The sequence below is a fragment of the Chaetodon trifascialis genome, chromosome 1, assembly GCF_039877785.1.
Source record: "Chaetodon trifascialis isolate fChaTrf1 chromosome 1, fChaTrf1.hap1, whole genome shotgun sequence".
Lineage (NCBI taxonomy): Eukaryota > Metazoa > Chordata > Actinopteri > Chaetodontiformes > Chaetodontidae > Chaetodon > Chaetodon trifascialis.
In genome coordinates, this window is record NC_092056.1 from 12,518,917 (window position 1) to 12,625,326 (window position 106,410).

Genomic DNA, 106,410 nt, shown 5'->3' on the forward strand with positions numbered 1-106,410 from the left:
CTATAAGGTTCCATCAAAGGGGGACACTCGTATTGCAAGTGTCTCATAACTGTACTTACATGAACTTTGACCCACAGTATTTGTGTAAAGCTGGAGTAGCCTACTTTAATAATCTCCTGGACTGTCAGACAGCTCTGATCTTCAGAAACTGTTGAATGTGGTTCATATTTTCTATCTGGCTTCTGACACGTTTTACTTCTCAAAATTGTGGGACTCCTGCTAGCTGTACTAGCATTAGCATGCTATCGCACTAACCATTTGTTTAAGTTACACTTTTAGCTGTTTTGTAAATAAACCGAGTTGTGTTTTACACATTGTGAAAGTCTCTCAGTAAATGTGACTCAATTGTAACTTAAAACTAAATATGTTGAACTACATCTATGCTGAATGTTAGCTTACGAGCTAACTGTTGGTATATTGTCATACCTAGCTAACGTCATGCTGCACATGCTAACAGGCAACGCACTTCGCTGGTCTTTCACAAAGTTTTGGGAGTGACAAGGTGAGAAATAGCGTAGTGGATTTTTTCAAGGAAAATAGAAATATCCCCAGGTGTAATGAACATTATAGAATGGGACCAGCATCAGCTAAAAATGTAATAAAGTGACAACACATGTAAGCTAATCAACTAGTTTTAAACTTAAAAGGTTAACATGGATTCAGTGTTAAACTCAGTCTGTAAGCTGGTATGATTTCTACACTGTCCCATCATTCACTCTTCTCTTTTTGAGTTGTGGATGTGAAGGCACATATTACTGGCCCTTTTTGGTTTCATGATTTTTCTTGATTTTGACATACCAGTTCATATCGAAGTATGTTGTCAATCTAGCAGAAGTCTTCTAACCCTAACCCTAACCCTAACCCGAAAAGGGATAGTCGGTAGAAAATAGGATGGATGGATGTGAGACTGGAGAATGTTTAATAGGGGATTTTTTTTAAAACCTGAAGTACATGTTTGGCCCACTAGGTGGAGCTCGAACACAGCCAAACAAGCATGGCTTTGTTGCGATTGAGTGTTAGAGGTTTACCTTGTTTATTTATCCTAACACGTTCACCTAAAGGACCACCACATATACTGTAACCCTGCATTGTTGATGTTAGTGCTCTCAAACTTAAAACAGATACCGTAAAAACAGGAGATTACTCAAGGAAACTGGGATGGACTTTTTCAGTATTTTCTGATATTGTAGAGAGTAAAACGATGAATTAATCAATTAATTAAAAAAAAAGTAATGGGTGGCTTAATCAATCATGAAAATAATCGGTGGTCGCAGCCCTGGTTGTAATAGACTAATAGTTCTGTTAATTTTGCCTGATTGCAGAAAAAAAAAAGTTTTAGTGCTATTATGTAAGTGAAAGTGTCATGGTGTGTTTACCAAACGTAACATCATAGGACTGAACATTGACCACTACAACAGCAGAATGGCTGTTTTTTGTTTTATTTCATTAAAGTTGAGAACAGGAATAGACGCTTTGTCCACTAGGGGGAGTCCGAATACAGTTGAACAGCCACTGCTTTGTTGTAATTGAGTTCGGAGCCCTCCTTGTTGATTCATCCCATCAGGTTCACATGTGCCGAACCATCATCTTTAAATAAAACGCATCCACCTGACAGAATTTCATTGTTTTTATCCTCCTAATGAAACTCAGCCTGTTGTTATGTTGTATGTTTTAACCCTTGGCATGTGTTCAGTGTTGGCAAAATGCTTTATGATTACTGTTTTTTGTGTCACTTGTTTAATCATATATTTGTTTACAACCAACGATGAAAGAAAGATTTGTTTGACTTAAGCAGAAACCGCACACATTGTGGCCACAGTCAGTTAATTTATCTAGATAAGGATTAGCCATCAGTGGCCTGTTATTACATCATAGTTCTGTTGTTGTGATGTCACTTTTATTTATTACTACGATTAGGATTATCACTATTGTTAGTAGTATTGTGATTACTGGCCTGTAGTATCTGTAGAAGTAGCATTAGTCGGAGCTGTTTTATTGACATGCAGAAATCATGCAGTTTTTGCAGGTTTCTCGTGCGTTGGGAGTGAAGCAGGCAGCAGTCGGCTCTTTTGTTCCACGAGCAGATTCAGCGTGTGTGTGTGTGTGTGTGTGTGTGTGTGTGTGTGTGTGTGTGTGTGTGTGTGTGTGTGTGTGTGTGTGTGTGTGTGTGTGTGTGTGTGTGTGTGAGAGAGAGAGAGAGAGAGAGCGAGAGAGCGAGAGAGAGAGAGAGAGAGAGTGAGTGGGGGGGGTCTTTGGGATACAGCAGAGTCAGTGAGGAGGAGGAGGAGGAGAGAGAGAGAGAGAGAGAGAGAGAGAAAGAGAGGGAGAGGGAGAGGGACAGAGCGGGATGCTGACAGATTCCTGATAGATGGTAAAAATGGCGAAAGCTCGTTCGACCCCAGCGAGCCACCTATCCGTAGCACTGTAGGTCGGAACATGTAGTAGCCTCGCTGAAGCTGGATATCTGTGTGTGTGGGTTTTTTTATTTTTATTTTTTTTCCCTCCATCTATTCACCTCGCGCTGTTTTCTGCAAGTGCTGGAATATTTTCCATAAGTGTTTAGATGGCATCCACAGGGCGCCGCCGCCTTGGTCCATGCTTCTTGGGAATACTCCTAAATGCTTTAATCGGTAAGTGGCGCTACGTTGTTACCGGGCTGGAGCGTGGTGCTGCAGGGTATGTGAGCTGTGTGGAGGACAGCCGCCGCTGGTCTGCTGCTCTCCGGAGCACCGTGCATGCCGCAAGTAGCGAGGAGTGCGCTGCTGACCAGTAACCCTGAACTTGGCCCCTCTCCGGTGTCCGTTGTTACGGCAGTAAATGCCGATGTGAAGACTACTGGAGCCTCGTGCACTGCGGAATTTGTGTCTGGAGGTCACATACGGATACACATCCACATGGTTAGAGTTATATTTTGTGCATCCTGCAGAACTTGAAATGTCCTCACAGGCTAATTGGTGTTGTTCCATATGCACATGGATGTTCAAGCAGCAGCAGCGTAATAATATACGGTAGCCACGTGCAGTGTAGTCAGCAGAGTTCTGGATTGTTTTCATAGTTATTAACGTGAACGCCGTTAGAAGCATGTGATGAATGTCCCACTGGAAGCTGTACAAAAAGTTACACTTTTTGCGTTTCAGTAGCTGTGTGCAGGAAGCTCTTAGTGGTTTTGTCTGTTATCAGAAGTGGCTTTGTAAATCTCCTCATGAGTGCCTTTTAATCATATGTTCCAGCAGGAGCAGGGCCGCAGAGTTAGAGCCACTTTCTCCATATTATTGTTAACCGCATCAGAACTGGAGTGAGGATCGATGTATTGCCAAGTCGGAATCAGCCTCGGTGTTTTGGTGCATTGTAACAAACATAGCAAGTAGAATTACTTAAAGAAAGGTAAAAAACAAACAAACAAACAAATGCTGCAAGTCAAGAAGCATAAATAGAAAACAGAACATTGACAATAAAAACAGAAAAATATTATATAAAAAAAACAATATATATAATATGAATGTTTTTAAATGAAAGAGATGTACTGCTTTGTGCAGGAAAGTGCAAAAGTTCACACTAAGCGCTTTGAGAATATGTGAAATGTGCAATATAGAAATCCAAAAAGATCAAAAAAGATGGTCCCACATGGTCTCAATCTCAGTTTGGAGGGGAGAATTACAACCAAATACTTGAATACTTGTGAAACGTATTAAACCAGATATTAAGATACTGTAGTTGTACAGATTTAAGGCTTTTAAATAGCAATTCACTGTTGCGTCTGTCTCTTCAAAGTGACCAAAATGTCCCACTACTTAACTCTCCACACTAACTTTAAAAAGTGTCATATGTGGTGACATAGTGTCATAGTAGATGGAGTTTAATTTCTTAGCTGTGGCTGATCTACACTAACTAAAGAAGATGGAGTTCGTGACTGGCCAGTACAGGACACCACCCCATGGCTGGATGAACTGACAGTGGTTGTTGCTCTGGGGATAGATTAAAAGACTGTGGTTATTGCCTGCTGGGGAGAATATTTGTACAGATTAAATGTCAAGACTGTCCCTCTCGTCCTTTTCAAATTTTCTTTTTTTGCCCCTTTGTTCTGTATGATAGACAGTTTCTCTCTCTATGTGAGGCCCCTTAATTCAAAGGCAAGAGAGAGTATTGAGTATTTGCAAAGCATACCACACAGGGACCCACAAAGGCCCCCACAGGAATCATAAAGGCTAGTACACAGTGGTTCATAACATGTTCAGTCAGGGGACTGGGAACAAAAACTTCAGAAACACAGCTCTGTGACGGATGTTTTTCCAATTTACCCATCGCGTTAAAGAAATGAAGCTCTTTCAAGTGCTTGTCTGCCTCTGATATTAGATTCAGTTTAGATAAAAATTGCTTTTTATGACATTTAAAGCGGCGCTGATAAGAGTTAAAGAAGCAATAGGAGGAATATCAATATTATATATCTTACGGTGTGAAGAGCTCAAACTCTGAGGTAAAATGCAGCAAAGCATTCAGAGGACGTCATGATATGACAGCTTTATTTTATGGACAGATCATCGTTTGCTTTGAATGGATTAGCTTGTGACTTTAAAGGACAGGATGAATATGAAGTGAAACGGAAGAAAAACAGACAGAACTTTCACTTAACTTCGTGCCTGTTTACACCTGAAAGTGTGAGCCGATTTCTTTTAATCCAAAGGCACCAGAGTGCGTTTGGTTTCTCACTATTAGGATTTGGACTGTTGTGGAAAAACACTGCAGGTGAGTGCTTTGGTGAGACTGTGCAGTACATTCACAGTGGGGGAAATGCTTGAGAGAGGTAAATTCCACAACAGCTGCCCTACGTCTACTATCATGTCAACACATGGACTATTTCTCAGCATTCAGGTGTTGCATATTACTGCTGTAGCCTACATTACTGTCACTGTGTAATCATTACCGAGCTGCTTTTTAAACAGGTGAATATCAGAGTGTGTGAAACTACAGGCTCATAAAAAAGACTATTGATTCATAATTGATCAAGCAGAAGCTTAAGAGGGAAGTATCAATGCTGCATGTGTAGTCTTCCCCCTGGAAATAGAATAAATATTGCTTTTTAGCAAGACACTATGAAAAAATGATAAGCAATAAAACACACCTAATAAAGCTTGTGAAAAAGAGCATGTCATTCTGTGCATGTTCTTTTTAATAGTTGATTTATACTGGTGTTTCATTCACCCACATGTTCTGGATCTGAATGCAAAAATAGGATTTTTGCTGTCACCTTTAAAATAATACTTTCTACATATTCCTCTTTAATACTTCCAATGGAGGATAAGTCCACAACTCTCATCCAGTGTACAAAACATCATTCCACATTCAAACAAACCTAACACGATGCCACAGCGGCCTGTCACAGCAAATGAAACTGGGTATTTGTTTAAAAATGTGATGTTTTTTTGTTATGTCATGCTGGAACAGGTGCATGCTGAGAGACAGCAAAGTAATTTAACAATAAAAGACAAATCTACATCCTTACCTCTGGAGTATCCTGTTAACAATATCATGTTGAAATGCACTGGGTAGCATTTATAAGCTAAAGCCATTAAATTAATTCCAAAGCAGCTTTTCCATTGGCTGTCGTATCATGATGCCAAGCAGCTGTGTTGCTCATGCTGCTGCCTGTAAGAAGCCTGTGGTGTGTCCTAAGCTCACTTAGCTCCATCAGTGGTGCTCGTGTCTGCTAACTGCATCTGTCTGTTGGTAGCTGGTGTGTGATCCTCCATTTACTGTTGCAGCAGTAAACCTTTGTGCCAGCAAGCCACACTTATCTGTCAATATTAAGCCAGAGCATGAACCACACATAGCCAACACTTGTCTCTGGTCTCACCCAGTAATCCTACATGCTAGTGCCTCTTTCCTCTGTGTGAAAAGAGCATTAGTGTGTGTGTGTGTGTGTGTGTGTGTGTGTGTGTGTGTGTGTGTGTGTGTGTGTGTGTGTGTGTGTGTGTGTGTGTGTGTGTGTGTGTGTGTGTGTGTGTGTGTGTGTGTGTGTCTGCCACCTTATCTAACCATGAAAATCCACATCTGTATAGATTCATGTCTGTGAACATGTGTTTTTTTGTGGACAGGCGTGCTCTTGCCGTCAGTGTCTACAGCTGCGCTCTCCTCTCTGCACACCCTCTGGATGCTCAGCATTCACAGATGACCTGAGCCTAAACCACACAGTACAAAATCTGGCTTTCCCCTCCTCCGTTTTTTCCTCTCATCTCCTTTGGCTCATTGGATGTGTCTTATGATTCCAGTGCGGTCTTCAAAATGATTTTCTCTGACCTTTTTCACACAGTTGTTTGTAACCTTCTACCCACCCGGAGCTCAGGATTGCATTAGCCAGCCACTCCACCAGCATGCTTTATTCATTAGGAAAGTGAAAGCCTGCGGACCCTCGCACACATTGTTCTAGCTAATGGAAGAAACTCGGATTAATTGAAGTGATGCGGAAGTATATACAGCATCAATGAAGCTGTTTAATCAACTCCAAATCAATGACATTGTAACACATTGAGCACTGTGCTGTTATTATCCTGTTTGCTGCGAGGCTTGATAACACTGACTGATGTCGTTTGACAGCGTTGAAAGCTGAAAATAAAAAGCCTCCAACACATTTCAGTCAGTCTATTCAGAGGAAGGTTGAATGTGATGCTTTCATACGTTTCACATCTTTAAATTTGTCCAGAAGGGTTTAGCTCAGTATATAATAGTGACTGTATGTGGAGATGTATCCATATTTTGATCATAACATGAAGTGTGACTGACTGGGTGTGTGGCTGCAGGCTCTTTGCATGCAGTTTTTATCCCTGCTTGCTGCTTCCTGTGTGAAAACATGTGATCTTTGTTGGACCAAAGGAGATGGAGCTCAGTGGGCAGCATCATTTTGGAGAGCAGCAGCCCAGGCAGCGGGATCACTGCCTGCCAGCTAAGGGTTAAATATTTCTCCCACCACCACCCCCTTGTTTTTCACAAGTGGTAGCACTGATGTCTCTCTGGTCCCATGGCCATTTACTTACCGTGCTTGTTGAGTGGGAAAAACACGGGAAGGGGGTTGCACATAAAGAAAGGATACAGAGCAAGGAGAGAGGAAGAGGAAATTTTTTTTTACATTTTGCATATGTGATCTTCACAGAGGAGTGTGTCAATGAATTCCTTGTCTGCACCTAAGGGGAAGTATTTCTCGACTGGAATTTGAGGGATGAAGCAGGAGGTTCACTGTTTTGACCCTTGTGCTCCCCCACACTCCTACCCCCATCCCCTGCCCTCCCCTGGCCCCCCTTGCACCAGATTCCAGGGCCTGGGGCCGAGACTGGTATTGCTTAGTCCATCAGCAGCTGAAACATGATACCAAGAGAGCCCGCTAAGCTCCTCTTTTATAGTACCAAGTCAGGTCAGGCTGTTTACATCCTTTATTTATTGTTCTCCCTCTCTCTCCTCTTTACCCTCAGAAACCGCAAATCTAAAAAAATCAGTTCCTCGTTCCATTATTAAGTGGAAATCATCACTACAAATAAAGATAATTGATCTGGAGCTTTTGGTCACAGAGTATGGTTTTGTGTTTCGTGGTGAAAAGCAACAGAGAAGGGAGCTTGTGACTAAGTTGCTACCATCAGTTAAGCCAGTACTGCACATACAAGGCCATACATGTGTGTTACAAGAGTGCACATGCTGGGTGGGTGGGTGCATTCAGTCTATAGCCTGTGAATTCCCATGTTCAGCCTGGAGGTAGCTCAGTCAAGGCTTTTTATTCACGAGCTGTAAGGCCTGGTGAGCTGCTATCAGTGAAATGACACAAGGAGCATTCTTCCTGTTTGTTTAGATGTGAGGGCTGGGGCTTTGTGCCCGTATGTTAATGCTCTCAACCCCAGACCCTGCTGTCAATCCTGTAGTCTAAACTTTAAAGGTGATTGTGCATTTGCTGTAAGGGCCCCCAAGAGCAGGAACAGTCTTTCTGTTGAAATTTAAAGGAAAGTAAATCCACTGAATTGCGTGGTATTGACAAACATGGTTAATATAGTATCAAGTTGAAAAATGTTTGAATGGACAGGGCTCAGGTTTGCAATCCAAACTTGTTTTTTTGAAAAGGGAGCATAATTTGGTAGTATTTGCAATGAGATGTCTCAGGAGAGCAAGGCAGCACATACAGTAGTATGTTTATATATAGTTGGAGGCAGATTCTTATACACATTTGTATAGCTATCTTTATATTGAGGGGCATTTTATGCTTTCTTTGGATCCTCTCCAGCTGGACTCGAATCAGGGTCGTTGTTGTGGTTCATGGTCACCATCTTGGCCCCACAAAAAACTCAGTGTCCACTTTGAGTCAAGATATTCGGCTGTGTACAAGGTGAAGAAGGAACCTTCACCCTCGGCTGTATAGTAACCATTTGTGTGTGCATGTCTTTTCAGGTGTGATGTGCGAAGCAGAGCTCTCCTTCACACTGGAGCCCAGCGACATCATCGCTGTACAGGAGCAGCCCCTCATGCTCCACTGCCAGGTGAACGGCATCCCCCCAATTACGACACAGTGGAGGCACAACGGCCTGCTTTTAACTCAGGATCAGCATCACACCACATTCATCAACGGCTCGCTCCTGATCGGTCACTTCCAGAAGACCAAATCGGATGGCTCATCTGACGAGGGCGACTACGAGTGCGTGGCCCAGAATTCCTTTGGGCTGGTGGTCAGCCGCAAGGCTCGTATTCAGGCAGCCAGTAAGTCTCCTCTTTGAGAGTGATGCAGAAGTTTTTTTTTTTTTTTTTTTTCATTCTATTGTCTATGGCACTCAAAACCCAATTAAATGAATAGTTTGACATTTTGGGAAATACGCCTATTTGCTTTGTTGCCAAGAGTTACAATAGGTGAGAAGATCAGTTCCACTAACATTCACCCAGTTTGCTTAGCTCAGAGTAAAGCATGGAAACAGCTCGCCTGGCTCTGTCCAAAGGTAAAAAAAAAAAAAAAATCTCCACTGATTGCTTGGCAGCCACACGGTGACAACAAGTTCAGAAAGTCACTCTCCAGATAACCACAACTTATCACTTTCACACGTTGCTCTTTATATGGATTAAACAAACAAGATGTAACTTGTTAATTAGTGAGCTTTAAAGACGTCGCCAGGCAGACTGTGTTACCACGTGGCAGAGACACACTGGCTGTTTTCAGTCTTCGTATGAAGCTAAGCTAACCAGCTGTTGGCTTTCAGAGTCAGAGACTCCTCTTGTCCTACTGTCCTTTACATAAACCTCTGTTTTAATTTCATTCAGTTTTCTGAACCAGTATACATTAGTCAGCAGATAAATACTTCAGCCAACAGGTTCTACGCAGTCTGGAAGCCAAGAGTCCCTGTCATTGGCTGTGGTTTTGGTGTTGCTGGTTTTAGTTTAGTCATATTTGAGTTCAAAATGTATCATCTTAAACTATCTTATTATCTATGGTCACAAAAGAAGTCATGCAGAAAGCAGATGTGACACAAGCAGAAACTGCAACCACAGCCGCTTACTGAAGTTTGATTAAGTTCTGATCTGTGTTCCAGACAAATGTAAACACTGTAATTGTAATAATATCGCCTGAAGTAATCACATTTCAGTCCAGTCCCAGTCGTCAGGGTATCGCTGTGCTCTTAATGTTGTTAAGATCCCTGGCGGTGGAGTCATTTGAATATTCTAATATCATTCTTTCGGTGTAATGATCTTTCTGATGCTCATCTACAGTGCTGCTTAGAAATTCAAGTCTTTGAGTTTAGCATTAACAAGTGTCCATGCTGAGACTCTCCACGCTGCTTTGTAAGAGTGCAGTAAGCTCGACGGTACCCAGCAGCCCACTCACTGGAAAAGGCATCAAGATAGATTTTTCTCTGGCTTTACCGCCAGATCTCTTATTTGAAGTGATTCAGTTCAACATTAAGTTCTCAACATTGTTGCCATGGTTCATTTCCAACTTTTTTTATTAGAGTGAGACAATCAGACTCTCTGTGCTCCACTTTTCGCTTTTCTCTCACACACATACAGCGCAAGTCTCAGCGTACTTTAAATCAAAGGCATCAAGGATGTGCACATTCCTCTGTGGAGACGCTGAGATGTTGCAGCAGCAGCTTTAGTGATACTGTACTGTTGCACAAGTTAAGACTTTTTGAGCGCTGTGTTCTATATATTGTGTTACACAGAGACAGTCAAAGGCTTGCAGAAGCCTGTTAAATCCCAGCCTGTGTGTAGAAAGCATACTGCTGTGCTGTTGTGGCCAATACAGCTTTTCCACTCAGTGGGATAGTGAGGTTAGCGTGGACGTCTCACTGAAGGGAAAAGTCACCATCAAACACATGCAACCTTTTAAGGCCTCCCCAAAGGGTCACACGTCTTATTATTCTGCATCAAGGACAGGTAATCCCCCACCCCCCCTCCATTATTTTTATTATGTCAAAGAATTACTTTGACAAAGTAATAAGAAAGCATGAGGAAAATGAAAATCCAGAGATTTATGAGCACAGAGTTTATGACAGGAACATGGTCCAGAGAAAACAATAGAATTATATTGATGGTTTGTAGTGCTGCAGTGTACAGTGTGTTATATATAGCTTCAATATGTAGTAGCATTCACGGTATTACTTGAAGTTTTGCCTCAGTATTTTTTTTAATCTTCGATTGCCAGATAGATTTCAGTGAGAACAGGGCAGTGCAATGAGAGGACGTGCGCTCTGATTTTACAAAGTTAATTTATTGAATGCATTTGATAAAAGTATCCAGTCCCCTCTTGACTTAGCCAACCACAAATCACACTGTCCCTCACTAATCTGTTCCACTAGTGACTGAAATCTGTGGTAAAGGTTACAGATGATGAGATAATCATTTAATAATTGTGCCTCATGGATTAATCTTTCAGTGTACTACTCAGCAAATTCATTTTTTTTAATTCAAGGGTTCAATATTGTATGAGCATGAAAAATTAAGAATTATGCAACTGTAGAGCAAAGACCTGTCACTCAGCTGTTACACAGTGAATACAAATTTCATCTCACTGAACGAACCTGACCTCAAGCACACCTCAGGTTCAGAATCATGCAGGGTGCAAATCCTCTGTTTTGGCTGGGCTTTCTTTCTTGTATTGATCAGGAAGGAACTGATGGATTACTGAAGGTCACATTCTGAGCGCTGACCTCTGACCTTTTGGGTTGTGTTCAGGAGATTTATGACCAGGAGTTGAATGAGTTACGGCTCTTCTACAATGATGCTCTGTGTCTCCTTAATGGAGTCTCACTTCTATCAAAGCTGCAAGTAGCCATGACTGAAAATAATCCTCCAGAAATCCTTCAAAGACACTCATGAGATTGGACCCTCTGGCTGTAAAATAGCCCCCATGTTAGCCATCATTGCACACTAATGCTCCCTGTATTTTGGAAGATTTGCCAGAAAAAGTAATGTTGGCATTTCACTGTGGATTTGACCATGTTTTGAGTTGTCATTGTTTTGCAGTGTATGAAAAATGCATGAAAATGCCTTTTAGAAGTCAGATTAATGAGGCTTTCATTGCACCATTAGTTGTGGTAGTTTATTTATGCCTAAGTTATACCTGTAGGCATGACAGCTTTCCTTCGTTTCTGTTCGGCTGTCTTGGGAAGGTTTTGTATTGTTCATTCAGAAAAATCATCCTTTAGTGCTCAGCTTCTTGCAGTCCTCATCCTCCAGGTTCCTGCAGGCGCCTGCTCAGCACAGAAGTGCTCCCCTGTTGATCAAGCCTCAATTTGTCAAACTGTTATGTTTTAGGTCTTAATAAGGTTTTAAAAGGAGCTTAATCTTTGAGGTGAAGTATATTCTCCAGAGATTTGGACAATCACTGGTCCGTTTCATCCTCTTGTTCTGGGCTGGACATAAATGATTTAGGACAAAGTTTTTTTCATTTCGCTTGTGAAGAGAAATGACCCAAAACAAGTCAACACGTCGCTTACAAAGATCAGTGACTAGTGTTTGTTTCTTTTTCTGTTCCAACTGTTTGTTAACGTTGTTGCTCTCTTTGTGTTTTTGAGGTAATTTGCTGTGTTATAGTCCCTCTTACAACAGAGCTCTGACTTGTACCACTGTGATGCAATGGGTGGTGTGATTACTGAAGCCTCTTTATAGCCCTCTCAGTGGATAAAGCCTCCATCTTACCCTCCACACTACCTTCCTCAATAAATTTCACTTTTTACTTGCTTGACAACCATTTGTGTGAGCTCACTGTTGGGGGCTGGTGTCGGACGGACTCCCCGTTGTCCCTCTAAACCGCCGGTTGGTCCAGGAAACTCTTTTTCCTCCTAAATGTTATCTCTTTGATGGCCGGTTTCTTTCTCTCCATCTCTCTCTCTTTCCTCAGTTTCTCTTGGACCTCCTCATTAGCTTACATTCAGGAAGCTTTTCATCATTTGGATGAATGACAAGCCTGGTACAGTGGGCCCGGCCAGGGCTCCTGCCCCTCCCCCACAGCGCACCAGCGTCACCAGGCAACACACCACAAAAGCCCCCCTGTTACAAAATAGCTTTTAGGATCAATTGAAATGACTTGCTTTTGTCTGTTTGTCTGGAATTAATTGGAAAGAGTTGAGGCTTTGTTTGGAAATAATTTATTTTTTTTCCCCAGTCCCATTCAAAGGAGGAGACTGCAATTGACCTCAGGAACCATTCGAAAAGATTTGCAAACACAATATGAAGTGTGAAAAGGCAATGTCACTGCAAACATGAGTAAATTGAAAACACGAATAGTAAAAAATGCAACAAATGCGGCTATAATATCTATGCATTATACGCGATATTCATTTTTTGGACCACTTCAGTTTAGATATAGAGCCCTTGGCTGCTGCGTGATAATTTCTGTCTTGTTTAATTCAGAGGTTGCTGTGGTGAATTGTGCTGCCGTTATAATAGTAGGCCTCTGAATGAGACTTTAATGAAAAAGAGGAACCCAGGGGGCTGTAAAGGATGAAATCGGAGAAGACAGAGGATGCCTGTAAAAGTGTCTCAGTTTATACCCATGCCTCTCATTTGTGTGAATTCAACTCCTTTTAGGGATGTAAAAGTAAATAAGAGGATGTCGACCACTGAGTCTGATAAAAACTGCACGCCTGTGGCAGAAGATGAGAAGTTGCCACATTTCAAAGCTTCAAAGGATGGCTTACGACTAGCATCTTCTCAGACAGATAGTGAGAGTGATTTATGTGCGGCTCATGTTAGTTTACGTGAGTGTGTGCGTACATGTGCGAGCACATGTGTTTGGAGGGTTGGCGGTGGCTCTCCATCACCCTCCGACCTTCCTGTCCCCACCCCTTTCATGGCCTCTTGCCTGGGTGAGTGCTGAAGCGCCATCCCTACATCTCCTTGTAGTTCCCTTTGTCTGCCAGCCAAACCCCGCCCTCAGCCGGTCCCCCTCCTACCCTTGCTCATCTCTGCTCACTCCTCACGAAGTCATCTCTCTGTCATATAGATTAGTCAACTAAATGCGTGTTTTGACATTTAAACATAAGCCCTTGTAGTGTTTTCTATTAATCCTCACAAAATTAACATAATTTTTAACTTCATCTATTATGATTTTTAAGGAAAAGTCATGTGCTATTGCCATTTTATGCCACAAAACAAACAGAGAATATTCATCTCTGTAATCCTCTCACTGATATCATTCTTATCATTGACATTCCCGTCTTGAAACCATCACAGTAGTAGTGCATACAGACATGGCCTCTGACTGCCCTATGCCTTCCTTTGGGCAGGTATGTGGCTAATGTTAAATCAGTGTTCCCTCCCGCTGTGTGGTCAGCACCCCTCCATCTGTCCACCAGTGTGTCAGAGGGATTGAGGAAGAAACGGCTTTTTTCTTTTTTTTCTTCTGTACCGACGAGGCGGGCTCTGAGAGCTCTGACCTCTCATGTGTAACCACACTAGAAGCCAGTTTATTACTGTACACCTGCGGACAAAATACTACCATCGCATTGAGTTGATTGATAATTGGCAACAATGAGTAAGAGGTTTTATTACCTGTCTAAGAAAAGAGGCTTTCAGAATTGGTTCAGAGAGGGTCCCTTTCCGATGCGCTCCATGATTATGTACAAGCAAAGGCAAGGGTAAATAACTGCAAATCTCACTGTATCTCTCTCTCTCTCTCTCTCTCTCTCTCTCTCTCTCTCTCTCTCTCTCTCTCTCTCTCTCTCTCGCTCTTGCTTGCCTGTAAAGAAGCTGGTTGTCCTCCATGTTTTTTTTTCTTCCTTTTTGTCAGGGAGCTGAATAAACAGCAATACAGAATGTCCCTAATGCCATCCCTGGATATTTGCTTTGACAAATGCTTAAGCTTGTCCAACTCTGCTGTGGAGAAAGGGCAGGAATCCCTATTATTTCTGAAGATGGCATGCCATTGACCTTGAAGCAGTGGAAAATCACCAAGGGATCCAATACTATTCCCATACTGCCCATAGTATGCCTTATTGTCTTAGTTTACTCTATGTCTTTACACAGTGAAAGACAACGTGAAATTTGGTTTTGTTTAGATTTCTTAGATTAGTCACTTAAATAAATAATAATAAATAATAAATAATTACTAATCAAATATTTATCAAAAACATTATCTACTTCCTTGTTGTTGTTTTTTTACCATTGATTATGCGGCATGGTTGGAAACACAAAATGCCCTGCACCCTAACTTGCTTTGCAGAATTACATTCATTTGATCCTCTCTATCTCCAGATGTCAGGGATGAACAGCTAATACAACTAAATGAAGAGTACAATTGTTGCAAGTGTGCTTAAATGTTGAGCGATGCTGGCAGGACTTCAGCCAAGCACAGACCACAGATATATGTGGAGAGTTGATGTTAGATGGGAGTTGCTTCATAATACTGTATGAGGCATGAGCTTCTGTGCGGAGCAGAGCGGGCACCCTTATGCTCTAAAAATATCTGCTTGTGTAAACAACATCACTTGGCAAATCACACCACTAGAGGAAGGGACACTGCAGTGGTGAAACAGCTGGGTGATGGAAATACTGACCTGCTCAAATACGCATTTGCTTATTCCTCCAGGCGCACTGTCTTCATGTTTGACATGACTTTAATCCTATTTCTGTCTTTCATAGTGTGATATAACACTTTGTGTGTTCAAATAGCCCAGATTCATGCCAAAGTGCTTTTTACATAAATGGAAAATACACAATACATACTTACATATGTACCAAATGCATACCTACACATACATGGAAAACACATACAATTTAGAGCAAGTATGGTAAGTTGATGGGCTACATTTAGATGTAAACCAACTACAAATAGATCTATTAAACCCACAGAGTCATGAAGAAGAAAACCGACTAGAAAATAACAAGCAACAGAATCAATGACAACTGTATGCAAGGAAATAAAATTGTCTTTTAAAAATAACTGATTAAGCCAATCTGACATTTAGTGCTGAAACCAAAAAGAAAAACCTTGGTACCTGGATTAGATATTCAAGCACTGTTTGCATAACAGTGAAAATCTATGTGTAGACTGTACTGCATGGATGGAAAGGAAAGGAAAGGAAAGGAAAGGAAAGGAAAGGAAAGGAAAGGAAAGGAAAGGAAAGGAAAGGAAAGGAAAGGGACCCAGAATTAAACCCTGAGGGACCCCACATGGAATAATGATGGAGACTGATATTGAAATATCGATCCAGATTAAGTTCATGCAATACTAAAGTATATATTTTAGTTATATTTGTTTAAAGTGAATGGAATTGGTTAAAATATTTTTTTAAATTACAGACACAGGTAATTTTTGTTCAATCAGAAAACAAATATACCAGGAAGATGTTCCTTCAGTTTCTGCTTCAGTGATCAGTGTCTTCCTTCTCCTACTACTACTGATTTGCTTATACTATACTTATCCTGTAATATAATGCTGTAAAAAGCTGCATTGCACACGCTTTCAAATTATGATGTGCATATGTCTTTTTCAACACAAATTATTTTTCAAATGTGCTGATAAAGAGATGAAATATCAACACATCTGCTGCAGCTCATCACTGAAAATGTGAGAATAAGTGTGAAACATGAGAAAATAACTGATGGTCCTGGCTTGGAGTCATTTTGAATTGGTGTGATTAATTCTTAATCTTCAAACATCTGATTCTTCCTTTTATTGGTGCATTATTATGGGCAGACATATTGGGCAGACATAGCTCGTATCTGAATCAGCTTAAAATCTGTGAGCAAACTTTGACCCTGTCATTGCAGCATGCTCCCTCCTGCCCCTCTGCCAGCTTCCCTAGCAGCTGCTCTCATCTGCTGTGTACACGCTGTAGCTGATCATCCAGATAATACCTATTCAGATGATGTCTTTTTATTTCTTTGTCATACAAAGCAGTGTTAACTTTGGAAAACGTTCAACTCGGATGGACAGGAATCATATTTTTAGGAAGTTAAATAGCTTTCTGGGTCGATTCTAACAGTTGTTGTATTGGATTGTTGTTTTTTGACAGTGTGCTGAATTTAAAGTGAACAAAACATCTAAGCTTTGCTGTTCAACCACACAATGGTCAGCTTAGGTCTTAGTTGAAATTCAAGTTCATTGTTTGCCCGCTTGTTTGTGTAGCATGTGTGTGTTTGTCTGTGTGTTGGTCTCCGGATGTCCCTGGACCACCCGAGCTATTCTCAAGCAAACAAATGAAAAGGGGGCCTAAAATTCCTTCTACCTACTTTTAAGGCTCGTGAGAGGAATTCCTCAGTAATAGAGGTGAAAGGTGAAAGGAAGGAGAGCAGAGGCCGGGCCAAAGGTTGGACGGGGTGGACCAGTCTCCAAATGTCAAGCTTTATAATCTTTATACAGCATTCTTGCATTATTTTGAACTTGACAAATCCAGTCTGATCTCCTCTTTAGGAGCTCTGTCTGTGCCAAGCACGTGTTAATGATGAATCCTGTGTTTTCATGCCATTATTAGATGTTGTTCGTCATCATCTTTTTGTCACCGGTTGTTTGGAAAAGAGTGTTTGAATTTTAGTCCCTCACAGTGAAGACTATTCTGTATGGTCCCCACTTCCTGTTGTCCTGTGTCGTGTTAAGATCACAATGAGGATGCGGTGTAGGTAAAGATCAGGCTACAGGCAATTACAAGAATGTGTGTGTGTGTGTGTGTGTGTGTGTGTGTGTGTGTGTGTGTGTGTGTGTGTGTGTGTGTGTGTGTGTGTGTGTGTGTGTGTGTGTGTGTGTGTGTGTGTGTGTGTGTGTGTGTGTTGAGTGTGTATGTTGGTGTTCCCATGATTCCAGGCTTCACTAGGGGCTTTGCCAGCTCTCAGCACTGCCCCGTCACCGCGCTTCACTACACTTAACAGAGCCTTTATGGCCAGATTGTGCAGTTAAAAGCCTTTACGGGGTCTGCACCATCCACCAATAAAAACACCAAAACTCCCTCTTCCTGTCTTCTCCTTTGGCAGACATTTTGTTTCGCGTGTGTGAAAATGTGTAATAAGGACAAAGACAGACAGGAGGTGGAGCCAGCGGTGGACATTAGTTAGTTTTATTAGTAGCAGAGATAATGGTAAACACGATCGTGCTGTCTTATAACGTGATCGCCCCCACAGACGCACCCAAACACCAAGCCCCTCAGCTCAGTTTTGCATTTTGTTTCAGCAAGGATCAGGAAATCTCTGTGGCGGCCAATAAGCAGAAGAGCCGGAGACAAAGGCCAGTCAGTGATGGGCAGGCTGCGGCTCTCCTGTGGGCCTCAGCTACCTCTTCCTTCTGTAGCCTGTGTGTTTGTGTGTGTTGGGGTACCTCTCGGAGCTGAGCAGCACCATTGTTAGTTGTGAAATGCTGGGCAGTAGAGTGGCTGGGAACAGGCAGAGGCTGCGGAGATGTGCAGCCTCTGGTGGCTCTGCTTTGTGCTGGTGGCCTGAGCGTTTGTTCTCCTGACCGACTCAGCTAGCTGTGGCTGAGGCCCCCTTTTGTCACTGCTGACTCTGGGTGGGTGTGTTTCCCCTTGCGCCCTCCCTCCCCCTTCTTCTCCCTCTGTTTTAGCATTGACTGAGAAATAGAGGGTCAGAGGTCATGAGGGGTTGGACGATGGAGAGGGGGGTTTATCTGGGAAACTGTGACCTTTTTGTGTGCACTAGGGCAGAATACCCCTCCCCCTTTCTTTATTCTCCTCCCATTACGTTTCCCCTCCTCTAACGTTCAGCCTCCTGCTCATTCCCCACTGGAGACCCTTGCCCCGGTCTGATGGCCCCGGGCAGTGGCGGTGACCTTGGCTTTGGCAGTGAAATAAGGTGGCTCAAAACCTGCCACAGCATCACAGCTCTAACTCTGCCCTTTGCCAAACAAGCAAAGCAGCAGCCTGTAACAGCAAAATAAGCACATTTTCATTCACTCAGAAAGGACATTTATTTGTCTCTGTCATGTGTATTCTGTTTCTTTCCACGAAGACTTAACACTTAGTGTCTGGGAATAGTCAGTTCTATAGAACAATGCACTTCTTAACCTCCCTTTACTGCTGTTATTTTCACACGTGTTCCATACAATGCATGACTAGATGATTGAGTGATGAAGGACTTGACTTGAAGGAATGCGTGGCAGTATTTCACTTTCTTGACATAATTGACATTGGCATGGATTGACTGCATCGACATCTCCTAAGTCCTGTCCTCGGTGTAGAGTTCCCACCTTTGTACACTATCAGAAGTTGCTGTTGGAAGGTGTATTTGTCACTTTTGGTGAAGACTAACGGGCATTTGTATACAGGGAACAATGAGTGTGGACAAGTACTGGACTGTGAGAGATTGTGGGAGGGAATTATTTAATGGGCATAGCTTTACAAATCACCTTCAAATCAAATTCTGAAATTAAAGATGTACTGTAAAAACATGAAGTCATCACTGAAATGAAAAACAGTCTTTACTGTTTCCTCTGTAGCTGTCACATAGGGACGGAGCACCTGAAGTGTTCGGGGTTAAAAGCCTGTCAAGGTCCACTGTGTGTGGAGTCGGTCACCAGGGATAAAATGAATTCCACAGGAACCAATTAGAAGAGGTTGCTGCTGGCATAGGATGAAAGATTTCTGGGATGGCTAATTTCCTCCTGACAACCTGTTTGGAATCCCTTTCGTTTTGTTGTCACGTATCACTTTAAGGAATCTAATGAGTCAAGAGGCTTTTATTTCAATGTATTATGACAAATTATTACATCATTCAGCGTTGCACTTTTATAATTTAAGACTTACGAATGGAAGAAAAAGTAGATTTCTGTCATTTAGGGTGGTTTCTTATCAGCATAAACTGGACAAAATCAGTGTTTCACAGTGTGATTATGAAGAAGACCTGCAGTCAAATGAGTCTGTCGATATTAAACAATCCCTCATGTCAGCATCTCAACTGATTATCCTTAGGTTTTGGACTTGGTTGGACCAAACAAAACATTTTATAGTCATCTTGGGTAATAGGAAATTGCAATCAACATGATACAACTTACAGTTTTACGTCTAATGTAAAAGTGTAGGTGACCTCACAGCATTAATTTGAGTGATTAGACATAAGCTGCCATCTGTTAAGCAGGCAGGGGTAGATGAAAGTGGAGAGAGTTAGGGAGTAAAATAGATGGAGCATGTGTCGGTGGTCTCAAATGATCTCTGGGCCCCTCTGGCTCTGGAGACTGGACCTTGAACCGGGAAGGAACATTCCATTCCGATGCTGTGCCGCGACCTCCTGACCTCGGCAGCTTTGTTTCAAGGGCAGCTTTCGACAGGCAGCAAGATGCAACGAAACAGGGGCGGGCTTGCCTAGCTCGAAGAAGCACGCCTCTGCCGTTAGAACATGCCGGAAAACTGCTCCCCTGACCCCACACTCGTAATTCCTCACTGTAACATGCACATTACCTACGCTTAACATCAAATAAATGCACCGACAGGGACGTGTGCACACTCTGCCCCGGGCTCGTGGTCAGTAACGGTACACACAAAAAACAGCAATTAACGTGCAGTGTGCATTCCCTCAACTCATGGACATGTTACTGAGGCCTGTTTTTCTCTCTGAAGCAGCATTAAAACATTTAATTTAATTCCCACCTCAAGTGATGTAGTAGCAATTTTAGGAGCCATCCTAAGAGATGTTTCAGCTGGCCCTCTTTAGCTGCTCAAGGGATGTGTTTATTTTATAACCACATAAAGAATTTGTATCATCCACCCAACTGCAGTCTTTAATCATGTTTATGAATGTATCTGTTTTATTTCTTTATAGAAGTGGTTTCATGTCATGTGTTAGTAAGTTGTAGGGTGGACCATTTCATTGCCTCAGCGTGAAAAGATGAAACATGATGCTAGTAGCGTAATAGCCCTCTCCATTTGCCAGCATAGGCATTATTTGTGAGTGGGAAGACAGTTTTAGAGGGTTAGCTGGCTGATGGCAGGTTGGAAGAGCCAGTGATATGTGCTTATGTCTGACAGCTTATGGTAGTGCTCCTCCCATCCACTGCAGGGAATAGATGAGACCAGAGCATGACAGTCAGAAAGCCACCATCACAGGCAGCTTGTGTGTTCTTTGTCAACCTCTGTGTTTTGAGGACGCTCTTTGACATCACACCGAGTAGCAGAGTACAGAAACACTCATGTGTGAGTGACTGCTCAGAAACATCCCAGGTGTTGACTTTCAGTGAGGGAAACACCGATGCAACATATCCTAATATTTTAGGGTAAAAATAGTCATTTAGTGTTGTCTATGGAAACAACATTAACCGATGTGTCGTTCTCAGCTTCTTCAAATGTTCAAAGCAGGCGGTCCCTGCCTGAAAAGATTAGTCAATTAATCAAATAGTTATTTCACAGAAAATAAATGGCAAGCTACTTTGATGATCGATGAAACTTTTGAGTCATCACTCAAGCAAAAAAAGCCAAACATTTCTCGGCTCCAGTGTGAGGATTTGCTAGTGTTCTTTGACTTTGACGTGAAATTGAATATCTTTTTGTTTTTGGACAGTAGGTCAAATGAATCAAGCAATTGAATATGTCACTTTCTGACATTTTATAAACAAAAAGATTAATCAAGAAAAGAATTGGCAGATTAGATTAAAGGTTGACAGAGATAGAGAGAGAAGCTTGGAACCACAATCAGTCAGTTTATAATTCTAATTAAAAGGTATTTGATTTACAGTGAGGAATCGCTGCAAAGACAAAGCCTATATTTTATTGCATTGTTCATAAGCCCTAGCCTTGGGATGTTTTTCCATAGAAAAAAAAATGTTTTTCTCAATTTATGTAAATCCAGAGCTGCTCTTTGTTTACTCAAATCCCGAAAAGGGTATTTCATTATCTGATGGAAGAGATATGCCATCATAATAAATACAGTGTCTGCACAGTCTTTGTTTGCACACACGCTATAGGTAGTGGCAGAGACAAAGGGCTTTCATTTCTCACCCACTGTCTTGTAACACTAAGTGGTTTTGACAGGGCCTGCACTTGCCTTTCCTCTTTCTCCTGTACTGCTCCTCTTCCTCTGTGGTTATTTTTCGGCGCAAATTGGTGCGGACTCCATGCAGTTGGCGCAGCAGAGGGGTCACACATGTTCGTATAAAAAGAGCCAGGGGTTACTGACTGCATATTAGCATATATTCATCGGGATTAGCCAGTTTGGAGTGGGGGCTGGGTACCTCGGATCAGCGAGGGGCAGTAATATCCCTGGTGACCGCAGTCAGCTGGCAGCCTGAATGGAGGGACAGAGGGAGGGGAAAGATAGTGAAAAGAAAAGAATAGGAGACAGACTTTGAGTTTCCAGCTGTCTCAACATGAGGATGTGGTGGCGACAATAGCTTGACGTCACAAAATGAGACGATGGCAATTCTCCATACATTAACGGCCGACGCTCGCTTTGTTATTAACTTAAATGCTCCATGCTCTTAAAGGGCTGCTGTCACTGTCGCTGCTGTGGAATTATTCAGTCTTTATTCCTCACTGCCTCTCTCTTGTCTCCACCTTATGCATTTAAATTCGAGTCCTCAGCACACCCAATATTTCTTTCTCTGTTTACATGTACACGACCGTGTGGTCTGTGTTGATGATGCAAGTTCCTCAAGCCGCGCAGTGGTTGGCAGAATTATGTCCCACCTATCTTGTTGGTCATGATTGATGCTGGAGCATCACTCCTCCCACTAATTGAGCTCATATTTACAGAATAGAGCATCTGGGCTTTTGATACTTCAAGCCTTTGTCCTCAGTTTAGCCCACTGTGAGCTAAGGTCTCAGCTAGCAGGAGATGGTTTAGCAAACCAAACATTTTCTTTACAAAGCGCTGTTATATTTTTTATGGTCTCTCTCATTCCTTCCCATCGGTCCACTCCCTTCATCTTTGTCACAATTGCAAGCTCCTCCTTTGCTATGTTGTAGTCCGTTGCCCCCCACGAACGCATCTCTGTTTGCCACACACGTGATGGCACCGTGTTGCCCGGGATTGTGATTAATGGCCGCAGTTCAGCCTGAAAAATTCCCTTGAGTGGATGCCAGTTGGCTTACGCAGAGAAGAAACTCATTACTGCTGTCAGTTGAGCTGATGGAGCAGGGAGGGGTGTGAGTGATTGTACGTGTGTCTGTGTGTGTGTGTGCGTGGTTGCGAGGAGGAAACTCATTTTTGTACATGTCAGTAAGTGCATGCATGTCTGTCCACCTTTGCTGTGTAGAAGCCGTCATGCGTGAATAAGTGTGTCTGTGTGTTTTGAGCTGAGTGTAAAAGTGACAGCGTGTCCCGGGGCTGGTATCCAAGTAACATGGATAATTTCTCAGAAATGACTGAGCCTGATTCCGTCAGCCACCTACACGCGCAAATACTCCAACATAAGCTTTTTAATAGATAACCTGTGTGCACCCTGCTGATTTATGACTACGATTATTCTCCTCCATTGTATGGCACATATGTTTGGAACATATGATTTTTGTTGTCTATTCCTACACATCCTCCATTCGCAGATAAACTCTCCCTTATCTGTGGTGAGGTAAATGTGGCAGATGGTGGGGATCTTACTCCTGCTTATTAGTCCTGTGCTGAGGCCCATTCTTGTCAAATTAATGGCAAGGTTTTCATTTTAAACACAATGATTGCCTGTCCATGCTTATTAAAGATTGTATGGAAGTGAAAAAGTAAGCAGGAGAGCAGAGAAAATGCAGAAGAGAAAGCAGTGTAAAACTATGGTTAGGCTGTATAATATGGATAAGAAGAGTGTGCCATTCACTGAGAGATTGTGATCAACATTCACAACGTGCTGCCAAAATGAAGACTTGAGGACATGCACATATACATTGCACATATGGTAAGCAGCTCCTCGTGTGGCTTTTGAATTTTATCTATATAACCCAATATCACAAATCACAAATATACAGCATATAACAACCCTCCATGAAAAGGTTTTAAAAAAAGATCACTGTGGGACTAATGTTTCTGAGACACACCTCTTCCTAGTGGTCAATGATTATTCAGAGGTCCTGGATCAGGATGTTGCTTCTTAAGTAGAGGTTTAACTACAGCACTCTTGCAGCAAATGGGGACAGTGCCAGACTTAAGTGATAAATTAACAAAATTCAGCATGTTTTCCCAGAAATGGGCCAGCTCTTTAAAAGGTTTAGTTGGTCGGGGTCAAGGAGCAACATGGTTGGTTTAGAGGCCAACACCAGTTTAGACAATGTTTCAAGAGAGATAGTGTCAACATTTGTAAGAACAGAGGCTAACTGGGATTTAACATATGAGTATTACACAACCATAGGGCATCTGTTCAGATGTCCACAATGTCTGAATTGTGAATACACGATTTATATTGCTGCATACTATTAACAAATACCTTTTCCTGCTCTCTGTCAAACAGTGTGTCCAGCTGTTTTAGGTCAAGTTATTGTGAGGCTTGCAGGAATTGGGCAGCTGAGCTGAGATAGATAGAACAAAGATGAGAGTTTGCACATGATGATGACATGGGTGCTGTCATTTTGCTGTTTGCTTGTGAAACTGTAATTGCATCTTGTTCTCTAGTTATAGTAAACACAGTTATGATATGCAGCCTCAGGTCTTATCACACAGAGTATCAGCTAGATAGTGGGCGAAAAGAAATTTGTGGGTCAATCTCAACACAGGATATCGAAAAAACATACAAACATCGATGGCGGTTGAGGACAGCATGTGTTTGCTGGCATTGTTTGTTCTTGTCGATTAATGATTTATCTTTGAGCTGAGAAAACTCAAAGTAAATCAGTTAACCTGTAGCATGAATGATTTAAAAAATAAAACGAACATTAGGCCATTTTGGGACATACAGGAGATTTCTATCTCATGGAAAGCTGGAGATTTCAGCCTCTCACTTGTCACTCTGTTGATGGATTTGCTTTTTGACAGGATTACATTTTTGGAAACTGATGTGAGGATTTGGAAACCAAAGGGGACACTGAGACGCAGATAAATGCCCAATGGGAATGGGAACCACGCAGCTGAGGCACAGTGCACCCCCCCCCCCCCCCACTCCTTACCACTATCAGAGGCTTCTCTTGTGTGTGTGTGTGTGTGTGTGTGTGTGTGTGTGTGTGTGTGTGTGTGTGTGTGTGTGTGTGTGTGTGTGTGTGTGTGTGTGTGTGTGGGGTGGAGTGAAGACGGGGTGAGATTTACAAAGCCATTTCAGCCATTTGGGGAGCCCAGTTTTCTGAGATGCAGTGGAGCGCATGGGCCGGTCCCGCCCTGCGTCTTTCAGATGTCCCGTGGGAGTGCCAGATGTGGGGTCATCCATCTACTCCAGGTTCAGACCCCCCCCCCATCACTGTCAGATGCATAATTAACACTGCATGCTACACTTTCAGAGGAAACAAGGAAACACACACACACACACACACACACACACACACACACACACACACACACACACACACGGGTATACTCATGTCAGAAATGTCTCTAGACTTAAAATCTCTCCACCAGCAATATATGATCAAGGAACAGCAGCACAAAGAAAACACTTTTTGGGAGAGACTCATCCTGGCCTCCTCAGAGTGGCCTCCCTAGCCAACAGTTGTCCTCTAATGAGGGGGAAGTAATGAGTGCTGGACTGGGGAGAATGGTGATGCCAAATGTCTGTCCAGGTTGTTATTCAGAGCCACTGCTGTCTGCGGGCCTCGCTTATTTCTGGCTTCACAAAACAAGAGGCGGAGACGAGCCAAAGAAGAATTTACTGGCATTTCCATTTGAATATAAATGTTATTTTAGCCCAGATGTCTCTTTAACGTTAAAATTTTTTTTTCAAACCCTCCAACACTGAGAAACAACAGAACAAGACAGGGTTAAAGCAGATGTAGGGTTTTGCTTTTGTGCGGAGTGTACAGTGAACGAGCTGAATAAAAGACAGGACATAATTCATGTGGATATGAGCTCATATATACTGGTAGGGCTATGGGAGAGGCATCTCATTTGAATTCTAAGGCAGACAGTTTCATGCTGAAGTATTGGGGATATTAATTAGATATGTGGCCTCTGGGCAAGTCGAGAATGGCACCGTGATACGCAGTGTCTTCGCAACGACAATCAGGTGTGAAGAAGAGAGACAGAATCATTGTTAAGGTGCATCATCCACTGCAATAAACGCTTGGAGAATGACGGCAGGAGGCTGTCCTGTCGTGGTGACGCTGTGGTTCTAAGAATTGCATGAGTGAATGTAGAAAGAGTGTGTGTGTGTGTGTGTGTGTGTGTGTGTGTGTGTGCGTGTGTGTGTGTATGTGACCCCAAATCCCAACCCACTTACAGATTAGCGTCTCGTCTTCCAGCTTTCAGTTCTTGTTGTATTTTCCAGTAAAGGCTTTCTTTTAGTTGTACTTTGTACGAATTCTTAGTTAAATGGATATCCACCCCTGTCTTGGACACTAAAAAGAACAGTACTTCTAGGACAGGGAAAGCACTTTGCTCTTCTACCCAAGAGGAAAGAATGATTATTTTGTTAGCATTCAACAAGTACAACAGGACTCCAGTATCATTATTCAGCTTTTTAGAGACGAACCCTCTGTGAGAAGAAATAATAATAATAACCTGGCTGAGGCTGGTGGACGAAGACTTGAAAAGTTGATGGGACTTCAGCGCTCTGGAGCTATCCCACATGCAGTGTCCTTAATAAGGTGGTAATTTGGCGGAGGGACAAACTAAGGAGGGGGCAAGTTAAGAGGAGATCAAATTCTTTCAAGTTGAGGATTCCAGGCTGCGGTAATGAGAGAGTATGCTCATTCACTGAGCTGTCTGTGTCCTCAAATCCTCTTTGCCTCTCTGCTTTTCATTTCTTTTTAAAAATCAGAGCAAAGGCAGAATTGTGTCCCCAGTGCACAACCAGGGAACTCAAATGGAAACCTATTAGGCAGCATGTTGTTGTCAGAGAGGTATTGTTTCTTTAAACCTAATAGGTTACATTCAGGGGACAGATAGCATGCGTGTGAAGATAAAAACACAACTCTCCAAACAAGTCACACCTGTCCTCTGTCCTCGTCTCCCACCGGCCAATCAGGGCTGCATAATGAGAGAATGATTGAATGTGTTTAATGAGTATCCAGTTTTACACCCAGTTAGTCCTTAAATGATACAAAAAGCCCACCCTTTTTGTTCCCGCACATCAAATCCCTTCTTTGTTGCTTATGAGTCCCTGCATGCACAGACACTTATTAAACACTTTTTTTATTTAAAAAAAGGAAACAATGTCAGCAAGTTTGACACCAACAAGGAGAAACACTTGGCAGTTCGTTTCAAATCAAATGCTACCTCTCATGGCAGTGGTTCGCCTGTTATTTTAACCCGCCTTTCTCTGTTGTCCTCCCCCTGCCTGCTCACTCTCTCTTGTCTCCCTCGCTTGTCTCTAATCTTACCCAAGCCATGACTGGGAATCATTTAAATAATCCCTTAATTTTCAGCATCTGTTGTGCTTTAATGGGTCTCTCTTTAATTAGGGTCCGCATGCTGAAGTGAGTGTAGGAGGCTTAGTGTGGGGGATGTGGGGCTACTGGGGCAGGGCAGGAGTGGGAGGAGCAGAGGGACGATGGGGTGTGGTGTGTGGTGAAGGGGGCTTGAGGTGGTGCAGGAGTGAGGGGTGTGATGGAGCAGGCACAGAGCAGGGCACCAGGGGAGGCCCAGGCTTTGTCCCTGGGGTGGAGAGGTTAGGGGGACGGGGAAAAACAACTAGACAGTGAGCAATGTGCCTTTCCCCTCATATTCTCTTTGTGCAACAAAAAAGCTTTTATCTTCTTACTTTAATTACTTTGCTACTAATAGCTGATGCAGAGCAAATTTGTATTTACTCTAATATCATTTACACTGTCCAATTATGCTGTTTTAGCGTTTGTTCAGCATTCACCGCCTTGGCAGGCGGTATAATAATGTTTGAGGTGACTCTAACAAATATAGACAACCACATGATGTTATTGAGTCTCCAAAGGGTTTGCAGTAGCATCATTATACAGTGTAACACTGATATATGTAATTAACGCTGACCAGATGGAAGCAAGGAATAAAAAACTAAATTGCTTTTTATATTTACTGGTGAAATTGCACAATCCAGAACAGGGCTGCAGTTTGTGATTACTTTCATTACAATCTTGTGGATTATTATCTTGATTTCTTCACTATTTTTTTTTCCATAAAGTACTAAAATGTTAAAAAGTGCTCACCCCAATTTCCCTAAAGTGTGTTCTATCCAACCAACATTTTAAAACCCAAAGCAATTTAGTCTGTTATCATAGAAGACTAACCAGCACTAAGAAACTGGATCCAGTAGCAAAATTGGCAGAAGCTTGCAGCTGACTCGCTTGTCCTTGAGCTTTTGACTGCATCTCGCCGTCGTCATCAGCAGGTTGAGTTTGCTCAGTGGTCAAGGGACTGTCGATTGTTCAAACTTTAAAGCACTTCTAGCACTCCTCGTCTTTACAAAAGTCGTGTTTATGGTAGAAGCGGTATGTTGGATTCCATTACAATATACTGGGGTTTCTATTTTAAGGCCACTCTGCATATGATCATGTTTCATTAACTTCCTCGGTTAAACAAAGCAAGAATGTTAAGCATTTCCACCTTCTACAGGGAGCCTTAATAGCAGCCATCAATCTTACTATATTTAACTTAGTGCACACGAGCGCCACAGTATTGATCAATACAACAGGCTAAGGACAATCACACCACTGGAAAGCCTAATGCAAACAAACTAGCAGCACGAGTAGAAAAGGCAATTCAATCCCAGTCAAAAGTATTTTGTAATGTGAGAGGGGAAATTCACTCATGTAAGAAAATCTGTCATGTTGAGCTGAGAGTATAGGAAATCAAATAGTGGAGAATCAACAAAGGTAGGGAAATCCTGCAAAAGAAAAATTAGGTCTGGAATTGAAGGGGACAGAATATATGTGTTCTGTGCTTGACATTTAGCTGTGCTCTGGTGTGCCATTTGTCGCAACAGAAGAAGCTCATGCCTTAGTGTTTGCATGCAATTATGTGGCTGTTACTCATGCTTTCTGTGACTCAGGCAACGCTGTCAGATTCTGAGCATCCTCTCTCTACATTTTGAACAAGGTCACGCCATACAGTGTTGGTATTTTTGAAATTGCATCAGTGATCGTGCAGGTAGTTTTTTGCCACGCTAGCAGTGTGGTTCTGGGAATGGCAGTGTTGGTCATGGGTCCACCACTTTGGTCCAGACTGAATTGCAGTATTTCAACAACTGCTCTGTGATACCACCAGAATAATTTGTACTAACTCTGATGACATTTCATGTAGCACCATCATTGAAATGACTCTAATACCTACTTTTTTCACTGAAAACCTGCAAAACTAATGACATCCTCATCAGTCTCAGCTGTACTTCATGCCACCAGCATTGCTGTAGACTCTTAATTGTGTTGTATTGTGTATTTCGTTTCGTTTTCGCTTTCAGAGAAGCTTCAAAAACAAAAGACTAAAGAATAATTCCTCTCTTGAATTCAAATTGCCAATCCATGCCTAAATCATTTGGGCAAAGTTTGTATTGGACCACCACATGTGCCTGTTGGTAAAGAGGAAATACTGATCATGTGCCAAATATAACAAAAAATAAATGGTCTGACATGCGAGATATATTTCTCATCATAAGTAAACAAGGAGTAAAATGGAGTACTGAACTGCTAGATAAACTACAAGAAAGCATGCTGCTATATAAGCCATATTACTTGTATATTAACTGAACAGCTTTTGATATAAAGGACCAACAGATCTGGTTCCTGAGCTTTACTGTATACGTGTGCATCTGCACATCTGCCATCTGAGTGGCAGACGCGCAGCTCAACTGACGCTTTTTGCACATGCAGGTACTGACACAGCGAGGTGCTGATGTGCTAAAGCAGTAAAAGAGGAGAATGGGTGTGTGTTACAGGAAGACAGGGCAGAGCCTATGCACGTGCAGTCCTTCCTTTCATAGGTGATAAGCATCATGCACCACAAACCAGCAGATTGATCACAGTGGTGCTGGGCTTGGGTGCAGGGTGGGGATGGGGGGGAGCCTGGTGGGGCAGGGAGCCAATAAAATATCACATCTGCATTAAAATGCCATCTCTAGGGTCCCAGCACAGCGCCCGCTATTTCAGGGATGCCTATTTAAAGGCTGTTGAAGTGTGGGCTCTCCACGCTGGAATAGCACTGTACACCATCTCCATTATTTATGTGCCTCATCTCTATTTTACTGGTTTACCGGGGTGGGGGTGGGGTGGGTACGGCAGTCATCACCACTGCTTGAACAACATGTGCTTAATGATGTCACAGGCTTGAGGGGACCCATGGGGGTGGGGCGAGGGGCGCAATGAAGAGCCGAGGAAGTGGTTGAAATGTACGATGGAGGGGGCGGGGGGGGGCGCTGGAGGCGAGGGGAGATGTGAAGCAGGGCGATGACATTATAACATGGGGGTTCACTGAAGCTTTACGCCATAGCTGCAGGTCTGAGTGGTGCTGTAGGATGTCTGTCCCTGGCATCATTACCTCTGTCATATCAATGAATCATCCCCAGCGCAGGAAAGAAAAAACATCCACGTGACCACAGGTCTGTAAAAAGCATGTCTCATCATGGAAATGGCTGATTTGGTCACTGCAGAAGGAGTTGTCACAGAAAACAGCACAGTTTGGACTTTTAATCACCTTGTTAATTAGTCCCTGTTGTGTGTGTGTGTGTGTGTGTGTGTGTGTGTGTGTGTGTGTGTGTGTGTGTGTGTGTGTGTGTGTGTGTGTGCGCGTTTAACTGAGCAATAAAGCAATGGATCATTACTTTAGAGCCATTAGGAAAAAAAAATGATTCAGCCAGGGGTCATTCAAATAATCACCATTTAATCTACATTTCTTCATTAGATAGATGTGAGTGAGTCACATGGAAAAAGCAGAAAATCCACTATTTCTGTTGTACATGACCAGTCGTGTGGAAGTGAAGGGTGGGGAAATTCGTTAGCATCAACTGCCCTTTTTAGCTTGTTATTGGCCATTGAACACAATAATCAGCAGTAGCACGTCTGCACTTGAACTCATATTTCGTCTTTTTATGTCTCTGTGAGATTCGGGGATAAGCATGTTGATTTCTACCAGGTTCTGACTCTTTTTGGAGCAATTTAGTTGTAAATTGTGAAACAAACACTTTGCCAGAGTTTTGACAAGACCTGATTTACAGCTCAGCTAACCGTCTAAATCACCACTCTTCACATTTCCTGTCTGTGACCTTGCCTCATATTACTCCCTCACTTATTCTTCTTTTGTGGTTGTCACCGAGGAACCGTCAAACATATGTTCAAGGAGCAACCTCCTCCCTGTGCACTTGTGTATGGATTTCTTTTTAGTATGCACCCCAACCATTCTCTCCCTTATTGCAGTAATTAGACCTGCTCCATTTAGGCCAGCAACGTCATGCTGGTGGCGGACAGTCTTTAATCATGTGTGAGTGTCTGTCAACACTTTGCAAAGGAAGGGTGAAGAAACAATTGAGGAACATGTCTGTTAGGGGAATGGTGTTGGGATGAGAGAGAGCACCTCATTGCCTCATGTGTGTCTGTCTTTTCCTTCAGTGCAGAGGGGGATCGATAAAGTTGTGGGTTTCTGATGAAGCAGCTCTTTGCATTTGTTTACACTGTATGTGTGCGCTGTAGCTGAGCTCCATTGCTTTAGATTGACTCTGCAACCTCTACGACAACAAAAGGCGCAAGCACAATACAGATTACAGAATGGCTGTTTTCCTTTACATCCAGCACAGATGGTTAACAAGGTTCTCTGCCTCTGTATGTCTTTATCTGCGTATGTAACCCTATTGTGATTTTTCTGATGGTGTCTGATTGTACGAGTGTGTCGATAGTCGCAGGGGTGTGGGCCTCTGAGAGAATCCATGTTTTATGCATAAGGGCCAAGGGTGGGGCCCGTTAGGGGGTTTAATGTCGGTGGACAAACACAACAGCCAGATCAGCGGACACCATGACTACTTGGCAAAGATGCACAAGAAAGCTTCTGCAGGCACTGGTCCATCTTTTTAACTCCTTTGTTCTTCAGCATTCAAGTGCAATTTTGTTTCTTTCTGTGTGTCCCCAGTGTTCCCAGTACACACAGACAGTACAAACAGTGTGCATGCATGTTTATATCTTAATTTGAGTCTGTAATCCTGTTCTTTGATCACATCAGTCGCTCTAAGTTCCTTGTTTTCCGTGTATTGCTTTCTGAAGGATTCCTGGCTGTTTCACTACTACTGACCTTTCTGCATCAGCAGTGACAGTGCCTGCAGGGCTTTAATTCACTGCTCTGCCATTCTCTGCCACAGGCTCCGTATTACAGCAGGCCAGAACAAAAAAGCTTTGCTGATTGCTTTTGTCGACGGTCTTGAAAAGAAGTGAGAAACCATGAAAATGGTCTTATGAGCTAATATTCTGTCATTTGAAATATACAGTAATTTGACACTTCTATTTGCAGTGTTTTTCAGTGTTTTGCAACTTTGGTGAAGTGAAATAAATGTTTTAGAGCTTGAAGTTCTGTCGTAAGAGGAAATGGTTATTATCTACGGAACAAACTGTATGTGTACTATAATAATGGTTTGGTGATGAAATGTTACTGATGCTGTCTGCGACTTTTAAGCCATCCATGCTTCACCGTGAGGTTGCCCCAAAACATTTTATGACCAGAAGGTTGTGAGTCCCAGGTGGAAAAATTGCAGTTGGGCCCTTGAGATAGACCCTTAGGCTGAATTACCCCAGTAAGATGTACAGCTGTTTAAGTGCAGGCTTACAGTAAGAGGCAAAATAAAAAAAAAGTGAGCATGAGAAATCTGTCTGGCAGGGAAACAGCCAGATCTTCTTCTGCTTTTACCTTAAGACAAAATAGTGGGAAGTAAACATGTTATCTCTTTCTCCCAGAGATCTCAGCTTTGGAAGAGTTAAATGTCACTACTGGGAGAATACTAAATTAGCATGTTTAAATTTTCATCAGGGCTCCATACATCCATTCAGAGATCTAAGGTCAAGTCGTGTTGGAGAATGCCACACTTCTCATTAAGCTCTGAAATGGAATAATCACAGCGTTAGACCACAGATGCAGCCATGCTGGTGTAAAGTACTACCACTTTATATCAAGTATCTCTCTCTCTCGCTCTCGCTCTCTCTCTCTCTCTCTCTCTCTCTCTCTCGCTCTCGCTCTCTCTCTCTCTCTCTCTCTGTTACTCTCTCTCTGTTCCTCTCTCCGACTCTTGTCCATTAATGTGTGTGGCTTTATTAAAACATGGACATTTTACATTATACTTTGTCTCTAGATCAACCCTTTGCAACATAATAAAATATCTACAACACATCAGTAGAAAGGATACAAGTCACAAACAGTATATAAGCAAGTGACAAATTGAAGCCACTATCTGCAGTGCAAAATAAAAAAGGGAAACAAACAGGAGGAACAAAAGAAATAATAGGAAGGACAAACAGACAACAGCCAATCATGCCTCAGGCATAAATAAAGCCTTCTGAGTATCGCTGCTTACTACTTGCTCGCCCTGTAAGTAATGAATTAATGCAGGCCACAGGTTGGGGAGAGCAGGAGGTTATGAAATAATAAGGGGCTGTCCCTCTTGTTATGCTAACAGTGTTCAGATAAGTCCTCCTTCGTCCAAGTTAATTATGGTTAACATTTAAATGAGTACACTTATGTTGAAGAAGGTGGGAGAACTGTGCAAGAAGAGGGCCTCTCTCTAATTGAGTTTGTCACTGGCTCCACCTTGGATGCCTCTTTTGTTCTGCCGGGAGTAGATATATGAAGTGCAGCTGAATGAGCCTCTCTGTTGGGATAATGATACTGGTTGTGCCAATGTGCATGTGTGTGTCCGTGTCGTTTGTGTTAGATGCGTTTAAAAAATTGTGCCCGACCAGGAAATTCATATGTCTGCACTGCACCTATGTTTGCAAAGATCCCCTTCAGCAGCTGAATAACTGTGGCTGAGATGCAGCTATACATGTGTCACGTCTTCTCTAAGGCATCAGTGTGCAGATATGATCCTATTACTTGATGACTTTCTTCATGATGCCATTCATAGAGAAGGCTTTTAGAACGTTTTCTAAGAAAGACATGTAGGATTTGAGGCATACATGGCATTAAATATAAATTCTTACTAAAAGAAGACTATATAGAGAAACAGAGATGTTGTGATATTTGTAAAAAATACACTCCTCTGTCACCTATTAACTCTAAAATGCACAATTGCACAATTTCTTAGAGGAATGCAGAAATAGTTGTCTCTTTTTGTAATGGTGACAAATGAACCGTCCTTTAGCATGTACCGGTTGTTGAAAGCATGACTGAAACACATGATATGTAACATTCCTGCAGTAAATTGTCTGAAAACAACTGGACGTATCTTATATGTTTTGTTGATTTGTGCACTTACATTATCCAGAACATTTCCAGAGAAGTCTGTAATTTTACTCAAGGTAATGGTGCATTTCATTTGGTCACGGTTAAAAGACTAATCTCGTGTCCAAAATACAACAGTTCTATGTTGATCTTAGTCTTTCTTCCGTCAGTGAGTCAGTATTCGCACCCTGTGAATCATCGTTCCCTATAGTTTTAGCTATATCTGTTACTGAATGCATGCACATGACACACAGTGCTGTTGTGAGGCTATTTTACTTTAACTTTGCAGACATGTAATAATGATTATTTGGAACTTGAAAGGACAACATAAACTTGTCAGAAGAATTCTCCAGACTTTGCTTGGTCTATAAATATGTATGTATTGTAAGCAGTGGGGTTTGTTGCTCTGTTCGGATCTTATAAACTGATATCCCCCTTTCCCTCCCTCTACAGCCATGGCAGACTTCCATGTCCAACCAGAGTCGGTGCATGCTGAGGAATCTGGTGTGGCTAGATTCCAGTGCCAGATCCACGGTCTGCCAGAGCCTGTCATCAGCTGGGAAAAAGACAGCCGTCCAGTGGACACCAAGGACGAGAGGTTGGACCAAACCACATCAGGGCCTAACACTGAGAGGCGGCAGTGCTTTAGGTCATTTACCTGTTCTCTTCACATTAGTTTCCTTCTGTCTTATATCTTTTTTCTCTCTCTTGTAGATACACTCTCCTGCCTACAGGAGTTCTGCAGATTACAGGAGTGCGTGAAGAGGACAGTGGAAAGTTCTGCTGTGTGGCCCATAACAGTGCTGGAGTCAAGCACAGCGCTGAGGCACTCCTCACTGTTTCAGGTTGTTATATTTAATGGATCTCACATCTACATAGCAGCAAGGATACATACCCTCATCGTAGGTTAAAGGCTCTATACATGGGATTTTGAACATTAAGATGTAATACATATTATTTGCTTTGTAAAGATGTGGTAGAGTAATGGGGCTCTGACACTTCCTCTTTCTGTGTTGTAATCCAAGCCTCTTCTTCTCTGTTCTTCATTTCGGTAGATGGTCCGACCATGCATGCATGTTAGTGCAGTGAGTCCCTCTCTGTCAAACTGTTGGTCCTCTCCATATTTAGAAACAGACAAACCATAAGAATGTGTGTGTTACTGTGTGTTTGTGTTCGATTCAGCCTCTGACTGAATTAAGCATTCACAGGAAACTCCGGTTCTTTCTGTTATTTCCCTCTTGTCTCCCTTCTCACTGTAATTACATTATAATATGCGACAGCGGAGCAGTAGGCACCTCGCTGCTCGCCGTTTTAGGCTGGTTGTGAAGCAGGGGTGAAGATAAATCCACTTTTTAATCCCAAAAGTTGAAAAAATAAACTCTGAGCCCTCCTCCCGCTGGTAAACGCCTCTGGATCAGAGTAGGATCCATTTATTTCTCCAGAGGCTCTGGCTCGGCCCTCAGCGGCTCAGTCCATTGCTCCGCCTGCTCCTCTTCATACAGCATTGAGCTAAGCCCGAGAATACTTTCACAGTTATATCAGTGAATTGAGAGTGTATTTCAACCAAACTAGAGTTATTTTGTTTGAAGTTTGAAGTTTGAAGACTGCTTGTCACTGAGCACTGGTGGCTTTGAGGAGCAGCTCTTTCAGGTTAGGGGGGTGGTGTGGCTAACGTAACCTTTAACTTAGCTTTAAATCTGAGTTGTGTACCGGCTTTGTTATTTTCATCACTGCTTGAATACAACCACTGCACTCACCTCTGTTTAACTGTCAAGCATATTCCCAAGATTTTCCAAACCTATTGTTCCTCTGCCTGATCTAGGAGATACAGCGTATCGAGCTAATGCACTCCAGAGAAATCCAATTAAAGGATGCCATCCATCATGCTCATTCCCGTCTTATGCCCTCCCTCTTTCTTTTTCCTTTTCTTTTTTTTCCAGGCTCCCAGTCGTCTGTTTACAAAGAGCCTATGATCCTGGTCGGTCCAGAAAACCTCACTCTCACTGTCCACCAAACCGCCATCTTGGAGTGCGTTGCTACCGGATACCCTCGGCCCATTGTGTCTTGGAGCAGACTCGGTGAGGAAAGATTCCTGATCAGATCAGAGAAAAGACTCCAGAAGGGGCATATATGTAGCTTGAGTCTTTCATTTTGTGCATGTGTGCGTGTGTGTGTCTGAGGAATTATGCGCCATGGAGCTCAAATACAGCCACAGTGTGCATTCATGCGAGTGGAAATTTGGTGTGGGTCATATGTGCTTTGTGTCATTGTGCTTTGTATGCTCAGCACAGCTTTGATCTGTCCTGCATTGCATTGCGTACATGTGTGCACAGAATATATTTGATACAGTGTAGCAGCTATTCGTATACATGTGGCAATGGGATTCAACATTAGGCCTTAGGGCTAAACATTATGTTGGACTGTGTGTTGATAAATGCATGTTTTATATCCTCATGAAGTTGAACCTCCTCCGAAACCACCGGAGAGTCTCTGAGTAATTGCTCTGAGGTGCTGAGACAGATACGATTAGTTTCCCCTCCCTCAATGTGCATTTTTTTTTCTTGACTATCGCTCAAAGTCTGTCGTGACCAATTTTTCAATCTGGGATCTGTTTTCCTTACCTATTATCCAATCTGATTTGTGGTCCCAAATGTAAATTGCTGCCCCTCCCAAGAAGTTGGGCATAATCAGATTGAGGGTATTGGCTTGCACAAAGTCGCTACAATGAAATGCTAACACGATGGGATTTGTATGTATTAGATTACAGCATGCAGGCTGGGATAAGCTGCATAATGAATCTGATAGTTTCACATCAGTCACTCCTTAATGCCAGAGTTTGTTTGTATGCTATTCATTGAACAACACCACAGCCTGCTAGCTTGTGCTCTTTCTTCTCTGACACTAAGTTAATTAGTGCCTGACAGAGAGAAATGAATGAAGGGGGCAAAAGAGAGAGAAAGAAATATAGTAGAAAAAGGCAAGAAAAGAACAAGGCTGCTTTTGTTGAGACGGAGGGTGTCACAGTCCAGTGAGTTAGAAAGTGATAATGGAAAAATGCAGAAATAGCACTAAAACGCATCATAATGACAGACGATAATTTGTCATGATTAATTACGAATATTGTCCTCTTTGTAATTTTACCATAAGATTACTTTGTGTCTTGATGAAGCTGCAAGATTCCTTACAGAGCCTGCAGAGCTCATATCACACTGGCTGCCAGTTCAGTTTAACTGACTTTAGGGTTCTTATAATTACTTTTAATGGATTTAATTGCTTTTTTTTTGTTGTTGTTGACTTCCATCATGAAAGCTGTTAGAGACATTAGGTCCTCAGATAAGTCCTTTATTTTGCAGTGTTGGACCACTGAAAATACCTAATTAATGAGCATCTTTTCACATGAGTTTTCACTGATTTTATTGCATGATTACACCCTGATTTTTATTTGACAGGTTTAATTGTCTGTCTCATTGTTTGTCCCTTTATGTCTGTATTTCTTTGTTTTATATTGCTGTGTTTTGTAGCATTTTGACACATGCAGTAGTATAAGGTGTTGTTCAAAGAAATATTTGATTACAGATAATTTAAATATGCCTCGCTTAAGTTATTTACGCTAAAGATATAAACCTAAAAATACTTCTGACCAGTGACCATTTGGTTTGTATCTCTGACTGGAGCTTCTGCCTCTGCATGTGGTGCCCAACTCCCTGCCTCCCTGACTGGGCTTGTAGCACATCAAATCTGGACCATACAGGCTTGCAAGCTGCAGATGGAAGTCAAAGATGGGATTAAAATGCCCCCTTGGCCCCATAGCTAATATCAGAGGCAGGCTGGAGTCATTGTTGGGGTTGAGACTGCAGATAGGGAGCACAGTAAAGTGTGAGCTTATCATGTAAGTACAGAGGCAGTTATGGATTGTGCGAGGAGATAGGAGATTAGAAGTTGCAGTTATATTCTCTTGTGCCCTTGATGGCAGCTGGAACATCTCCTGCATAACGGTTGAAATGTAAACACACTGAAAGTCTTTGCCAGGCAACAGCATGAAGAAAAAAGGGGTACTGTTCAAGTGTGGAAGCTTTAATTAACTGAACATCCATTAGAGAAGCTGCACGTATAATAAGAACATTAATTCATTGTCAGACATTAGAAAAACCTAATGACTCTTTCTAAAGAGAAATATACTCACTGGAAGCAGAAAGGATGGCAACCATCGCAAGTTATCAATGAAGACAAGTAATTACAGCACATATGCCACTCACACAGCAAACACAAACTCAGTGACCTTCCTTCTTTTTCTTACCCTTGTGTGCTCTGGTAGCTCCGTCGCAATTCTGAGAATCACACACTTCACTGTGAAAGCTGCATCCTTGACCACTGGGAGGGCCAGAAATAGCAATGCCTCTGTCATCTTGATGCTGGCTGATTGCTAGTGATTCAAGCCCTCACTTATCTTTACTGCAGCACCCCACCTAACATGAAGACACACCGTACCTGTGCATACTTGGCCCTCTTTTGCTGCCCTATATAAATTCTTTCCCTTCCTTCTTAACTGCTCTTTCTCTCTCTTTCATCACCGAGTAGATGGCCGTCCCATCGGTGTGGAGGGAATCCAGGTGCTCGGCACAGGGAACCTGATGATCTCAGATGTTGGTGTGCAGCACTCGGGGGTCTACGTGTGTGCTGCTAACAAGCCAGGGACCCGTGTTCGCAGGACTGCTCAGGGACGTCTTGTGGTCCAAGGTGAGTTCTGGATAAGAGGAAATTGGCATTTTGTTGCAGAGGGAAACTCAAAGCACACAAACACAGCCGTGGTCAGGTAATAGGGAAATGTGTGTGGATTCTGTGGGTGGACCCATTTGATAAGTTCCCCGACGTCACATCAGCCAACACTCTGAGCTGCTGAACCCAGCTGGAGTCATCTCTCGCTGTAGTTAAACCGGAGTCTCTCCTATGATAGGTGAGCTTTTTACCCTTGCAACACTCATGAGCTTCATGTGGGTGAACTTTAATTTAAATCCCTAATTCTGAGCTAGTGGGTGGTGCGAATTTGACTTCACAGATTTGGCTCACATTATTTTTATTCATCACTGCCAACCGAAGCAAACTACAAGATTTTAGACTGATTTTCTACCTGCTAAGCAGCAGCTAAAATGTTTGTTTCTCGTGCATCAGGTGTACCAGGTTGACACTAGAAAACACTTCTTTATACCTAATAGATAATAAAAGAGTCATACAAAGAGAAATACACTGCATTTAACCGAGCTGTCAACCTCAGGCCGTGATCAGAGCAGCAGACACATAGGACAAGATAAAGAGTAAGTTAATCCCGAAACAGGTGAGGACAAACACTAATGAGTCCAACTAACCACTCGCAGTGCCATTATTTAAATATAAATGATCAAATACATTCATAAACATCATCCCTCATGCCATTAATACTGGCTAATGAAAGCATAGGACAAAACAAATCCATAATAGCACATTAAGAAGTAGTCATTTCTGTAACATCCACCGTTGCAGTCTCTAAAGTGCTGTAGATTTTTTTTTATCAATATTGGTGATTCCACACAGACCAGTAATAATATACAGTGTGGTGCATTTGTGGAGGCACATGTGATTACATCTTTTATGGCCAATTGCTTTTTAGAGATATGATGAAGAAAGATTCTTTGTAGTTTAGAGGTAGTGAGCGCGGTGTTCACAGCAATACTTACAATCAGAAACAGGGAGAAGGTTTTGAGACCAAGTTGGAATGAACTCCATAATCATGGATGTTATTTCCTGTTTGAAACACAAATCTGTATTTCAGTGGTTTGCAAATTTTCAGGATGTCCTCACCTCAAACACCTCTCTTTCATGCCCACAGCTTCCTCCACAGGTTGGCAAATTCTGCAAAAGCAGAGTATTTTTATCTGCTTCCGTAGCGTGGTAGTTATGAGTCTTTTCACCAGACATTTATACAATTAAAACCAAAATAACTGTTTACTTGTTGAAGCAAGTAAACAGATTTTTGATCTTTATAAGACATTTTAGTTCAGTTTTACAGGCCAAGGATGCACAATTTCATCAATACAATGTAACAGGAAAATACTTGTGCATGATTTGGTGCTGTACCTTTTATTTTTATTTTTTTTGAAAGCCTTATAGTTGTTTTGGAGAATGAGCCTGACAAACTCTACATAAGATGTCGATGGCTTTGTGGCAGGACTACAATGCCATTGTCTCTGCAATTGTAATCCTGCAGCAAGGCCAACTTCGTGAGGTGTGATTGTGTTGAGACTCTCAATGTTACAAGAAAAAACAGCACTTGGGAACAACTCAGGTATATGCTATATGACTTTAAGTAAGTCCAGAGAGTCTTTAATATAAGAGTGTAGAATATTTTATACTGGAACATAACTATGACAAAATACTGTGAATAAATGCAATCATGTTCAGTTTTAATGATCCGTTAAAGTGCTTTTTTAATCTGTTATTATTCTGTTTTGCTCTCGTATGAATGTTGTAGTATTTACCCTGAGAGTGTTTGATGGTAGGTTAGAGAGACGGATGGTTTCAACCAATGAGACGAGGCCAGGTGTGGGTGGCCACGTGCATTGATTGTCACCAAGCTGGACACATCCAGCATGTGCCTCACTCACGTATTGATCAGATGGGCCACACTTTGCTTCAGCCCATAGCAATATTGATGCTGATCAATATTTCATTTTATCTGCCGGTCAACTCTGAGACAAGCTCATACCCTAGCAGGAAGAAAGAAGAAAAGCCATGGATGTTAATTGCATGTCAGTGTCCTTGGTTCTTGTGATCGATTTGTAGAAACAAAGGTGTACTGTTAACTCTAAATAAGTGTTGGTTGTGCCTATTTCTTTATCAGAAAAACAAAGTTGAACTGCACGCCCCTGAAGAACTGGTCTGTTAGTGTAGCTTAGATAAGCCGCTTGATATATCAGTAATTATGAGAGGGTGTCAGTGGCTGTCCGTTCAGAAAAGGAGCACAGCAGTCAGGAACCCAACCAAATTAATGTGGACAAGAGTTTTTCATAAAACCACCCAAAGACTAAAGGAGGAGTCAAAGTGTGAGAGCCAGCAAAGAAGGAGCAAGATGGATGGATGGTGCTGATGATCTAACCTACACCCATACAGGTGCAAATCAATATTTTCCCGAGATCCATCTGACCTTCACCTTTAAGACAGCCCTCAAACAACATGCCAAGTGAAGAGAGAAAGAGAGACAGAGGCCCACAAAGAGGGAGATAAATGAGAGGACCATCACAGGCTGTCAGAAGCCTCCATTCAAGAGCCTAAGGGTGCCTTAACTCCTCCAGTGGGAGAGTGGAAATACTTGCATTGAAAAAGTGTCAGACAACATTTTGCCTATTAGGGTGGGAACAAGAGGAAGGACAGAACTGAAACAGAAGGAAAATATTAAACTGGACAAAAAGCAAAACAAACAATTGCTTTGAGTCAGCCCCACATACGCTGCAGCTGTAAATACTCACTAGTGCGCAAATACTAGTACCACTAGCAAATACTCACTAGAGTATTAATCTGCAGCTGAAAATAGTCCCCAGGAAATGACACTATTTAGACCAGTTTTATATAATATTTGATATAAACTTTTTTTTTGAGACTATATGTGTGTGACTGGTGTTTAAGGTTTTCAGTAGGAATGAATGAACTTGAAGGTGCATCCTTCACCCAAACACTGTGTTAGAGCCTGAGTGAGGATCACCACATTGACCCAGGTTTCCGTCTGTGTTTAAACACTCGGTTGCTCAGTGCCATTAGGTGATGATGAGGTAAATGTTTGGGATAGTGGAGGGTTTTTGTTGTTGTTGTTGTTGTTGTTGTTTACAACAGACAATACGATATGCTTGGTGTTCCAGCTGTTCGCCCTCTAATGATCACTCTGAGATGTTATAATTACCATAACATTTTTTGTTAAGATTTAATATGGCTATAAATAATTCAGCTTTTCAAATCACTGCAGACCTCTGGGACAATAATGAGTGCAGAGGAGATGATACACTACCTCGCTATCTGTCAGCTCAAATAAAAACACCCACCCAGGAATTAAAACTCCAGCAGATGTAACTGTAATTACTCTGTAATTTAAGTAAAGTACCTGCTCTTCCAAGAGAACCGTTTCATATGAATAAGTTATTACCACTAATTGACCATTGCTGCAGGGCTCTATCTTAGGATGAGACAGGATATGATGAAACTATAAGCTGCATCACTTTATTTTCATGTAAACGCTTCTTTAAAGCACATTACTCCCAAGTAGTGCTGTTTTTGAGCAGGACTCATCTTGCTCTTTTCCTTCCACTTCTCTGCTCTCCTCTCTTGCTCTCTTTTATTTCCCTTTGTCTGCATTCATTGTTGTCTCTTATAGTCCTGCTAATTGACCCTGAATTCTAGCTTTGCAGCAGTATTTATGCCGTACACGTATTATACAGTACACCGCTTCTTATTAATAAATGAAAGCCTGCAGGCTCTCGTATTTTTCCTCCCTCATTCTCACTCTCTAATGCTCTTTATATCTTTTCATCACTCCCACTTTGTGCCTTTATTTCCTCTCCTCCTCAGTCCGACACCTTTTCGTAAATTAAGATTTTGCACCTCTGGATTCTGCATAAATCTTCCATTCCTCCTGTGTTGTTTGTGGGAATCGGGCCAACATATCTGACTTTCTGTTTCCATCCTCTTTCAGCTCCAGCAGAGTTTGTTCAAGCTCCGCAGTCCATCGCTCGGCCTGTCGGCACCACCGCCATCTTCACCTGCCAAGCACAGGGCGAGCCCGAGCCCCAGCTCACCTGGCTAAAGAACGGGCAGATTCTTGAGCCTGGGGGACACGTCAAACTCAGGAATAACAACAGGTGAAAAACCAAAAAAACCTTCACCTTGATTTTACTATTTTCAGTGTTTGTTGACAAAAAAAGGTATTTTTTTCAGCAAAATGGCCCTTTTTTTTGACACTGTTGACATGTGTTGTTAAGCAAAGGACAGGGTCCACTTTTCTCAGCATCCTTTACATCTGATGCTCTGGTTTATTAACTTTTGGTCTGCCAGTTTGTGAATAATTCTTGTGCTCTGGCCTTTACCACACTTGTATTTTTAGCTCTTAAAGTCATCAGAAAGACCCTCTATCAGACCGCTTTCACTCTGGAAAAATCTGTAGACAATCTTGATCAAAATCTATTTCTTGAAGTTTAATTAACATTAACAGCCCAGATTTCTCTTCCAGCCATCACTGCACTCCCTGTGTACTCTCACAGATTGACCCAGCTCACAGAAGTAATATGGATGTCAGTACTAATCACTGCTGCCTTGATCTTATCATTGGCTTCATCAAATGTGCAATTTCTCTGCATTTCTGTTGCTTCTCACATGGCAGCTGCTGGGATTCATGCCTGCCAAGACATGAGCCTCAATTTATTTGTGCCTTTGTATGTGAGCAGTGTATTGACTGGATGTTGGATGCTTTCCCATGGCAGTCCCCAGGAATGTCACGAGGAGGAGGACCCCACAACCAGCTCTGTTAGTTAGCACGCTGAGCATTGCAGCAACTGCATGTGCCACTGGAGTGCTATCTTACAGATAATATTGGAGATTAATTGCAATTTTCCAGTTGACCCTGGCAGCCAACCATCCGTGTATGGTGTTATGATTCAGAGAGAGAAATATGAAGTGAATACATTAAAAATGCACCAAAAAAATCAATACTTGCACTCAGTAGCAGTGAGTGACAGGAGCAGACACCTCCATCCCTCACGTGCACTGCTCCACTCCCACTTGCCTCCACTAGTCTATGTTAGTCAAGGGATGGAGCAAGGGACTAACAAAGGAGGAAAGGAGAGAAGAAATAAAAGAGAAGACAGACAAAAAAAAGAAAAATGAACCAGTGGTCAAAAGAGAAATGATGAGTCGGCAGCATGAACAAATGAGGAGAGAGAGAGAAAGATAGAGCGGGTGGTCAGAGCATCACAGTGTTTCCACTTGCCACCATTAGTGTATGCCATAGATCTGCTTTAATATAGATCTCATGCATCACGAAGCCCGCTCTGTGATTGGTTAAGGAGGCAGGCTTCATCTTGAGATCTACCATTAGCTAATTAGCTCATAAACTCAGCTTGTTGACCAGTAAACACAGTCAGCCATTTAGAGAACAGGCAGCTTGATGTGCATCCGAAGAGTTTGCTCTGTTGAGCAGAACTGTGACGGGGGTGCAGGGAACTCATCACAGTCTGCTGTCATATTACACACTATCTGAATATGAAAAGCAGTGTGCTAACCCTGTCTCCTATAAAATATGTGTGTATACACGTGCGTCATTTTGGGTTTGGAGTAAATGTAACTGCTGCGTGGATTATGTTCACATCCAATTACCATTTTTTTTCACTGTTGATTACGTTCCGTGTAAATGTCAGAACATAAAATGTACATCACTGTTTCCCGAGGCCTAAGTTGACATGTTTTGTCCAACCAGCAGCTCTACTTGCTGTGTTTTTTCCAATCCAGGAAGTGTGTTGGTTTTCATAGAGGGAGATCTGAGTTGTTAGTGGTGCAAAAACACTGGGGAGACCAGGAGTTGTGAGACCTTTGTGTTGTTTGGTTTAAAACACTAATACAGTTGTTTAAGGTTAGGAAAAAACTGGGGTTTGGTTTGAATACTGAAAAAGTCAGCATTGAAAGCACAGGATGCAGTGATGCTGTCAATATTTAACCAAAACCACAATCTTCCACTAAGCAGAACCAAGTACTTCCTGTTGAAAACAACTGAAATACATGAACAGTGAACATTTTGCTGACTCATTCATGTCGCTTATTTGTTGCATAAGAACAGTTCTCAGATTTGTTCAATATAGAAATTTCCTCATTCTGTTATTAAGCAACATAAACTGCTGGAACTGCTAATTACTTGCATTAGATTATGTTATGCTAACACTTTTGTCCGCAAAAACATACATAGGAGGAGCTGAAGATAGAACCACTAACCACTAGTGATTAGAGGCAATATACTCTGAGCTATCGCCTTCATGTAAATTTTAGTTGTATATTAAATTTTATAGCAGACCGGGCTGGGAAATTCATAGCTGGGTGAGTTTTACCTGAGGCCCCAAAGGCCATGTGGTGTGTTTTCTAGTGTAGCGAAGGTCCTGAAAGGAAACAAAATTACATGGCATGGGGCACAGTTTACCCCCCAAACCAAGCCAAAACAACAGGAATGATATGCAAATGATATTCAACAGCTCCGGGCAGCAAAATGATACTGTTCTTACATATACATGCTTTAGCTTGGATATACAGTGAGTGCAGCTTACCTAGCAAAGGGATTTTAATTAATGTGTGTGCTTGTGTGTCTTTGTGTAAAAGAAATTACACACAGAGGTTCCTCCTCTCAGCCATCTCTCATGATGCTGACCTTCAAAAGCAAATCGGACAAGCGAAGGAAGGGGAATCGATTGCACATTTGATTCGCACACACGCATGCACACACATTAATCAAAAAGCAAGCAAGCCTGTATGCGCACAAATAGCCCCGTGGCGCATGCCATCATTCATTCTGTGCACACGCATAATCAAACATGAAAATTCACAAACATGTTGCTCTTTAATTCCTCAGCCGCACGCACACAAAACGCACACGGACAACACACGGCGACGTGAAATGCTGCATAAGATGATGTCAGAGAGGAGCTGATTGGCTGCTTCTGTAAACAGATATTTGCTGCTCAGGGCGAAGCTGTGTGTTTGCCCTTTCTCTCATATCTCAACAGAATGCGATACACACACCTGCACACATGCTGAGACAGAAAAACACGGACACATTATTGTTACCCCATTCATTACTGGCCTTTGCTGACCAGACTCCTGTAGAACATGCTGTTGTGGCTATTTGAAGCCTCTGTGAGAGCTGTTGCTAATTATGTATGTAAGGACTCGCCTCGCTCTTACGTCTCTAAAGCTGATAAATGTAATCTTCCAACACTTACCAGCTGTGTTCTCACATCACATCACACAGTGTAAAAATCCTGAGGTTGAAAGTCAACCTGTAGTGTTTTAAAACTGATGCTGCCGCTGACGATGACAAAAATGTGATTCTCCCTTGTGTCCAATGAAGGCACGACAGACAGTTGTGCTGAGCATTCATTTAATATACTTTCTTTCTCTAAATAATTTAGAGAATGTGGGGTCCTTTTACAAATGTGTGCGAAGAGTTTAAGTCCTAGTAGGACTAAAGAGCGTGTTCCATGTGTGTGTGAGCGCCGTGGTGTGTTTTATAATTAATGGCCGACATCTGAAGGAACAGGCTACCACACAAATCTGGACATTTCATTGCAGAATCCTTTCAAAGGGTATTTTTTTTTCCTTTTCTTCTCTTTTCTTTTTTCCACTTTCTTTCACCAAGACCTGCCTTTCTTGTTTGCGGCCCCCTCTCGGTGCCCCACGTCCCCCTTCCTGCCCCCATTACAGAGTGCTGGGGCCTGGGCATTGGCCTTGAACTCTGACCCTGCCTGTAATCAGTCATATCCCTGGGCCCTTCCCTCCTCTCAGGCCACAGACAGCTCATCGCTCCTCCCCTCCCCCCTTCCCCACCTCTTCCTCCTGTTCTCTTTTTGTCCTCGTGTTTTTTTTTCCTCTTTCCCTCTCGCTGGACCCAGAATGGCCACACTGGCTGTTGATGGGGCGCTGCTCAGAGACAACGAAGAGTAAACACAGCCTCAGCAGCCAAACAACAGGCCCAAGGACCCTCTGTCAGCCACTCCCCTGGCCCACGGCCTTATCCATCAATCTGTGAAATGACCTTGAACTGATGAGTAAATGATGGTGTCAGCCTGTCAAGGCAGGACTGCTTGGCTTTGGAGCTCATTTAAGACAAGCCCAAAACATCCCAAACTCAGGCCGTATATCATCCAAATCTCCTCTTTTTTTTCCTCACACATTGTGTGGATCTGTGGCTCTGCTGTTGCATATTAATGTAGCCCTACTCTATCTACTCAAAAACATCTTTAAAAAGGATTAAGAGATGTCCTGTGAACACTGGGGAATTTTGTGATCTTGAATGAGAGTTTTGCACTTCCATGAGAAAAGTTTTCATCATTAAGACCTCTAGAAATAAGTAGGATACAGTATTCTACTTTGCAGAGCACCTTGATTTTGTCATTCAGTCAAACTAATATAACTTGATAACCCAAAATCAAATTCTTCTTAACATCCAGCATCTGTTGGGTCTCTCCTGAGAAATATCCAGGTACAGGAAGGAATGTGGTTTGCAATTCCAGCTGCAGCAGCAGAGTAAAAAAACCATAACACCTACTTCCAACAGAGATACTATGCTCCTCAGTGTTAAGGGTCCAAAAACACCGAAGTATCTGCTTGCACTGAATTTAGCAGAATGCAACTTTTGATGGATCCAAAAAGAATTAAACACTATTCATCCTCAAATTTAGGCAAAAATTCACTTAAATTGTTGTAATAGTTCACTTAAAGACACAAAGCAAATATGCATGAACATGTGTACAAGCTCATACTCCTACTGTACAGGTTCATTTTAAAAATCGATACTCCTGAATGACTTCTCTGTCTCCTCTGTATACTCTGAAATGTTGAAACCACTAAAGCTTTCATCCTGGAAGCTGGAAAGGAAGTTTTGACAGCAGGTGTAGAATTTCATAAGCTCCACGTCAGCAGGATCAGTCGGCGTGTACGTGGCTCGGCATCTGTGTGTTCATGCATGTGTATGTGAGAGAGCAGACTCGCAGTCGAACGCTACCGTACCTTCGGAAAACAAGCAAGGTCTTGTGAAATTTCCCTGCGTTCTCTGTCCGGGCCCCCTGTGGCATTGGGTAGTGCGTCCCCGGGGGCCTCTTTGTTGCGTCTGAGGCGTCTGGTCGGGCTGTCTGTCTGCAAACACTCCATCCATCGGTGGTATGAAAGGCTGTCAGAAACGTGATGGTTGAGTAGCGAGCTGACGGCTGGCAACTGCTGCCACCTCTGGGGTCAGAGGTGAGATTGGCTCAGTGCGGCTGAAATACAGAGGGCCTCTTTGACCTGGTAATTATCCAGATTGAATCCACCTGACAGACTGGGGAGAATAATAACTCTTCCACCTGGCAGCCTATGCTGACCCAGATTAGAGCCTTACAGTAATTGTATCCCAGCACATCAATTTTGAAAAGGAAATGAAATGATTCACTTCTCCAACCTGCCCGCTGACCCAGAAGAGCACTCTCCTGTCCTTGCAAATCCATTGTTACAAGCCACCAGACTGGTCTGAGGTCCGTCTCTCAGGGGCTGAAATGCCACTTTCCTCGTGTCCCATTTCCTAGGTCCAGAGGGTGGCCTGTAACAGCCCACGTGCACCACACAGGCCTGATGTGTTCTCTCAGTTAAACTGTATGTGTTTCCTCGCGGGATCGTCCTGGCATTTCTTCATAAACTTGGATTTAATACACTGAGGATTCAACCTGTCCGTCAAGGAAAGATGACAGTCTGACGCCTCCTTACAAACTGCAAGTGACAGATTAGCGGGATGCTGCAGGACACGTTGAACTCCTGTGGCATTCAATTCTGCTGTTTTAACTTAAAGCACAGCATGAGAAGAAGAGGCCAGGAGGTTTTCTTCCCTTTATTTGAAAAATACATCTGATCTCTTAAAATGCCATGACCAAAGGGCTTTCCATATTCCCATGGTATTCATTATTTGTGTGTTCTCACTTTTCTCCTGCACATATTACACTTTAAATACAGCAGAAATGGCCTTGGCATGAAAATGGCATGAAGAAATGTCTTGTGCCACAGGGCCACATTTCCATAGTATGTTAAATGTTTTATTTTTCTTTTAGCCGTAGGAAAGACACAATGAGAGGAGCGGATTATGTATGCATGTCTAATAACACCTACTCAACGTGCACACACATACACACACAATTCCCCTCTTATATTTCTTCTATAATGGAAGACAGGTCAGGGTAGAGGGAAGAGACAGAGATTCAGTAGAAAGATGAGGACAAAGAGTCGAGTGGTCGAGGCAAGATAGAGAGGAGTGATGGTTGGAGGAAAGACTATTGAATGACGATAAAAACATGATTTAGTTTGTGTGTGGTGTGTGTGTGTGTGTGTGCATAGGTATGTGAGCACCTGTGTGCATGGACAAATGAAAGATTTCATGTTTTTTTTTTTTTGAAACACTGAAATATATTTTTCTGCTCCAGTTGGAGTTTGAAGATGAATTAATTTTAAAGTGCTTTGCATGAGTGAGGATCTTCTATACACACTGCTGCTGTCTGTGCACACACACACACACACACGCAGCTGAACACATTATCTCTTGAGGTACTGTCATGTTCATGCTCTTTGCTTTATGCAGTCCTTATCTAAGGTATGAAGTAACAGTAGGTGCTTTTATTCAAGTACAGCTACTTTACATCTGAGAGCCTTTCCGTAAAAAAAAAACAAAAAACATTGTACCTTTTACTTCAAGACATCTGAATGCTGCTTTTACATTTACTTCACAAGGGAAGTAAATGGGACTCACAGGGATCGTTTTTGGTGTTGCTGGTCAGCAGAATATTTCAAAAACGAGTAGAGACAGGTTTGGACAATCAAATCTTGTGTTTCGTGTCAGAGAAACGTAACTGTTCTTTCCCATTTTCTCTCCTGTTCCACCTCTTTGCCCTCTCACAGCACGCTGACGATATATGGTATCAGCCAGGATGATGAGGCGATCTACCAGTGCATCGCAGAGAACAGCGCTGGCTCCACACAGGCCAGTGCCCGTCTCACAGTGCTCTGGGCGGATGGGCTGCCTGGTGTGCCCACCCACGTGCAGGCCGAGGCCCTCTCACCTACCACCATCCAGGTGTCCTGGAGGGAGCCTGATCAGAACACTCAGGACATCATCGGTTACGTGCTCCACATCCGCAGGACCTCAGGTGAGCCTGTGCTGAAGATCCAAATAGTTGTGTTTAGCAGATAACGTAAAAAAAATTACAATAAAATAAATTAATGAATGAAGCGTTGTCACATCAAAAAGACCAGATGAAATGAGTAGATGCAGAAGATAGACGAATAAAACCCTTCAGTCCAGGATGATCTTTCTCATGTTAACAAGTCCTACACAGAAGCCAAAAGACCAGATGAGCTGTGGCTGCAGCTAAATATTAATGTGCTTAAAATGAAATTACTGAATCTTTTCCCATGACCATAAACTACAGCAAGTGAGGGAGCATTTATTTGAATTTACTGTATTTAGTCATCTAAATAAGCTGTTATACTGATGTAATAAATGCTAACACAGTGCTAGCTGTGCTAACACTGTCACCAAGGGGCCTGTTTCACAAAAGCAGATCTCAGATAGTGCCAGTGTTTCACTGTCATTTGCACATTGCAGTTAAATGGGCGACTTCTCTCATATCTGGTGAGTTAAATATGTTAAAATTGATGTGTGAGGAGCTTACATGCTGTGGGGAAACGGGTCCCTGACAGATTGACTCCAACAACCCTGCCCACAGTTTTGATATGGAAAACATGATAAATGTCCTATTTTATGTTATTATGTAGTTCTTATTCACTGGGCGGTAGATGTGAAGTAGATGTGAAAAATAAATGAAAAAAGTGGAAATGCCTCCCTCCCATCTAAAAGTGTGCTCAGCACTACAGTACCACTCCCCACACTCCATTATAAAAATGGTGGAATAAGAATGATTAAAAAAGGAAAATGATGATTTTTGCCTCGGGATCCGTGTGTGTGGACTGTTGGAGCAATGCTCCCTGAATGTGTTCATACATGCACATGCGCATGTTTGTTTACAGACATGCTGTATGTTTGTTTACAGCTTTGGGCATGTGTATGGGTGTGTGTGTGTGTGTGTGTGTGTGTGTGTGTGTGTGTGTGTGTGTGTGTGTGTGTGTGTGTGTGTGTGTGTGTGAAACTCTTGAAGCACCAGCTGCCGTTCTCCTCGGTAGTTCTATCGGATGGATAATTAAGGGCCCTGGGGGGCCGACCAATAGGATCTGCAGTAATTACCGTTCCAAGATCGCATGGCCCAATGGGTTGAGGGCTGGAGGTAGATGGTTATGGTTGGTTGTCTCTGGATTAAGAGCAATAAAATGCTTTAACACATTCTTTATAACTCCCCCTTTTACCCTCCATCTCCTCACACCACCCCTGCTATTCACCCAATTGTCATTCAGGCTCCCAGGGTCAAACTAGATTAGCTATTACCTAACAGAGCTGCTCCGATAAAACCAGTGAAATTGGCAATAACCATAAAATGATGACAGAAACAGATTGTATTTATTGTGTCCTTTCTTGATCTTATTTTCCATCACTTTAATGCCTGCTCCTCCTCCCATCCATTTTCCTTTCCCGTTTATGTCTTCCCTCTTTCCTTCTCTCACTCTTTTGTGCCCTCACCTCCTCTTTCTGTTACTCCTTCTCCTCCCCCAAACCTCCCTCAGACCCGGTGGAGATGGAATATGAGGAGGCCGTCAGTAAGGTGACGCTGCAGCAGATCATCAGGGACCTGGAGCCCTCCACCAGTTACACCTTCTACGTCAAAGCCTACACATCCCACGGGGCCAGCAAACCATCGGACAGTGCTATTGAAAGCACTCATGGGGAGGGTGAGTTGGAAGCAGAGCGCACACACACACACACGCACTCAACCACAAAGAATACCTTTTACTAATAATAGACAAACATAGACAAGCATGGAGAGTTGCAACAGAGCTGCTTGTTTGTAGTGATCGCTGAGAGTGAAAACATGCAGGATTTTGAGCTTATAAATAGAAGAACATCCATAAGACGTGGATGAATGAACGAGTTCACGGTTACGTTCATCAGGCAGTAATACAGTACGTTCAGTTCGCGTTCGCCCAAAATATATAGAAACTTCTCTAAAGTTCATGAACTATCGTTCAATGAACGCGTTCAGGCACAACACTGGTTGACAGTCTGTATTGTATTGCAGTGCCTGCGCCTCCTTCCCTCTACACCAAGGTGGTGAACAGCAGCGTTATACAAGCAACGTGGGAACCCTCCTCCAAGATGGGCCAACAACAAGGTTTCAGGCTGTATTACAGACGAGCCCACACACCACTGTTCACTGGTCCTATCACCTTTGCTCGCAACGTCACCCAGTACAGCATCACTCAGCTGGGTGAGACATCTTCTGGCTACAATAGATAGTGTCATGTGCCATTTTTGTAATCGTCATTGTAGTCTTCACTGAACACGTTTTTCTTAATTCATTTTCTCTTGTTTCTTATTGTTCAGATCCTACTCTGGTCTATGAGATAAAGCTGCTCGCATACAACCAGCACGGAGATGGCAATGCCACCATGCGATTTGTTTCGCTTCGAGAGGCGGTGGAGAAATCTGGTGAATATCTGACAACCAAACGCACATACCACACACATCACTGTCGCACATCACCTCAGTGCATTCAAGCTTAATGTGTCGCACTCTTCTGTCTTGATGTCTTCCATACACCTAACTGACATCGCCTCATTTATACAGATGTGTGCTGTATCTCCTCAGTGTTGGACGCCCCCTGCGACTGTGTGAAAGATGAACAGAGCAAAACATCCACTACAGGCATCATCATCGGCATTCACATCGGAGTCACCTGCATCATCTTCTGTGTGCTCTTCCTCGCCTTTAGCTACCGCGGCAGGTCAGTACAGACATGATGTGTAAGTCCCAAACAGTGACAAATGGAACCACTGGAAACAACTTGCCAATAACTGTTGCTGAGGGTTAATGTCGGTCTATTGTGTGTATGCAGCTGACAGGTGTTTTATGTGTGTGTGTTCACGTAAACACCAGGCTAATGATGTGCAAGACGGTTCAGGCCACCCCCCAGGCCGGACACAGCGTGGTGCTGGAGTCCTCTTCCTCTTCACAGGGAGCCTCCGGGCTGAACGGGGCGGCCAGAAGAGAGATGGATGTCAATGGCAGTGCAGCGGGGAAGAAAGTGGCAGACAGCAACGAGCTCGAGAGACTTTTCTCTCAACCCAGCGTACAAGATACATGCATGGTGAGAAATGAAAGCCTTTTTAATCCTTTCAGCAACATATGTGACACTATGGTTAAAGACATTTAAAGGTAAAAGTACATTCTGGGCTGTATTTTTATAGCTCCGGCCATCACTTATCAGAAACGGTTTAATTGGCCCAGCATATATGCACATACAAGGAATTTGACTCCAGTATAACATTGCTCTAACTGTACTTGGATAAGAAAAAGGAAATACAGCAGAACAAGGGCAAAAAGACAAAAAATGAAAGACTGAATAATAAATGAAGTAGTGCAAAAATATAAGATAAACAATAAATACAATGAAATTAAGTAGATGATTGAAAATTACAACCCAAACTGTCTGTTGTAAACATCCGCCACTATTCTGATATGTGAGAAGCTACTGCGATGAGTGTTATCACTGCCTGGAGCTGCAAAAAAAATAACCCAATAAAGTGCAGTTTACCTTTCAATCAATTTCACAGAAAATAATTCCCCTGACCATTTATTCCAGCAAAAATAGAACAACAAAAGCAGGAATGAGAAGCAGTAAACTATTTGTTTTCTTTATGATTATTATTATTTTTATTGTCAGTCTTAAATTATAGTCACTTTTATATGACCTAAAGCTTTGTGTGTGCGTCTTCTAAAAGTCACCACTTGCTAACATCAGTCTTCATTGATTTACTTTATTCATGGTTACTCTAACCAATAGAAAGTTCATTATCCTCAACAAAACCAGCACAATAGAAACAACACAACACCATAAACCAAGGATAAATTTAGAAAAGACTAGAAGAAAGTATTTCTACAGCTATAAAGGTATCGCTTGAGGCTACAGCTCTTTACGCCCACCTTCGCATATGCTTTTTTTATGTTTCATACATTACAGTGTGATAAAAGCACTAAAAAAATGACATGGAGGTGAAGCCATAAAAGGGAATTCAAAGAATAAACAGCAGTCCCAACTGCACTAAAATTGATGTTCACATAAAACGGCAGCAGGGCTTCCTGGTGGTTTCGGGGTTGCGAAGCTGTCATGTAGCTACAGACTTTAGGCCAACTTTTTGTTGTATGTCATCCCCATCGTCTCTCCTAGCTGGGCTAAAATGTCCAGTGAATGAATTAAAGGCAACTCTCTGTTTAATTAATGTGGTTTATGTGTGTTCTCAGTCTGACTCCTACGTGCTGAACGACACCCAGCTGTCGACGATACCACTGGACGAGTTTGGGGTGGAGCAAGAGACGCAGTTCCAGGAGCCTCCTGCAGGAGGAGCGGGTCAGCAGGACCAAGGCTAATCATGTATGAAGGCCAATTCACACGACACTGTCCACAGCGTCCACTTAGACTCTTCTCTCACTCAGGTTGACAAGTGTTTCCTTTCAAGGTAGTTTTTCCTTTTGTGCAAAGATTTTTTTATTGGTAAGTTAAGAAGTTCTAGAGGATCTAGGACTGTATATGGGAGTGTTTTTGGCCCAGGGTTTGGAAGAGCTCTCTTCTGATGGACAGCTGTTTCAAGCTCGACAGGCCAGTTAAATGTTCTTTATTTGTACAATTTGGTCATTTGTTAATTTTCTGGTGTTGGGCGGCACACAGAATGGAGGCCCCAGAATGTCCTTGTTATACAATGATGATTTTATCTTTAAGTTTATAAATATATATATACATATATATCTTTAGCACCTATATGTCAAAGTGGTTATAAGTTATTGGTCTTATTGAGGGGGGCACGGCTCCGCTGCTGACCCCGTGCGTCACGTTGTGCTTCACCATCTCTACTTTTCTGTGGGTGTCAAAGACTCCTGCTGCCTGCTCTCACCTACCAATGATTCCACCTTCTCGCTCTCAGAAGACCTCAGCCTTCGTCCAGGGATTCGATATATTCTGTCTCAGGACTTTGTTTCAGTGACATCAACATTTTTTATGAGTTCTCGGCCTTCATACAGGCACTAGACTTGGCTGTGTGAACCTTGTGATTCAACAAAAACCTACCTCAGCCGGAATGAATGTGTTGCGGGAAGCTTTTAGGGACTTTACCTTCCCCTGTGCTCACAATTAACATGCGGAGGAACTGATTGGTTTAAAAATTACAAGATCAGGTGCCGCACTACCTCAGATGTCAAGAATCTTCTCTCTCTCTTTTGCTCATCGAAGCAAAGTGAGAAAAAAAACGAGTATCCAACATAAAGCACTTCCAAATGCTGAAGTTAATGTTCTACCTCAAGATAACAATGTTAATGTTGTCGCTGTTGTTGTTGTTGTTTGTCTGTGTATTGCATAATGAGAAACCCTGTTTTCCCCCTCTGTGAAATCCTGGCTTTCCTCTGTTGATGAATGTGGTGTTTGTAGATACAATGTCAGTACCTCATGCAAGTTGACAGACTGATAACACTGTTGTATGAATTACAGTATATTAGAATATGAATGAATTATGCTGTTTCATTATAAGCTTTTTTTATTTTTCTATTTTTTTTAGGTCTCATTCCATTCAAAAGATCCTAATATTTTTTCCAAACGTAGTTGCTTCAGTTGAGTGAACTGTTAGAGGTACACTGCATCGCTAATGATACTTTCAGGACTATTTACAGCTGAACGAGATAATGTTTGCTATTCATTATAATATGCAGACATCGTATATGTGTCAAACATTAGTGCTATGATTGAATTCTGTGTGTGTGTGTGTGTGTGTGTGTGTGTGTGTGTGTGTGTGTGTGTGTTTGTGTGCAGATATGTTTTATTGATTGAATGAATGTTTTCATGGTGTATGTAAAAAAAAAAAGAAGAAGAAAAAAAGAAAATTAAACACACAGCTTGTCAAAATATCCCCAAACAGTTTGACATTTTGGGAAATAGAAGTATTGGCTTTCTTGCTGACAGTTGGATGATGGCACTCTTGTCTCTCTGTGTTAACTGTGAGGCTATAGCAGGTAAATGATTAGCCTAGCTTAGCATGTACAGTACGACACATAACTTCCCCTGTTACTGTTTGAACACAGATTAAACAAACCCGATGTAACATGTTAATTAGTGAGCTTTAGGTGTGCCGGTTGGCAGAATTCTGAATTTTGGATTGAGCCAAGCTAGCTGTTTCCCCCTTTCAAGTCTTCATGCTAAGCTAAGCTAATGGCCTCCCAGCTCTAGCTTCATACTTAAAGGAATAGTGTGACACTTTGGGAAATACACTTGTTAGCTTTCTTGCTGGCAGCTGGATGATACCATTCTTACGTCTCTGTGTTAACTGTGAGGCTATAGCTGGTAAGTGGTTAGCCTAGCTTAGCACGTACAGTACGACATGTAACTTTCCCTCTTACTGTTGGAGACAAAGATTAAGCAAACAAGATGTAACATGTAAATCAGTGAGCTTTAGATGTGCTGGTGGGAAGAATGAACTTCACAGTGAGCCAAGCTAGCTGTTACAAGTCTTCATGCTAAGCTAAGCTAATGGCATCCTAGCTCTAGCTTCATACTTAAAGTAATAGTTTGACATGTTGGGAAGTACACTTAGTTTCTTTCTGGTGCAAAGTTAGAGGAGAAGATTGATTGTCTGTACAGTTAATATAAAGCTACAACCAGCAGACATTAGCTTAGATTAGCAAAAGACTGTAAACCGTATCCACCAACCAGTAACTACAGCAGACTAATTCATATATTATGTCTTATTTGTTTAATCCAGACAAAAAGTGAAATGTAAAAAACTAAATTCGCCATTTAAGGGGGGATTACATGCTGGACTGTTTCTTGACTGGGAGCAGTAACTTCCTGGAGTCTCTGCTGGTTGCCTGGCAACTGCTCAGAGATAATCGACAGACAGATGTCCGGTGTTATCGATCCTCTCTAACTTTAGCCAGAAAGCAAATACTTTCCCTTTGATTTAAATTGGCGGCAGTGTATTTCTAACCTCATTCTGGATATTTGTTGCTGCAGTGCTCTTAACGATTTTATTTTCCTGTCACGTTATCTGCCTCCTTGTTAAACACAATAATAGCCTTTTAGACATCTGGTGCCCAGGAGACATGACAGTTGCTGATCATACTTGACTGCTCTCTTTCCAAAACCACAGTTGCTGCTCAGCCTTCTCTCTCTTGTCAACACTGAGTAGTTAAAGTGCTTCAGGAACACATTTATAATAATGACCCCGGCAGAGAGCTGGCTGAGGGAGATGGTCGGTCGTGTGGTGGCTCTGCGATGACCGGGCTCCTCTCTCTGGCTCTCTGCTCTGTGTCATCACACACTGTACAGAACTTGCTCTGATGCATTATGGTTACCTACCTCAACCCTGTTTTTGGCCTTTCTCTCAGGTCTTAATGAAGGAAACATATAGAGTACGAACAATGGAGAAGAGGAGTATACACATACTGTGTACAGTATATAAATGTATATACTGTACATATATCGCAATTATCGACACATGCTGGACACACGGACAATATAAGTAGACAGAAAGAAACACACAGTCCACAGACACACAAATGGAGGGAGAAGTTTTTAGGACCTTTATCTCATGCACTAATTATTAAAACAATTCATGCTTAGTTTCTAGTGGATGTGAATTTGTAACTTCATCAGATTTTTATTTTTCTTTCATATCACAAGCTTTTCACTGAACTTTTTTTTTTTTTCACTGGTGTTTATGTCCTGTGTGGAACGTTTATCCGTGAATTTGTGAAGTAAACTGAGAAAAGCAAAGTGGATGGCACTTACAACTCCAGCACACTCATAGCTGAACACAGACATTGTTCAGGTTGCCTTCATGAGCAGCCCAGTGGGAAAACCATAGATTGGTGACACTGAGAATTTTTGACAGCACGATATTTTTCTCTAATCATCAACAAACTAAGGCTGTCACGCTTTCAAAAAATCAAGTTCAGGTGAATTTGGACTACTAAGTAATTTGTTCAAATCACTGAAGAGTTGACCTTGATCCCCTGCTGCCTAAAGCTAAACACCTTCATCTTTTTTTCATCTGTGGTGTTGAATCCAAAAAGCTTCCTCACATTACCTCTCAGGTTGTTTGGTGTAATTCGTTCAGTGGGCCCGCTAGCTTTCTCCATTTTATGTTAGCTAAGATAACAACAAATGCCTGTGTATACTGCTTACAGGCACCTGGTGTCATACATCATAACTTTAGGTTATTTAAATAGTCTGGCAGCAGGGCTTTCTGGGTTAAGTCAGAAAAACGGGAAGATTTCCAGTTTCCCTCTTTGCTGTCATTGCATGAACGCAGCTGACATTTAAATAACAATTAATTAAAATCTAGAAAATTGGAAAAAAGTTTCAAACTGCATCTTTGAATTATTTTGGCTCTGCCGCAACATTTCACATGAGAGTTGTATCTGTCCCCACAGCAAAGAATCACCTTCCATCTTTGTGCGTTCTGCAAACCCACATTATTACACAGTATTCGTGATCATCTGCGGTGCCGATGCCTTTTACATGTATTTGTTATGGTTATTTGTCTGCAGATTTTTCATTTCTTTTATTTAACTGTACACTTTGGTGTTAATATCATGTTACAAGTTCTGGAAAAACAGTAATGGTGCTTGTCAAAATAGTAGAAGAAATGCCCAACTTTAATGTCTCCTGCTTGTATATTTATTAACAAACTGTCTGATATTTTCTCTCCACTGCTGCTGCAGCTTCAATCAGTGTTTTTACTTCTCTTGTAATTTCACTGGGAAAACAAGTAGTGTGCTTTTCTTCCTTCCCTCCTCCCGCCCTTCCTCTTTTCCTTCTGTCTCTCGGTGTAATTTAGGATTAATCTCCTCCTGCAGGAAATTGCCCACATCTCACCCATGGATGTGACAGGTTTAGTGCCATACTATTTAACTTGACTCACTTGGGATGTGGTGCAGGGACGATCATGTTTACGTGATTAGACTTTGATAGGTCAGGTTGTCATTTTGCTGTGTAATATTAGAACTTGTGATTTAATGGAGCCCTCAGAGCTGTCCTCACTGACTGACTGGTGCTGTAACTCCATCAGCAGCAGGGACCAGATCCTTCACCGACACAGTTAGTGAAAAAAGGGCCTTTTGTCTTGTATGTTTTGCAGCCTTGGGAAGTGCTATATCACCAAACTCTGCTCCTCTCAGTTAGCCAATGTCTCTTTTTCTTTGTTCAAGAATCCTGACCTTCAGACAGGGAGAGTGTGTGCTCAGGGACTCTCTGATCCTCTTGTTATATGTATATCAGTAGGCCACACTCAGCCTACTGGACGTGATTTTCCTCTTAAAATTCTGCTTTGTGCCCAGTTCAGGCAGATTTGCTGTAAGGGATGTCTTCTCTGTTGGTCATTTAAGTAAACAAGAGACGGTGCTGGCAGGATAATGATGGTCACTCTGCTGGAAACACAACAGGAAAGATTCTCAGAAACGGCCTCCTTGGTGTCCCCAGGGGTCATGAAAACATGAATGTGGGGATTACACATTAACATGAGGTTACAACCTCTGTGGAAAAATAATCTGCGACGACAACTTCAGGGAATCACATTCACAAGGAGAATCTAGATTTTTATTATTCTCAGTGTAAGATTACTGCTCACTGTTAACATTCATTCTAGAGTTGAAATCAGAAACTATTTTGATAATTGATTCCAAATCATTCCAGAAGTGAAAATACAAAAAAAAAAAAAAAAAACAGTTGAAGCTTCTAAATTGTGAGAATTTGCTGCTTTTATTTATCATATTTGATATTAAACTGAATAATTTGGGGGTTTTGGACCCTGGGTCGGACAAAACGAGCTTTTAAAAAGGTTAGCTTGAGCTTTAGCTTTGTCTTGTGATTGTGAAAAATGCTGATTTTTTTCACTGACATAGACCAAAACAATTGAAATGGAGAATAACAGGCTAATTAAAAGATATTGAACATAACGATTAGTTGTAGCTGTATTACATTCATAGTTCTTCTTGTACACCTCAGGTTCTCACATAGAAGGCATCCTGAACTGGGCATGTGTAGGTCTTGTTTTAAATGGAGTATGGTGCCAGTATAACTGTTCAGACAACATCTGCCTGTGCAGTTCTATCTCTTATTCTACATTAACTCAACACAGGTAACCAGATCAGGTCAGAAGGACAAGAGCCTTCGACTGGACTCGTTGTATTGCAGTACAGTTCTGCAGCTCAGTGTTTGAGGATGTTTTGGATAACCTGAAATATTCTGAGTCTTATTTCTCCAAAGGTCTAAAGCCTGATGCAACTAGCCTCTTCATGAAATATCCTTTACATTATGTGGTATTGATGGTTGTGGCACCAAATGACCATCTGATATGATTGTGAATTGATTATGTTTCTGATGCATTTATCTCTATGGTGTTCTGCTCTGAGACCCCAATGCCTGTACATGTCAAATAATGCTGATGCTGAGTTTAGTCAAATGGTGATTTAATGTAATTGTACTTTAATGTTTGAGATCAGTATTATATTTTATATACCTGTGTCAAGAAAGCTGATTGAATCCAATGTGTTTAAAGGCAGTAGGCAGAGAAATCCTACAGTAGATCTGCATGAGAAACAAGAAGTGTTAGTTAATCATTATTTGACTTGTGATGGTAACACTGTGATATTTAGCCGATTAATGGCAAAATAATGTTGTGATCTCAATATGGTGCTATTGATGGTCCTGTCTCACATTGTCAGTCAATCTGTTTTGATGGTTCGTATTGATGAAAATAGGTTGAGTGACCTTTAATGTTGACAAATCTAACTCTGTCTTGCCTGATGATCACCTCATCCTCATCCTGTTCCCACCAGTCATCCTCACACGAGTGACTCAGGGTGAGGTCCTGTCAACCCTGTTACCTTTGAAGTGACAAGTTGTCTTCATTCTCCTTCACAAACCATCTTTGCTTGAGGAGACTGTCTGTTCTTTATTGATGTTGTCAACACGATCTAAAGCTGTTCACTCAGCCCTAATTTGGCCACTGAAATAAGAGTAGAGCTGACTCTGCAGGTGATTGACCGCCCACACCTGTCTTGTGAAGTTAGCATCAAACATCAAAAAAGTCAATAACGGCCTCTTAGTAAAAGCATCATTATTTAAGACATATTACAGAGATGTGCATTGGAAATCTTCTTGTACAGAGCACCACATAGCACATTTACTTTGCATTTATGTTTATAATTCACAGTCTAAGCTTCAATCCTGCAGCACTGCAGGCTAAAAAAGTATTTAATCCTAAAGAGAAAATTATGCCAATATATTTGTTGCCATATCAAACCATGTACTGTATGTAGGCGTAGGAATATTTGACCTTCTCTTGCCCTGTGTCACTGGAATTTTACTCATATGCATAAAATATCAGAACGGATGTGAAATTAGTTTTAATCAAACTTTGCTTGTAAACTTTCCACATCTTGTTTCCGTCTCTACTGGTGAGAGCTAATAAGAAATGTTGGGTTTGTACGAGGTTGTGGAGAAATCCTAGTTAGTTAGTCCATGACTGCAAAACTAAAGACTCACCCACAAGTTTAATCTCCATTACCTTTAAACCCAACCATGTCCAAATGACATCAAATGTTTAGGATTAAATCAAATCTAATCTGCTTCATCAGGACAGATTTGATTGACAGTGGTCTGGAAAAATAACCACAACCATCATCAGATCAGGATTATCTGAATCCTTATCAGTACAAGGGTGTTTTCAAACCAGTGAGGAGAATTAAAACATGAATCCAGAAATGTTTCATGTAAAATCATCAAAATTGCTCTGACTTTGGCCAAAATTATCCCCTTCATGTTGGACCCCTGTTGTTTCTGACAAACAAACAAAAGCACTGTAATCAACCAGGACTCCACTGAGGAAAAGCAGGCAGTTTCTATGTTTATCATTCTCCAACATACATTAACAATATTTAACATGAACATTATAGAGACTGTCTTACATCCTGGTGAAGCTAATATGAGCAGGACGGCAATCTGATATTAAATCACCATCAAACTACATACATTAAATACTCATCAGGACATCTGACCGCGACAAAGGGTGAGAGAAGGGAACCAGATCGAACCAGATATTCTCACTTCGGTAGAGTTGTTTTTAGTGACACCACAGTTCATTTAAAACGAGTAAAACTTATATTTAATCTATGCAGTTTTATTTACTTTTTCAATCCTGCAGGGTTTAAGTGTGGTACCAACCTGAAACCAAAAACCAGTTATCAGCTGTGTCAACTTCATGTTTCATGTCACAAAGTTAGCATCATCTGAAGTGTTACCTGCGCTTCGTCATGGATGGAACGGAGGGAGCACAAATCTCTTAAGTCAGCCCATGATCACACATCTGTCTGTCGTTTTCCTGTCATTGTGTGTCTGCCTGCTGAGGTCACTGCCTCTGTCTGCTTTTACAGTTTAATTCAGGTCAATACGAGATGATTTAATAAGTGTTCTCAGAGCATTGTCAGGGATCACGACTATGTTTCTGCAAAGTTTCGTTTCTACACTCTCTCTGGACAAAGGTGTCACAATGATAAAGCTGTATACATATCCACATATGCAGTGTCTACTGTGTGTGTGTGTGTGTGTGTATGTAAAAAGGCAACATAGACCATTTTTAGTGGTTTGTATTGTTTTAGGGTTCATTGTGCAAAACTGAAGAAAAAACAATAACAGTGATAATAAACTAGCTCTAGTGATAATAAACCCACAGATTGTCTTAATTTCTTTATTGTGTGTGTGTGTGTGTGTGTGTGTGTGTGTGTGTGTGTGTGTGTGTGTGTGTGTGTGTACCTCAGACTTGAACTTGATGGATAAAGAAGCTTAATGTGCAGCGCGATGGTGTTAGCTTGCTTGTGCCCTGCCGTCCGTTGGGATGCAGCAGATCAATCTGATGCGGCGTCTCCTCTCTCTCCTCTCTCCTCTGTCCTGTTCTTCTGTTCAGCACATTAACTCACAGCCTGCTGGCCAGACAAAGGGTATTGAGCATGAGACCCGGAGCTCCTGGTCGATGAAGGCTGGTGCCGGACTTCTAATCACTGTGAATCCCATTGCATGATTGAACTTCAAGACAAAGGAATAGTCCAATATGGATAAACCTCCTCTTTCTGCCTCTGTCTCTCTGTTTTTCTGTCTGTGCGTTTCAAATGAGGCGTCAGAGGATGATTTTGGTTTGTTTTTGTAGTTTGGCCATCGTTCTTATTAGTAATGAAACATGCGCAGTTGATTTCTGAAATGTGCAAATGCAGCACTACAAGGTCCTTTTAGTAGCTGTTCTGAAACTTTGGATCACATCACACAGAATTCATCACCAGATGAAGGTTGCAGCAGAACTTTTTTTTTTTTTCGAAGGACTTGAGGTCTCTTAAAGGTCTCTTGAGGTTGGTTAAATTATCGCCCAAACTATCCGTGGAAACATCCATCATCCGTCAGTTTATGTTCAACTTCGACCTTTTGTCCTTACAGCTGTGCGGTTTTCCGACCAACATTTCAGGTGCATTCATGTTCAGTCTTATCTCCTGAAGAAGCCTTACAATTGGCCTGTTTACAACCTGCCTGACAGTCTGAATGCTTGTTTGTTGCTGGGGGCTTCTTCACAGATCACAGAGAAATATTCGATAGAAAAGATGCTCAAAGCTACGAGTAGTCTCAGTTCTTTAGCTGTTTTTCTCGAGACATCCACATTTCAAATGCTGACCTATGGATGCGCAGCAAAGCTGATGTCTGACAGGATGTGTGCAAGATTTTTATTCTGTCTGAGGGTTTAATGACCTGCTGGTTGCTTAAATGCTGTATGGGCAGAAACTAACCTGAAGTGTGTTTTTGTTCAGGTGTGATGATGAAAGCTGTTTCCGTTGTAATTTTAGGTGTGAACATCAGACAGAGAGTGAGCCTTTCATAATATGTCACTGGGTTTACTCTAACAGATTTCTGTTCAGTAACTGTAGCTGCTGTCAGTAAAGGAGGCCGTGTGTGTGTGTGTGTGTGTGTGTGTGTGTGTGTACGCCCGCACATGCTGTCATGTGTAAACGTGTATTTGCGTGGGATGAGAGGTGTGTGTTGTGCAGCAGAGGGAGGGTGTTTGCGATCATTACAGCAAGTCACTTCTTTATTTGTGGTTTTAATAGGTAGACAACAGCAGAGTAGTTTTCTGTAAGCAGCTCCCCTTTCCTTCATCTCACGGACACACATACACACACAGTCCAGACTGGACGTGCAAAGCAGTGAAACTCTATCCCCGGCAGGACCACCTCAACTGGGCCCCGGCTCCTCTTGACCCCACAGCATTTAATGCAAGTTGAGAAAGGGGACCTCGGTTTCCCAGAGAGAGCCAAGAGGATGAGAAGGGGGGGTGCAGCTGTCTTCTGGCTTCTCACACCGCACGCCTTTTAGCAGCTCAAAGGGAGCAGCCAAGAGAGAGGGAGGCCAGAGGTCACGCCAACCAACTTTCATACCGCCTACCTCTGATGTTCCCTGTTTTTTTCCCTCCTTTTTTTTACTGTTTCCAGATTTCTCAGCCGTAACACACTTCCCAGGTGACATCTCTCCTCTCACGTCGCAAATAATCAAAACCGTCACGTCAGCTCCTGTTTCTTTTTTATGCTGTGCTCCGTGTGCACGTGTGTGCACGTGTGTGTATACTCAGACTAGTACCACAGTGGAAAAATGACTCACAAGTCAAATCTAAAGTATCATTGTCAAAATCAGCTTGAAATGCATCAAACCCATTTTAAAAATATTTGCCAGTCTATGTTGTAGTTTTCACTGTTACTGGTGGAGTCAGATTTTGCCACACATATTCAAAGGAAAAAGTGCATGTGCGCATTGGATGTAAAGCAGAAAACAAAAGCTGCGTGCATGTCATGTCATGTGGAAGACAACATTTGACCATGAGCTCTAAATCATAACTATTCATTTTCAGCCCACAGTCTGTTTGGAACAGGAACGCAAGATGTTCTTCTTCTTTTTTCTGAGGCCACTCAAGGTGTGCTCACTGCCCCCAGTGGTCAATACAGGTGTTGCTTTAAACACTACTTTTTTTCTTTTCTTTTTTTTTGCGATTTTGGGGCACCAGAAACAAGCTGTGAACACAAAATCAATATATCATCACCTTTTATGTTGATACAAGTATTGCTTATTTTACAAATCCAGCAGCTACAGAGAAACATCATCATTCATTGCTTCATTGATCCTCAGCTCTTCCTGCCCACATTTTGAAGAGTCCTTGAACAAGAAACTGAACTGTAATTGCTCCTCATGGTTCGAGCAGTACCTTCATATAGCACCGTTGGTGTAAATGGGAGGCAAATTGTTAAGCGCTCTGGATAAAAGCTCTTTAATAATGCAGTCCATATTTTCCAAGATGTTTTATACAGAACATCTGCAAATAGCTTGCTATTAAGCTGAACTCTTGCCTGTTGGATAATATGCACATACTCTTACTGTGTGTGGGTGTCCAGTGCTTCTTGAAAAACGCAATGTAATTTCTGCCACTTCTTCCTCCCCTTAGCTCTTGCCGGTGGTTCCAGTTTAAGATGGAGTGTCATGTGTTGGAGGGTGACTGATGGAGAATGTGGGCATTAACATGCTGAGGCCACAGGAGACGTGGCACTGAAAGCATTAATGGAGTGACTGTTTCTGAGAAAAGGAGGGCTGATGTGATTGCAATGTGTGCCGGGGGAATCATTCTGCAGGAGCCGACCATGCAGGCTGTATAGCTGCCCTTATAACACATTTATATGTATTTGAGAGATAAATCGGGTGGCCTTTGCAATGGCACTGAGTGTAGGGCTCACATGCAGAGATATGCAGTCATCATCTATGACACCCACCCCCATCCCTCAAGTTTCTCTTCATTTATCAATCAAGCACACATACATGCACACACTCAGTGCTCGAGCAACTACTCACCGTCTACACGTGCAACGCACCCAAGTGCCCCCAAGAAAGAAAAGAGGGGGAGGAGGGTGGAGCATGGGGGAGGGGGAGCAGCAGAGACATTGCATCCCCTGTGTGCACGACTGCAGTGATGTGTGGAGCAGGACAAAGAAAAGATGGAGGGTGGGACAAAGGGAGGAAGGGATGGAGATGTACAGTAGAGGTGTCTTTGAGGAAAGAGAAGCTCAAGGGATGCTGGAGGTAGCGGCAAATGGCAGAAGGTGTGAGGATGCAAAACCACAAAGAGAAGGACAAATTGTGTATGTGCACATAACTGGTTGGCAGGTACACATGCCCAGCAAAAAAAATCTCTGTCAGTCGCTTCAAAAGGCAGCTTTGTGTACCTAGCTGCAACTGTCAGTGGTCATCAATACATGTTACCTACATTTCTTGTCAACATATGTGACCCAGTGAAGTAATCAACAAACAACAGACATATAGCTGATTCTACCATCTACAAAGAATCATCAAGCCAAACCCGAGCAGAAGAACAGACTTTCCTCTGGAAGTGGCTCCAAGATTGAAGCTAATGTTGAGCAAACCGAAATGAGGTGCAAGATATGTCGTTTGCATCCACATCTAGCAAAAAAAACAGGTGTGTTTTACACCATTACCATACCATCCATTACCTGATAAACATGACAAGAGTGAGAGCACACGAATACATCACAAGCTATTGCTAACAAACAAGCTAGTCAAAGTGAAACGTCCATTCACTCACTTGCTAAATGGCAAATCAGGTTGAAAGAAGATGAACAGCAAGTTATGTGTAATGCTTTCCCCCAAGCATTCATCAGGCTAAACATGCACATCCTGTGTCTTCCTATGCTGAGGACAGTTGTTCGTTGTTGGTGCTAATTAGCAAATGTTAGCCTGCTAATTTGCTAAACTAAGACTGTGAACAAGATAAACATTACACCTGCTTAACCCTCCTGTTGTCTTCGTTTTCTGTTAACTACCTTTGTCTTCCCGGTCAAAACTGGCTGTTTCCTTCTAGCTGATTATAAATGAATATTTATGTATTATCACCTAATGTTGTGTTTCATCTTTTCATCAACTCAAATTCTTGTGAACAATACCAGTTTTGAACTTCCATTTGCTATTTATGGCCTGACATTGACCCACCACACCCACCCACCCATTATATTATATATTTGATTAGATGACATATTGTGCTATTTTTTCACAGATTACCTAGTTTCAATGTCTAACAAGGATTTTTGTTTTGAAACCACTGAAAATGATTAGATAGTGACACAAAATACTATGTTCCCCATCAAAATTGACTCATATGATTTATATAGTAGAGAATAAAGCATATGAACAAAATCAAGCCCAAGCAAAAAACAAATCTTTCTCTGTGTCCCTTTGAAAAAATGAAAAGCAAAATAAGATAACTAGTAAAAAAATTTCACAATCTATCACGTCACGTGTTTTCATGCACATGTTAGACAGTGTGTTGTGATTTTGGCATGTGCCTTGCAAATAGATGCACTACATTTGTGGCACACAAAGCTGGTTCTGGCATCTCTTGGTGCACACAGTTTGCACCTCTTCCTCTTCCTCTTCCTGGTGGCTCTTGCTTCTGATGCTTGAACATCTCTCACTCTCTTGTGTCCTGGTCATCGAAATGCACCACCCAGGACAGTACTTACAGAATCTGGATTCTTGGACCTGTAGACACCGGACAGAATCAAGATACCCACGTAGGGTTGAATGTCCACTCGGTCTAGCTCCTCCCAGGCTTCTTTGTACACCCATCTCTCCTCCAAGTTGGTCATGTTCATGACTATTGTTTAGATTTCCTCTGTCAGGAACAGTTCGAAGCAGGACTTTACGTCATCCACCCAGGATATGGCATACCTTTACCATTGAGTCTTCTTGGTGACATTTTCTGCTGACAGCCAACCTCTCCTCTCAGGTGGGGATAAATACCAGGACAAAGTCCCATTCTTTGACTGGAATGTAACCACAGCAGGAGCATCCTCTTCATCACTGGATTGTTCCCCATCAGTAGTCTCTTCATCTTGATCATATTCTGTGTCATCCTCATCGTCTGACACCTCTTCTTCAAAGGCATCTTCAATCTCATTTTCCTCCCCTCTCCCCTCCTCATCAGAGTCGTGGTCGAAGAAATAATCTGAGGTCTCAGTGATTGTGCTGCCACAGAAGTTAATTTAGAGAGACACACACACATACCTCTATTTTATATACTAATTGTAATCTTACCCATTCGTTCCGGGACGACCAAGGGTGTACACAAGTTCAATGAAACATCAAAAATTGGAAAACAAATCTCAAATTCATTTTGTGCGTTCAGATGCCATGTGTGAACGTCAAGGAACCTTATGACGAAGAGATGAAATTAACTCCATAATTTAGAGAGAGAAACTGTCCATCGGTCAGATTTGACCGCAAAGACGACAGGAGGGTTAGCACTGTGACCATGCTGATGTTAACATTTAGCTCATTGTGCCTACAGTATGACCTCACAGAGATGTTCGCATGCCTGCAGACTCTTTGTCTTGTTTAAATGTCATTTTTCAATGTTTTGAATGGCAAAGAAAATAAAATTTTCCTCCATCGTACTGGCATGGAGGCAGAAATCTTATAGAGACAGAGCCAATGCATCTGTATGGCTAGATACCACTACAGGTAAGCAAGGAAATATGGGATTGTTTTGCAATTTGGCTGAGCTGACCTGAGAGAGACAGGAGAGGACGGTGGACAGTGAGACAGAGCTTCACACTCACTACACTCGTTTAGATTTCTGGTCACTGCTAAACATAGATGGTCATTTCCACCTCTCTTCTCTCACTCATTCTCTCTTCTCTACTTTTTCTTCTTCTCCTGATCGACACTCGATGTTTCTTCCTGTTGCCCCGGGCCTGTCCCTCTCCATTAACCCCAGCCTTCACCTATCTCTAATCTATTCTCAGGAAGAAACCCACCCGGGGATTGTGGTCTGCAAACAGGGCTTTGTTCCAACAAGAGGGTCAGGGCTTTGTTCCAACACTTGCATCTGGCCTCGAGGAAGTGTTGTTTCATGGCAAATGACATGAAAAAAAAAGATGGTATTCACTGTCTCTTTGATTGACTCAAACATTTTACCTATTGATTTTTCATGGTCTAATCATGCTGCTTTGTGCCAAGGTCGGCTTCCTGTTTCATTGGCCTGAACAGAGTACAGTTGTTGCAGGCACAGGGAAACAGCTAATGCAGCAATATATTCTTACCCATCAATGAAGAAAACATGGTAGAGTGGACCCCGCCTGCACCCCCACCGCCTGTCCTGCCTTTCTCTCCCTTTACCTCCCTCCTCTTCCTATCTGTTTAATCACACAGAGCCATATGGATGCACAGTGTGTTGTATTAATTAGACCCCAGGGCGTGGTCACACACTGGGGACTGGAGTGACTCGAGCAGTTGCTATGCTAGAAGCAGAAATCTACCTCTGAGCATAAACTGGGAGGCTGGAGGTGGAGTGGGTGAGCTGAGGAGGTGAGTCACCAGCAGCAAAACATTTTCCGAAACGAGAACTGCTAAGATGGAGACCTGTTGTTTTCAAAGAGCATCAGATCTGGCCTCAGGTTGGCTGTGTTGGCATGTTGATGGTGGCTGGCAGAGCATCAGAGCAGAAAGTCTCACAAGGGAGGAATGAAACTAATGTTGAACCGACTGTAAAATGATTCAAGGTGGTTATGAGGGATATCAATAGATTTAGATGAAGTCGACGAACTGATCATGCAGGTTGATCAATGAGCTAGAGTTCACCAAAGTGAATCCAGATCAGTTTGTATTTACTCCACAGTTGGATGCTTTCCCACTTAGATAAACTTCGGCTAATCAAATTCAATTCAATTTAATTCAATTGTGAAAGTTCTATTATTATTGTGTTATTATTTTTCTTACTGTTCCTCCGGCTACAAGATCGGACAATTTTATTGATCAGGATAACATGTTTTGTTTTCATTTGCTTGTTTTTGGAGAGCTTCTGTTTCTTTAATCAAAACTAAGCACCACCTCTCTGTTCGAAAGATTAGTACTTCAGCGGCTTGGATAACTTGTAACGGTTCATTTCATGGGTCCATATTTTCCTAATTACTTCCTAGAAAGGAACTTTCTCGCTGTACATAAATGAAATTTCTTGGAAAGACTCTTGGAAAGGACTATGCGATTGGGTGGTGATTATAGTCCAGGTGTCCACAGAGTAATTACCTTTAGTCGTCATGTGAAGCAGGTCACATAAATATAGAAAACATTTTAGCAGTTCTATCTGTTAACTATGTATAGTAACTATTGAATGAGCGAGCGTCACATTACATGGTTCTTTCCAGGAAAATTCCTTGGAAACTAACATACAATACCTGAAGGCGTCACCTGATAATCAGCCTTGAAGCAAGTGATCATGACCATCCGAGGAATTCTATTCATCATTAACATTCACTTTTAGCAAAGATGACACCAAGCAAAATGTGTGGAAACAAAGCCAAAGCTCCATGAACTTTAACTCCCCCACAGATTGCACAAACGTGTCAGGCTGACATAAGTATTCAGGCACTTAAACCTGATCTGCCTTGATTGCTTAATGCATGGTCCTCCATGTACATCAAGGACTTTATAATAACGCTGAGTGAATGAAGAGCTCAGACATTTCAGCTGAAGATTTCTTTTTTGTAAGAATGAGAGAGCTTTTTTCTAGCAGATTGCATACAGTAAGTCTGGCTGTCTGAGCCTTGGAAGGGTTAAAGAGTGCACTCACTGGGGAATAAATCAGGCGAGAGCTGTTGTTGGTCTGTGTGTGTGTGTTTGTGTGTGTTTGAAGCTGAGAAAAAGATGGAGAAAGTGAAACAGATATAACAGACAGAGAGGATGTTTAGATTCAGTTAGACTTCATATGTCCCTCGTTAGGCCACTGCAGAAAACAAAGAGGAAAAGAAAGGAAGATAGGTTTGCATATCCAGCAACGTACATGTAGGAAAGAAAGAAAGAAAGAAAGAAAGAAAGAAAGAAAGAAAGAAAGAAAGAAAGAAAGAAAGAAAGAAAGAAAGAAAGCTAGCAGCAGTGTCTGGTTAGCTGGTCCTGTCTAAAGAAGCTGACCCTGCTCCTTGTGTGGAGCGACCTTATGTATTTGCCCAAACTCTTAAGTGTTGTGAATTCCTGAATCTCACACATCACTCCCGCTGAGGGACCACAGACCTGGGTGGGCATCAGGTCCAGTTGCTTGGCTGGCGAGGTGGGCCGCTTGAATTAAGGGGCCAACGGAGGGAGCAGTCGGGAGGGGGCCTAAGTGGGGAGCTGGTGGGGGTGAGGTCGGCTTAAGGGGTCATGGGGAAAGGGGCAGATACGGGTCAGTGTTTGCCCAGCTGTCGCCTGCGCAGTTGAAAAGGAAGTTACTGGATATAGATGGTTGGGTCGGTGGAAAGGGGTGTGACGTGTTATTCAGGATTTGTGCTAGTTGTGGCCAAAGGTGGTTGAACACAGTCAGGGAGTGAGTTAAATCCTGTGTATTATAAATGTGTTTCTTCTTGTCCTGAAAGCTGCAACAACTGATTTTTTTTAGCCATTTTGCAGCAGGTCACCTGATGACCAACTCCTGGGAAAAACATCTGGCTCTTTAGCTGCTAAATGCTCCACAATGTTCAGCTGCTAGTCGCTAAATGTTTGTCTGCTGTTGGTTGCTTTGCATGTAGCATCAGTTTTGTTTGTTTGTTTGTTTGTTTGTTTGTTTTGTGGACACAAAACCAAAACACCAAACAGTGAAGTTTAAGTTTAAGCAACATTTCCAGTCAATACATGCAGCAGTTTTCTGCAAAAAAGCTCTAAAACCCTGAGAAATATTCAATATTGCACATTTTTCTTCATTACTTTTATCTTACCACTGTAGTTACTAGTTACTTTGTACATTTTACTGCACATATGCCGATAAAATGTATTACCTGCTCATGAAATAAGATACATTTTACTGTCTAATCTACTCTAAGGTATAAAGTAGTTAAAATTGTAGGCTAAAGGTCCGATTACTATCTTTCGGTTGCAGCTGAAAGCTCTAAATGAGAACCATAAGATGTGTTTGAATAAGTGAAACATTGAGCTCAGACTATTTCACTACTTGTATTTAAAATTGGCCCTCAACCAGCAACATTAAAATGCTGCATGATCAAGATAAAACTATGTTAGCCTTGTGTTTACAACTTGCCCCAGAGAGGACAAAATAATAATAATAGTATTAATAAAATTAATGTGGGTTTAGATTAAACTTTTAGTCATTTATTGCCTGCAGGGTGTCTCATTTGAATTCTGTCGTCTCTGGTTCACCTTGAGGTTGCAGATTCATGCATGGTGGTAAGATTAATTGTCTGCATGTGCATCAACAATTTATGGAGGTTTTTGCTTGCATTAATACAACATGAAGAAGCCAGTGGCTACTTCTTGTGTCTTGGCTAAGTGTGACACAGTGTGTGGTCACTTATGTTCACCGCTCTGATATTCCTCTTCCTCCAAACATCTGCGGTCACGATAATCCTCTCAAAGTTACCCTCCATTATTCTCCTGCTCTCTCTTGTCCCAGGAGAATTAATTTCCACTGTTTCATCTGCGTTACCAAATCCTGTGGAACAAGCATGCAACACACAGGTCCTTAATCATGCCTCAAACACGGCCACATTTATTAGATTTGTTAGATGTAGATTTTTTTGACCCACATGTCACAGTTTACACTGAAATTTGATCTGTAAGTAAGTGGCATTTAGCAAACAGTGGAACGACTCCACTGATTTATCTTTGAATTCCTTTTTTTCCCCCACATCCATTTGTCAAGTATCTAATGTTAAAGCAAGGTACAGTATCAAAATTCATATTTTTTAATCCTCTTGGGGTAAACTCAGCCCTAAAAAAACAACAAGAAAAGGCAAACAGGGATTTTTCATGTATACAATGCTTTTGATTGAAGCTTTAGGCTCACAAAGGCTTGTTTTATCGACAAAAGAAACATATAAAAATGAGGACTGGCCTGAGGGTCTACTTTAATCCCACTGTTGTACTCCGAGATTGGATCATGTGGAATGATTTCATTGCTCTAAAATTGCATCACCACCCGCAGGATGAAGGATAGTCGGCCTAATGGACGGACCTACTTCGTTGCCGAAAGACATGACCTATTTTAAAGCCTCATGTGATAAAGAGTCAAGTTAGGGTGGAAAGAAACGTGGATGGTGGGGGCCACAGGTGGAGGTCACTGTGGTTGCTGGTTTGTCTTATCAAATTAGTGAGCTGGTGTGGAGGCGAGGTGAAGGTCAGGGTGGCTGCTGCTGCTACCCCAACCCCCCATGTCCACCCACAGCACCACCACCACTATGCTCCTTTGGTCAATGTCCTCCTTCACCATTGACAACTCACTCAATAACCATTACTCTCAACTGGACATGAAGTGGGTGGACCCTGCTGCTCCACTAATCGCACGATCAATAGATGACCATAAAATACCAGTGAGCTCACCAGAGGGATCTATTAGTATAAAGAGTGTAACTCTAACTGAATCACAGTACATAATGCTATTAAGAGCCAGAGAGTACAAGAATTACACATAATATTATTGGCTTATATACTGTGCACTATATGTTGTTTATTATATTTTTTATACAAAATTTAGCAAATTTTAAATAGTATTTTTTTCTAAAATTAAAAATTATTTTTCTGGCTTTGTTTCATTATAAATCATTGCACCTCTCTGGCCTTTGTCCCAACATTTCTGCCATTACAGAGACTCTTTATAATGGCCTTTCCTTTGTTGTCTCATAGGCACAATGCTATTGGTCTGCGTGCTTGGTAATGTATGGATGACGAAACACACACACACACACACACACAAACACACACACACACACACACACACACACACACACACACACACACACACACACACACACACACACACACGCACACACACACACACACACACACATACTGTGGAAAAACCAAAATTCTCACAGTGAACATGAAAAACAAAGGACTGCCACCTAATGGTCAGATGTTGTCACTGCAACCACAAATTACCTCATCCTGGACACATTTTCATTGTATTTCATCATATTTAATCAAGGGTCCATGATTTAATTGTCTATGCATTGTCAAAGTCCGAGGATATGCAGTATGATTAAAAGGTAGTTCAAATTAACTCTCCATTAAGCCACATAAATCAACAAGCACTGCTTAGTTTCAGCTGAGTCCCTTGCTTTCTGATGTAACCAATAAAGTCTTAACAAATAACCCTTTTAGTTGTGTAATCATACCCAACATTAAAGTGTACTGGGCCTCATGTGGCAGGTTTAGGGGCCTGTCAGAACAACCCAAAACATGAAGTACATAGTCTGGATTAATTTGTATCCTAATGATTATTCTAATAAGTAAAATATTACAATCAGATAACGTTTTCACTTTAGGGCAAACTTTCACCCTGATGGAGTTCTGGTCCTCTTTAACAGCTTAAAAAACATATTGTACTTAAAGATGTCTTAATACCTCTGTACTTGCACGACTTTTCCTGATTTTAAGAAACTTGCTGATAAATACGATTTTGAATTTATGGCATAAAATGATGTATTATTTCTGTCTGAGAGCCCCCAGCTGTAAAACATGGTTAAGCACAGGGGATCTTTGTATCTGTAATTGGTGTTGACACTTTTTATGCAGCACAACCTCTCCCTGATCCCAAATAAGTCTATATGGATTTATGTTATTGAGTTTTATATCAGGGAGTCAGACGTCTCTGGGGTTTAATTGATCCCAAACAGAAGTAACGTCACTATGTTTGATAATATATTGTAGAGGGGTTTTTTTTGTTTGTGAATTAATTATCTGCATGCAGAAGATATATTTGTTCATGCATAGCCCAGTTACCATATAAAACATGAAACAACTCAAATGTGCAAGTCCAGTTTATGATAAAGAGTAGGTTTCCATTCAGTAGCTCTCTACACACTTTGTCTTAATGCTGTCTGCAGAAAAGCAAAAACGTATTTAAACTTGCAAGATGTGAAGTTGTGTTTCTGTCCACCTGGTGAGTGGAGGTCCAGTTTTCACTCTCTTTTAGCTGTTTTTGGTCTCTACCAGCTTGTGCATGCTCCACTATGTTCAACAGCTAGTCGCTGACTGTGTCTGTCTGCTGTTTGGTGCTGAGCAGCTTGCGTATGGTCGGTTTTTTAAGCCTTTTCACTGAAAACAGCTGACTAGCTGCTGCCGCTGAAAACGATGCTATGAGAGCAGTCAGAGTGAACTAAACCAGTAAAGATGTGGGCCAGACAGCGAAACAATGAGCTGAAACTCACTACAAAGCTCTTTAAAGCCAAGAGGAGCTGCAGCATTGTTGTCATGTTGTCACTGGATACATTTTATCATAAAAAAAATGTAGAATATAGCCTGTAATGGAAAAATTGGTCTATTTTGTCTATTTTTAGCTTTTTTCCCACATAAAAAACAGTGGGGTCAGTGAGACCCTAAATAATGAGGAGACCATTCTTAACAAGTCCTCATAAACTTTCTAATTACTTCCATCAACATCTGGCAGTTTGGTGTCTTGGCGTGCAAGGAGATCAGGAGATGGTGTAGAAATACGACCCTTCAGTGGGGTGTGTGTGTGTGTATGTGTGTGCATGCATACATGTGTGTGCATGTTTGTGTGCACTGAGCCCCAGAGGAGAAGGGAGCATCCAGGTCGTCAGGGCAATGATTGACTATCTTGCTGAGTATTGCTGACGAGAGTGCAATTTCTTTACTATGTCAATGCAAACAGATCTGTATCTCACTGACTAGACAAACAACACACACACACACACACACACACACACACACACACACACACACATATATATATATATATATATATAGGGTCCAACTGCAGCAACCACATAGTAAACCCTTGCAAGGCAATCAGTCATCCAGTGCTGCATATTGCTGTGTACAGTAAACCAAGCAGCAATAAGGCTGTCAGAGACACACGCTTTCTCCTCGCAGTACATATGTCTTTGTCACAATACTTAATACCCCTCCAGCTTCCTGTTCTGCTCACAGTGTACAGCGTCTGCTCAGGCTTTGAGGGGATCAGTCTGAATGTATGCGCCCAGAAGATCCTGCATCCAATCAATATCTGGGGATTTGTCACCACTCCCGGGAGAAGATGCGTAGCGCCCCCTGCCCCCATTCTGCATCTGCTGACTTAACCCCTCTACCTGTAACCTGTAGACACTTCTTCAGAGCTACACCATAAACCAACCCTGTGTTATCGATTTGGTGCTAATGTGGTTTAGAGCAATACTGTAACACTGGTTTGACTGCCACAGCACTGGTTTTCTCATGGTAGAGTGGCTAAAACACTGTGAAGAGATTTAAATTCAGGATTTATCATCATGTTAGAAGTTCCTGTTTACTGCATTTGATGTGAATTCTGCAGCCGGGGATGGAAACTGAGGAGAAAATGATAATATACTGGTTTTTCTTCTTTGCTTTTTTCTTTGCTTTAACCTTTTAATCTTCCTTCTCACACACAACACCTCTCATATATAAACACAGTTTTATTCATGGCAACTATGTTGTTCGACAATCCAGATTACAAAAGAGTTGGGACGCTGTTTGTAAATAAAACAGAATATTATAATTTCACAACACCCCCACCCATTCTTTAATGTGATGTTAGCCAATCTACACTGCATACCAATCACATCCATACTCTTTTACAGTCTTATATGTGGACGAAAAGCCAAAATCCTTGCCTCAGGCAGTAAACTGAAACAACCCTGAAAGTAGTTCAATAAATCTCTTCACTTGTTTGCGTTTAATGATATGGAAAACAGAATACCTACCGTCACCATCGCTGCTGACAGGGATGAACATAATGATGCCTACAGCTGTTGTGATCATGGTCACCATCTCCCGTCTGTCCACTCTGATCTGCTGCCTTTTTCCACTGTCTGTCCCTGAGAGACAGTCCCCTCCTTTGTCCCCCTGCATCTCTCACTGTAGGCCTCGCAAAGGACAACACAAGTGTCACAATATAACCAAAAACCTTTTTCCACATGCACACGCTCACCTCATGTCCCTCTCTCTGTCACACACAAGATGTAATCTTGAAGCAGAGTTATCTGCTTCAATGGTTAATATTTCTGATTGGTTAATAAACTCTTGCTTACATCTTAATGTCGATAAAACTGTATGCATGTTTTTCTCAAAGTCTGTAAATAGAGATCCTGACCCAGAAGTTACAGTAGCAGAGAAAAGACTATTGGTAGTACACGAGTTTAAATATCTGGGCATAGTATTGGATTCACAACTCACATTTAAAACACAAGTTAAAAAAGTTGTGAACAGACTCAAATTCAATCTGGCAAATTTCAGACATATTAGGAGCAACCTTACGACAGAGGCCTCAAAGTTGCATTTCAATGCAATGATTCTTTCACATATGAACTACTGCCTGACCAGCTGGACTCAGACAGGCAGAACTACATTAAAACCGGTAGAAAGGTTTTACAAACAGGCTTTGAAAACATTGGATAAAAAGTCAAATTCGTATCATCATTGCAAAATTTTAACAAAATATAAATTTTTAAGTTGGGAAAATATGATCAAATTTGCTGATATTGGCACCTCCTCCGCTCAATGAATTCATTAAACAAATTCAAAACTCATCTACCAGATCCACCTCCAGGGGGGATTGTAGAGCACCATACAGAAAGAGTGCCTTTGGGCAGTCAGCCTTTTCTTATCGAGCAGTACACACCTGGAACACTGTACCCATAGAACTCAGGAACATCACATCTCTTAAGTTGTTCTCCAAATCAGTAAAACAGTGGTTACTGGAAAATCAAACGTGTTATCCTGATCTGGATAGCGCCTATGTCCTCATTTTTCATAATATATGCTAGGATTTAGGTGCTTGTATAGTACATTCTTTCACTGTCTTGTTAATTGTGGTTGTGTGCTGTGGCTTTTGCTTATGTGATTTGCTTTGTGTATTTGTGTGTCTTCTTTTGGCTGTGTGTTTTGGTCTGTGTTATGTTTTATGTCCTTTTTGCATAGTGCATTTTTAATGTTTTTTGTTAAATGGTTAGGTTATAGTCTTTAAATTTCCCTGTTTCTGCTGTGCTTTATGTGCTTTTGTCTGTGGTTATGTACTTGCTTTGAGCTTACGTGCTTTCTGTCTGTGTTCTTTTCTGTGGACATGCCATCAATTCGCTTATGTCCGTGCTTATGTGCTTTTGTACTTCTGTATGTAATTTTAATGCCTGTTCATATATATATGTATATACCATCAACCTGCCAGGGACTGCAGATGAAAATTAGCCTGTATGGCTAAATCTGGCACATTTATGTGACTTAAGTGATCATGTTAATTAATGTGCATTGTCCCTTCTTAAATAAAAAAAACATGAACATAAATCTCAGTTCCTCTGTTGCACTGAAAAGTCAGTTGCTGTGAGCAATAAAATGACGCCAAACGCAAACATGTTTGTACAAATGCAATCAAACTTACAGCTAGTGTTGTTTTTGGCGGCCTGTTTTAATTTTAGCCTTAGTCTAGTCTTTGTGTCAAGCTGTCATTTTAGTTTTTATTAGTTTTAGTCACGTTCATACTCTTTTTAGTCTAGTCAAGTTTCAGTCGACTAAAAGTCTGAGCATCTTAGTCTTATTTTAGTCAGAATAATCCGTGACTATTTTCGTCTGGTTTTAGTCGAGGAAAACTGATGACATTGTAGTCTAGTTTTAGTCAATGAAAACTGTAGTCTCTTTTTAGTAATGCAATTCTATTTAACCCAGTCAATATAGTATCTAGTAGTATAGACGAAATCAAAATTTTCTTTTAGTCAAACCCATTTCACAAGTCAAACAAGGTTGTCTTATTATTATATTGTTAGCTTATAGACTCAAGACGAAGACGCTCTGATTTGAATTTACAACATATTTATTTTACCAACCAAAGCCAGCTGGCCGGCCATCGGTCCCGCTCTCTGTGTCGGTTGTCTGTCGTTAACGTTAACCTACCGCAGCTGCATCTTATAAATAATGCCGCGAGTGGGAACTAATGCCGTGACATCGTCTGCGACTGCGCAGTGCGACCTGACGCAGCCCCTGAAGTGAGACACGGGAAACAGAAATACTGCAAAATAATAATAACAACGCGACTAAACGAGACGAAATAACGTTAGAACATTTCGTCTTGTTTCGTTATAGTCGACGAAAATGAAGAGACATTTAGCAGTTTTTATTTTGTAAACGACATTTAGTCTCGTTTTCATTCGTCAACGATATTGCATCATATATTTAATTGTAGTTATCGTCACATGACCAGCATTTACGTTGCGTCTCGTCTCGTGTTCGTCACGTGATAAAGGTTCTTTGACGACGATATTTAGTCATAATTTTCGTTGACGAAAGCAACTATACTTACAGCACGTGTCTGTGTGTGTGCGTGTGTTTGGGGAGGATATGTGCATTCAAAAAACATGAAGGGATTTTCAATAATGAGCATGGATGAATATGTTGAGTTGTGCCACAAAGCGCAATTGTCCTTCTCTCACATCAGTTACAGTCACAATGAAGGTCCTCCACCTTAATTCAAATATCATAACTATCTCCTATCATTTCCATACACACACATACACATGTCTTGAATAATTCATTATGCATAACACTGGCAGCACTGCTCATATGGAGATGGAAGGCAGGAACATTCAAAGCTTCCTCACTCGATTCTACATGTAAATTTCCAGTGTGCATAATTACACACGCTTCCACAATGAAGAACAAAGAGCAGCAGGTCCTGCTTCCACACTGAGATGCCCAAAGCAATTTTATTTTCCACCAAAATATTGACTTATTAAAGTCACTTGAGTATAAATAATGAGATTGCAAGCTGCACAGTTAATTATTGAGTTCTGATTTAGCGCTTTGTTAAAATGAGTGTTTTTGTATATTCTTCTGTCCACTCCCTTAAATTTCCCACTTCTTCCTCTGACCTCATCATCTCAGAGCTTGCTCTCCCTTCCTCCCTTTTTCATTTTATGCTGCTTCTCATTCCTCCATCCCTCCATCTCCTTTTCATCAAATGCAATTATGCAAATGCACAGACGATTTTGGTGTAAAAAGGTGCTGTAATGTAGTGCGCAGCTAAACGTACAAGGGATGTGGGTTTGTTGCCCCACTGGTTTAGATCACGTCACTGTTCCTCAGGGCCTCGCACAGTTGGATGCTTACACAGTCCCCCTGCCTCCCATCTTTAAAATGAGAAATATGCTGATGTTTGCCACCCCTGTAGTGTTCTTTTCAAATTTGCATTTCAATAGCTTAGGTGCCACATGTAGTTTCTGGAGAGATAATGCCTGTCAAGCACATGGCAGTAAGGATGAATGAGAGACTCCTCCTCTTCTGGTTTTTTGCTCAGGTTCTGAATAGAGACACTAAACTGCCAGAGTCGATTCCGCAGCTGGAGACACATCCAGGGATTGTCTACTGCTGCTCAGTATGTATGAGCATTTATCATTACCAAGTCTACAATTAGTCGCTAATTCTTCACGGCGCGGCTGGACATTGATTTTAATATGCCTATAGAATGAAACGTGTGTGTGTGTGTGTGTGTGTGTGTGTGTGTGTGTGTGCACTGCACTTGCTTTTTTATGAGGGCTCTGCTGTCTTCATTCAGGTACTGTCATTTCAGAGGCCATTGTTCCATCCCTCCATCCTCAACACCGCCATCACTGAGAGCGAGGAATACAAGCAACACTGTCTCCTAGAAATTACATTTATGCACTTCTAATTTTGTTTTTGTTTTTTTAGGGACAAGCTGCCAGGTTGATCTTCAGGGCAGTGTCACAAAAGGTCACAAAATCCACCTAGAAATGATACAGTGACGTGTTACAGGAGGTAATGTGCTGCACTTTTCCTCCAGGAGTCATCGGCGTGAGGTTGATGACTCCATTAATCCTTCATAAAACTGTAAAGTGTTGTTTTCATATTTTGCCTTTTTTAAACAAACAAGATAAAACAAGCCTTTGAGATGATGGGAGGTGGATTTTGTCACCACTTGACAGAGCCTGCCTGGCTGTTTCCCTGTTTCCAGTCTTTATGCTAATTACTGTACTGATCTTTCTCTCTGTAAAAAAAGAAGAAAAATGCAATATATATGTTTTTCTTATTTCCTGAAGCAAAAAATGTAACTCAGGTGGCATTGTGTTTACAAAAACATCAATATTTGTTGTTAGGATAGTAGGATAGAAATGTAATTTCCAGGAGACAGAGCTGCCTTAACTTGAGTGTATCTTTGAGCCTGTAATCTACTTTTATTTCACTACATTTGTCATTTAAACCTTTGTTGTCACTAAATTTAAACTCTAAATAAGTGCAGAGGCGAGACAGGAGCAGCTCTGTCTTCTGACCATGATGCAGTGAAGAGGGAGCAAAACACAGAACAAGAGGCAGCGTCCAGTTTCAGTCACTGGCTATGTGTGGCAAGACGTCTTATACGAAAATCTAAAAAAGACATCAGTTACACGACGATGTGTTTGCAGTGCCTCCTGAAAAACACTGAGATCCCCGCTTTTAAAAACTCCTCTTCAAACCTCTGCAATCACACCAAAGTCAGCTGCACAGACTGTAGGTGAAAAGCTAACATTGGCTATGTTAATTTTTCATGTGTAAAGTTCTTCTTTGATGTCATGATAATGAGAGTAACTTATTTTCCAGCGAATGATCTGTTGGGTGTTAAATTAGAAAGCAGTTAATGTAATATTAGCTTCAATGTCAATGTTTCTTTGATGAGTTTTACTCATAAGTGCTGTTTTTGCATTATTTTGCACTGTTTGCACACCCTAAAATATATTCAAATGGAAAGTAACTTACACCTTGAGTGATTTCTTCTCACCATACAATATTCGATTAAAATAAAGTCCATCTTTCCTTTTTTGTAGAATTGCAAGACTGCCCCCTGAGGGTGGGAGGACTTTTACATTCTCTCAACAGCTACTCTCATTGTTGACATATTCCTCCAAATCAAAGCCAATCAGCTGCGTGAAATACAGCACAAAGTTGTTGAAGGCAATGTAAACTGTGGAAGTTTCAACTTTTTTGCAACTGATTGTGTGAAACATAAACAGAAACATAACATAATGTTTAAGTGCAGCTCAGAAACAGTCAAAGATCAAGTGTACACTCAAACAGACACTTAAAACACCAGTGCTTACAGCACAGTACGACGCTGCTCCCGTCAAACTTTTTTACGTTGTACTATATGTCAATCAGTCTCTTACAAATCTACTTTTTTTTAGTCTAAGCCACGGCAGTGTGGCAGGTATTATTTTCACCTTTTGAGTGTGTGTGTGTGTGTGTGTGTGTGTGTGTGTGTGTGTGTGTGTGTGTGTGTGTGTGTGTGTGTGTGTGTGTGTGTATCTGTGGCCATGTATTAGTTACATTGTGGGGACTCGCCTTACAGGGGGGACCAGTAAGTGCAGGTCCCCATAATGTAAATCATTAAATTTTAGGAAGAAAACTTGGGTTAAGACTGAGGTTAGGTTTAGGTAAAGGTTAAGGCGTGTGTGTGTGTGTGTGTGTGTGTGTGTGTGAGAGAGAGAGAGAGAGAGAGAGAGAGACTTGCATTACTGACATTGTAGGGACATAAATCTGTTTACACCTTCACATTGTGGGGACTCGCTTTCCTTATGGGAACAAAACACAAGTCTGTTTAGGGTGAAGTCTTGGGTTAATGGTAGGCTAGGTGAGGTTTAGGTTATGGTGAAGGGACTGGTCAGGGTTAGGGTCAGGCAGTTGTGATCATGGCTATGGTTAGGCTAAGCCTCCTGGAAATGAACACCTATTGTAGCGAGAACTACCACAGAAGCTGGCTGTCTGTCAGATTTTGTAGATGTGATTCAAAGATGGGGGGTTAGGACACAGGGAAGGTTGATGGAAAGGACCTATTACAACGTTTTAATGTATGCAGCTGTGTTCAATCGAAGACGAAGAGGAGGAGAGGCAGGAACGTACTGTAACTGGCCAGCATGGTGCCAGCGCTTTAATGTGTTGTTAAGAGACTTATCTAAAACATTTCAACCCAAAATTTGCTCATTAAAAAGTATTATGCACTTATTTTTCCTCTTCCCAAAAAATGCACTGATGGACGCCATTTTCCTTAATGAGAAAGAGAAAGGTACCAAAGCCCAACCCCTTCATATTTGGTGTCGTTGAAAAGTCCTAAATGTCCTCTGTAGATAGCAAAATGAATTCAGTAGTATGCAGTGGGTGGGAGATATTCAGGTTTACAAATGTCCTCCGCAAAGGACGACTCCGAACATCTCCGCACATTTCTCGGGGGGGGGGGGGGGGGGGGGGGGGGCTATGGTGTTTTGTCTGAGGGTGAGCAGCAGGATCATGAGCAGGCAGAACATCCTGTCTGTGTCATGATTTGGGACGTCAGTTTTCACTGCGCGTTAGACCAAAACCCCTTCAGCTACATGCCCTGAACACTGTGTTGTCTATCTTTCTTGATGTATTGTGTGTACTGACTGCACTGTGATGACTGATCTGAAAGTACTGTTGGCTGGCTTTGCAGCGATTCTTTGATTTTACTGGATGAGTCAGAGGTTTTGTGAATGTGGATTGACGATTTGATTTTGCATCTACATGTATGAGAAAAGTGCAGTTGTGAAAAACTAGAATCGCTTCAGTGTAAGCAGGAGATGTGAGGAAAGTGCAAAAAGCAGAGGGAGGCGGCAGTCAGGTTGTTATTGTCTGTGGAAGGTCTGCTGAAGGTCACAGCAACAGATCTGCTCTCCCTCTTTCTCTTTCTCTTCCTCCATCCCTCCCCCCCCTCTCAGAGCAGAGCTATTCGGTCCCAGAGCGTTTCTGCCAACGGACTAGCTGTCCCCTCCTGACTTCCATCAAATGGCTGAGCCGCTGCCGCTCGGATCAGTTCACCTTCTGCCCTTCATCTGAACCACTGAGACGCTAATCAAAGAAGAGGAGGAGCCTCGCCATGGAGCACTGGACAGAATCTGGCATACAGTGCGAGGTGCTCAGCCTTAAAACCATCAATCATGAAATTAAGGCACCAGAGAATTTAATTTGACTTCTCAGAGTATGAAACACAAATATTGCAGTCTCTTTGAAAGGAGTGTCAGGGATATTCTTCAATGTATGCTGCTTTAATGGCGCGTCTGGGACCAATTACACTGTCGCTGTCACAGCCCATCATTCACTCATCATTTTCCAGCCACATCAGATTCCCTTTTATTCTCCAAGGATCTTGATATAAAAGAGTACCAGTGTCAATTTACAGTCTCATTCTTCTTGAAACAAGATTTTCTGATCCATAAAACTGATAAAACTTTTATTCTCCCATACTAAACAGTCCTCACTGTGTGTTAAAAAAAATCTTTATTCCTGATGCTTTCTTCAAGGCCAGCAAAGGTCATTCTATCAGTCTCTAAGGTAATAAAGGAGGATCTTACAAACTGTGGCCTCTGACAATTGGAAATCCATCATGATTAATTGATCAGTACAGTCTGGGGAATTTAACCTTGTTGTAGAATCAATTGGCCCAGACCAGAGAAGGACAGGAATTGACCAAACTAATTTTGGCCCCTGACTGCTGAGTTGCAAAGCCCACTTAAAATAAATGAGAAAAATTAAAAGCCAACAAATCAAAGGCGAGGAAGTCATACAGATTAATTGTGGTCCCAATTTTCATAACTGTTTGTAACGGCAGGTCAGTCAGGATCCTCGTAATGTAATCATGGTACTTGGCGACACATGCGTGTGATGATGGACTGAGTTATCCATCTACACAGCCGGGAAGAATACTCCTCTAATGCTCTTCCTGAGAGGAGGATCTGTCTGAGGTGTCCTGCTGATGGATGGACAGATGGCCTGGAAAACTGGGGCAAACACATCAGAGGAAAGAAAATGTGGGAAAGACAGGAAACAAAAGGAGAGGAAAGACAATGAAAGGAAATAAAAGACAAGCCAAGGTGGACATGGTGAAGGCAAACCCAAAGCAAAAGATAAAAAATGAGTGACAAAGACTGGAAAGAAGAAAGGGGACAAGAGCAAAAACAGAGATAAGATGGAAGGAAATAAGAGAGAGGTAAGAAAAGCAAAGAAAAGACAAGAAACAGACAGGAAACACAGGAGAAGGAAATTAAAGAGAAAGAAAGGAAATGAGAATGAAAAGGAAGTAGAAGACATAAAAGAAATGTGAAAACAATGGAGGAAAGAGAAAAGATATCACCTGTAGCACACAGCTAGCAGTCAGCGCTTCAGTGAAAGGAATATTCGGTTATGGTCATAATTTATGGGGCTCGGAATGACGTGGATAAGTGTTTTTAGACGTTTGCGCAGTGAAACAATGAGGAGCTGGAGCCTCCCTGCTGTTTGCTTGAGTAATCCAGAAAAGAGAGCAAGATGAATACATAAAGCAGTGTCTCAGAATCACTTTTCAGTTGTTGCACAAGCCAATCAGCCAGGAAAATGAAAATAAACTGCGTATAGCTGTGCTGCCAAAATATGTCATGAGCTCAGTGTCTACCATCAAAGGGTATACATATAACTGTAAACAATGCATAATTGATAGGCCTGCTGAAATATTAATGTAACATTTGCTTTTCTTTATACAAACAACTTCCTTGTCAGGCAGTGATTTGACCTCTGCTGAAAGCCATTTGATCGAAAAGACAAACTCATCTCATGAACTGGGGTGAAAACGGACAGAATGAGAGACTGAGAGGCTAAAGGGCAGCGGCAGAGTGAGGAGGTGAACATGGGGAAGAAGGAATAAGATATAAAGAAGAGAGGATGGAGGTCAGAGAGGTGAGAGTGAGGAGGAATTAGAGGTTGTGGTTGGCTGAGGCCGATGTCCACACTGCATTCAGGTCAGAGTTGTGGCTGCAGGGCACTCAATCAGTAATTATAGTTCCTGGCAGATCCGCAGGCACAACGTCAAAATGAAAAGCTTTGAAAGTAATCTCCAAGATAATAGACTCCTGCTCTGTTCAGAGGTAGATCAATGCTGGGCTGGACCAGGCAGGCCAGGAGAGACATTTTCCTTCTTCATCTGCTAGAGATGGGGCCACTTGTTACTAACCTCGTCCATTATCAAGATGAGCAGAGTGCAGCGCGGTCCAAGAGCTTCAATATCTGTCTTTGATATTACTGCCAGTCTGTGCCTCATCCTTTCTCTGGACTCCACGCTGCCTCTTTCTGTTGCACAGCAAAGATAGATGGAAGTGTATAAAAGAGGGTCAGCCCGCTCCCTTATGAGAGTCCATTATCTTCAACACTGAGGGAGGAGGAGACACGGAGAGGTGCTCGCTGGAGATCCCGTCCATGGTGGGGAAACCTCTGTAAAGAGGGGCAGGAGGAATGCTGGTCCAAAAACTGCAGGTCAAGAGTGTCAGATGCAAAACACAACACAGCATTCACGGCAGGCAGACACATCCACAATGCCAGAGAGGAAAGAGAAGTGTACTTTATTGTACCAGCAACTGTTCCAATGTTATGGAAATGCACGTTTAAAAAGGTGAATTGTTGGTTTTGTGTCGCCAGCGCTGCAGCTTTGTTGTCGTCCCTGACACACACTTAAACTAAGCAGGAGCAGAGTTGATCTCTCCCTGCGCATGTGTGTGCGTGATGAGTGTTACAGCATGGGTATCCGCTAGGAAGTTGTGTGTCTGTGAATGTGTACAGGCCGCTGTTTGTCCCCTATCGGTATGCTGCCAATTGTCAGACTGGAAGCTGCTCTTTCAAATCAGCAACAAAAGACTCTTTCCCAAATGTTCGCTCTCTGCAGATACACTGCTTTTCCTCTTGAATGAAGCAAAGCCAGTAGTGCAAAGACAAAGCGTGAATAAACGGGCCAACACAAAAAGGATTTATCAACTCATGTAAGCAGAACTATCTCAAGAGGTGTGAAGAAAGAGTGAGATCCAGAGAGACTTGGGGGGGCAGGGGTGTCAGGAAAGAAAGAGCGCCACTGTGAGTAGAGAGGGGAAACATTCCCATAGCCGTTGTCGTTGTTTCTTCCCACCCGGACGGTTATTATGGTTTGGAGAGGAGTTCTGGCCGCGTCCCGTGTGGTCGCTGCTACAGTGTGACCCAGTCCAGATGGCCTCCTCTCTTTCTCCTCTGTGTCTGCAACACACTGCTGGGACTGTGACAGACGCACTGCATAGCTAACGGCCCACAGGGAGGATAGAAAGACAAGCACACACAAGAGGTGTTTCAAACCAGCAAGTGAAAAAATGACACATTTACAGACAAGAGACAAATTAGTAACCTGAAGAAATGAGGGGAGAAACATAACAAATGCTGATATTTTCATGTGGGGCACAAGTCTCTGAGTGTGAACATGATATGAATCAAATGCTTTCAAAGTCACAGATCACAGAGGGGCCAGAGCCAGAAAAATAAAAAGGGCGCCAAGTGCATGTGGTGGGGTGCCAGCAAGCAGAAAGGCATCATGCATTTAATCTGTCTGATATTGATCCCTGTAGGGAAATTTGTTCAATGCATTTCGTCCATCTGAAGTATCAGGAGCAGTGAGCAGCTACTGTGCAGTGGGACTAACTCTGATTCTGAGACAGTGCCTTGATCAAGGGCACTGACAGTAGAATTAGCCTAACATACATGTTTTTGATGGTGGGAAAAGCAAAGCAAAGACACAGGAAGAACATGCAAACTCTACAAAGAAAAGCCTTGCCAGAGCCAAGAACTGATCCAGGACTGCCTTGCTGTGAGGAAACAGTGCAAACCACTGAGCCACTGTGCTGCTCAATGGAGAAACAGTTCCAAACCAAATGTTTTCTCCAATGAAAGAGCACCGGAGAGGGCCCTGCATCATGTTCACTGAGCCTGCTCGACAAAGTAATAGTCAGGTGTCAACAACAAAAAGAAAAAATGAATGTTGTGGTTGTGTTGTTGCTAAAGCAAGAAAGAAAAGAAAAGAAAAGAAAAGAAAAGAAAAGAAAAGAAAAGAAAAGAAAAGAAAAGAAAAGAAAAGAAAAAAGAAATTGTACCCACTACCATATAAAATTGTCCAAACATTTCAAACATTGGCCAAACAGTACGTTACCAATGTCATCTTTTGCAGTTGTCCATCCATCCATCATTTGGAGGGTGACCCGGGGCCGGAGGCGATGGAGGCTGACACTGGGTGAAGGCAGAGAACCTGCTGCACAAGTCACCAGTCAATCACAGGACTGACTGACAGAGACAGACATTCACACTCACACCCACAGGCAATTTATTGTCACCAACTAACCCACACTGCATCACTCTGTCCACATTTCCAGGTGCATCAAGTCAAATGTGCAGGTGTATAAATTAAGATGACAGTCATTAAGTTATAAAAGCGAGGGACCAATCAGAAACGAGCCTTTTGCGCCTTAGTGGATGCATTTCTGAATTTATACTATAGCAATGAGGGAACGCGTCATTTGTGACCTTTAAATTATCAAACACATACCGATGCAGACAAATTTAGGATGAAACCTGAAGAACTAAGTGGAGAAATTTAATGAACACAGATCTTTCCATGTGGGTTTGATAAAGGAATTGTTCCACGCGAAAGAAAATGGTGTTAATCTCTCCAGCAGAGTTTCACAGACCTGTGGAATCCGATGTGAAGGAGCACTGAAGCTGTTCCACCTGACTGCAACACTTGGATTTTCCTTTATTTCACACCCACAGCTCCCTCATCAATCTGTCCCCTCTGTCGCTTGAGAGAATGCCACTCAGATCTTGTCAGGCCTGAAATGATCAAAGTGACACAGAGAGCTTCATCATTATGGCCGCTGACTGCCTGAATGTGAACTGCCGTCTGCCACCTGCTCACACTTCTCACCGCTGCAGCAATTCAGCTTACGTACCCCCTGAACACCTTGACCCTGCTGCAGACCAGCTCGTGCCCTGTAAGTCCTGCTCATCTATTATCATTGACAGATAGGCACCACACTTCACTACACAGCCGGTAACAAGCTCCCAACAACATGTGGGATCTCCTCTGTGCTCAACGTCACCAAGCTTCACCACAGATATATTTCCTATGAAACCATATTCTCCTCTGTTTCCTTTCTCAGCTGTGCTTCACTGTTTGCTCTCCATTCAGTCCTTTCAGCAGACAAGAGTCATGGATAGAATACACTAGTTTGTACTGAAATTTCACGCTTAACACAGACAGATTGGATTTTTTGAAGTAGGGTTGGATGAAGTACTTATCAGCAATCAGTGCATTGCCTGTAGTGGATGGCAGTCGGCGCAACTCCAGTTTTGAGAAGCAGAGAGTAGTAACAGCACAGTCAGAGCAACATACTGCTGTGGATAAGGTCAGCAACAAACTGTGTTTTATCCACCGAAAAGAAGGCTCACCCATCAGTTTAAGTGTTCTCTATATTTACAGTATTCTCCTATGCATTAGTGCAGCTGTGCTAGGCACTGTTTTACACCACACATCAGCCAGCTACTGTATAATACACTGACTATTGATAAGAACCTCATATAGCCCAGCTTCAAAAAGCTGTCCCTTGAACACCTCACACTTTACACCTAATACCATAATCTGTAGTATTGTGCAGGTGTGTCAGGGAGAAAAACAGGGATTCCACAGGATTCTGTCCTTGGCCCACTTCCAAGTACACACACACACACACACACACACACACACACACACACACACACACACACACACACACACACACACACACACACACACACACACACACACACACACACACACACACACACACCAGTCATTTTAGTGCCCCAAAACATCATATTAGTACTTTTACATGACAAAGAGCTCTAGTGGCTGTTGCACTTATGACTTACTCCTGTCTAACACTCAACATTAAAGCAGCTCTAAGTGATATTTTCATTATAATAATGTATCAGTGCCAATATGAAAGGGGTCATTGTGTGATGAATGTGATGAAAAAGAATTAGCAGCTGAATCTGCAGCTTCCTTCAACTTTTCAGAGCTTTTTCAGGCAGGTGTTTTCAGTGAGAGGTTTCTAAAAGCCCACTGTACATCACCTGCTCAGCACCAGTGTTAGTGCACTCAGCAACTCAGTGTTAGTTTCATTTCTGCCTTGTAATTTCCATTTGGGATTAGTGTATCTCAAAGGCCCTCTAGGGACAGGCACTGCAAGCTAACAAGATTTTATTATTATTATTATTATTATTATTATTATTATTATTATTAATCTTTTTTTATCTGGCATAAATTCTCACTTCTCAGCCCCACATAGGTGTGTCACCATGTGCTTTCTGACATACAGCAGCATGAGTTCTTATCGCCACCGATGCAGAAAAGGATTTAGCACATACATGTCGGCATGTGCCTTGCACATTGTGCTGCTCCTTCTGTCTGAGCTGTGAGGTAAACATCCCAGGACATGACTGCTGGAAGGTCTTACACCTTCACTTTGTAGACAAGACGGAAAACAAATCTGCCGCATAAGCTTTAATTGGGTAATTAAGAAAAGTGAAATGGGACATTTAGTGTCCCTGCTGGGAGGAGAATGGCCTATTACCTGGTGATTTTCTCGAGCATGATTATTACTTATGGTATATAAAGACTGGATGACATAGTGACCAGTTAACTACATCCATTACCCAGGGCTGGATGGCCAGCTCATACCTGGAGAAACACGCACAAGAATATATATGTTCACATTTGCTTTCATGTGATCGGAGTAAACAGTCTACATGTGTTTGCGTTTGGAAGTGTCCGTTCCCAGTGCTTTCTTATCAGCACGGACTGACTACCGCAGCCATTTTAGAAAAGAATGATTGGTTCCATAAGCTGACAGAGTAAAAGCTTTTGTTGAATGTGTAAAGAAGCGACAGCATTTCTTCATCTGAAAATGATTCCACAAATAGGTTATGTCAGTTTTGACCTTTAAAGTCATCTGTGCTAACCTTTAAAAAAGTCATCATGGTTTAATGTGAATCTGGTTTCTTAACAGAGCAGCTGGCTGCCTGTGTGGTTTCACTAAGTGCAACCTTTTGTTTTCAGCACAGCTTCATATTTGAGCTCTGCTGGGAGTCATTTTTTATTTATTTTTTGCTTGAATGATGTTTTCATATGAACTCCCATTTGTCATTTAATAAGGGTTGTTGTTGTGATGTGATGGGTGGAAATCTACTGACAAACAGTGACCCCTACTGGCGAAATGATCATTGAGACAAGTGCTGCAGGCAAGCAATCATCATTTTGATAGCAATCCCACCTGAAAAATATCCTGTTGCAGAAACATATTTTATAAGGGGGAATTTAGGATTAACAGTATGTAAAGACAGTGATGGAGAGCTTCACTTTTCCTGTAACACAAAATTTCAGTTGTTGAAGATTACGTTTTTTATTCTAACATCTGGACCAATCAGACACAGTTTCTCAGAAGCTGATTTGTAACCATTTCTGAAGACAAGCACCAGAAGCCCTTTTGGCTAATGAACGCATTCAGTAATCAGAATTACTCAGAAAATTAAATGTATTCACTGATTTAAAGTATCTCTACTAAAGTATGCCTGTGAATATTCTCATTCATCCAGGTCATTGTAAGCTTCAGGGCATTCAATCGATCGCAACTGGACTTTGTCAGTTTGTACTAAAGTATATAGTATATAATATACTAAAGTATATTTACTCAAATACTGTCTCTGTCACTTTCTACTTCTACTTTACTACATCTCAGAAGGAAGTGTTTTACTTTGTATTTTACAGATTAGGACTTTACAAAAAAAACATATAAAAGATGTTTTAAAATAATCATTGTAAAAAAAATGTACTACTCAACAGTACATAAAATTTAATTCATTGATTCACTGTTTGAGTTGATTTTTGTAAAACCTTCTTGTGTTAAATCACAGTAAACTGAATCACGTTGAGGTTTGAAATGGTCAAACAAAAAGCATTTGAAGGTGTCTGAGATCTGTTTGATTGTGATGATAATATAGAATAAATCAGATGATTGAGAAAAGAATCAACAGATTAATTAATAATGCAAATATTAGTTGTAGTCTCGTAAAAAATAGTTTAAAATGAGCTCCACCTCAACCAGTTACATCAGGAAAATCCTGCTTTTACATGAATGCAAAAGTTGATATAAGAAATAATAATATAACAGTCAAAGGGGGTATTTTTCTGCATGGAGTACTTGTTTACTTCATGTACATTTTCCAGTAGTTTTACTGAAGTAAAGGATCACCACCTGTTTTTACATTGTACCATATCAGCAGCTCCACTGTCTGCTAATACTGTGATGGATTGCATACTAAATCAAAATAAAGCAATCTCACCAGTGTTTCACCAAAGTTACATGTCGACTTATGACATTAATGAAAAAAAAAAAACCTTGAGATTAACCCCTTCACATGCTCTGCATCCAAAACGTTTCCTGTGTCAAAAGAAATAAATCAAGATGGCCACATCGTTCACTTTCTCTGTGACCTTTAACAGAGGTCAACACCAGAGCTGTTTCTCTGTTCATTCACTTGTAGCCAAACACATAGAAGAGAAGTAATCGACAAGCAAATAATTATAACCTGACCATGGAAACATGTTTGACTAATAGACAATCAATACTTCATATTTACCACCAGAGGACAGCGCTGCCCTCAAACTGGACAAAACTCAAGCTTTGACAAAACATAAAATTAAATTAGCTGTATGCAAAAAAAAAAACAAAAACAAAAAAACCCCCCTGCAATTTCACTTACAGAACTTGTGCTCAGACATAAAGACAGAAAAATGCAGACTACAACAAGAGAGTTAATTCAAGCAGAAAATTCAGGCAGAAAGACACCTGAAGACAAAGTGATTTAAAGTGGGACCACACCTGATTCTCACTGTTAACGTCCTCTGAGGTATCAGTCGTCAATACGTGCTACCTGACATTGCTGATGTGGACAGAAGAAGATTAGTGTGTGTGTGTGTGTGTGTGTGTGTGTGTGTGTGTGTGTGTGTGTGTGTGTGTGTGTGTGTGTGTGTGTGTGTGTGTGTGTGTGTGTGTGTGCGTCTGTGAGCGTCTCAGCATGATGGCTTTCCCAGCCTCAAGGTTTCCTGGCTGCACAGGAAAACTTTCAGCGTTTGGCTCAGCACAGAGCTTTGGAACTTGAACTTCTGAATAACTTATGGGCAGTTCAAACAATAAGCAAAGAGACGCAGATGAATTCATTTCTCCAATAAGTGCACAGAGGACACAGATCCATCTTCGTTACAACACTGACAGCTATCTAAACATGAGCGACTCTGCTTTCATGTTCTTTTAAAAATTAGAAACAAAATAAAGTGGAGACATTTCAAAATTAAAGTATTTACAAATAGAATAAACTGAGTGAAATCTGAACATTTCCAGAGTTTATATAAAGAATGAACTGCTAGAAATTGTTATCCAGAAGATAACTGATGGCTAAATGAATGAACATCTGACTAACGGATGACTACATGCTGTTGGCACTGGGTATTTCTTTTGGCTCTGTGACTTAGATGTTGAGGATGGATCATTTTGTGAAGGAGTTGGGAAAATGAAGACAGAGTTTTCTAACTTTCTCCTACTTGCCAGAATACAGTACTCCAACTAACAGTATCAAATGTTTGTCAGGAACATGCAGTGAAAACATACACCATTGAATTTGATTTTAAAGGTTTAGTCTGCATGAAGAACATCTGGCAAACTTCTCATACTGCCTTTCCTTCCATAAAAACAACAGACATGACATGTAAAATGATAAAACTACATTCACGTCCCAACTTTTGTTAGAACATTTGTTTGGCTGAATTTAAAAGCCACACACCGTCTGCATCCAGTAGCCAAGACTGCTGCTCAGATTGCAAACAGATGTTGATCCAAAGAGGACGTAACAATAGACTTCATCTGTGCAGATTAGCACCATGCCACAGTATGTAACACTTAGATCAGCTTTCATGCACGCTCACGCAGATCAGCCTACCAATATTACAGCCTACGATTTTCCACAAGACCCTGATTCAAAGCAGGTCTCACACTCTAATTACAAGCAGAAAATTGTATGACATAACTGTTTTATCAGAGAGAAACATGTCACTCCACAGATGAAAGCCGAGCACCAGGCTTAACCATTACCAGGTCTGAAAGATTTCAAGCTACTTTTGGGAAACTCAAGCACCTCAGACTGAGCTTTTGCTGTGAGAGTGAACAATAATCACCATCCAAGGGGAGGATATCAGTTTTCCACTGTGACCGTTTCGATAAGTCGAGAATGTGATGAGGGAAGGAACTGAAGAAGCTGCTAGACAGTGATGTCATACATTTCAGAAAAAAGCATGCATGATTGCACAACCTGCTTCCCACTGAGGTGGCTTGGTGTGGCAGCAGCTGCTCATTCTTCTGCGTTTCACCAGTGAGGTTTGGTTGTGAATGCTTTTATAACTCAGTTCGATGATGAATGAATGGCTTCCTGTGATCAATAATGCTGCATTTTCATATCATATGTTCACCTACTGAAGACTTTTTAGTGTAATATTAATTTGAAATATGTTTAGTTGATCAAGCTCTGATGTTTATAGAATTTGAAGGTAGACATCTACGTTATTGACTGTGATTAAGATTCGTATCATCAGCTGTCAGATGCAGAATAGAACTCTTGCCACTTTAAATTTCACTGTGTCACTGCGTCTATTGATTTTCACGTCAGTTTGGTCATATATCTGCTGCTGGTTGTGCTGCATCAACAAGGTTTCTGTCGATAAAAAACATGATTTTTATCTCGACAGATTGAATAAACATAAATATTGCAACAGTTTGTTCGTTGATGCATTTTTCAAACATGTTTCTAGCTGTAATCCCAACAAGCGATCACATTAAAAAGATGTTTGAATGTTTGATGTGTGATCTGATGCATATGAAGCATGTTGTTCCTGGAACTTTCCACCCAGCTCCACACTCACCCTGTGACACTGCCGTTTCCACTTTCAAGGACATTTCGACACAGTGTTGATGCGGAAGTTTGATTCATGTGAACAGCCAAAGTCCCCCGAAGAAGCAATATCACATTTCAGTAAAGGTTAACAGGATAGCTTCGTACTTACATTGCTCTGGCTCAGACGCCTCCTTCCTCTGTTTTTCTTGGCTGGAACTGTTTTACAACCTGCAACAGTTTTCCTCATTATGCAACGCTGACATCAGGTACAGTATAATTGTTGCTCCTTCATACTATGGTAATGAGGAGCTCTGTGACTCCTGGGTTCATTCTTCTCTTCTCTCCCTAATGTGTCAGCTGATACTGTGGCTGGACACGGAGTCCACATGTGTTAAACAGTTACTGTATGTCATGCCAGAAAACATTTTTTCAAAATAAAATGTTGGAGAGCACCACTGGCCTTCACAAAAGTGGATGTAACTTTGTACCATGGTTGGATAAAGTATACTGGGTGGTAATTCCAGAAATAAATATTAGTAGTAGTATATATTAGTAGGTGAACAAAGTAAACATGCTGATATAACGCAGATGTAACATTTACTGTGTTTGACTTCTTCTGTCACGCTCATCTTTAGCATTTTAGCATGCTAACATTTGCCAATTTGCAAAAAACAGAAGAACAGCTGTGGCTGATGTGGATGTTATTAGTTTTGTAGCTATATGGTCATAAACGAAATTACTGGACAAAGAGTGGCCTGATGGTGTTGCTCAGCTAGAGGAAAAACTCATTTGGATCGGGGCACGATGGATATAAGATTTAATGGCAAATCATTCTGCAGTTGAGACATTACACTCAAAGCCAAAAATGTCAACCTTGTGGTGAGGCAAGAGATAAAGTCAGCTGATCACAAAAGTCTACAAAACTGCAGGGCAATCCATCCACTAGATGCTGTGATGTTTCATTGGATAAGTGAAAACCTAAACCTGCTGGTAGCATTAGATGAAAAGTAAAATTCATCGTGTTGGCACCATGCATGTCTGTACAAAATGTCATGGGAGTCCATCCAATAATTGTTGAGATGTGTTTGTGTGGACCTACATGACGGCCACACCGGAGCAGATTTGGTTTCCCCATCATTGTTTTTCTGCTTCTCTTCAGCACATCTACTAAAGCCAGCAAAAGAATGCTTTACTCGATGGGATGCAGCCAGAGACGTCCTTCCTGCAGAGCAGCACAGGAAGCAGAAAGGGTCTGAAATTTTAGCTCAGACAATAAATCAGTATATATATATGAGACATTAAAATAGGAGGTCAGATATAAAGCTGCGCAGATTGAGTCAAGTTTTTAATATTTTTCTTAAAGCTTTTAGAGGGAGAATTGTTTTATCCTCCTATCTGGGATCTCTACAGAACGTTCTGCCTGTGGGTGAGTCATCTGATTGGGGAATAGTTCCTGGTGCAAACATCTTCCCCTCTTCTCCTTTAAAGCTGAATCAAGCCAGATTTCAAACGACTTGAACCTCATGAAAACTAATGATCTTGTACATTTCTTCCAGCTGTTGAGTTTCCTGTCTTTTATCTTGGGACAAGAAGCAAGAATAAATTATTATCTTCACATAAATGTTCATTGTCATGAGCTACATCAAAGCATGCATTTCTTAGTATTTCTATAGTTATTCCAGAAGAATTTTATCTGCGGTATGAAAATAAATCCTGCGTCCTTGATCAACGAGACCATGTGTCTTCATTCATGTCAAAGATATCACAAGGTGATTTGCATTAAAGCAATATATTATTTAACTTCTTACCAGGCAGTTTTTATGTCAAAGCTTTTCACTTGTTTCAGGCCTCAACAATATTTCCTCGGTTTTCATCCATCAGTTCATTAATGACAACAATACTGACAAGAGGATACCCAAAGAAATAAAACACAATAAACACAACTGAAGAAGAGCTGCTGGCTGTCCTCAGTCACCTGATCCTTTCCTACCAGCACACCTGATCCTCATCACCCATTATCAGCTATTCAATTTATACACCCTCCCACCAGCATGAGTCCTCTGTCAGACCATCTGATGCCTCCCAGCCTCTGCTGGCTGCTTGACATACTGCTAATCTCTGCCTTCACTCAAGTCAACCTCATTTTATCTCTACCTGCCCTGTTGTTACATCCTGCTTTATAGCTCAAACATCACCAACCAATAGCATCACTGAGTGTTTCATAGAGCTGTGGCTGTGGAGGGAAAGGAGGTTTGTGTTCAACAGATCAGTTTTCAGCTTACAAATTAGAAAATGTACAAAATGTACTGAAGAAACACTTTTGCAGGCATGAAACATATGTGACTTAAGGTGTTTTTATAAAGAGCTTTAGTACGGAAATGAGCTAGGTCGCCTCCTCCTCCTCCTCCTCCTCCTCCTCCTCCTCCTCCTCCTCCAGACCTTTAGTACTGGGGTCTCCAGAGGACTCAAAACCACAGTCCAGGAGGAAAATGGATGACCTCGTTGAGCACACATTATCCATCTTCCAGGTCAGCCCCACATGTTTCTAATCTAGGCCTTAATTCTGCATGTCTTCATGCTTTACTGGGCAGGAGCTGGTCAGAGAACATGAAGGAGGTGCTGTGACCTCCACATGTGCTCTCCATAATGTGTCAGCAGAAAAACACATGTCCTCTCCCTCTGCTTGTGTCTAACTTAATGTACAGTGTCTTTATGGTCGTGTAGGTGGAAATAGGTGTGCACTTTGGCCAATGGGTTCGTTTTACATCGTGCAGGTGTTCACTCACTGAGAATCCTTAAATCGACCATCAGAGGTTTGTTAGATAAGCAATGTTGTTCAGTTCTGTTTTTTTTTTTTTCTTTTTAGTTATGTGTGAGGTAAACCTGCTTTCACCATCCCAAAACACTACCATAAGTGTCTCATTAGTGGGGTCACAAGCATTAAAGAACAGCAGATTTCAGCATCATCTAATTGTGATTTATCATCTCGACCTCCTCCACAGGTAACCTCAGGCTTGTTTGAGATTTCACAGATGAATCAAATGTCTATTAATATTTTTCTAATAATGTGTCAAATAACAGTGTGAAAACAGAATTATCCACAGCTCCCCTCGGGCTTATAAAGCTTTAAAGTGAATTTCAGCTTTTTTAGCTGTTTGGTTGCAACTTTGCTGTTTTGGTTCACTCTAACAGCTCTTAGAGCATCATTTTCAGCCGCGGCCAGCAGCTATTTTCAGCAAAAATAAATAAATAAATAAATTTAAATCCACTGTACACAACCTGTTTAGCACCAAACAACACACAGACACAATTAGCAATCAGGCAGTGAACATAGTGGAACATTTAGCAGCTAAAGAGACAGATATTCACCTCAGATATTAATAGAAATTGAAGTTAAATTGAAAAAAGAGAGTGAACACCAGATAACAGCTGCTGGATGTGTAAGCGACTGTTTGTTAACAAGTTCTCCATATGCTTTTACCCACAACCTAACATTATTTTCAATGCACTAACTATTTAATGGATACTAGCACCAAGTGAATATAAATATACATTCAATGTTTTGTAGAGGGTTTGCACAGACATCTGGTGATGCATTCATGTCCTTACAGCCTTCAGGTGAACATGTTTAGGGACAGCAGTTGTTCTACCATCACATCAGTAAACCACAGTGTTTAACTTGAAACACTTTAATCATCAGATGTGGAAGAACAGTCTGTCACCCTTTAGCCTGTTTGTGTTACAGACTTCCTCTGTGGTTTATCTACTCGTTCTTAAAATAAGCACCTCTCTCCCAGACACAAAGTGCCCCATCTTTAATCCCCCATGACATTTCTTCCATTGAGACACAAGCAATTTTATTTTATTGGCTTTGACTGTGAGTAATGTGGTCCAGTCTAAAAATAAGTTTGTTTGGAAGGCTATGTTCTGAAACAAGCCTGATATTTAAAACAGGATAGATAAGAAAACACCGAGGATAGGTTAACTGTCCAGAAATGATTAGTTGATTAACCAAACTGTAACCCCGCAGCAAATTAATCTGCAGCTATTTTCCTAATGGAGTAATCATTTGAGTTATTCAGCAAGAAAAAACACCAAACTTTCAATGATTCCAGCTTCTCTGGTGGGAGGATTTGCTGCTTTTTTTGTTTGATATCATTATAAATTCAATATGTTTAGGGGTTTTGGTTCAGACAAAACATATGAGGATGTCATCTTTGGGCTCTGGGAAATTATACTAGTCAATTAATAATAGACAGATTATCTAATACTGAAAATAATCATTAGTTGCTGCCCCAGAAGCTTTTTTAACTTCTGTCTTAGTATTATACTTGCACAGCCATTTTGATCATTTTGTGATACAACTTTAATGTAAGAGATTAAATCCACAGTCAGTTGAAACTAAAATGAGGCCTCAGTAGTCTGAGATAGCCAAATCAAATTGATATCTTTGAGCCTTTTGAGTGTGAAAATAGAAACATGAAGAGGGAATTTCATCCTAGACTTTGGAAGATAATCACTGAAAGCTCATGAGCTTTAGCGGCTCTCAAGTGCTGTGGATTTTTTACGCCTCTGTGAGTACAGTTTAAAGGCAGACTTGAAAAAATGCTTGATGAAAGGTTTCTTCAGAGCAGACCAGGACAGAGAGGAGATAGAGGTTAGGCAGAGAGCACTGGGGGGTGGGGGGTAGTTTGGTCCCTTTAATGACTCTACCAGTGAAAGTATGCAGAACAACTTCTGCTACTGTCATTAGGGGCCCGCCGTCACATGAAGGGAAAGAGCCCACTCCACTTCCTTTTAGGTAAATTCAGGGGAAGAAGTCAGATTCAGATCCAGAGAACCCCTAAAGTCCATCTGAACGCCATCAGATTAGATAAGAAAGATTAGACTGAAGCAGCTCCATTCATCGTGCTGAACAGAGCAAATTGTTTGTGTCAGGTTTGAACTTGGTCGCTCCAGTTCTGATGTTGAGCATCAATATTGTTGATCTTCAGCTGAACGTAGCGGTAGAAGAAGTACTTTAAAGTAAAAGCACTGAATTATTAATATGTAAGCAACAATATTAGGTAGTTTATGTAGGTAGTTTATCTATGACAATGCATCATATTTGATTAGATGATTATGTTTAATATGTAATTTTCACTCTGAAAAGTAACTCGTAACTGCCGTCAGATGAATGCAGTTGTGTAAAAAGTACAATATTTCACTCTGTGGTGTAGTACAGAAGAGCAAACACTGGAATAAATGTATGCAGTTACTTTCCATCACTCCAAAACACTGGGAAAAAAAACGGTGAAACCAAACACATAGAAACAACAAACCAATGAAACATCTTTCCGTTCGTTACATAAAATGTTAAGTAAGTATTTACAGTTGATGACAGAGGCTGAGTGAATAGCAGCCTGATGACAGCCGACCTACACCTTCTGCATGGCACAGTGCAGCTTGTATAATGCCAAAAAAGGGAAACTAATAAAAATTGCTTTCATAAATATCCTTGGTCCTATTTGCTGTAATTCCACGGACTTTGCCCAACATGATCTACCTGTCTGGAATCCAGTTAGAGGCTGTTTGTTAGCAAGTACGCTGTGTCTGCTCCTGTTGCCCAGTGACCAAACTTTGTGTGTTTGTGTGTCCACCCTCTCACTTTCCTATCCTCACAACATCACCCACCACCTCTGTCCTCCTTGTTTACAGAGACATAAAGTCCTTTGAGGGCCTAAAATGTGCCATAAAGTTGTCCTCCTGAATGGCTTGTAAATGTTAGGAAAACACACCGCTGCAGAAAGCTACTGTCCTCTCTGGCAGGAGGTGATGACACATGAAGAGAAGCTGACATCTGGAGTCACTGTAGCGCAGTGGATAAATGCTGCTGGCAGCTGTCTCATGATATGTGTTACTGAGCATGGTGGTAAACACTGCTGTGCAATTAGTTTTGTTTGAATTGAGATATCAAGACCAAACTCACTTAACCATGTTAATGACATTTGTATTTGCACGCCTTCCGGACGAGCGTGTAATATGAACACAGCGGTGTTTTTCCACCAGTTCATCTTCTCCTGTACTGAAGGAATGACTGAGCTGAGGATGTATGTGCCTTCAGCAGCAGTGATTTCCCTGGAGCACTGCTTTGATCCTTCATTAACCGCCTCCTGATTTAACCACACTGATGCTTATTTCCTCCCACCAAACCAAACCGCCTCATGCTGAGGAAACAGTAATTGGTGGAAGGTAAACATGAAGTAAGGCTTGTTGAACAGAATTGTTTTTCCTCTGAGGAGGACTCTGTTTTCATGCCCTGTGCTAAGTTGTCTCCACGCACTACAAGCATGATGCACTCTATGTATCCAGCTAGTTGACCTAACTTTGCCACCGACGGCATTTGTCCATTTGTCATTTCTGCCTTCAGCTGGCCTGGGAGCTGAGAGCAGCCTGGAAAGACTGAGGAGCAGGGCCAGCTTACATTCTTCCTTTGCTGGGTGTTCTTTGCCTTGTAATTGACACGATGAGGTCAGCTAATGAATGTTGTGTGGAAAAACAACAGATACCAACGATTTTACAGGATCTCGAACAGACATGACTGGCACAAGTGTATTTTTACTTGTCTGCTGCTGTACATCATGTCCCAGTGTCTTCCTCTGTCCCTTTCTAGAATATAGACCCAGTAGACAGATACTGTAAACACACATGGGTAAAACTTTAGGATTTTAACTGTGAACTGAGTTTCAGTAAGAAGACAGAGCATTTTGAGCTCCTGACTCATGTTGCTCAGTCATTTCAGGAACATTTTTCAGGTTAACCATGACTGCAACCGTTGAAAACTGTGCTTGAACTTAAGTATTTTGCTCATACTAGAAAATACAGATATCAGATGTCAGGCTCCTCACTACAGATATTTTACAAAATACTACAGTGTAAGGCCCCACGCCACATATTATAGAAAACCTGTGGTGCACGTTGTATTATCTCAAAGAGGAGCTACTGTGCTATCATCCATTTAAATTCAAATATCGAATATGCACCATGTAGCTATGTAGAAAGAAAATTACACAAAATATGGGCTAAAAAAATAAATCAGTCCTTATGGGCAGATATTCAAATATTACAGTATCAGAAGCAAAAAAAATGGATCCAGGCTGTTGTATTTTTGTCTGAGCTGTTTGATTTTGCAAAAAATAAATGGTAACAGTGATTTCAGTGTGTGGCTGGCAGTAACTGTATGATATGCAGAGACAGTATTCAGGGGTTTGGCACACACTGATATTGTCATTCAGCCTAAAATGACCTGAGTTTGTCGCAATGTTTGCAATAGTAACAATAGCAACAATCAAACATGGTGACATCAGTTTCAGTGCCTTGTCTTTGTTTATTAAGATCTACTTCACTTCGTGGACAATAGACAGTAACACTGACGTTTTACTTCACATCTCTGCCTGATCTCTCGCTTTTTAATTCCCTTATACTGACAAGAGCAAATCATCGAAAACAATCTCACCCAGTTGGACTGAGCATCAGTTTTCTGCCTCTGTGTTACCACTGAAACAACACAGTGAAAATCTGCAGCCACATGATTTGAACACATTGACATATTGAGGCTCAGTGTGGGTTTGTGGTGTTGGTAGCATAAATCAGTCCTCTGTGTGAGTGCAGACATTTAGAATGGCCTCAAATGAAACCACCATACAAATGTTTTAATGTGTAGGCTCATATCATTCATTTTCTGAATTGTGTTTGGAATATGTTGCACTTTGTCTTTTTTATTATTGTTCTTGTTCTTGTTGATCCAAAATAAGAATAAGAAAAAAAGAACCAAGTGTGCATGTGACTGTTTCTCTGTTCTCAGATGCACTTAAAGCTTTATTTATAATACATGAACATATTAGTATCACATATGGGATTGCTTTGTTTTCATCAGGCTGTACATTCTGCAAGCAAACTATAGACCGAGAGCAGAGGAGTTTGAGTCAAGCAGCACTGATCTTAGACATGTGGGGTTGGATTTATTAACACCAGCATCTGCTACTCAGACCCCCTGACTGTCCTTCTCGCACATGTAGCACAATCTAATAACCATTTGGGGTCATTGTTGTACAATGAAGGTGAAGAATTAAAAGGATGTTATTAAGAGACGTTGTGGCACACTGCCGAGAGAGGAGGGAGGGGTACTGGAGGCACAGAGGTATAAAAGAGACAGAGAAGGAGAGTGTTGAAGCAGAGTGAAGAACAGAGGAGGAGGAGAGAATGTGAGAGAGAAACATAAGGAAAGAATAAAAGAGTAAAGAAGGACATTCCTATACAAACTCTGAAGCCAGGAGCCCAGAACCAGGATAGTGCACTCAACAAGAAGGTAAGGAAGAAGTAGGTTATTAAATAAGCTCATGTGTCCATATCAATCTGTAGCCATGCACTTTAAACGTATTGGCGGAAGAATATGACAAATGCAACTTATTATGGATATGATTAAAAATGTGATGAGAAAAAAGTCTTTTGATTTGGTCGTTTGAAATAAGTTACATCAAGTGAAGAGTTCATTTAAATTTCAGATCATCATGTGCAATACATTAGCCTTAACTTGAGATTGCTGTTGGTAACTTGCATATCTGCTGATAACTTTTATTGTAATGACTGCACTCATCCATTGTATGTAACTCATCCTGCCCCAATCCCAAAGAATGCACTAATTATTTTATTAATATTCTTTATGTTTTGTCAACTCAAAAGCAAAAGTGGCAAATTAGTCTGTCATGAACAGTTTTGTCAGTGTTTTTTTCCCTTTTTGTTTCACTTAAAATGTACAAATGCAAACCTTTTGTGTGTGTGTGTGTGTGTGTGTGTGTGTGTGTGTGTGTGTGTGTGTGTGTGTGTGTGTGTGTGTGTGGGTGAGTGGGTGTTTGGATTGTGTAGCTAGTGTTTCGTCAGTGGATGCAGAAATGTTTGAGTGCTCCGCTGACAAATGGTGATGACTAACACAGATGTGTAATCTGAGTGGGGGGCTCTATCCAGCCATGTTTTTTCACCCTAAAAGACAAAGAGGATGGAATTTATCTTTAAAGAAACATTGTAGCTTTTAGATCTGAACTGTTGTTTTATCAATCTTTGTACAGTTTAATACTAAATCTCCATTTAAGCATCTTTTTCAATATGTCTGTCAAACTGACGTACATCTATAGGTATGTATATTTGATGTGTACTTAAAAATATATATGCAACATTGAACACTGGAAACATGGAACATTGTTTTTTGTTATGCACTGACTTAATTTTCTTACCGGTGAGGCTCTGCTGTTTGGGCTCTATCTTCACTGGAGTTCCTGGTGTGAAAAACACATCAGTAGAGGTGAAAGTTCAAGGATCAGACGTAGCGGCGGTGTGTCAGAATGTCATTGCGGCCACTTCTTCTCATCCTGGGAATCACAGCAGCCACTGTTGCAGCACAAGGTGAGTCACTCACAGAGGGAGATTCCTGTTAGTGTTATGGAAAGCCACAGTACCCTCCTGGTAAACATACACACATTTTAAATAAGAACATTTGCAAATGTACATTCAGCAAAACAAGGACACGCGGTGAATAATGTGAGAGGGTGATAAAACAGGCAAAGTTACACTCCATGCTGAAATTCCACCATTGCACTATACAATCAAAGGAAATTTTCATGTGAATGTGTGACTTAGTTGCCTTTCCTACGAAACATTGGCCTGCAGCTGAAAGTACGTTGCTATTTGTGGATTTATACTCTAACTAAACTCAGCTGCCATTTTCCGTGATCGTAACTTATGTTTTCTCACTCAGTGTCAACACTGATTGGCCTTTAAGCTCAAAACTGACAGAAAATCAGTGTCAGACAGCTACAACTGAATTACGGTTTGCAGATTTTAAAGATACAAACAACTGCACATGTAGTTACATGTCAGTGCAATAAATGGTATTTCTACCAAAAACATCTCTCTCGAACCCACTTCACTGCTTTTCACAACCAAAACTCCCAGATACAGAAAGATTGCATTCAAGATTAACATTATGTTGGATACAGTTTGGTTTCATTATTGGGTATTAAATATATTGCATGGTGCAAAAATTGTGTGGTACAGCCAAGAAATTTGTCACATGTTTGAATTTCTCTCTTTCAGGATCATGGAGGAGAGACAACAAAGAGTCAGGTCCTGCTGTGTACCACTTTGATGGTAACTTTCACATTAAAATTTCAACCAAACAAGGTCGTAACTACATAACAATAATTAGTTCTAACTTTATTATTTAAAAACTCTTTGTTTAGGCTTGTATTGAGGCCATGTTTGCTTCTGTACTTTGTGTCTAGACAACTATGAGTGGACCACATGGTTCAATGTCGATCACCCCGGAGGCCTTGGAGACTATGAGCAGCTGGGAGCTATTCGCTTCTACTATCGTGCCCGTGTGTGTGAGACTCCCCGAGCAATCGAAGCCAGAACTACTGAATGGGTCCCAGCCCGTGAAACTGGCGAGAAAGTCCATGCAGACCCCACTGTGGGCTTCTGGTGCCTCAATGATGAGCAGGGTCCTGATCGTAACTGCTCCAACTATGCAGTCCGCTTCCTATGTCCCAAAGGTTCAGTGTTTTAATACCTTTCATTCAGTTACCAAAAGCCGGTCTCATTATAAAAGCAAAGCCATACACTGAGGCTTGTACCTCTAAAGACTGGCTTCTGGCTTTGCTGATGATACTCATGCAATTTAAAGTGGAAGCCTTTGATGATTAATTTTTTCAGGTGTTTATTTAATTGTCACTTGCACTACTTTTCCAACAGATAACAGTGTGAACATTCAGGGTACCTGGGGTCCATGGTCAGACTGGAGCTCATGCCCTGCCCTCTGTGGTCAGGTGGGGGTCCAGTTGCGCTCTAGACGTTGCCAGTCTCACTCAGTGCCTTGCAGAGGACCTAAAGTGGAGGGGAAAGCATGCAATGGACCAGAGTGCCCAAAAATAGGTGAGCTTGATCTGGTTTAGTCAGACAGATCGTTCTTCTGCAATTCTCTTAATTCAGTCAGGCCGTAACTTAGCTCATCAGGTATGAGGCCCAGTTTTCTCAAATGGCTAACCTTGTTTAATTCTTCTCTTTAGATTGCTCCCTGCAGTGTGTGATGGGGAAGGTGAATGCTGAGTGTGACACGTGCACGTGTGAAGAACACATCCTGCTGGGTTCTGTTCGCGGTGCTGGGGGTCTCACTGCTGAAGGGGCTACCATCCTTCGCTCTGGCAAACTCCTGACTCTTACTGACCACAATGGGCATTTCCGCATCCCTGGTATCTGCCCTGATGGCAATGTCACTTTGACGGTCAGCCTGCGAGGTCATGCCACCCTTAGCGTTATTGTGCCTCACAGTACTGAACATACTTCTGTCCTCAGTGTCCAGCTGAAAAGGACAGGTACAGTAGACGTCTGCAGATTCACACAAAAACATTTGATTGCAGTTCACGTTAGCTTTGTAAACAAAAAGTTAGTCAGTTCTGAGCTGCATATTACTGACACACTTTAAACAGGTAAGAAAGCTAGTAGGTAATGTGTATTTTATGTCCAATTTTGATTTGTCAGAGAAGCTTCATGTGTTGAGCAACCCTGAGAGCAAGGCCAGGAGGGTGGGACAAAGTGCTGCCTTCTGCTGCAAAGTGGCAGGGACACCACAACCAGAGAAGTACCAATGGTAGGACATGCAAAAGTGAAATTATTGCCCAGAAATGATACTGAGTCACACAGATGCCTCTAA

General features: G+C 41.7%; 2 protein-coding genes across 3 annotated transcripts in view; both read left to right on the plus strand.

Annotated features, from left to right (window-relative positions):
- The first annotated feature begins 2,261 nt into the window (after nt 1–2,261).
- igdcc3 (immunoglobulin superfamily, DCC subclass, member 3) lies at nt 2,262–55,631 on the plus strand. 2 transcript variants are annotated; one of them, XM_070961532.1, is made up of 14 exons: nt 2,262–2,630; nt 8,422–8,727; nt 34,288–34,432; nt 34,549–34,679; nt 35,775–35,912; nt 38,413–38,571; nt 42,548–42,713; nt 49,525–49,772; nt 51,301–51,465; nt 51,813–52,001; nt 52,118–52,222; nt 52,382–52,517; nt 52,670–52,880; nt 54,035–55,631. In XM_070961532.1, the coding sequence occupies exons 1-14, from the start codon at nt 2,564–2,566 to the stop codon at nt 54,158–54,160; spliced, it is 2,292 nt and encodes a 763-aa protein (XP_070817633.1). In that variant the 5' UTR covers nt 2,262–2,563; the 3' UTR covers nt 54,161–55,631. The 2 variants fall into 2 exon arrangements, with proteins under 2 accessions (XP_070817633.1, XP_070817624.1); XM_070961523.1 differs by having other exon boundaries at nt 2,268–2,630; nt 52,361–52,517; nt 54,035–55,630.
- Nucleotides 55,632–103,944: 48,313 nt separating this feature from the next.
- The window catches only part of cilp (cartilage intermediate layer protein, nucleotide pyrophosphohydrolase), a 5,460-nt gene continuing 2,994 nt past the window's right edge, over nt 103,945–106,410 (plus strand). Inside the window, exons 1-6 of the mRNA XM_070965811.1 lie at nt 103,945–104,105; nt 104,796–104,849; nt 104,984–105,253; nt 105,453–105,632; nt 105,767–106,072; nt 106,239–106,347. Coding sequence (XP_070821912.1) covers nt 104,045–104,105; nt 104,796–104,849; nt 104,984–105,253; nt 105,453–105,632; nt 105,767–106,072; nt 106,239–106,347 — 980 coding nt within the window. The 5' untranslated portion in view covers nt 103,945–104,044. The remainder of the gene's footprint in view (nt 104,106–104,795; nt 104,850–104,983; nt 105,254–105,452; nt 105,633–105,766; nt 106,073–106,238; nt 106,348–106,410) is intronic.

Bases quoted from the DNA above. Each gene is read 5' to 3' on its own strand.
- igdcc3 (XM_070961523.1), top strand. From the start codon at position 2,564: ATGGCATCCACAGGGCGCCGCCGCCTTGGTCCATGCTTCTTGGGAATA. The intron at 2,631-8,421 runs GTAAGTGGCGCT...ATGTCTTTTCAG, and splicing joins ACTCCTAAATGCTTTAATCG to GTGTGATGTGCGAAGCAGAG. The intron at 51,466-51,812 runs GTGAGTTGGAAG...ATTGTATTGCAG, and splicing joins TGAAAGCACTCATGGGGAGG to TGCCTGCGCCTCCTTCCCTC.